Source organism: Podarcis gaigeae (assembly GCF_964106915.1).
Source record: "Podarcis gaigeae genome assembly, chromosome: 6".
NCBI lineage: Eukaryota > Metazoa > Chordata > Lepidosauria > Squamata > Lacertidae > Podarcis > Podarcis gaigeae.
Genome location: NC_139682.1, coordinates 44844123 through 44946716, shown reverse-complemented (window position 1 = coordinate 44946716; position 102594 = coordinate 44844123). Strand labels below are relative to the sequence as shown.

Here is a 102594-nt window from a genome sequence, read left to right as displayed (position 1 = left end):
TGCACTGCAGAAAGCTCGCTTCTGCCCCCTCCCATAAATCTTGCGCCCCCTAACATATGCCCATGTTTGGGGCAGTAAGTTAACATTTTTATGCCATAGCATTGCTTAGAAGGAAAGTTGTTTCTTCAGTCCATTTGTCCTGGATTCAGGAAATCATCTTTCCTTCATTTGGAAGTTACACGTTTTTGTTGTTTCAGTTACATAACAAATTCCTTTGGCTGCAGTGCAATTATTCCACATCTACAGCAGCAGTATGCATGAGAAGAAAATATTGGCCAGTCAAAGCCCGAGACATATTCCCTGGAGTTCAGGACTATTCTGGGCTGACTGTGTCAAGCAAGAAAGAAAAACTGCAGACGGAAATGTTGATGGGGTGGGGGATATGTACAGGAGCAGTGTCACACTACCTTTCTTACGTTCCACTGCAGACCATAAAGCATCACTGTTTTGTGATTTTTAGTTTGTCCTAATAAAAGCACTATGATACTTTTCCAGTTTGGATTGTATCAAGTGTAACACATCGCCACAAGAGGGCAAACTAGTGGCCTGATTCTCTCACAGCAGGTTTTCGTCAATGGAGTTCAGTTTCTTTTGTTTAATAATTACAACGTTCTTTTCTAAAAGCGTATTCTACAGAATCCATCTTTGCATCTACTGCTACCCAGATTGTACATACTTCAAGTCAGGTAATCCAAGGATTATTTTCTGCATTACTTATATGTGGCCCATCTTTTTGTCCGTAGAGTTTTCCAAACATGTTTAGAATGTCTAGCAGCAGTGACATTTATTTTACTTTAATGTTATTTTTATACAAGCTGTTTCAGTATAATGCACATGGGCAAAACATAGTTCATTTTTTTTAAAGGAAACAAACAGAGCCACAGTGCCTGCTTCCAGACTTAGCCCCAGTCATTGCTCTTCAGCTGTAAACTACAAGCACAATTGCAACTGGCTATCCACATTATCTAGAGCAGTTCTGGGGAAGCTGTGTTCCTCAAGGTGTTGTTGGACTCCCAACTCCTATCAGCCCCACAAGCATAGCCAATGGCCAGGGATGATGGGAATTGGAGTTCAGCAACAGCTGGAGGGCCACACCTTCCCTATAGTATCTATAGCATCATGCCTCTTTTGTGTGTACATCCTACTATCTTCTGTCCATACCAGTGGGTTTGACATAGATGCTTTGATTGGTAACTCTTTGAAGCTCAGCACACATTCACTATAACTGTTCTGCTGGGTACCATTTTATGACCCCTTTTCATTTTTTAAAATAAATTGTTTAATAATTGGTTAAACAGTTTCCCAGCTACTTCCCCCCCTTAATTGTGATAATATTACTTTCAGCCCACACAGGGGCTAAATATGTGATTGGCATCAGGTCTGCTTTAGCTCTGAGAATCTGGTGGTGGTGGTGGTGGGAACTGTTGAAGTAACAAGGAAGAAAGAATGAGAAAGGGGAGAAGAAAGGAGAAAAAGTGGAGGGAAGTAGAAGGGAAAATGGGAGGTGGAAGAAAGGGACAAATTTGCAAAAGGCTAGATAAAAAGACACAATGGCAAATATGGGGGGGGATGGGAAATAGGGGGATCCCAGGAAAGGGAGAGCACTTATACCCCCTGATCTTATTTTTTGCTTTCTCTGCAGTAATGTTTTCACCTTGTGCTGTCAGCGAGTCATTACTCACAGCCTGGCCACCGATTGGCTGGCTAAAAATGCCTCTCTAATCTCTGGGCTGATCTTTACCCCCCTCCTCCCCATCTGCTGTGACCTTCCTTCCAATGTATACAGGCAGAGAAAGAAAGAAAGGGAAGAATCCAGTATAGTTCCTTTGCCAGGCAATCTGGCATCCTAAACTGAAAGTGAGCCAGGCAGGCCAGACTGCTATCAACCTGACGGGCATTGGGACCTCGCTTATCTGGCAGCATCTGATGGTCTCTACAACCACTCCAGAAAGGTAGGCCATGAGGGATTCTCCCGTCCCTTAAGAGCATCTTTATTGTGTCATCTGGGGGGTTGTACTCACATTACAGCAGGCTGTTCCATCAGCCAGGTGGTCCACGGCATCAGACTACATTTTTTTGGGATGGAGCCAGCCTTGGCAGGGTTGTACGTCGCTTTTAGTATGCCGGCAGCCAATCTGCTAGGCTGATCTAAAGGTGCGGGTGTTAGGCCTATAATGTTCCCATGAGACAAGCTGGCATCAGGTGACTGTTGAGAACCGTAGAACAGCATAAGGTCCTGTTTCTAATTGCTGTGCTGCCGTCATTCCATTCATGCTCACAAAAGACACAGACACTCATGAGGCATTCTCACAAGGGGTGGCACCACGTCGTGTAAGGATCCACCTTTGGTTATGGCAGGGTTTTTGTTTTGGGTGATTTCCACCTCCCAACAGTTCAAATTACCCTCAATGGCTCTTATTTCACCACTTCAATTCAATAGCTCCCTCCCAGCATAAGCAAAGCCCAGAGGATTCATTAGATCAGTGTTTCCCAACCTTGTGCCTCCAGCTGTTCTTGGACTACAATTCCCGTCATCCCTTGCCACTGGTCTTGCTAGTCAGGGATGATGGGAGTTGTAGTTCAAAAACAGCTGGAGGCACAAGGTTGGGAAACACTGCATTAGATGCTATCCAGGTAGAAAGAGAAGCATCACTTATTATACAAAAGCTGGTGGCTAGGAATGAGGTTGATGGATGTGTTGTGTCTGAGAGGTGCTGGGTAGTCTCTAGCTGAGTTCTTATACACAGTTGTTATAGATGTGTCATGTCATATTTCTTGTGTACGCTGCAACATGGGCATTGATGGCACTATACAAATAAAACTGAAACCCAGAATATATTCAACACATGATATAGAAATATGGTGTGACTGTGATCTGGAAGCTCTATCAGTGTAATACGCAGATACCAAACAACATTTAGCGTACCATCTTGGTTGTAATTGTGATTTGCTGTCCCTGACGGGAACATAAACACAAAGCTGGCACCATCTTAAGATCAGCTGTTCTGTCTCTGATAAGCGCTGATCCATAAGCTCTACAGAATCTATCTGGGTCTCCTTGGTTTTAGCTTTATACCTTTTTACACTGCCAGCTGTTTCTAAGGCAGCCATGCAGGAGAGGAAACAGATTAGTGGGAAATGATTAGCCTAGTAGGGTGTTTTCCAGGTCTCCACTAGCATAGTCTTCCAAGGAAGACTGCGCAGTTATCCATTGGCACAGTCTTTTCTGTCTCTGCTCCAATGTAATGAAAAGCCCCTCCCACCTGAACATCAACAATGGGAAAAGGCATAAAGAAACACCACTACTTCAGTCCTGCATGACAAGAACAACAGCAACAGAGCAAATTTATGCAGGTCTACTCAGGAAAGTGTGTATAGGATTGCATGATAAGCTGATAAACTCAAATTTGAGAATGGAAAATTATATCTGCACTTGGCTGGAGTAGTTCAGAGATGGGGGCGGAATCACATTTTAATATTAATAAAGTTATAAACAAAAGGCTCATGTGTTGTCTGGAAATATGCCAGGGAGCCACATTTGGTCTTGGCTTTCTGATGCAAAGTACAGAAGGTCACTATGCTGTAACAGCTGTAGCATTTGAGGTGGCCTTGAATGAAAACTAACTTTGTCAATGTAGATTCATCTTACCATTACTTAGGGAGTAGTTTAGTGACTCTCTTAAAAGAGTTCAGTTTTCTGAGTATCAAGAGATGCCCACACTTGCTGCTAGAAGACACTACTTTTCCAGACAGAGCAAAGTTTTTGATAGTGATGCCTTCCATTCCTTTCATTCCATCTTGTTCCTGCTAAGAAACTTTTCAAAATGTTAATATCTTTAGTAGTATATGTACACCCAGTGCAGCTCCCTGAATTATTAATTGTCAGTGCAATCCCTTGCATGTCTACTCAGAAGTAAACCTCAGTGACGCTTACTCCTGGGTAAATGTATAAAGGATTGGCGCCTTAGATACCCAGGACCTCAACCACTCCTGGATGCAGTGCCAGGCTATTTTGTGCCCTTGCATGCACATACCTCCCAAAATTGCTAACTTCAATTTTCAAAAAGAGATGTCTTGTAGAAAAAGCAACAAGCACAAAACTTGAAACTGCTAAATTTATTTTAAATTGCAAGAATAAGTAATACAAAAATATTTTATTATTTTTCTCAAATACAAAAGAAAATGTTTTAGCACATAAATCATTTTGAGTAATTTTGTGAACTGTGATGTTAAAATTAAAAGTTTCAATTTCAGGCATATCAAAACCTCACTTTGCATGCCTTTTCGTTTACCAGTTCCTTCAGGCTGATGCTTAGGCATGTTCAACTGATATAGTTGGTAAGCCAACTAGTCTATTTTGCACCATTGTTCAGTGTATGTCAATTTTTATAAGTTTGAGCTTTGAGAAACTGTGTTCACCACTTGCCACTGACACTGGAAATGTGAGAAGGATCCCTAGAGCAACAGAAACATTAGGCACATTACCCAACAGTTTTTGTTGTGGTGGTATGGACTTTGGATTCTTTGAGTTATAAGTTCAAACTCACAGACTTTCAGCATCAATATCGTTGTTTCCATTGTGCATCAATGATTTTTTGAAATTCTTGCAGGCCTTAAATGTTATGTACTGAAGTTCTCACCTTGGGCCAGCAGGGGGATAGTGTAGATAGTTATGCAAATAAGGGATTGAAAGTGATGTTCAGTGATTGGATAGTTTTAGAAAATTGTTACAGTTACGTTGTACTGGAGCTCTATATAAGCAGGCTGACTGAACCCTTCAGTTCAGTTCTGTTCTGGCCTGTGAATAAACAAGAGCTGTTTGAAGAATCGCTGTGTCGTCTGATATGTTCACCCACAACTTAACATTAAGTATGTCTTCAATATATTTTTTTGTTGATACTGTATATATCATAGCCAAATTGGGAATTCCATTGTTGTAGCTGTCGGAATCTCTCTTCAACGGCTTGTGTGGCCATGTCTAAGACAACTTAGTAGAAACCTACTTTGAATTTCTGCTTTGCATCTTGTGGTGCCTCTTCTTGGGCCTCATACTCAAACTGCTGTTTCTTTCTCCTTTTTCTAACTTGTTCTGTCTCAAAGTTCGGTAGTATTTCCAGCTGCTTTGCAATATCTTATAAGACAGAACAAAAACTAATCTATATGAAATTGTGCCCCTCAAAGGTCAATACTGTGCCCCTCTTGATATCTGCACCCTAGGTGACTGTGTAATTGGCCCAATGACAGCACTAGCCCTGCCTGGGCCCAGTGTCATCTAGGGCCCCTGCTGGCATTCCAGAGAAACTCAGGCTGCTTCTTGTCCTTTTTGCATCCAACCCATGTGTATTTGTTATGATAATGTTGTTCAGGGGCTTGTGTCTCTAACCCAATCTGCTTCCTCCTGGTTTGAACAATGAAATTAAAAAATTCTGGGAATTGGTAATTTTCGTACCTGTTTAGCTGAGCCCACTAACAGTTTTATAAAGTTTTATAAGTGATATTATAATGCAACATTTTATTTTCAAGCAGTATGTCTTTTTCTGCTGCCTTGATTCCATACAAATAAATATAAGTTCTGAATTGGGGAAAATATGTGTTTTGCTATTATGATTCTGCTTCTGCCTAAAACTTCACAATGCTACCGTCTAAGCTCCATCAGACTGTGAGAAATGGACATTTATGGACTTAAGGGGGCAAATAAGCTTTCTGTCAGCTCACAAGGCAGCTTACCTGAGTGCAACTGCTCAAGGTGTCCTCAGCCCAAGAATCTGTGGGAGTGAGGGTTACCTTTTGTAATTGAGATGCTAACATAAAAGCTGATGAACCTAGCTCATTCTTTGTGTCATTTTGGTCAAACACAGGAGAAGCATTACTGTGTACAAATAACTCCATTATGACATTTATTTACATTCATTATTTAAGAATATTTCTAAACCACTTTTCAGCTCTAAACAAGGCAGTTTAAACACACAGAGGAAAAAATAAAATTATTAAACATGTTTTAGCAAAGATCAGATACATAAAGAGCAGAGAAATTAAATAATGTATTCAAACTGAACACAATTAAAAGCCTCATGAAAGACAGTAGAAACATTTTACTGCCAACTTAAAAACCACCAGGGATTTCCTTTGGGACTGGGGTGCTGATAGAGAGGAGACCCTATCTCAAGTTCCTGTCAACTGCACCACTTGCTTTAGATCAAGGATGGGATACCAGTTGCTCTCTAGATTTTGTTGGATTCCAACTTTCATCCACCCCAGCCATCAGGGCCAATGGTCAGAGGTGATGGAAACTATAGGGCAACATATGGACAGCCATAGGTTCCCCATCCCTGATTTAGATGGAGAAGGATCTATAAATATATAAGGATATATCTGCAGAAGCGACACATACTGGGGGTTCCAATTAGGTATTTGTGTATCTGGATCACTTCAGATTTTGAGGAGTTAGTACAAGTTCAGTTCATAATAAACTCCAAGAGTAGTTTATAAAACAGGACCTGGCTAGATGGGCTTAATTGGAAACTGGAGAAAACATGCTATTTGGGTTTTAATTTGAACCCAGCTTGCCATTAAGCAGTTTTAGGCAAAGGATGGAGAGGTTCCCAATCTGTTTCTAGTTCAAAGGGTTCAGGAAATATCAGCAGGCATTACTCTCTGTCACCTCCGTTGGCAGGGAGATTAACAGTCTTGGCCAGGGTTCACGTGAACAACTGGTGTAAACTGATATCCCCAATTGGAGTTCAGCACTGCGTCAGCCTCATTCGTGAGCATCTCTTGTCTAGATTCCCCTGCCTCTCTTGATCACAGATTCTTATTTGGCCAAGGCTCTAACAGGGCACTCCGTTGTTCGCCATTGTTAAGCTCCAGGCAGCAGCCTTTATCACAGCCCCACCCTGGGGGAATTCCTTCCAGATATAATATCCCCAGGCTGTGGCTCTAAGCCTGTCACCTGCTATTGTCCCACAAATTGATAACACACACTCACAGGTTCTAGTTACAGCTTTCAGAAGCATCCACCTACTGTATGTGCTGGGAGTAGAGCTGTCACGAAACCATTAGCACCTATGCCTGGAGGGCAACTACCCTTTTTCACATCAGCGATGCTACAGCCTTTTACCTTGTCTGGCTACGTGCAGCAGAAACACAAGGGGAGCTGTCGAGCTCTCATAGTGCACCAGCAAAAAGGTATAGCTGTGCAAGCTGGTCTTGTTCTCTGTGCAATTGGAAGAAGTGCTAGCAAAATTTTCACATGGCATTTATTGTATGGTTTTATGTATAACTGTTGGAAACCGTTCTAATATTTTTAATGAATAGCATGGTATAAATATTTTAATAAATAAACTGCTTTCTCTTCATCCAGACAGGTTAGCTAGGGCATTACTTAGCTGATCTTACAGGGCAATTACCAGTTGTTAGCCTGTTTCAGCATGTAGAAATATAAATGCAATAACAAACATCTGAAATGTATTTATCTCAAGTGGCTCTGGATGTGGCTGTCAGGAAGGAGACCTCCCTACTCCTAGGACTAACCAAATCTGGTGAGAGATATGATTTTAGTAGTAAAGGTAAAGGACCCCTGGATGGTGAAGTCCAGTCAAAGAAGACTATGGGGTGCAGCGCTCCGCTCTGCTTTCAGGCCAAGGGAGCTGGCATTTGTCCACAGACAGCTTTCTGGGTCATGTGGCCAGCATGTCTAAATCACTTCTGACACAACAGAACACCATGATGGAAGCCAGAGTGCACAGAAACGTTGTTTACCTTCCGGCTGCAGCAGTACCTCTTTATCTACTTGGACTGGTGTGCTTTTGAACTGCTAGGTTAGCAGAAGCTGGGACAGAGCAACGGGAGTTCACCTGTTTTTAGTAGTAACACTTGTTATTGCCTTGATGCACTCTGCAAATATCTCTAAATTGGCCAAGGCTCTGCCTCACACAAGGCTCCATTCCATATTAATGTTTAATTTTAGTTCATGCAACAGCCTTCAGCAGACATCCTGGTGGATGGGAGATGGGGGCATTGTTTCCTACTTGTTAACAGCAATTAAAACACTAGCTATTCAAACTAGGACTCTTTGGGGCATAAAGGGATTATTTCTATCAAACAAACTGGTGAGCACTACTGTGGCTCCCATTCTTGACTTACTCATATGCTTACTCTTTTCTGCATGGGGCTTTGATTGAACAAATGTGGAGCTGATGTGGAAGATCCTGCCATGGATTTCAGAACCATCTTCTCTCTCTCAGATTGATGCCCTGGTCTGCTAGGTATGGCAGTTATGCCGTAGGTAGTTTACATATTTCATTTCTGACCCTCTCCAAGAATGGCTATACAACAAATTCCCTTTAGTTTCCTCAATCTCAGATAAGCTGCATTTATGCCACATCCAGCAAAATACTTGGTTTACTGTTCGTTATTAGTGCTTCATATACCTGCAGTTATTTCAGTAATTGATTTTAGGTATCTCCTGTTAAGAAGCACCCAAGTTTCTTATATAACCTGTATTATAAAAATGGCTGGCCTTCTCCAAACGATTGCCTAAATATATATCCCTTCTGCGCCAACAGCCACAGATGAATTCTTTTTCCTCAGTATCTGCTGCCGTCACACCTCCCCTTGCAAATTGTAGCTGCAAGTACTTTGATAACTGGATTAAGGAGAGCCTTGCTTGCTCACACTGCGGCTCCTTGGCTTTTGTGTCCTCTGTGGAAATGCTAATTCAAACATTTCTACAGCAGCTCTCCCAAAGTCTCTGACAGCAGACTGATGTTAGGGGATGCTTAGCCTTCTTCCTCCTTCTATTTCTCGTCCCATTTAATAAAAGAAGAACAATGAGCAGTATACAATACTGTGGTGCATCAGCAGTCCTCTCTGGTGCCCACAGAAATAGGTTCCGCAGGGAAAATATGTGACGGCTAAAAGCTAAGGAAACATAGGGGTTAGCGCAGGTTTCTTCACAAGCAAGCACAGGAGGTTTCTGACACTGCTGATTAACAATGTGAATTTCAGTGTTAGCAGTGCACAAGCAGGGAATGAGTCGGACCAATTATCTACATCCGGCCTGAACTGGGGTCTGAGTGGGACAGGGGAGCTTGGGAAAGTGGTGTGGCCTGTGAAGGGGGCATGGCCTAGGGAGAGTCCCAAGGGCCACACAGCTTGATGTTCCTAACCCTTGTTTGATATGGTACAAAGTTTGATATGGTGCAAAGGAAAATAAGCATCTTAAACCTCAATGCCCCTACAGCTTGGAGCATGGCTCAGGAAGTTTTGCACAAGGGATTAAAAGCAGAAGTGATGTGCAGATAGCTAGGGTGTGAATAATCTTATTATTTTGGGAATAATATGGTCTACTGAGGTCAGGTGGTAACTGTAAGGGTGAACTGTGCTCAGGCATGATTGTGCCTTCCCTTTTCTAAACTGGGCTCATTTTTTTCTGCAAGCACCTGCCACGGCTGGCCAAGCCATGATCAGATCCTCTCCAGCAACTTTCCCTTGGCCTTGCTTCCTCAAAATGAAGCAGTGATTAATAGGTTGCTAGTACTGATGAAACTGCTCAGAGAGCCAGGATGGATTTAATCGTAAAAGGATTCTGAATCGCTGGCACTTGGATTCTGTTGTACGTTAAGGGTAGCTATTGATTTACTACACACGGGGGCAGATGGCAAGGGAATAATTTCTTTTTCTGAAAGAGACAGATGTGAATAGACCAAGAGGCAGTGAAACTATTTGCAATTTGAACTGAATTCCAGCCTATTGCACATAGTCCCCCTACCCTCTGTGGAACAGTGATTGTTGGCCCTTGATGCTCTTTAGCTCATTCTTAACAGCAATCTAGTTCCATGTGTCATAACACCCTGCTTGCCCACAATGTTGGCGCCTTTTCTCATATTAGGAATGAGGAACCTGTGGTCCTCCAGATGTTGTAGAGCTCAGCTCCCTGCTCTTGCAATTCACTGCCCCCTGCAGGAGGCAGGGGAAAGCTGAGCTGGCAGAGTTAAAGGGCTGCAGGAATTGAGAGAAACACTGGTTGGCTTCACGGATTTTCCCACATTGTGATTTCTGCATAACGCACACATGATTTACGATATATTACCAGGTCAAAAAATATCACGATATGCACTTCAAACCAGTTTTGGATGGTATGTTGATATATCACCCAGCCCTAGCTAGATGCACAGCAGTAACACATGGGACCAGTAACACATACGTTGAAGCATAGCCAGCCATCATGATCCTGATCTGTCTACATGAACTTAGTCTGCACATCCAGTTCAAATACTAGATTGTGCTTCGGGTAAGAAAAGGAGGACAAGATTCTGTACTTTTAGTAGGTTATACAGTACAGGAGAATTTCAACAAGTGCAGCTTTTCACATCTGCATGACAAAAGAAGACTTGACAAAATGCTCTCTGCAATTCCTTCTTTTACATCCGATTTAGCTTTTTTTTTTTTTTTTGCCCAAGGACCACACTGAGAATTGGCCTATCCTCCAGGGTTGTATACCAGAGGTGGGCATGGGGGAAATGGCCAACACACTAATCAGCACATCAGAGAAAATGCAATCTCCAATGAAATAAGAGATTTTAAAATGAGAGGGACTTGCAGAAACACAGCCTCAACTCATCATTACCTGCACTTTGCCCAGCCTCTCTCACCAATGCCAAGTGGATGCAAAATGCAAGCATGATAGCCTGGAAGGTTTTTTGCACTCTGTGACACAAATAGCTCTACGTGCCACAAATCTCCAGAACTGGACCCTGTCTATATTAATAGCTGGGCTGGGATCTTGGGAAAGTAGCAAGTCCCTTTTCCCGGCCTTACAAACAGCATCTTCCACAAAGATCCTTGCAGCTTGCCAGAAAAATTGAGCCCTTCATGTCAGAGACCATGCCCTTTCCCTGGAAAGAGTTCCGGAGGATGCCTGAAGGGCTGGAAATTAGCAAACAAAAGGTGGATTGTTTTGGTGGAATGAAGCTGGGTTTCTGATGCCACCTGCACAATGACACAGTCTTTCACAGCGATTTGCTTTCTGAGCAAGCAACTGCAGAGGGCCCAATTATTCTGTGATTCTAATTAAGGACACAAATAGCGTAGCGTCTGCATTTTCCCAGGAAGTAGGGAAGGGTAACTGAAACAGGCAACTAGCTGAGTGCATCACTTGTTTGAAGGTGGAAGGGACTATGGGAAGCACAGAGGCAACAGCCAAAAGCTTCCAGCTGCTTCTACAATATGGCACAACAACAGGCCACAGAGGACTCAAGAAAGCAGACTTGAGATGGGATGGGAAGGTCCCATTATGGCATATCCAGCACCAGTCCTGCCTCGAAGCACAGTGAAACCACCTACTTCAGGCAGCACATTGAGATGAAGGCAGGAATTGGTTTCTGAATGGTGCAGCAAACCTTTAACAGAGATGGCCTTAGGGGTGTGTGCATGTACACCATTTGGGATTTTCATCAGGCAGCAAAAAGTCTTGAGCAAATGTGTGATGTTGCTTTGGTCCCTGTGTAGATGGCAGTAGCATAGTTGTACCAGTGACTGAACCAGTCTGCCATTTAAATTCCCTACTTTGGCTCTGGGTTAGAGCTGTGAGGCTGTACGGCATCCTATCACAATATAATTGATTGCACATGAACATGAAGTGGGTGCAAAATTTGCTCACATGTGAAGAAGAGAACTTGTGTAAAGAAGGAATAGGCCCAAACTAAACATGGCATGGGATATTATGCATATTTATCCTGATTGTTACAAGAAGGAGAATTTGCCCCTCCAGTATATTTTCTTCCATTAGTGGAAAAAGCAGCTTGCACAACAATTCTGAGCACATAAAAATGTTGTGCCAGGAGTGGGGATTCTGCCATTCCTCCCCTTGAACTCATAGCATCTCGTATTCATTTCCGATTTTAAAAAAACGTTGGGAGAAATATATACAAGGACTGCAATCCTATGCCCATTTACCTGGGAGGAGCTTCCACTGAACTTAAGGAAGCTTACTTTTAAGTCAGAATATATAGATTGTACTGTATGAGTCTATTTATTTCCTCTGTTCCCTTCTGCTAGCTAATGAAAGTCAACTGAACTGCAGGAGAAAAAGCTTTGCATACTGAGAAATTGATGGAAATGTTACAATTGCAGTGTTGTTTATGGTGATTGGAGAGGAACAGCAATGAAGCATAACACAGCTATTTTTAAAACCTGTTTCACACACAACATTTGGGCTTGGACCTGAAAAAGCCAAGTGTGAATGAGCATGTAGCCACATGCTGTTAGATTTGCAGAGTCATCTCTCAAAAATGGCTCTTAACAGAGTAAGACTGCTTTCATTACCACATCTGTATGGCACCTGAATAATGGGGCTCTTATCTAAGCCAGTAGTTTACAGATGTTACGTTTGCCTGCATGATAATGTCAGATCCTCCTGTCAGATTTGTCCCAAAGGTGCTGGTTTTACACATGTAGAAATTATCCAGATCTGAAAAGCAAACCAGCATGCTCAAATAAAAAGCTTGTCTATGAAAAGCCAGGTAGCAATAGCAGCAGCAGCAGCAGCAGCAGCAGCAGCAATAATTCTCATTATTTTTTAAACCGTTTAACCATGGGGAAGCATAACTCTCTCGTTCTCTCATACTGGTTAATTCATCTGTAACTTAAACTGGCACAAGGGATTCAGTCTAGCGTATGCACATACAGCAGTTATACCAATACCTGTTTTGTGCAATTCTCTACTGTACCAGAGGAAGCTTCCCCCCACCCCCGTTCTCTGAAAAGTAGAGCTTTGTATTATTCCTTCCATGGGGTATATTCTTATCTCCTGCCTGGCCCCAGTGGATAAAAACTTTACCTGTAGGCAACGTTGGCCTATCTCAAAATGGGAAATCCGGTGAGAGAGCTTCTCTTTGAGATCTTCAGGAGGCTTTTGATGAAAAAAGGGAAGGAACCATATGCCAGAGGAATGAAGGAAAGAAAAAAGAAACATCAGAAGTAACAAAAGGACTTTTAGTTTAGCAAGGTGCAGAAGGAATGGAAGGCAGAGATGAGCCATCAAAGGTAAAGCCATTTCTCACGTCTATTCCTAGCCTGTGAGTGAATTATTGTCTGTCTGTGCCTACACTCCCTCTCCTGCTGAAATGGGGAATCAAGAAGCCAGATGAAGGGTGCTGAAGACAGAGAGCCCTACTGTGCTTCATTAGGAAGTCAAATGTGCTCTTTAGAAGAAAGATGAGAGGCTGCCTGAGACAGGGAGAAAGCCACAAGGGACCTGGTTTACGTTCTCAGAGCAACTTGATCCTAGCTCTCCTGAACAACAGAACAACCCTCCTTAGGCAAACGGAATCATTACTGCAGCTGCTTCTAAGGACTGGCCTGTTGGCAGCTCTAACAGCTTCTAAGGATGTGCCTGTTAGTAGCTTTAGATTTCCTCTAATCTCTTATTATCTATTTGTACAGAAGCACCACTAAGGACATTGGCTTCCTCAAGGAAAGCACCATTCTCCCATAGACCCCAGCCGTGACATTCCAGATTAGTCTTCCCATTTGTGCAACACAGCTAAATCAATGGGGACACAAGATCTGGGCTTTTTAAATTCAAGGGTGCAAGTTGTTTTTCTGCTTCAGATGTTGTTTAACGTCAAGAAAAATCACTTGGGTCAAAGGTATGTTACCCATCGGGAGATTACATTTCTTGACACTGTCTGGCATTGTGAATGGTCTTGCATGTCTCCATTATGTGTTGAGATTGTGGCTCACCACTAACTTCTAGCCTATGACACACTGTGGAGGGTTTTCAAATAAGCAATGGCCATACATCTGGAGCATTCACAAGAACTGAACACCATGTCCAACCAAAAAAAATTCCTTCCAGTAGCACCTTAAAGACCAACTATGTCAGTTCTTGGTATGAGCTTTCGTGTGCATGCACACTTCTTCAGATACACTGAAACAGAAGTTTCCAGACCCTTCTATATAGTGAGAAGGTGGGGAGGGGTATTACTCAGAAGGCTGGTGGGAATGGGTGATTGGCAGATAGCTGTGATGAGCCTGTTGATCTGCAGATAGCTGTGATGAGCCTGCTATCTGCCAATCACCCATTCCCACCAGCCTTCTGAGTAATACCCCTCCCCACCTTCTCACTATATAGAAGGGTCTGGAAACTTCTGTTTCAGTGTATCTGAAGAAGTGTGCATGCACACGAAAGCTCATACCAAGAACTGACTTAGTTGGTCTTTAAGGTGCTACTGGAAGGATTTTTGTTTTGTTTTGACTATGGCAGACCAACACGGCTATCTATCTGTAACTGGAACCATGTCCAACATTCAAGCTGTGACCTACATGTTAAAAAGGTTGTATGAACTAGCCCTTGTGGCTTCTCTCTGTCCCAGTGGCACATTTTGGAAACTGGGCCAATACAACTTTCTTATCTTACATAATGTTGCAAAGAGATGCTGAGCTTTATGGAAAGTTATGCACTGCATGCAGATTCCCTCCCCACTTTCCTTAAATAATTCCTGTTTGCTGCACTGGGCCTTTTATGGGAGGGGATACATTTTCTGTGGTGGAGAAGGCTTGGTTGTGGGAAAACCAGGTATTCACTTGGCTATGATGCTGATTTGGTGGACTTTGGCAAGACACTTGAAAGAAAGCAGTGAGAACAAGGAACAAGGACAGAAGGGGTGGGGGTGGGGATACAGTAGGCAGAAACAGCTAAGTACAAAATAAGACAAAAACATTGCAGATTTCCAGAGAAATGTTTGATTTCCAGAGAAATGTTTGATAGGCCTTTATTTTATTTTTTTGGTACAATAGCTTGGGTTGCACTGTGGAGTGGAGAGTATAATCCACTTGTCACTTAACAGATTTTAACAAGTACAGGCATTCCCCGCATAGACAGCAAGTCACATTTTAGCTTTAGTACAAGTCTCACAAGTTCTCTAGCATTTTATCCCATCTACATATAATGGAAACTTATGGGGAGAAAGTGGGGAGAGACAGACAATCCAGGGCAGAATCCATTCAGAGGATAGCTGTACTGCTCTTTGCCTCTATTTTTTTTTTTTAAACCAAACCACTTTCTCTTCACCTAGACATGGAAATTAAAATTGACTAGTCCCCCTGCTATATTATGAAGTGCCTAGTGCCTACTAAATCAGGTAGGCACTTCATAACACTGGCTATATGCAGGAAGAAGAATGCCTTTGCTCACTTGTTACAAAGCAGTAACTCAAGTACCAACAGTTGACAAAATTGCAGGGCACCACTGAGAGAGCTGGATAGATGGCTTTACTCGAGCTTGTTGCTTTTTTAAATGACTGGATTGAGCACTCATGCACATGATTTGTACAGCTGAGGGGCACACAGCCTCTAATGCTTCTTTTTTAAAAGACCCAAAAATTTGAGGCAGAGGAGTTGTATCACACACTAGTGATGGCACAAGCACTATTCAGGTAGGGGCATGTGGTGCTCACCTAGCCATATTCCACAAAGTACCCATAACAGCAACGGATGGCATACTGGCTAGAGGAAGAAACGTACTTTTTTAAAGGATCAAAATACTGCAAATCACTAAAAATTGGGTATTTAGGGGCCATCTGGTTACCAGCTACCAGAACTTGCAATACAGAGCGGAAATTTTCTTCAGCCTATTACCGCACCACTTTAAAATCACTCTAGTCCTCCAGGGACAGCAGTTACTGTCACATCTTCTCACACATGCAAAATCTTCCCTCCCTCTAGGAGTTGTTGTTTGTTTAATTGGTTAGCATAGACGTATGTCAGTGAACTGACATTGCTGCTGTGATGAGGCTGCAGTAGGTGCACCTGGTAGATTGCTTCATCTTTGTCTTGCTTCGGGGAGCGCTTTTTAAGAGGCACTTTACCTAGGGCAGGTAGGGGGATCCAACTGTGGCTCTACTTCCAAGTCTACTGCAAGTCAGTCCTCCAGTCCAAATAACAAGCGCACATCCCACTTGAGCCTGGATTCCTGCAGGAAGATCTTATAAGAGCTGCTGATACTCTTAGAGCAGAAAAAGTAACATATAAAACATCCCAGAAATAGGCTCCGTAAATAGAGGCTGCTTCTGCAGTGGTCTACAAGAATGGTATACTGTATCTTGTAAAGTTACCTAATTGCACAAGCAAACCCAAAGACTTTGTAGGCTAGGGAGACCATGTTGTTAGGGTAGTCCATGAAAATGCATGGGTGGTCATCTCTCCAAAGTTAGGGTTCCACTTTAGATGACTTCATCTATCATCCTTTTTGGTATTACCAAGGAGTCTGTGATGCATTAGTGCAGTTAGGTAATTTTAGCTTGGCCTTCATGGGGGAAGGGTGTTCTTTCAATGGTCATTTGTATTACTTCACTTCAGAAGTGAAGTTAAACTATGCAACTCGCTCCTCCCACAAGGTGCAGCAATGGCCACCAATTGGGATGGCTCTGAGGGGCTTTGAGAGCGAGAAACACCAGTTCCCAGGATCCTTAGGTATAGGTAAAGGTAAAGGTAAAGGTACCCCTGCCCGTACAGGCCAGTCTTGCCAGACTCTGGGGTTGTGCGCCCATCTCACTCAAGAGGCCAGGGGCCAGCGCTGTCCGAAGACACTTCCGAGTCACGTGGCCAGCGTGACATCGCTGCTCTGGCGAGCCAGAGCTGCACACGGAAACGCCGTTTACCTTCCCGCTAGAAAGCGGTCCCTATTTACCTACTTGCACCCAAGGGTGCTTTCGAACTGCTAGGTTGGCAGGCGCTGGGATCGAGCAACGGGAGCGCACCCCGCCGCGGGGATTTGAACCGCCGACCTTTCGATCGGCAAGCCCTAGGTATCCTTAGGTATACTTGGCCATAAATGTCTATGCCTTCAGGCAGTTTGCCTATTGATACCATTTGCTGGGAACCCCAAAGGGGGAGAATCCTGTTGAGGAGAGGACAGGTCATTGGAAGAGATGGGCCGTTTCGCTGGATCCAGCAGGGCTTTTCTTACGTTTTTCTTAACGTGAGGCAGCCCTGTGGCACCTGAGGGCCCTCTGTTCATTCTGCTGCGTGGTGGGACAGTCTTCCTAAGTAGGTCTTCCATCCCAAAGTCCTGCCCTGAGGGACAGCAGAATGGCTGGAGCATGCACAGACCTCAGCTTCTCCAGGAGACGTCTCCTCGGGAAGGCCTCGCGATATGTACCGTCTTCCGGCCTGCTGCGCACAGATAGTCCCTGGCTAGCAAGCTCGTGTGTCCTTACATGTATCACTTGAGGGAGCACCACACGTGTCGCACGCTTGCCTATAGTCACGCGCGCTTGCGTGTGTCAGCAGAACCCGGCGTTGCGAGCGCGCGGGGAGCGGGGGGGGGGGGGGCGGTGAGAAGAAGCAGGTGCGGGAGGCGGGTTTAAGGCGTTCTACTGCCACCTGCGCGCGGGAGGAACATTCCGCCGAGGCGAGAGCCCGCGCGCAGTGCGCCTGGACATATATGTTTGTGTGTGCGTGCAGTTTTGTCTGCGCGCGCGCAACCCGGGTGGTGGGAGGGAGAGCGGCTGGAGAGTGTGTGTGTGTGTTGGTGGGGAAGAGTCGGCGCTGGCAGGCAGGATGCGCTGAGCATTACCCAGTTGCCATAGAAACCAGCAGAAGGAGGTGGGCGGCCGGTCGAGGAGGGGGAGCGATTTGCCCGCAGTCGTCGCGAAGCTGCTGCTGGAGTCGGAGCTTCGCCAGAGGAAGCAAACCTCGCGCGCTCGCCGCGGTTCAGGTGGGAGAGGAATTTGAACTCCCATTCCTCCCCAGCCCTCGTGCACGTGCACGCGCGCGCGCACACGCACAGTAACACACACACACACCGCTGTGGCTCCTCAGCCTTTCTCGAGGGGTCTTGCAAGGGAGCCTTCCCGGACAGTCTGCTAAGCCTCCCGCGCTAAGCAGCGGCCGGAACTGCGCAGGTAAGCCCTCGTCTCTTATGTCGGGGTGTGTGTTCGTGGTGGGGGGGGGGAATAATTATTGGGGTTCATATTTTGCACCCCCATTTCTTTTCCTCCTCCGCCTCCCACCCGCCAGCCCTGCAGCATCGAAGCGGGGACGGTGGGATTTGAAGCAAAGGTCCATCAGTTTCTGCAAAAGAGGCATGGGGTGGGCACACAGCCCCACCGAAGAACCTTTCCGGAGGGGCAGGGGGCTGGAAGGGGCAGTCCCTGGGCTTCATCTCTTTAGTTGCACTTCGGTAGAAGCTTGTCCCGTGCATCTCTGGATCTCTCCTCTACTTCCCTTTTTTCTTAGGTTTTTTTTTTCTATTGGGGTTGCACCTGACAAGATGTGGGTTGCACTACAAGCAGTGGGAAGGAGAAGTGCGCTACTGTGACAAGAGCCTGCGTTGGGGCTGAATTGTGGGGCAAAGCAGCTGGCAGTTCCACAAGCACCTGGTGGGCGGGTGGCTGGAAATGATACCAGGATGAGCAAAGGACTCTTAGCTGAACTGACATGTGGCTGGGTTCCCACCTTGATTGATGTACCTTGCTGCAGGGCAGCCTGCCTTTGGACACAGGGGTGAACTAGATGATCCCACTGGGTACTTTCCAGCCATGGCGATGATGAGCACATTCTGCAGTTGTACTGACCTTTCAGACTTAGACTGTCTGCACCATTTTCACTTAAGGAAGAACTGCATTGCTCCTTGAACGACAACAACAGTTCTGTGTGATGCAGCAGCAAAAAAAGCTAATGTCGTTCTAGGTTGCATCAACAGACGTATAATATCCAGGTCAAGGGAAATAATAGTCCCACACTATTCTGCCTTGGTCAGACCACACCTGGAGTACTGGGTCCATTTCTGGGCGCCACAGTTTAAGAAGGATATTGACAAGCTGGAATGTGTGCAGAGGAGAGCGACCAAGACGATCAGGGGTCTGGAAACAAAGCCTTATGGGGAATGGTTGGGGGAGTTGGGTATGTTTAGCCTGGGATATATCTATATATTATATCTGTCTTGGATGCTTTAGTTGAGATTCCTGCATTGCAGGGGGTTGGACTAGATGACCCTCAGGACCCCATCCAACACTGTGATTCTGTGATTATTATTAATATTATGAGATTGCAAGACAGGTTGATTTGCCACCTCTTCCAGGGGTGCCAAAGGTTCTGAAAGAGGGGGAGGGTATTTCTTGGCCTCTTCAAGGAAGGAATGCTGGAAACATTTTGGGCAAAGGGAAGGACCATGATCCCTAACTCCATCTGGAATGCCTTCAGATCTCTGATCAAATATAGCCAGCCTTTTTTTTTTTTTTTTAATTTGTCATCTCCAGGCCAAGCTAACGGGCAATGGCAGCAGGGTAGGCCAAGGTTTCCATCTTTTAGGGTCCATAACATTATTCTTTCCATTTCCAATACTGCAAGGGCATTCCTCATTATTCCAGGAAGAGAGAAGCTAGATCTGGAAAAAGGAACCAATGTGATGCACACATGCCTACAATCTGCTTTATGCTGAATTATTTCTTTTAGCTATCTTCATCCTGCTCTATTTAAGCCATGCACCATCACCCCCTCCTCATAGCAGAACGAATTGTTGTTGATGGGGGGCAGGGAGGAAGACTAATCTTTGTAAACAGGTGAGCTATGCCTCATTCCTGTAGGTGTGCTGTGGGAACTCTCTTCTGTGACTGAGGAGAAACAAGGTCTAAGGCGATATAGTTGGTGTGGGGCTTATAGTCCTAAATATGTAACCTGAGAGCAAATATATCCTGTCTATCCTTATGTCTTCTTGCTGGGCAAAGTAACTCAGTCATCAGGTGCAGCGGTTTCTAGAAATGACTTAAAATCATTGTGGTTATGGTCTGTCTGCCAGTCTAATAACACGTAAGATCAGAGGTTCTTTATTGCATGCAGGCATGTTAAGAGTGAGAGCCTGTACTTCGTTGGATTGGTGCATGACCTGTTCACCATGGACAGGGAGGCAATATGGCAGCATAATCCCATTGCCATCATTTGCCCAAATGGTCATGTGAATTGGCCCTTGGATGGTTTGTAGCGTTCTCCTAGATTTAGTTACCTTTAGTCACTCACTGCAATCACAGAAGCCTGTCACTCAATTTCCCCCTTTACGAAAACTTGCATCAATTTCCTGAAGCCATGATTGAAGCCAAGTACTTCACTATCCTTAATACATCCCACATATCCAGTTTTCAGCATAATACCATCTGATTTTTGCCTCTAGCTTTGCTTGCATTCTACAGAGTATCCAGTTCTTCTGTGACTCTCTTATGCATCAAATCCAAATTATATGCTCCTTCATACCCTATCAAGCAAACCCCTTTTATATTACCAATGTATTTTCTCAACAACCTATTGTGGCAAACTGCTATCCCATTTTGATCCAGTCTGTAAGACTTTATAAAACAGACAAGACTAGAAGTGGCACAGGTGCAAATTGGAACTGAAGCCAATAGGATTTTAGTGGCACAAGTGTCAGCCTCAGGACCTCTTTACAAAACAAAGCCTATAAATTCATTCTTCTCTAAGTCCCATATTTGAATAAAGTTGACAGTCTCAGTGCTCTGTCTAATAATTTGTCATGTCACTGTCTCCTTTCATTTGCCGAGAGATACCTAAATATCTCCATTGCCTTGTTTCTGGAATAACTGTAAGCTCCTCTAGGCAGGGACCTGATATATCATCTAGTTTATCCTGTAGAGTATCATGTACATTTGGAGACTAGGACAGAAAACAGAGGCTGTGAAAATATGAAGATGATTCTTGATTGCTGGTTCTTAGATAATATTCTTCCCATCTCCAAAGGAGAGAGAGAAATTGCAAGCATGGAGGCAACCATTATCACGAGGCATGTGCAAAGCTGCTTCCAGGCACTGGCATGCTTCCAAGTGCTGCAGCAAGTATAATATGCAAGTACAGATTCCAGCAAGATCACAGTGCATCCTTGGCATTCTGATTTTAAAGGATGCTTGACAATAAGTTAAAGGCTGAAGTGTTTTTAGAGCAGGCTTCAGCCTGAGGTTTTGTATGCACTAAACAAGACCTGCCATCACGGAAGCAGTCACCTGGAACACGGATGCAATGACTACACTTGCTTGTGAAGCCCTCATAGTCCCTGCCCGAATGCCATGGTTCACTAGCTGCTGTGAGGGCCTGGATGGCACTTGTTTAGACAGCAAAACTAGCCTCCCTTAACTGTTAGGTGTATTTTGTTAAATAAGAAAGCAACATAAAAAGGAATCAAATTCTGTATTCAGAAGAAGTCTGCAAAACACAACTGTTTGCAATAAGGCTTTTCGAGCATTTCAGCAGAATTTGATTCTCCATTCCCTACCCTAGAAGGAAGGAGAAACGTGGGGGTGGGGGGAGTTTTAGTGGAAGGCAGAAAGTGTTGCACCATGCTTCCATTAAATCCATTCATAACAGATGCTAAGAATAAAAGGTTCCCTTTTTAAAAGGCAAACCATCATTTTCTTTCAAAATTGTAAGGTTGTTGGGTGTGGGTCGTTGATTATCCTCTTCCCATTTTGAAATTTTTGATGTTTTCTCTCCTACTAACATCTATCATTGCCAAGCACCAAAAGGAAAACACAAAATTATGATAGCTGGACACCTTCCCATTGCTGGCTGATGGCATCCAAGGGCATTGTTTTCTAGATGTCAGATTTGCAAGAAAGTATAACACATCTCTATATACTCCTTTTTAATTTGAAGGCTGCTCAATCCTTGCTCTGGATTGACTTTCTTAATAAGGGTGTTCTAATGTATTAGGTCCTTATTTGATGAGAAAGATGATAAAATTTAATATTCCAAGAGTTCAGAGTGTTTCAAAATCTAGCTGTAATCCTTACAACAAGCCTGTAAAATAAGTCACTATTATTGCCTCCAATATTGTAGAGAGAGAGAGATTGGCTGGCCTAAGGCAATCTAGTGAGTTCACAGCAGAGGTGAACTCAAAAGTGGCAACTTGCTGCTACAATAGTTCATAACGATAATAAGGAAAAGGGAAAAAGGAAAACCATGTACATATAACAAGAGCTGTGAAAACTCTGCAATTCTGTGCAAGTGTAGAATTCAACATCCTGTTACTAATATGAAACAAAAATCTGGAAAGGTTGTGAGCAATGCCTGATGACATCCCAAGAGACTGAAGAGGCTTAGTAGCCATTTGCAGCCACAGGCAGACCTGACTTCAGTGCCCTGCATAGCATTCTGTCCTTCCTCATGACCTGCCGAAGCTGATTGACTTCTGCAAAGCAAGCATGTATACGGTATGCAAATATGGTTGGCAGGCATTACTGTTAGAGATTGCAGAATATGGCTTTTCTTGGCATAGGGCTTGAGCTACCTTGGTGCAGGACTTTTATTTTATATATAAATATAATTTGGAAATATAAAGAAGGCCTACCCCTGCTTGTTTTATAGCTTTGCATAGCATAGCAATTCTAATGGGGTTTAAAAACAAACTAACAGGTCACAATCAGTTATATTAATCTTTAGCAGACGACAAGGTATTTCCTTTCCATTGCATAATGTTTTAAACAAGACTTGAGGAACAAAGCTATGCACTGACTTCAGTGAGACTTACTCCCAGGTAAATGTATTGTTACATCCCACCCCTATCTCAAAGTGGTGTGAGACTCCAGGGGTTCCAGCTGCTTACCCAGGGTTTGTGTTTCCATTGGAAATTAGGCACAGCGGAGACTGCAGTGTCTTTATGAAATATGGTTTATTTACACATGATTACAACCTGTGTTTAGATGGAGAGAGTTCCCAGCATTCACATCACAAGACAGTCCTTTGTTGTTTTTCTACGAGCAGCAAACACAGATCTGCAAAGAGAGGAAGCCATGCTATCTGTGCCCCTGCATCATGACTTCTTCTCTTTAGCCTCATATGACTTTCTGTCCACTTCCTCCTCCTCCTTCCCAGAACCACTTGCAGAAACAATTCCTCTCTCTTCTGCATATAGCAACACCCACTGTAACCTGGCAGCCTCCCCCTCCATGCTGGGCAAAGAGTCTTATGGTTTGCAGCTGGCTAACATTTATCAAACAGATGAAGCCATTATCAGTCTTTTGGGTCTTCAGTGACCCACCCCCAGTGAGCCATCACAAGGCTGGCCTCATGAGGCAGCTAGCTGGTCTTATTTCCAGCGCTTGCGAAATTCATGAATTTGTGAGTTTGCTCAAATTCTAAACCTTTACTGAATCTAGAGGTTTGGCAGGGCCTTGCCCCTCCCCAGTTTATAATATATGTTGAGTTGCAGCCTTAAGCTGCAACCATTTTTTTCCCTTTTAAAGATGGTTGTAAAAAACGGGACTACTTTGGCATGGCAGCAGGTTTTATAAATTCTCAGAGAGCCAGTGTGGTGTCAAAGATAGAGGCTTGAACCAGGAAGAGAAAGGTTCAGATCCCTGTTCAGACAAGATGCAAACCTGGTTGATCTTGGGCCAGTTGCAATCTCTCAGCCTAAGCTACCGGTACATTTTAGGATTGTGGTGAGGACGAAAGAATAGGAACACAATGCATACCATCCTGAGGTCCTTGGAGTGTTAGTGGGATAAAAAAATGCCATAATAAATAAACATGTAGGAAGGATCCTGAAGCCAGCTCCATATTTAAAACACATTTTAAATGGGAACCAGGCAGAGGGCCTACTCAGTAGTAGCACCCGCCCTGTGGAACGCTCTCCCATCAGATGTCAAGGAAATAAACAACTATCCAACTTTTAGAAGAATTCTGAAGGTAGTTTTTAATGTTTGAAGTTTTATTCTGTATTCAGTGTTCTGTTGAAAACTGCCCAGAGTGGCTGGGGAAACCCAGCCAGATGGGCGGGGTATGTATGTATGTATGTATGTATAAATAAATAAATAAATAAATAACATTATTATTATTTTATTTTGAGGGTTCTCCAGGTGGTAGCAAACCACAGCCTGTTCCTCTCTTCTAGGTAGAAACTGGGGCAAACCACACTTTATTTTAATCCCACTTCTCTTTCTTTCCTTTTTTTAAAGGTGTGCCTAATCATGCCACTTTTAATTTGAAGAAAAAGCAGCTTCGTTTTTCTGCTGATGACCCCCTACTATTTGCTGCACTTAGAGTACATAGCACCGATTGTGGTGGTGATTTGGGGCAGAGAACTAGCGCATGTCCTGATTCCAGATCAGGAGTGCAGTGCTGGACCAGGGCCACACATGGTTGCTTTCGCTTGAAAATAAAAGTGGCAATGTTAGGCATTGGGGTTGGGGGATTGGTTTGGATTATATTGTTGGGTCCCAAACAAGTGTGTGATTTTGTATCTGTAAGATGTGGGTGCTGAACTTACTAAACCAGCCTCTTGGTTAAGGCAATGAGCCTGCTCAAGTCTGTTAGGCATCCATTCTGAAGAGCTGGTCAAGTGCAGACGTGAAACCATTTCAGGAGGGGATAAGTCCCTCCCCCCACATCCTGGCTGGGAGCAGTGGCGTAGCGTGGGTTGTCAGCACCCGGGGCAAGGCAAGTAATTTGCGCCCCCTAACCCGTGGATTTGCGCCCCCTAACCCGTGGATTTGCCCTAACCCCAGATGTTGCGCCCGGTGCGGCCGGCCCCCCCTGCACCCCCCACGCTACGCCACTGGCTGGGAGCCACATCATCTTGTAGGTAGGAGAACAGTAGCCCAAGAGCTAGTCTTCATTTACTCTTGTCTGAAAGACACAAGAGGCTGAATTTGCTCTGTGCTGAATCCAAGGCTTTGGGAACGCCCCCCTAGAAAGCAAGTGAGGGAGCAATGTCTGTTAATGCTATGAGCCATTCCATCCCATGTTCAGGTTGTATATATGTGTAAATAAAATTGTGGAAGGAATTTAGGACTGATGGTCTGAGGAAGGGGGTGTCAGACCTCCTTAGTTCCCCAGGCAGACAGAACTGCGAGGCAAGCAGAAGTCAGACCTTGGAGGGAGATCAAGGTATGAGTGCCAGCACTCACCATGAAGGTGTTATAGTAAGTGCCACAGTTGAACTAGTGCTTTTCTTCTAGGGGGAAAAGGTGCTGGTACTGCGTACCCTTGAGTACCCCCAGAAGGGGAAAAAAGGACTGAGAGGAAGTATTGTTGCATGCCACTCCAAACTCCTAGTGGTGAAAAATTCCAGGGTTTCAAGTCACTTCGTCAAGGTTTACACTTCCCTTTGGAAATGAGGCACCGCGGACACAGTGGTGTCTTTATGATATATGGTTTATTTACACATATATACAACCTGAGCCTACGATGGAGAGGTTCACAGCATTAACACCACAAAGGGGTCTTGTTTCTTCCATAGCCACAGCCTTGGATTCAAACAGAAATCAAACACTGCTCTCAAACTTTGCTCTGACTCTCCAGCTTACTGCTTTACCTCTTCATAACACCACTTTCAGCCCTCAACGTAGGCCTTGTTAGTATGCCATCTCGCACAGAGCCCCCTTTCCTTTGTTCTCTTAATGGCCCATCACCCAGGCAATCACCTCAGCATAGGAAGCTAGCCTGGGTTATTTTTTAAAGACTTGCTGGATCCAGGGGTAAAAGGATATTGCATGTAATCTACTTCCTCCCCACAAACTCATAACAGTATAAAGCCTCTATAGAGGCTTGAATTGTTCTCCATTAAATTGTACAAGTATAGTGGTTTATAGGATCATTTTTCTATATTATACTATATTTTTTCTAAGGACTTCTGTTAAAATCAGACAGGAATTAATCATCTTTTTTGCAATTAAAAGCTAGCAACACAGAGAGAGAACAAAGGAGCTTATCCACCTTATCTGAACATTGCCTCTGTGATAGTTTTTTTTCTATAAATCATCTAGATGTCCCTAGCAATTAGAGAAACATAATTTGGCTCAGATCTTCCCAAAAGCCGCCATCACCAACTGTAACTGCTTCAACGCTACTTATGAGAGACAAACTGATACAAAATAGGAACAAGATGGCAGTTTGTAATCTGTAGAAATTCTGTGCAAATCCGTATGTTTAGCAGTAGTTTAAGAAGAAACGAAAGTAATATTGCACCCTTCAAATAGAAGGTTTCAATCGGAATAGCTTTTAATTTCTGTGTTTACTAGAGAGAGAACAATATGGGCCTGTGGGGGGTGTATACTCTGTGTGTATGTGCTGAAAGCTAAGCTTTCTTTGGAAAGCAGCTTTTTTGTAATAAATATACCTGTGGATTTCTGACAGGCTGTCTTTAAACAGGTTGAAATTCATGTTTAGAGACATAAAAGGTTATCTTTTAAGTGTAAGAAGCTGTGTTTCACAAGGAAGAAACAAAAAAACCCTAGCAGCATTCTAAAAGCATTTGGCTGCTTGAAATATTATTGTGTTTTAGCCTGAGCAGTTAACAAAATACAGCTAATCAACAAGAGTTATTTGTGTCAAAATGAGCCCCTAGAGGTCCTGGTGTGCCATACAATATTCATGTTACTAATAAGAATCTGTCTTAAAGTGCTTCCAATCAAGACAGTCAGGGAAGAAAAATACCCTAATTTTATATAGAATTAAAATAGAGATTGAAGGTTGGGTACGCAAAGAGTCAGTATAAAACAAATGTAGGCCATCATTTATTCTTCAGCCTCATATCATTTGCCCAGTACCAGTGATAACTCTTGCACCACCTCCAGGATAAGAACCTGACTACACAATTTCTAGCAGGCCTAAAACGAAATCCCATCTCTGTGTTGGATTTACTTCATTGGGTTTAATTCATTGGCATGTGGTCTTAGGAGCTGCATTCTCAGGCCCAGTTTTGACAAGTGTTTTTTTACCAGGGCCTGAAGAAATAAGAAAATGACTGCTTGGCAATTGTTGTTGCTGCAGGATAGCAGCAACACGCTACATGCTACCCTGCTGTTGGGGTGGGACATAGCCTGTCCAGGCAAGTTGTATGGAACACACATGCACAATAGTAACTTAGCACTAAGGGTTGTGCTTAATTTTCTATGGCAAGGTTGAGGAACCTGTGGACCTCCAGATGTTGGACTATAAACCCCATCATTCCTGGTCCAGAGTTGGAGTCCAACAAAATCTGGAGAGTCACTCATCCATCTTTGATTATACTACCAACATTTCTATTTAATGCAGCTAGTGTACTTCAGTGGGTACAAGACCAGAAATCTTGGGCAAGGTCTCTCAGCATCATTTTCTACATAAAATGGAAATCATTTCAAAGGATTGTTGAGATTTGGAAATGTTCGATCATTTATTTATTTTTTGCAGCTGAAATTCGGGACAAATCAATAGGGGCCTCTTCATATATCCATGGGAGGCAAATTAGTTAATTTATATTGCTGCTTTATTTTTTAATGGCAAATATTTAGAGAGCCACCAATATTTGCTTGTTCCTGTGAATAACTTGGGGATTTTTGCATATGTGCTTTCTGTTACATAATCCTGCTTCTTCAACAACACACTGAAAATGTTCACATGTATATTTACCCTGCCAGAATCCTCCTCTCCTGCCATGGAGCCAGTCATCTGCAGATTTCCTACAACACACCGATCAGTACTTTGCTACTTAGAGGTGTGATATTGGTAAGCCTGTTACAGAAAATGACAAGAAATGGTAGGCTTCCTCCCACATATGCCTATATGCATAGTGATAGGAATCACACATATATAAAGCTGTGGATTTTAGATGATGTGTGAACACTGACCTTATGCAGGTATTCTAAATCCCTCACCCAATAAGGGATAGCAGGGACCAGTTTTGCCTCCCACTTTGTTGCCATCTCCATTGGAGAGATAACTTCTAAGCCAGGGAGCCTGCTCTGCTCATATAGGCTTCCCACAGGATTTAGAACCCTGGAAGATCAGAGCTCTAAATTGTTCAGGGAGCCTACAGAACCAGAAAAGGCTGCCTGCAGCAGAAGCTATCCCTCCAGCTCATCCTCATTGCTTGAGGGATTTAGAATCTCTGAGCAGGGCTCTCCTCTCCCATCAATCTAATTTTCTTAGGTGGAAGATGGACCCAGCTATTTCTGCTTTTAGTATTCTGACCAAATATCTAATCACTTAAATCAAGGGGATATACTTTCTGATGAAGTAATCAAGGCGATTTACCTTTCAAAATAATGCCTAACAATCTAAAAGGAGAGAGAAGAGGGAAAATAAGCAAATGTATAATAACAGAACCAGAGATAAGACAACAGAGATAAGTCATTCTCAGAGGTCATTAGAAATTTCCAAAAAGTTTAAAGCAGGGAGTAAATGAAAATCCATGCAATGATTGGCCATAGGAGATAGCACAGAGGCAATTAATTCATCAGCAAACAAGGCATATCTTGCTATGCTAATGAGAATTTAGCAGTAGGAAACAGCATTAAGATTTAGGGTTGCAATCCCATGCTCACTAAGTGCCCACCGAATTCAGTGGGACATATTTCTGGATCAAACGTAGAATTGTGCTGGAAAAGTTTAATGTGAAGGAACTATGTTATAGTCTAGTTTTCTGTAACTTGTTTTGCAACTGCCATGCCCACCTCTCCCACACATTGAACCATTCTCAAGACATATATTTGCTTTAGCTTCTTTAAAATTGGTATTTAATTGCTACATATCTGTTGAACATGAGTGGTCTCATTCCCTTTAGGATGGAATTGGACCTGTGTTTCTCTTGTACTACTAATGCAGGAGCTAGGAGCATGCTCAGAGGGGAATAAGCACCTTCCTTAGAATAGGTCCCTTCCCTCTAGCCAGCCATGTGGTTCCAGACTGTTCCTTTTGCTGCTCTTGCTGTGCCCCTTATATCGAGGAGCTCCAGTCCCTTGACTTCCTTCTGCTGCTGCTGTAGCACAACCTGCCCTTTGCCCTTAGTAAAGCCCCAAGACTGCTAAAAGGTTAATGGTAGCTGTTGAGTCCCACTGATTTCAGAGAACAGACCTCTCAGCTGAATTCAGTAGCTGCTTCTGTAGCTGTCACAGGATGCTGCAGTCATATCACTTACCAGGCACTAGAAACTGAAATAAGACACTAGTGACATGAGGCTATTCCAATTCCACACTGTGACCACAGACAAAACATATCTGAAAGAATTCTATGGGATCTCACAGGTTACTTCTACATCTGACAACGTATGTTTTATGTTTCGCCAGGGGGCGGGGGGGGGGGGCGCGGCAGCATAAAACCTGAGACTCAGGTGTGAAATACAAAACAAAAAAAATTCCTTCCAGTAGCACCTTAAAGACCAACTAAGTCAGTTCTTGGTATGAGCTTTCGTGTGCATGCACACTTCTTCAGATACACAAGTGTGCATGCACACGAAAGCTCATACCAAGAACTGACTTAGTTGGTCTTTAAGGTGCTACTGGAAGGAATTTTTTTTGTTTTGACTATGGCAGACCAACACGGCTACCTATCTGTAACTGTGAAATACAGTTTGACTTTCAGGCATATTAAATCCTTGTTATTTGGTGGCCTTTGCTATTGATGACAATAAACTTGAGGCAGACCAAATGCTCTCCTCCAAGAGGGGAAGGATAGACCCATTGAAATTAATGGACCTATCTTAGTAATATTCATTAATTTCAACGGGTCTACTTGGAATAATACTACCCTTAGTCTCTCTTTCATCAAAACATGGAAAGCAACTCAGTGGCTATTCTTATTTTTCTTGTTCATTGCCATGATCCATTCAAGGAGCACTAGTCTGCTTGCAGAAAAGAAGTTTCCCTGCCATACTCTATCTACTCAATTGACTTTTGGTCCCAGCCATGCATATATTCCACCCCTCTCAAAAGAGTAAGTGAAACTGAGTGCTGGACCAGACTATCTTAATGGAATAGAAATAGGCCTATTTGCAGCTAGGAATTGATCATCAGATATCTAGTCTATACCAGTTTCACATGTGTTCATTCATAACTCCATTCTATCCTGTCTGCACGTTATACTGCCCATTTTCTTAAAATCTACATGAAAATCCATTTTTACATAGATATTTTTGCTCAAGGTATGTATTTCTAGATGCATTTTATCCTACATCTGGAGAAATGCAAAATCCAAAGAGTAACTACGTTCCAAGGCAATGTCAACATAGTAAATGAGTGAAGCCAGGCATATACATTCCTCTTTACCCAGGCCTGTGCTGATTAAACAATCTACAGACTTTTAAATGTGCCTGGGGGATATGTTTTGTTTGTTAGTTTGTTGTTATGTTACATATTTTGTGTTTTAGACTGTAAACCATCCTATGATCTTTGGATGAAGGATGGTATATAAATTTAATAATCAAATAATAATAAATAATCCCAATCTGCTCATCAGTCTGGGGGGTACAGATCTGGTCTGTTTGTATTGGAATGGGGGGGATCCTTAAGAATCCCTATTGCAACTGCACCACAAAGCACATAATCTTGTTTTGTGGCACAATCTAAAATTGCATTTTTATAAAATGCCTGGCTCTCATAAATGAAGAGAAAATGCCAATTTTCATAATCCAAAAAGTATATGGGTACTTTATATCCCCAAATTATGCAGCATTTCCATGCAACGAGGCCCAAAGTAGCTAACAATAAGTAAGATTCCACTATACATGAAAAAAATCCTATTAAATATAAAATACAATATAAAACAAGCCAAGTAGGTATATTTTATAGTTAGGGGCATTTGTGCTGCAGTGGTGAGAGATGATTCACCTGCCAAAATTCTGCCCTACATAACTATTAACATTACAGAACATGGTAATGTGGTCCCATAAGTGTGGACCTGCTCACATTCTTGCTGTAACCAGGTCTGAATTTCTCAGGAATTGGTGCAGCTGATACACTAGCCTAAGCTGGGCAAAGGTACTCTTCACCACTGCTGTCACCTGGTCATCTAGATGTAAGGGTGAAACTATGGACCTGACTTTTCAAAGCAAGTACAACCCATCCCAAACACGTTGAATCCCCATTCCGGAATATGTCTCTGAGTTTATCTGTCTTCTCTGGATTGAGCCTCAGTTTGTTTGCCCTCATCTAGCCCATTACCATTTAACCCAGAGGTGGTGAACCTGGAGGCCTCAGCCCCGGTCAGCATGGCTACTGTCCAGGGGTGACAGAATTATAGTCCAACAACCACCCTTTACTTTAGTCATACAACAACATACATATCCTTTTCCTGGGAATATATACTTGCCTTCCAGGCAGCTAAGTGGGTTCAGACTGTTCATTTTCTTGCTATGGCTGTGCCCCCCTTAAACCAATCAAGAAGCGAGTCCTTTAGCATTTTTTAAAGCTCTGCCTTAACTTAACAACCTGCTCTTTGCCCTTAGCAAAGCCCCAAGTCTGCTAGAAGGTTAACAGCAGTTGAATTCTGCTGATTTGAGAACAGAGCCTTGGTGAGCAAAAACAATGTCACATTATGCCAGAAAGGACATCTCCCACTGAACCCTTTGGGATTTGGCCTTAGGGATCTTGAGCAGGGATCTGATTCTTCCCTCTTGCAGAGCACCTCTCCTCTGCATCTCTCACAGACTCTGACACCCCTGGAATGGGTGAGTCACAGTATGTGCAGCATAGACAACACAAAGGTTCTCCAGTCAGAACATATTTCAGTGGGGGGGCATTATATGAGGCATAGCCGTACCTATTGGCAGGAAGGTAATACTGGCTTGATTTTAAATTATCAGAACTAAAGGAGAAGCAGCAGTGGAGCAGGCACTTTCCCCCTCAGTTCTAAGAATCCCCACCCCCACCCCACATAAATTTACTCTCCTCTAAAAGGCACTTTGAGGCCATCCTACGCAGTATGTTAACTAGACTCCTCTAAATTGTGCCTTCTCTTAGGTACATGTGCAAGCTCCTCGCATAGCCTGCAGTGCCTTTGTGACTCAGGAATGCCAACCTGGCAAAGTAGATGCATTCTAAAGACAGCCGCATGTATTAGGAAGCTGCCTGTCAAAGACTATTTAACCCAGTGTTATCTGCCCAGGATGACAGTGGCTGTCCAGGGTCTTTCACATCACTTGCTTTCTGGTTCCTTTTTATCTGAAGGTGTCTGGGACTGAACCTGGGACCTGCATTCAAAGTGTGTGCTGTATAATTAGCTGTGGTTCCTCCCCAGCACATCTATCTGTGTGTGCCCCATTCAAAGCACACACATTCAAAGCAAGGTGCCCCCCGCCTCATTCCACATAGAAAATGTAGACCCTTACTGTCACTTACCTCTCTAGAGTCTGTTGCTTCAAACACTGTTCCCCCAAGCTTGGCTCATCTCCTGGGTGATAAGTGGATAATCATTTTCCCACCAGTTCTTGCTAGTTACCTGCATATTATTTGAGGGGTGTTGATGCCTTGGGGCAAGTCATTCTGATTTCAAGGATTAAAAGTATTATTCCAGAGCTTCTCAATCCATATGATCCACGTGCAAGAGCAGGAGCTTCACCCCGTGCTGGTCTGTGCCCACTGGCGGAGGAAGAGGGGTGCAGGGGATGCGGTTTGCCCTGGGTGCCATCCCTGGGGGGGGTGACGTCACCGTGATGCCCCCTAGGACGCTTGCCACGCCGCCGCCGTGGGATGCTCACTGTGGGCAGTGGCACCACCATGTTTGCTGCCCCACCCCCATGGGACGCTCGCCCCACCCCCGTGGGATGCTCACCCCGCCCACTTGGGGCGCTCGCCCCACCCCGCGTGCCAGAGCAGCTAGCTCTGCCTCTGTCTGTGTCTCACCTCAAGTAACAGGGGCAAACTAGTATGAGCTGTGCAGTCCACAAGGCTCACTTTCCGTGGTATGTGTGAAGGTGTCCCAGAAGTAAAAGCATCTGACTTCCCACACTCAGTTGGAAGCATAGAAAATGGATATTTCATAGGGGCTTGGGAGGTTATCAAACCCCTTACTCAGTGTAGGATTTGCCTGTTCTGCCGTTTTTACCAAAAGGACGTTTCTCTGCTTCCACCCAAGCCCTGCCCTCTGAAGCAATGGAGAACAAGTCCAGTCCATCTTCTGCATGACAGTCCTTCTGATATTTGAAGACAGCTATCAGGCCTCTCTTTAATTTTCTGTTCTCCAGCTTGAGTGAGACAATTTCATATTTCCTTGTACAGTTAAGCAGCACTGGAAAGTTCCCCTAACAGTACAGTGGTACCTCAGGTTACGTACTTAATTCGTTCCGGAGGTCCGTTCTTAACCTGAAACTGTTCTTAACCCGAAGCACCACTTTAGCTAATGGGACCTCCTCCTGCTGCTGTGCCACCGGAGCACAATTTCTCTTCTCATCCTGAAGCAAAGTTCTTAACCCGAGGTACTATTTCTGGGTTAGCAGAGTCTGTAACCTGAAGTGTATGTAACCTGAAGCGCATGTAACCCGACGTACCACTGTACATCTAAGTTACATATGTACATGTTCTCGTACCAGTTTAACTTTCACAGCTTCCCATTAAAGAAATAAAAATAAAATTATGGGAACTGTAATTTGGTGAGGAGACCAAGTAACAGAGGACTCTATGCACAGATCTCTATGCTCCCAATTCATAGAGTTACAATTCCTATGATTACCAAGCAAGAAGAGCATTACTGATTACTGCAAGAAGAGCATCTGCTGCATAGGAATTGGCATAACAAAAGAGGATAAAACTCTGCCGTCTTTGCATAAATGCAGCTCCTTGCAAGAGGACAGACTTGTGTAGACAGACTTGTATACATATGATGGAGATGCTCTTTCTGCTACTGGCCAAATCCTTTTTGTATTTCAGTGGGGAAATCCTCTGCCTTTAGGGCAGCTCAGCATCCTAACCCTTCACCTCTGATTTCATCAACCCTCTCAGATTCTGTGAGGGGCAGGGATCCTACCCTATATTTGACAGGAGCCCCAGGGGTCATTTCCTTAATGGCAGATGGGATTTGTGCTTGATTAAATGCTTCAGATCTATAATGGGTGAGAGGGCGGGTGGGGAGGGGCAAGGAAGAAGACCGCATCATTCCAACATGCAGCTGCATTGTTGTCCCTCCCTCTAGTGCTGGTTACTGAAGAAGGAATCAATGAAGAGAGAGAATGGGGGTTTGTGGCTCCCATCTGGGCTTCCTTCAAGCAGACACTGGTCTCCATAAGAGGGAGAAACGCAGGAGGGGTGATCTGGCATCATCATACATGTGCCCCATTCTAGAATATCTGGTGACAGGAAAGATCAGAATAAGGTTGTGTATGGTTTCCAGTTGCTGTTTCCAGTGTATGACTAGCTAAAGGAACTCTTTCCATTCCATCACATGTGCAGTATATGCATATTTGTTTTCTCTTAAACATGGAAGGGAGCATCCTTCATATTATGGCACTGGAACAACCACAATTGGCACAGAATCCATATACCAGTGCCTCAAATAATGAGACAGATGAGGGTATATTAAGGCATTGCAATGCGCAGGGCAAAGCAAGAGCAACACTACAAATATATTTGCCTCAGTATCACCCCTTGCTGTGTGATAGTGGATGCATCGTTGAGAGCTTGAAAGGCATATTCTCTCTTGTATTTACATAAAAAAATGCAGTGCTGTGTTGGCAAAGGCAGTATGTTCAGCAAAGGCAGTTCTTCATCTCCCATCTACCCCACGCCCCACTGATCTATTCATACAAATAAGGGAGCATTCATAGTAGCTTTGGGATATATCAAAGGAATAATTGATGCAGTTTTCTCCACATCTGACATAGATGTTTACTCTTTAGTGACCTCAGCTTTTGTTGCAGGAAAGTGTGCCCCATTGAAGACAATGTCCTTTCCCTGCCATGTTTTGTGTAATGTCTAAATAGATACCATGTGGAACAAAGCTGGTTCCCCTTAGGAGTAGATTCACTATCTGGAAAGAGCATAAGAATCCTCCTGGAAGGTTGCATCAGCAGTAGCCACAGACACAGCTATCCCCCATGAATTTGCCTGTTTCCCTCTTGAAACCTTTTAGCTAGTGGTCTTCATCATACTTTGCAAATGTGAATTTTATAAATTACGTATTGTGCGGAGGAGCTGCTGACTGCCACACCAAGAGGTAAATTTTGAAGCCCTACCCTCCTCCTTACCAGAAAATCTTCTCATGAGTAAACAGATAGGGATTTCTATCATCTCTTATGAAATGTGCAGAGGTTTTTGTTAGCTGGTTGATTTAAAAGCCTTCATGAAAAATTGCCAGCATTTTAGTGTGCATTTCCCCCCAATACACCCATTTTTGTATGCATTTGACTAATATACACAAACTTTGCAAGCAATTTCCCATGTGGAATGCACTTTTGGGTGTTATTTTCACAAATACATGCATTTCTATGGACACATTTTCCTAATGAATGCATTTTTGTACGCATTGTTTGGCTGGAGAGCTGGATCACAAAATTCAGAGACGTGCAAATTTTAAAGGATAACTCTGCACATTATCATTTCAAGAAGTGTGAATTAGGTAGTCCCTCATTAAAATGCCAAGAAAATTAAATTTCTCCCCATCCCAATGAGTAAACAGCCTATTCTCCCACTTCACACAGCAGGTAATTCTGTCGCTGTGTTTTGATTACATAAACTTTGCACCTGCGAATAAGAATGCTGTAGGAGGAGAAGGGACAAGAAGGTTTCTACTCCCAGCAAGGAATCCTATTGTGCAAACATGCCGTAAATGGTCAGATGTATCCCTCCATGCTACCCAGGAGCTGTAGGAGGCTACTCTGGGATGTGGGGGAGCATAATTTATTCTGTGCTTGCAAGATTGTCTGAGATAGGGAGGAGGGGTGTATACCCCTTCAGGCTTCTTCAGGATGGTGATTGGCTGATACAGTTTTTACTGCATCACAAGGGCCTGTTGTGCTTTCAGTTTCTGCCTGTGCCTGCCAGAGTGTGTTCTATCAGTTTTATCTCCGATTAGAGCACTTCTGGAGCACTCAGTCAGCATTGGATTATTTTATCTGTGATTAATAACCTTTCGCTAGAGCAGTCTATTTTGATGGGCTTTATTATCTTGTCTGCTAGATTGTGCCCGGCAGGCTACAGGAGTAGCCAGGAGGCAGTGGAATCTAACCCACTTTGGAAAGAGATGAAAGAGGAGGCATGGAAGCATATATCTTTCAAGAGAGAACTAACCTCTTAACGTTAGTTCTCTGTCGGCTGGCGTTTCTCATTAGTACCACTATTTCCCATTTAGATGTTTGAGTTACTTTGGAGCCTGCTATCCCACCCAGAGAATTTCAATCCTAGCTTATCATCTCCAGATTGCAACCTTCCAAATACAGTCTTAAAGAGGCAAGCATAAATGCTCATCTGAGAGTACCTACCTGCATTTTCCTTCTTTAGAGGGAGACGTGGGGTACTCTGGCCCTGTTCTATCACTAGATTGCAAGGTTTCAGACAGCCAGGTGAGGAAACTGGTGCATTTGTAAACCCATTATTGACACGTCCAATGGATTGCCTGGGCTGGAGTGGTTCTAAAAGGTTGCTAGCTGGCTGAGGACTCTTCCAGGGAAAGTTAGGGATGATTCATACACGCCAGTACATGACTTGGTAATGTAAGAGCAATTGGGCATATTCCTCCTAAATAAATTAGTCCCAATTTAGCAGTAGCAGCTTGGTAATGGTAGAAATGTAATGGGAGAAGAGGGAAATTGCAGTTATGTGCGTGCATGTGGCAAGTTCCTATTCTAATTGCCCTAATTTTTGCTATGTAGGATACAAGCCAATGGAGTGGTTAAATTATTGACTAGATCAGCTGGCAAAACAGTTTCTGGTATAGTCAATGTCATTTCTAAAGGAAATTTTTAAGAGTAAGATAATGTTCTTAAATGAAGGAACATTACTAAAGAAGATGGAGCCTTGCATTGCTGCTGCTGCTTTCCTTTACAAAGGCTGTTTCTATGGATAGATGCTGATTCTGTCATATACATAATATTAATGATTGTATCCACATAATATAAAGTATATATAATGTATGTAAAGGTAAAGGGACCCCTGACCGTTAGGTCCAGTCGTGACCGACTCTGGGGTTGCGGTCCTCATCTCGCTTTATTGGCCGAGGGAGCTGGCGTACAGCTTCCGGGTCATGTGGCCAGCATGACTAAGCCGCTTCTGGCAAACCAGAGCAGCGCACAGAAACACGGTTTACCTTCCCGCCGGAGCGGTACCTATTTATCTACTTGCACTTTGCTAGGTTGCGGGAGCAGGGACTGAGCAACGGGAGCTCACCCCATCGCGGGGATTTGAACCGCCAACCTGCTAATCGGCAAGTCCTAGGCTCTGTGGTTTAACCCACAGCGCCACCCGCGTCCCACTGGTAAAATAATTGCCCTTGAAGTGCTACAGAAATATGCAAAATGAGTGGGTCAGGGAATGGCAATGTTTGTTTCTCATGAACAGCACCAACTCTACAATACTGCTTCTGATTCTTCAAAAAGCTGTAATCTGTACATGACCTTTCGCTTATTACCTGATGGCTCATCTGAACATGTGAAAACCCTCAAGTGAAAATTATTGTGCTTAAGGTGATATCAATGAATATGAAAGATATTTCTGCTATTTTTGGTCTCATATTTTATCTATGGTGGCAGTTTTCAAACAAGCAAATCATACTCAGATGTTGTGCTTCACTAAGTGATGATCAAACGCTTGTGAACTCACATTGGACAGGCAATAAAGTTAAAGAACCTGTGATGCTGTGTGTTTGAAATTAAGAAATGAGCAAGTGTATCAATTCTCTCCATGAAGATTATGCGCCAGAGCAAAGAAAGGTGCTAAAAATGTCATGTGGAAAACCAGCTGGTGTTATAGAAAGAGCAGATGGCCATAGAGCTACACACCTGAGATAAGCTGGTTCTGTCCCAGCAATGCAGTAGAAGGAGCAGACCAATATTTCCCTCTGGATTAGGTCAAGATTGCACTTCTTTGTACAGCATGCCACACTTACCCATTTGCACAGTTCAGATAATAACTCAGTAGAGCTTTTCTTATCCACACAAAGGTCATATCTGTATTACTTCTTTTTCTTTTAAAAATATTTTATTGTTTTTCAAAAAAAATTAACAACAACAACATGATGTTACCAGGTTCCAAAGGGACAAGAGTGTAGGTTCTAGGGAGTACAATCGAGTAATGGGATACCACCATACACCTAGTTACTTAGAGAAGTGCCTCACTAATCATTCTAATGCAAGGACAATTTCATAGGGGCAGAGGCAGTACTTTAAATACCTTGGTTCTAAACCAGGTTGAACCAGCACCTTGAATTATTGATTGGAAGTCAATGGGGCTTTTTCAACACTGGCAAAATATGTACTATATAACCGATGACAGACAAACAAATGAAATTTATTAAATAACTTCAATGCATTGCAGAAGTCAGTCCTGGATGTTAGTAGAACATGGAAAACTGTGGGAAGGCTGTCTCTGTCCAGAAGGAGCCAGATTTGATGCATGAACCTCTGCTCCTGACAGGTGCTTTGTGCCACTGGTGAAACCTGCACTTCTAACATAAGGACTGTATCTACCAACACCCAAAAATAATAAACATGACATTTGAGGGGGTATACAACATGCTTCAGAACAGAATGAACCCCCCTTCCCAGGTCAGATGGACCACCCACCTACGGAATCTCCATCTTGTCTGAACATAAGAAAATCCTGCTGGATCAGGCTAGTGGCCCACCTAATCCGGCATCTTGTCCTCACAGTGACCAACACAGGCAGGAGCTGAGTGCAACAGCACTTTCCCCTCCTGCAGTTTCCAGCAACTGGTATTCAGAAGCACACTGCTTCCAACCACAAATTGAGCTTCAGTTTATTAGCCCTCACCCAGTCCATTACCAGCTCCAAGCACTTGGTTCAGTTCTTCCACTTTTGACAAAAAGGAAAAAATATAGCTAGATAAGTGGCAACTCATTCCAAATCTCCGGATGACATCACTCATCACTGCATATATTATGTGCATCTCCCGCCTACCATGGCCTGCTTGCTTCGTATTGGCTCTTCCAAAAAATCTTCCTTGGAAACAATTGCTGCTGCCACCTCCCCACAGAGGAACCCAGCAGTTCTCCTCCAGCAGTATCTGCTGTCGCACTGCAACTTGACAGAGCCTGGGTCATGTTTCCCTCAAGGATAAGCTGGCGAAGAATGCTGCCTACAATGTCTCATCAGCCTCAGAAACACAGGCCGTCAGTTCGAATAAAAATCCGCTCTGTTTGCACCTCCTGCCATGTGGATAAGTAGTTCATAGAAATGGGGGGCAGAGAGTCTATAAAGCAACTTTTCCCAACCTGATGTTTTAGATTGCGGCTCCCACCAGCCCCAGCCAGCATGGCCAACTGTCAGGGATGATGTGAGTTGTAGTACAAAACATCTGGAGGACACCCAGTTGTAGAAGGCTGGTGTGAAAACCCAGTTATTCCCCTAAGGGCCGTCCAACATAAACACTTCGTTGATAGAGGAATCCCTCCTACATGACTGTACTCTTAGATGTAGGCATTTTGTGATGTCCATCTTAAGAGGCATCTCTGCACACACACACGCTTATCAAGGACAAATTTATGTGTGCTGCCAATGAAGCACCGTGTTTTTGCTTTCATTTTAAAGAAGTCTTTCCCACCTCCAAATCCTTCATCTCACAGTGTTGCCTCTTGATTATGCAACATAATAAAGGAGAGGGTTGTCATCAAACACACTGGTGTAAAGTGGAGTTTCGCAGAAGTTGTGCTTATCCACAGAAGCATCGCAGGGGTCAGCAATCTTTTTCAACCGTGGGTCGGTCCACCATCCCTCAGACCATGTGGTGGGCTGAACTATATTGGAGGGGGGGAATGAACGAATTCCTATGCCCCACAAATAATCCAGAGATGCATTTAAAATAAAAGCACACATTCTACTCATGTAAAAACACCAGACAGGCCCCACAAATAACCCAGAGATGCATTTTAAATAAAAGGACACATTCTACTCATGTAAAAACACGCTGATTCCCGGACCATCCACAGGCCAGATTGAGAAGGCGATTGAGCCGCATCCGGCCCTCAGGCCTTAGGTTGCCTACCCCTGATCCACAGCCCCAATGTGTTTCAGAATGTGCTCCCCTTCAGGATAATATATTTCCTAAAAATAAAAATCATTAAAACTATTGCAGGAGTCTACCCTTGCACACATTTTTGTAAACACTAAATGCAACAATAGCAACAATTCTAATCTTATTTATTATTTACTTACTGGATTTCCTACTTGCCCTTTCTCGTAAGACCCCAGGCAGATTCACATCTCTTCGCATCTTGTTCATGAAAAGATATTAAAAAAATCCTCTTTCCAATCTACCAAAGGCTTCTGAAAATGTTTTTGACAAGACTATTTAACAAATAGTAATAGTAAAAACAAACGAATGAATGAAAATTAGAAAGTACCAGTGTGACCAAATTGTGCTATAGAGAATTAACGATCTGTAATATATTGACCTTGTCTTGGAAAGGCATACACTTTATTAGGAAGTATGCAGGATGGCAGGAGTTTCAGGACAGACAGAAGGTAGTATACACGTAGGTGCATAGCTAACCTGCAGAAATGGCTGCCACAACTTAACAATGACTTGCAAAGCCTTTAAAGGGCTTTGACAGGTTAATGGAGGATAGGGCAATCATATCAGTGGCTACTAATCATGGTGGCTATATGCTACACCCAGGTTCAGAGGTAGCTGGAGAACAATAGTGTTAGAGGACCATTGTTGCTTACATGTTCTGCTTGTGGGCATTTGCTTGGCCTCTGTGGGAAGCAGGATGCTGGACTCAGTGGGCCTTTCAAGTTTCCATATAAGATGTCCTCAGAACAAGGGAGCCCTCCATTTCATACACTGTGGATTGGTTCTTCTCTATAGCTTAACTACTGTTGCCATTATTATTGCTATGTGTTATTTTCCAAGGGAAATCATTCAAAAACCTGTTGTTGTTGTTTTTTAAAAAAATCAGTATTATACTGATCAGATGTAGCAACAAGGAAATTATTCTACTTGGCATTACTGCCAAAATAAAGAAAAGCAAAAAACAGCCGGTCCTAACTCCACATAGAAGACTCTCGTGACCTATATATACTTCTAGGAAACCCTGTCGCCTGTTATCAGTCCATTCTACTTGTTTATTGCTTTTTTACCCCCACCCTTCTGTCACAGAGCAGCTCAGAGCAGCCCACATTGTCCCCCCTTTTATTTTACCCTTACAACAACCCTGTGAAGTACCGTATTTTTCGCTCTATAAGACGCACCAGACCACAAGACGCACCTAGTTTTTGGAGGAGGAAAACAAGAAAAAAAATATTCTGAATCTCGGAAGCCAGGGATCAATCCACTGCACAGTGAAAGCAGCAATTCCTCTTGCTGTTCTGGCTTCTGGGATAGCTGTGCAGCCTGCATTCACTCCATAAGACGCACACACAGCTCCTCCCATTACTCCCATGCTTAATTTCCCCACTCATATTCACAAAACAGCTTGGGGGAGGGGGGAGGCACCGCCCTGGAATTTCATGCATTCTGTAGTTAGTCCTAGTGGCTCACCTCCACTTAATGGAGATAATACTTCTACCTCACAGGGAAGTTATTAATCACTGTATAGTTGCTACAACCAAATACAGACTGGAGTTACACAATCAAATGAAAATGGGATGTATCCAATATTCTCTGTCTAATAATGCAAGGGCTCTTGTGCTAGCGGATGGACAAGTTTTAATGTCATGCAACAGAAGAATCCAATTTAACAGCTGCACTAGTGAAAATTTGTTGTGCAACAAAGTTACCAGCAACCCACTTGCAACAATGTTCCACTGGGCCAAAAACTTTCCAGCTGAACAAGTTGCTACCACTCAGTGGATTTGTAACTGGCTGGCTGACCGAACCCAAAGGGTGCTCATCAATGGTTCCTCTTCATCCTGGAGAAGAGTGACTAGTGGGGTGCCACAAGGTTCTGTCTTGGGCCCGGTCTTATTCAACATCTTTATCAACAACTTGGATGATGGACTCAAGGGCATCCTGATCAAATTTGCAGATGACACCAAACTGGGAGGGGTGGCTAACACCCCAGAGGACAGGATCACACTTCAAAACGACCTTGACAGATTAGAGAACTGGGCCAAAACAAACAAGGAGTCTTGGTTGACCACAAACTTGACATGAGCCAACAGTGTGACGCGGCAGCTAAAAAAGCCAGTGCAATTCTGGGCTGCATCAATAGGAGTATAGCATCTAGATCAAGGGAAGTAATAGTGCCACTGTATTCTGCTCTGGTCAGACCTCACCTGGAGTACTGTGTCCAGTTCTGGGCACCACAGTTCAAGAAGGACACTGACAAACTGGAACGTGTCCGGAGGAGGGCAACCAAAATGGTCAAAGGCCTGGAAACGATGCCTTATGAGGAACGGCTAAGGGAGCTGGGCATGTTTAGCCTGGAGAAGAGGAGGTTAAGGGGTGATATGATAGCCATGTTCAAATATATAAAAGGATGTCACATAGAGGAGGGAGAAAGGTTGTTTTCTGCTGCTCCAGAGAAGCGGACATGGAGCAATGGTTCCAAACTACAAGAAAGAAGATTCCACCTAAACATTAGGAAGAACTTCCTGACAGTAAGAGCTGTTCGACAGTGGAATTTGCTGCCAAGGAGTGTGGTGGAGTCTCCTTCTTTGGAGGTCTTTAAGCAGAGGCTTGACAACCATATGTCAGGAGTGCTCTGATGGTGTTTCCTGATTGGCAGGGGGTTGGATTCGATGGCCCTTGTGGTCTCTTCCAACTCTATGATTCTATGATTCTATGATTGAAATACTGCCCCTCAATGAGGCCAAACTTAGATTCACAAAATGTTTAGCGGTATGCCTACCTCTGCGACCCACCCCCCGAAAAAAAGCACTGGTTCCACCTTTTTAGTTGTTCCGTGATGCTTCCCTAATGTTACCACATTAGTGCCCTCTGGAGGGTCACCCTTGTGCTGCAACACAACAGAAATGAGACAAAATAAACTGGGAATATATAGTTACAGAATTTCAGCAGGAAGTTACAGGATGTGCACTGATGTGAAACAAATCAGTATGTGCACCCTGAAACTTTTGCAGGCATAAACCGTATTGAAAGTAGGATCATGCATAGCCTCTCTGATCCCATCATGATAACAAATCACCCTGAATGGACTTTTAAAAGCATACCTGTGTATAAACTACACATCTGAAGCATACAGTGGTACCTCGGGTTAAGTACTTAATTTGTTTTGGAGGTCCGTACTTAACCTGAAACTGTTCTTAACCTGAAGCACCACTTTAGCTAATGGGGCCTCCTGCTGCCGCCGCGCCGCCGGAGCACGATTTCTGTTCTCATCCTGAAGCAAAGTTCTTAACCTGAAGTACTATTTCTTGGTTAGCAGAGTCTGTAACCTGACGCGTATGTAACCCGAGGTACCACTGTATTTTCCCACCTCAAATAATTATGAACATGGTAGTTAGAATTCTCCAAAGCCCTTAACTAACTACAGTGCCCAGAATTTTTTGGCAGAAAAATGTGCTCTAAAGGTATAGTTTGTAGATAGCCCAAAGGGACCTTTTGAGACACACACAGTGTTGTTCTTCATCTGCAGTACTCTCTCCCAGTGTGTTCCCTGGCGGCATTCATAAGCAGGATTCCAAAGTATAACTGGTTTCCATCAGTTACAAACTATTGAGCACATAGCATCTCTTGCTGTTGACACAAGTGCTTTATTTTGGAAAGTCAAGATGGTGCATTTAGAAGCTTAGAGTCAAAATGGCTCTGCTGTGAACAGATGAATTTTATACTTTGTTTTGCCTGTGTTTTCAGATCATCTGGAAAGTCTGCCTTGAGGGCAACCCAGGAGAAATAACAGGGCTAACAAAGTTAGATGATGATCACTCCGACCATGACTCTATTCCACTGTTTCGCAGTGGATTGCCAATAGACCTTCAGCAGCCATGAACTACAGTTTGACGGTGGAATGGTCTCCCATGGATGGTGGTGGACCTTGGAAATTTTAAAGCAGAGGTTGGATGGCCATCAGTCATGGATGCTTTAGCTGAGATTCCTGCATTGCAAGGGGTTGAATCAGATGACCTTTGGGGTCCCTTCCAACTCTCTAAAAGTCATGCAAATTCAAGATCCATTTTAATTCAGCTGGATCCAGCTTCTAGCCAGACCCTATGAAACAGCCCTGTGTTTGTGTATTCATGTTCTATCCTTCCTTCCTTCCTTCCTTCCTTCCTTCCTTCCTTCCTTCCTTCCTTCCTTCCTTCCTCCCTCCCTTCCTTTCTCTCTCTCTCTCTCTCTCTCTCTCTCTCTCTCTCTCTCTCTCTCAAAATTCCAAATTCCAGGACTCTCTCAAAATTCCAAATGTGCTTGCAGGCCTCAAAAGGTTGGTGACCCCAGCCTATAGACTTTGAGTGTGCATTGAGCAAGCTATGGCAGCGAAAGAGCATGTACGAGCTTTAGTGCAGTTTTGCCTGTTAGCTCAGGTTCTCCTTTTTCAGCCATATACAACCCAATCTTACGGGTTGTATATTATCTTGTTATGCACATGGAAATGACATTTTTAGCAAGGGCACAAAACCCATCTTTTCACATATTAATAACTGCACAAATCCTTGAATACTGTTGACCACGTGTGCATTGTTCTCATTGATTTGTGCTGCAGAGCCCTGAACTTCATGACTACACTAACAGTACAATCATCCTTGCTTTACGCGATGTGGGTGTTTGGAAGCGCAGGCACATGTGCAGTATGGGGTATGGCAAGTCATTAGCGTGCCCTTTCACTGCCTTTGTATCCAGATTACAAGAAGAAATAGAAAATATCCAGTCTTCCCCCTGGCTGAATAGAAGAGGTGACTGTTTACTGAAAAGCCCCCAGAGTGAGCAGGCTTTAATCCCACCTCTTTGGATACCCCTTCAAGGAGCAATGCCAGAGTAGACAAAGAGTAAAGAGGGAGCCTGGAATAGGTGATTCAGTAACCAGTTGCAGAGCAGGGCTGGCAGCAAAAATCTTCTTCAATGTTCACCTTTGTTATCTTTGCCTGGCCAAATATATCAAAAAATTTCAAAAAATGTTTGGTATATTTCTTCTGCCGAGCCACACTGGAACTTTGTTTGTTTTTACCTAGAGCCACCATGGTGCATGGTGCTTTACTGAATAAAAGAGGAAATATCCCTTCCCCGAGGAGGGAAATATAATATAACTTCAATATAACTTCAAGCCAACAGAGCAAGGGAGTGGAAGTGGAAACAGTGGTAAATGGCAATAACAGAGCCGGCCCACCCATGAGACAGGGTGCCCACCTCACCACTTCTGACACCACTAGAATGCCCCCCCCACACTGAGTTTTAGCAAGAGGGAAGCATTTTGGTGTGCAGTGTTGACACTCATCTTCTCTGCAAGATGCTGTCTTCAGATGAAATGAAAAATTGCCTGGGGTGGGGAACTGCTATGTAAAAAGCCAGCTTGTTTACATCACAGAGAGAGTCTTGACATAGAAGGGAAACTTACAGCATAGCTTTCCTTTGAAGTATTTTTCAGGTCAATGTTAGGGTTACTGCAGGGCATGATAAATGAGTGCGACTGAGGTCAAAACGTGTGCGCACCCGCACACAAGCACACACAATCGCCACTGTAAGGAATACAAGGCAGTACTAGGCCTCTGTCCTTCAGCTGTTTCATTTTGTGGCTGTACCAGTTCCCCTTGCCTTCTCCTCTGCTGACAATAATGAAGCCATATTTTCGGTGGCTTTCTGAAATGCTACCTGCCCTCTGCAAGCTGTTTGCTGTCTCAGCAGCTGTTTATTGATTAGTGGACTTATTTAGGCACTTGGCCAGAAGCAGCCTCACTTGTCTGGCTGCTGGCTAAGGTTGGCTCCTTGTTCCAAGACCCAGAAAAATCACACTTTTGTATTTTTGCATGCAAGTATCGTTTGGCATCATGAGCTTAAGAAGCTGCACCTCTGATCGCGGCCTGACCCCACTGCAGTATTTCTTGGCTTTAAGAGGGAAGCAGATAGCTGTCTCATGAGGAACCAATGAAGGCTTTCAAGTGTAGATTAATTTATGCAAATAATTAAAGTATTGAGTCATAGTTTATGTATACACGCATTTCTTTTCCACACATTTTGTAAGTCAAATGTGTTAACCAACCGAATACTAAAACCCAGCAAGAATGACAATGCTGTTTCCATAGCTGCTGCTGCTGCAACAGCAGCAACAGCAAAAAACCTACCCACTCTCTCTTATTGCAATGCCATTTTAGTTTTATCTTAACCCTTCCCATAGGTTATTGGGGTGGGGGAATGAAGGGAATTTAAATCCAAATACATAGACTCATTTATAAGTGATAGCTACCAGACACCAGGCAAGAGGAAAGCATGATGACACTATGGTACAAATTGCAGCCTTATGCTGAAACTGCAGGTGCTGGAATGACTCACCATGTTCAGATTCGGGGCACACCTAGGCTGAGACTCATTTCATTCATTGCAAGCGCAGATGACACCAAGGAAAAGCTGTTTGTGTGAAGCAGCACCCACATGTTCCAGGCATGCCTCAAGAATGTTCACATAGAAGGAGGACCTGCCAGCTTGGCTAATGCCAACCTATGTGGCTGTTGCTTCACACAAATGGCTTACCTTTCAGAGCAGTGTGGTACGATGCTCATCCCTACAGCAGCAACTACAGCAGAAACATACAGATCAGGCCTGAGAGAGCTTTTAGATTTTTGCCATGCTAGTTCAGAGCCCCCAGCACCCAGTGTAGAATAGTCTACTAGGACAAATGGGGCAGTGTCCCCACCAACTTCAGTCCACTCCTGTGAGGCTTCTGCAGGGCTATCCTCCTCTGCCACTGCCTTCCCTTGCTCGGAGAAAGTACCTTAAAGCGATTCTACATTTTTACCTCAGTTTAAAGAGAATATCTAGTCAGCGCAGACAGCGCAGCCCTTCAGGCAATCTCCAAGCCACCTCATCACAGTGTATTGCTCTGAGGAAGGACCCCTTCTTCCAATAAGAAGGAGGAAGAGAGGTAGCTCCTGTGCTCCAGGAGGAAAAGAGTGAGGAAGGAGAAAGATGTGGCAGCACTCCTGCTGCTGCTGCCACCAGCAGCAGCATGGGGGAGAAGTGGTGGGGCAGAGGACAGAGAAAAGGAGGACTAGGAGCAGGGGTGGCTCTCTGTATCTCAGGTGGCGCAGGCTCTTGTGCCCTGCCCTGAAGTGCAGCTAGTCCAAGAAGTTCACTTGTGTCAGAACCAACAAAAGTGCTGACAGTCGTCAGATAAGCCCACACGAGCCCATCATTGATGGAGGGGCCCACCAGGCCTTATTTTGCCCAGGGCTTAGTCACACCTGGAGCTGGACCTTTAATGATCCTCCATTTTTCTTCTTCAAAACAGCCAAGTCCTTTCAGTAGTCTGGCTCAAGCAATGCACTAATTGGCAAATGAGATAAAAAAAGCTGCAAGCTGTTAAGTGATTCAGCCTATTTATATCCTTCCAGAAATAAAACAAAACCTTCTACCTCAAGATCCTTTCACATATGTACAGTCTCACGAGTCATGAAATGAATTTGTATCATGACTCAAGAGATGTGAAACCATTCTATTTCATGTGTTGTGAGAGTTTACATATGTGGTAGGATTGCTGAGTAGGAGGTCAGTGGGTCTGTATTATAAACCTGCGCCTTGTCTTCTGGATCTGCAGCACTCCTCCCCACATAGTCCAGCAGATGTTCAGGATAGCAGTTCAACTCCTGGCACAGGGAAGGGGCAGAGCCAACCACTATCATACAAGCTTAAATGGCTGGTTTTATGGGCCCTGAAATACATCACATGTTGAATGGTACCTATTACTTATCAAAGATTAATTGGCAATGGACATTAAGATTCAATGACAGTTTCCACAAGGTCCTAATGACAACTAATGACAGGAAAGGACACAAACTGCCTACAAATAAAATCATCAGTTAATATATAAATCATCTTCAAGATTGACAAAGAGAATAGATCTTAATATATTGATATTGAGGTTGCTCCTCTTCATTCTCTTCCCACTAAATACTTTCTTACAGACATTTTTACACTGCAGGTTCACCCATCCTACATTGACTATCACCCAGTGCTGGTAGACTTGGTTTGAAGGTCCTGATTTTGCAGATCACTCCCTTCAGCTGCTGTGATGGGACTCCACTGGAATCAAAGTTGATTGCCAAGGTTGTGGTGTACAGTCCACCGCTCTAGTACCATTGAAAAGATATTTGGTACCCCTAGTTCAGGGTATCAACCAGGTCCCTGCCAGGTGTTTTGGATTAAAACTCATCTCAGCCCAGCTAGCATAACCAATATTCAGGGATAATGGGAATTGTAGAATCTCCATTTCTCTCTCTATCCTTTGCTTCAATCAATCAATCTATTATGGTCAATGACCTGTATTTTCATTCTCATCATCTCTGTATCCCCTATTGTTGTCCGACTCTTCCTTCACCTCTGATTCCTCCTGTTTCCTTACTTGCCATGAAATTTTCTTGCTCAAAACCTGCAGCTCATAAGCAGCTTTCAAGGGCTGCTAAAATGTAATGGCCTTCATGTTTTTCTTATGCCTGTTCAGAATCCTAATATGCTGATGCTTTGGTACCATCTTTGAGGCTTTATTCTTTTTTACTGCATAATCTCACCAAGCAAGAATCATGTAATGAACATCACAGTTCCATATAATGAATCAGATGACATCCTTTGTTCTAATTGCAGTTGTGGGTTGGACATTGTACTGGGGTTTCCTAGGTACTGGTAATTTTGTTCCCTACTAATGTTTCCTAGCAAGAGTTTGGCCCTGATTCAGCTCTAGTCATATGTAGCTAAACATGAATGGTTGGGGATGGGCATTTGCATGCAAACTGAAATGCTCATCCCATTGAAGAGAGTGCCATATGCATTTATTTCCTCTATGGTTTGACGTATATTTAGATGTCCATCTTCATTGCGTTAACTTTTGGCTGGATCCACATTCAGTTGAGCATCCAAATACACATTCCTCCCATAGGAGTAGCTAGGATTTTTGTTAGGAGGGGACAGGCCTTTTGTTAGAGGGGCATAACCTCACTTTGCTAGGTATTTTAATTTATTTTTATTGATTATGGGGGGTAGCTGCCCTCCTTGCCCCCCCCCCGGCTGTGCCTGTGATTCCTCCCACATTCTGCCCCAACTATTGAACGTAGGTGCAATTAGGTTGGGAGAGGAAGAATTTGCCCAGGTGCCTTGGCGACAGGAATGTCTCCCTCCCCGCTCCGCACAACCCCTACAACCTTGCAAAGCTGAGGGAGCACATTTCACAGCAGACCAAAACATGTTCCCACTCTTGTGTTTTGGCCTCAGCATTATCTTATACAGAGCATGCCTGTAGAATACGAGTAGCCATTTTCAGTTAAAGGTGGGAGTAGGGACGGCATCTGGCTGTGATGATACATGCTGCAATTGTCATCCTCCACCAGGTGACAGCTGAGGCAGGTGGATAAACAGAATCCCAAAATGGGGAATGAACATGTTCACAGAGTACAGATGGCGTACTGTGTAGGGTAGTGGGCATTAGCAGCATGTGGCTGGTATAAATTTAGCCTATGGCAGCCAGCAATTACAGAGGGGCTGAGAAATTAAACTGTTTTTTCTTTAGGAGACTTAGATTTCCTGAATAGAAGAGGGGAAGGGGAAGGGTGGAAAATCAGAAGCTCTGCCGTGTGTGTTTGTGTACTGTGTATGTTTACCTGTGTGTGCATAGCGCATAGTGTTTTTGTGCGCTCTGGTTTCCGTCATGGTGTACCATTGCTCCAGAAGCAGTTTAGTCATGCTGGCCACATGACCCAGAAAGCTTTCTGTGGACAAATGCTGGCTCCCTTGGCCTGAAAGCGAGATGAGCACTGCAACCCCATAGTTGTCTTTGACTAGACTTAATCACTCAGGGGTCCTTTACCTTTTTACCTTTACCTTATGTGTGCATAGCAGAGCATGGTGTAATGGTACAGATATGCTGCTATTTCCATGTTTGTATTTCAAAACCACAGGGAGGTAATTCTGTAATTTTTGCAGTGATGCTATTAATACCTTTCATTTCTTAGCAAACCTTTTGAATTCTGATTCTGCTAATAAGAAAGTGTGTAAAGCTGTGTGGATCCTCAGGAGTCATGTAACACTTCTCACATGAGCAAATCTATCATGTGCTGTCCTGGTTTTATTTATAGTTGATGAGGCTTCACTGGTCTATGTGATAGCATGTATATTTTTCTATGTGGTTGTTAATGCGCCTTTGTATGCACACATGTTGTGGAATATATATCTCTGTGAGATGCCACACCTTGCAATACTTGCTGAGTTTACATCCCAGCTGTGCATATTGCTTTGTTTGTTTATTACTTTGAACCCAGCTGGGCTCGGGGAGCTACAGCTGCCTCAATATGTTCTACATTGCTATGTGTGCATGTGTTGCAGTGTCAGTTGCTGGTGTTTACATGTGCAGGCATGCATTGCCAAGTAAGTCTCAGTTTCTGTGCACTTACACACAAAGCTATGCCCCTGTGTCAACATGCAAGGGACACCGGGAGACGTTTATTTATAAGACAAGCTTGGATTGGTAGGTTCCTGAGTTATATCACTAAATCCCTTCCAGGCACTGTTAGTTCCACTGCAGTGAGCTCTTAAAGCCAGCCTTTGCAACAAGCTCAGAAGCTCCTGTAACCATTTCAGCACAGAATCCAGAAGGCTGGAGCCTTATGCCAGTCAGATCTGCCAAACGATCTCCCCACCCCACCCCACCCCCAAGAAAATAAATAGTGCTCCTGCTGCAAATATAAAGTAATAGTGCTTTGCATTAATGAATGATATTCCATGCCAGCTCAGAGCATTTGTCATTACCTATTTGGTCAAGAGGTGCTGCATCTCCTTTTGGCTACCAAATAAATGGCTCAATAAATGGACCCTTCTTCACCTGCATAGTACCTTAGGATTGTTCCCAAGAATGCAGCCAGCAGTCAGTGTTACAGGCTGACTGCCACTGCTCTAGAATCTGCATGGGTTGGCATTTCCTTTCTAAGCAATGCTTCTGTCCAATACAGCCCTCAGTTTCTTAGCCAGGATCTCTGCCTGTTCTGTTTTGCCACTTCTAAAGAGGCTCATGAAAAAGAGTTGATTTCTGGGTTGAACAGAACGATTTAAGCAACCATCACATTCCTTCAGAAAGAGGCTTCACTTGTCTTTAAAAAGGTATCTCAGTATCTTGTTCCACATTTTCAGGTGAAATAATGGAGACATGGAGTTGTTTCACCACACAGAGAGAACTATCACTGTCTCTGATAGACCATATGGTCTCTTTAGCCTGATACAGCTTTCTGAAAGTGGTTTTAATGGACATAGTAAGCACTGTTCTGGAACATGTTATGGCATTTGTTCAGACCAGTTCCTTGAGCAAAATTAACTGAGAATGTCTTAATCACAACAAAAATAATTGTGCTAATCTAGACTCAAATGTAGTCTGATTCTACATGTCTGCAAAGTATTTCACATAAACATTAACACAAATAGTAATTAGACCCTGCAGAGGTCAGGGATTCTGTAAGTTTCAGAACAAGAGCTATGCAGAGGACATTTTTAGCAGTTGTAGCTGCCCTGCTACAGTTTTGCAAGAATTAGGAACCTCCAGACTTGTCACCGTTTTCCAGTAAGGATTCAGGTGCACACCGGAACAATAGGTTTGTGCAGTTAAAGTAGATTAAAGCACCCTCTTGCCCTAGGGCCACAAATCCAGAAAAGGGACATTTTACTGTTAGGAAAATAATGGGGGAAACATTGAAAAGTGTGGGAATGAATGAATTGTTAACAGGAATATGTGTAAACAGGAATATCTGTAAATAAATCAAGGTGAATGCACATTGTCATATAAGCACTCCATAAACAATCCAGACTGGACATAGGCTATCCACGGCATAAGATTTGTACAGGGGCACAAAGAAGGCATCTGCTGAAATGTCTTCTTCTGCCCAAAAATTCAAACTGTAGAAGACTTGCCCATCTATTTAAACCTGGCCATCCTACACATAGGTGATCTGGGGTCACTGACTGAGAAACCTCCCTTCCCATGCCAGCCCTGTCTCCCCCTCTCCCTCCCCCTCTCCCTCTCCCTCTCTCTGTGTGTGTGTGTGTGTGTACGTATGTATGTTTCACACCAACAAAAGAACAAAGTTATTTACAAAAGGCACCATTATTATATGTCCAAATTTCACGCATTGGCAAAGGTAGAGAGTTAGATGTAACCTTTTCAATAAAAGAGACAACAGCACTTTACTCCTTTGGATGATGCCGAAGGGTTAAGTAGCTTGCCCTTTTCACATTTCTCTGAAGATCAGTACAGATTATGTTGAAATGTCTCTAGAGAAGCCTTCCCCAATCTGGGGCCTTCCATGCAGGCTGGGGCTGGTGGGAGTTGCGGTCCACATAATCAGGAACAAGCTTTCGAGCTCGTTTCCCATTAACCCCACCAGCTGACATGGAACAGAACAGACCATCCTACTTTAGAGAAGGCAAGAAGCCATGCATCCATAAACCTCTGTCATGGTATGATCACCATCCTAAGCATAGCATTCCCTTTTTGAAGGTGTTTTGCCTTACCGTGTGAGCTAATAGTGGTTCATTCCTGACTGACAGCAGACACATTATTCCTGATGTTGTATAATGTACCCTTAGACTTGAGCAGGGCTTTGAAGAGTGATGTTTTTATGAAGTCTATAGAATAGACAGGAATAGATGTGTCCTAATAAGACGGGAATGTGATGGGGGGAGGGTCCAATCTATCTAAGTTGTGGTGTACATTATCTCCCCCAACCATTTCTCTCTCTCCCTCTGTGTGTGGTTTTTTTTTTAAAAAAAAACGAAGACTGGAGAAGATGCTTTCCAATTCCAAACACTTTCTGCCTGAATTTAATTCCTCACTGGATTTATTGCAGACAGAGGGGCAGAGAAGGCAGACTGGGATTGCAAAGGGAAAGGCAGACAGAACTGAGACACAGCAGAAGGATAGGGCATGCTTTGGTTTCCTAAGGGAGCAATGGAAGTACTGTACTGTATCCTTGTATTCCCAGCTTCTTCATTTCCACTAAGCCCCTTCTTGTCCCTCATGCATCTCTGAGCGGCCCCCATTGTTTGCTTGAGAGATGGGCAAGGGACACTTAATATCTGTGACCATCTGTTCATGTGAGCATTTATGTTGACAGTAAGCACCAGCCACATGGGAGGCCTTCCATAGCAGCCATCTCACAGAGCTTGTTTGCAGAGTCACTGACCTAGCCTGGGATGGCAACATTTTAATAGGCTGTAGTAAATTCAAAGAGCTGTAGTAAATTCAAAGAGCCACAAAATGACCAATGGCTCTTGCCTTGCCATCCCCAGCAAGCTTTATAATTTGTATCCTGGGAGGACGGGAAGGGTAATAATTATCCTGAGCATAGGAAAAGAGAATCTAGCCTTGTTTACTTCCATAGGCTGCTGCATGGGACAGAAACACCACTGGGATCAGCTTGTCAAACTTCAGCATATTCTGTGTTGCATTGCCATTAGTGCAGATAAAGAGAGGGAGCTCCTATCTGCTTCAAATGCCGTGTGTTGTGGGCCCGGTATTTGTTTATTTGCGATTTGGCAATACTACTAATAATTGAAGGAAATGGGTACATTGTTTCTTGAAGGATGCGTCTTGAAGGATGGAGGGCTGCAGGAATGTTAATTTTGCTCTAACAAGAGGCCATTTTTTTCTGCAAAGAAACCCTGAAATGTAGTGCTTATCAAGGACAAGTCCTGGAATGGCTTCTACACCTGGAATGGAAGGGGTGGGTGCCATCTTGCTCTTTGCTTCAGATGGCAAAATGTCTTGGGCCAGCCATGGTTCCTTTCAAAGTTTGCATGATCTTTCTCCTCATCTCTTCTTATCCCTTGCAGTGCATGAGGTCTGCAGAGTGGCTGAACATTTTACCATAAACCCCAAGGGCCACAAACCATGTCAGGCTCCTATGATGAGTCTGCGGCATCTGCTGAGGAAATAACTGACAGTTTCTGGGAGGTAAGAGTCCCCTCAGCACAAACCACATATGTATCTTCTGAAGAAACGCTGGTGGAGGAGGGAGGCAGCATAATACAGCCCCTCCAATGTCCAACCCAAGCTTCCCTGTTGGCCTCATGCAAATGAGATTTCTGATTGGTGGTCCTGGTTGGCTCTTGAACCCAAGGTTCTAGAGAAGGGAAGTCATGCATTGCCATAGGTTTTCAACAGCAATGCAATGGATTTTGCAGAAAGAAAGGGTAGAAGATAGAGAGAACCTTCTGGAAAAAAGCAGTGTTGATCATATACAGTTTGCTCTTCTGATGCTTTTCCTTCTAGAAGATGTTGTCCCCACAACTCGGGCACCTTCTTAATACTTAATTTCTAAAGCAAAAGTTTCCAGAGCTCATGAGCTTCTGGGGGTCATCCTTCTACCCTGGAACCTCTGCCTTCTAAACCTTATAATCTAGCTAGTTGTGGTTACTCACTGGTTAAAAAGGGGCACATTTTGCTGACATGGCTGGCACCTGCAGAATGGGCCCCTTATTCCGCATTGGGGGGGGGGTTGCAGTCAAAGGGGACAAAAGTGACCTTGCTAGTTGTATTAGTGTGAGAGCAATTAGTGATCTGATGGAATAGGATCATCCATCTGACCAGTCCAGGAAGTTTTGCCCTCACCTTCAGTAGAGTAAATCTAATTGGCTAGGTAGCACGGTGCCATCATCACATTCACTAAATGACCCCCAATTCACTGATATCATGTAGGGCAGCAGTGAGGAACATCTGGCCCACAGACCTAATTGGGCTTCTCCGTTTGGCCAAACCAGGCCATTTTGGCCAAGCCATACCCTCCTGACATCAGGTGTAGGGTAGGTAAAGATGCAGCTGGGGCAAAGGGGTTTTTCAGATGGTGCTGATCAGCAGGTTGGCAACACTTGTGAAGCCCCATGCACATCGCTTTTCAAGCACAGACAACCAGCTGATTGTTGGTGCTTGCAAAAGCTCAGTGCGCTGCACTTTGCAAGCAGTGATCTGCTGACTTGCATGGAATTGTATGTGGCTCCTTGCAATCCCCCCCAAAGCAGCTGATCATGGGGACTGCAAAGAGCTGTACAGAGTGCTGTGCTAGCATAAACAATCATCGGATTAGCCCCACCCACATGTCAAACTTGTGGCTCATGTTGGGTTGGAGAGATAAGAATCTGTTGTTGTTTTTTGCACTCCTGGTTGCCCAGAGCCAGGCTGGCCTCCAGGACTATCTCTTGGACTCCAGCTAGTCACTCTTACCATGCAGCTGTTCATGTGTCTGGCAGGTAGGGAACTACAAACGGACGGTGAAACGGATTGATGATGGTTATCGGCTGTGCAATGACCTGATGAACTGTGTCCATGAGCGGGCCAAGATTGAGAAGGCATATTCCCAGCAGCTGGTTGATTGGTCCAAACGGTGGAGGCAGCTAATAGAGAAAGGTATTTCTCCTCCATACTGGGGTGGGGCAGAATGGGGAGAGCAGATGGGAAATGGAAGAGACAGGAACAGCAATTTGCAAGTGGCATCAGTCCTTCCTCCCCACCCTCTGTGTAATGTAGAGGAAGAATGTTTCCCCAGGAATTATTTGAGATTAATTATTTTCATCTAATAGTAAAAGTTATGCTGGGGCTCTGTGAACAAGTTGCTGCTGCATGGGCCTTCCCAGACTATTAGTTGTTTATTCAGAAATTTATTGTTTCCAAGTACACATTTGGCCCAAGAAGCTTTCAGTAAACAGATAAATTAGAATAATAATGCACAACAAAGCCCAACATATTAAGTTATTCATAAAATGAGTCAGATCAGCTAAAACCTCATGAGCTTTGTAAACACAACAAGAGTTTTTAAAATCTCGCTTCTTTCTTGCAGCCTGATGAAATGCATGTTTACAAAGATGCAAGCCCTACTGTGTCCAGCGGGACGTACTCCCAAATAAGTGTGCATACAATCACAGTCCATTGTTGATGCATATTAGTGCAGACCCAGTGCCAGCAGCAGCATGATACCCTGTTCTGTATAACTACAGGCAGCATGGAGAATAGCCTCTAAGTTGTGTCAGGATATAGTGGGCAAAATTAGACCTGATGTGAGAGGTCAGTGATCAGGATCTCTCCTGGGTGCTTTTGGGCTGCTGTTTGTTTGTTTCAAGGTCAATAGTCCAATGCAACCTCTTTCAAGCCTGGAGGTGGTCTTGAACCTTTACTCAAGAGTAGAACTATTGAAATTGGTGAAAGTTGGTGAGAACCAATAATTTCAGAACGTCTACTCTCATTAAAACTGAGTGGAATACTACTCTCCATAACTGACACTGGGGAAGTGGGTGGTTAACCCTCTTCTGGTAACAGTTTCCCAGTCTTCCAAACAGCCACATGGAGCTGTTGATTACACACAACGGAGAACACAAACTCCTGAGAAATTCTGGTTTTTGGGATTTGGGTGGTATTCAATTAGTAGCCCTCCTTTGACAAAGGCATTGATCATTGAAACAGGAAGGGGGAGAATTTGCTGCCTCCCTCTAGTGTAATCCACCCCCCCAAAAAAAAGAATTGCTCCAGACTGACCCTCCTACTCCTGTCTCTTGGTCAAAGAAAAATAAGGGGGAATGTGTACTCCACTGCACAGCTTCCACGGAATTAAATAGAGAATAAAGAAAAATGCACACAAAATGGTTTGGCGCATGAGATGGAGGGGTTGCCTTGCTGATAATGTGGGTGGGTCCCCTGCCTCAATAACTATCAACTGCAAAACTATTGCACAAGGAACAATAGTCTGGAAATGCTCTAAAACAGGGATGGGAACCTGTGACCTCCCACACATTGTTGCACTGAGACTTCCACCCTCCCTGACCATCGGCTATGCTATTTGGAGCAGATGGGGCTGTTGCTGAGTCCAGCGGCACCTGGAGGTCCACAGGTTTCTCATCCCCTGCTCTAAGAACTAGAGGGCCTAGATATTGTTCAAGTCTCTTGTCACTTTGTACTTCTCAGTTCTCTGCCACAGTGTTCCAACCAGCAAAATGGCAAAGGTTACAGTCCCTTAATGTATTGTGAGTGAATTATGAGAGTGTGTAGCCTGCAAGGGAGGAACAGGGTGTTATTTCAGGATGCCAAATGGTCACCCCAGCCTTGCTGGTGCTCTCGGTACATAGGCCCACAGTACGGCAGTTTGGAGAAAGCGTGGATGGCCATAATGACAGAGGCGGACAAGGTGAGCGAGCTGCATCAAGAAGTGAAGAATAGCTTGTTGAACGACGACTTCGAGAAGGTGAAGAACTGGCAGAAGGATGCCTTCCACAAACAGATCATGGGAGGCTTCAAGGAGGCCAAGGAAGCAGAGGATGGTTTTCGGAAAGCACAGAAACCCTGGGCCAAGAAGATGAAGGAGGTAGGAAGGGCTGGAGGAGGAGAGAAGGGCAGAGTGACTCATGAGGTCAATCATTTTATGGAGGAAAGGAACCCAACAGCTTCCTTGGGCTGTGACTGAGAGAGCATCCCCATCCCATTTTAGCCACAGAACCCTAACATGGGATGTGGGAAGGAGCCTGTTTTATCTTAAGGGAATCAAGTCATACCTGCAAGATAATACAAAGATCACAATGTGTGGCACAAAAAAGGATCATGTTGCATATGTATCCAGTGTCTGTAGAGCCCTACCTTCATGGTTTAGTTTATACTTTCATAGACCTAGATGGGTCTCAGTGTAGCTAAGGGACATCCACACACACACACACACCTGGGAAGTAAGAAGTACTTGCCAGTTCTCTAGTAATCTACATATAGCTGTAAACCACATAATTTGACTTTGCAGAACCTGATGAATTCTGAAAACCAGAGTAACAAGAAAACTCAAGTCTCTAGTCTTCATGCCTACAGAGAAAGCATTGCTATGTCCTTGTGCAGTTTACTACAGTAGTCAGATTGGATTTCAAAGCACAGAGTTTGGATTTTTTGAAAGCATGGGCAATGGGCTTTATGAAGGGGGTGGTGGACTTGTAATGGAGAGGAATTGTTTTCGGCAAAAGTGAGCATTTCTGGCCTCAATCTTACTGCAGCAGTTTCATAAGAAACAGGAGATAGGAATGTTGTACTGGGCCTCAGCAGTCACCCTTTCCTTCTTTTCTCAACTCAAACCAGCTGGAAACAGCCAAGAAAGCATATCACCTGGCATGCAAAGAGGAGAAACTCGCCATGACCCGAGAAGCCAACAGCAAAGCTGAGCAGTCCATCACTCCAGATCAGCAAAAGAAGCTGCAAGACAAAGTGGAAAAATGCAAGCAGGATGTGCAAAAGGTAGGAGTGACCACCAAGGATATAGACAAATTGACACACATGGAAATTTCTCCCTTTGAACATCTGAGAAACACAACCATCTTCACATGTAGATAAAGGCGCAGACAAAAAAAGTAACAAAGGCACACATAATGTTTTACAGTATGTGCATGCACACTCTTACACAAACATGAACAACCTTCTAATACATTCACTTCCTCATCCTTACACAAAAGGCCCTTTATCATCCTTGTCCCTCTGCATGCCTGCCCCCTCGTCTGTGGTGCTCACATCCATATTCTCTTATTGTTTTGTTTCTCTCATATAGCAGTTCACACCATTCTCACATGCATCCAATCATGTACATCCTACACATGCACTCCTTTTCTTGGTCACATGACCCAGGTATAATTGACAGAGCGGTGTGGAGTCATGCAAGTCTGCTTTGCTCCTGCTTGCCCTTTTTCCTCCCTGGTCATCGACACTGCAACGTTCTCAGTAGCACCCAGGGATGGGGGAACCAGTAGAGTTGGGAAGAAGTCCATACTCCCAATGTGCCTTGGCTTTGAGGAAAGCTTTACATTTGCTTTGGTCCTCTGTAGCTGGCTTACAAAATTTTCCCTTGCTAAGACAGGAGAAGCCTGCAGCAACGGGCAAGATCATTGGGTTCTCTTCACCAACAATTCACTTCCTACCTCGCTGTTGCTTTTATGGCTCTAAGGCAGTGAAAAATAGTGTGGGCATGATATCTCCTTCCCTGTGCAGCATCTGCCAGTCTCTCTCCTGCCTCTCCCCACTGCTGTGAGGTGAATCTGGTGACCTACTTGCTGCTACACAGGAGCTGGAAAAATAATTCCTCCATAATGCTTTACTGCCCCAGAGCTGGTAATGCAGTTCTGGGCACTGGGCAGGATTCACCTAACGAACCCCATCAGCAGCCTTCCTTGCCTCTCCTTCTTGCTGTATCCCCTAAAATTGGCTCGGTGTGTGTGTCAGGAGAACCACGAGAACAGCATGGATGAGGGATTGTTCCATTGCTTCCTTGATATCCACTGTCTTTGGTTTCTTTCATGTTTCTGAAACATATACGCTAACTGAACCTCTTTATCAGGTCTTGATACAAGTTCATGCGTGGCTCTTGAGCAGTCCATAGTGAACTTGGGACTTCTGTTCCCATCCATTTCTGTAATGAGCTTCATCAACAACATTTATTCTTTTCTGAAGCAATGCCACAGAGCCTTCCAGAAGTCCTCTCTATAGATGACTGCAGCTGACTTAATTTAATTTTAATTCAGCGCTGCTCTGAAATAAGCCTAGGCAGTCAAAACCTTACATGGTGTAGGTCAGTGTTACTATATTGAAAACAGTGGAACTAGACATGTTTAAGCACACTGAATATCCAGCCCAGAAAGCCTGCCTAGACAGGTCTTGCTGTGGGAACAGGGTGCCGTTCTCAGTAACTGGATCTTAATCTGAGTCCCCCTTTTGTGTCCACAGACCCAGGAGAAGTATGAAAAGGTGGTGGATGAGCTTAGTAAGTGTACCCCACAGTACATGGAAAGTATGGAGCAGGTCTTTGAGCAATGCCAGCAATTCGAAGAGAAGAGACTCATCTTCCTAAAGGAGGTGCTGTTGGACATCAAGCGGCACCTGAACCTGGCAGAGAACAACAGGTATCATATTTCCCCAAGGTTGCTTCCAGGCAACCTGTTTATTGAGCATTCATCCTCATTTGCTTGCACAAGGTTTGCTGGGAGGTTAGACAGTGTTGTCTATTTATTGTGCATTCATTCTGATGTACTTGTGGAGAGATTATATGACATTGCAGCAAGCAATGGTCACTCCACACTTTCCAGTGTGTTTTTCTGTCACTTTCCTTATCACAAAAAGTCTGAAATTGAGGGGGAAACAGATTTCTTGTGCAAGAGCATCAAAACAACTTTTAACTGGGTAACATGAATTTGCCAGAATGTGGTTGAATCCCACCTGAAAATAGCAGCAATCTGGAAGTGCCCTGAAACTCTGAAACAGCCCTGTAGAAAATGCCCCCATGATTTATGTGAAAGGGATAGTCCTTGAGTGAGCACTTGGAGTTTCTTCCCAGCCTTGTCAACTTCCCTTTCATTCAACTGTGCATCTATATGGGTGCATCTCCTGCACCCAAATCAGCATTTTAGCATCATATGGGAACAATGGGGAAAATTTATCTTAAGAAAACACAGCACACGAGTGTCACACACTGGCATTGCACCTTGGACAGTCTACACTGGCTCCACTTTCATCTCTGGTTACCATACAGACTGTTCCATGACGAGATCAGTAGTTGCTGGGGTGGGGGAAGTTCTCATTTGCTAGCAGTTTCAAGCAGAGGCTAGTCAGCCATCTCTTGTAGATGCTGTAGCTCCTGCATCAAAGGAGCTGCTCAAGATCAGGGATTAGAGCCCTTTGTGAAAGTAATGTTTGAAGCAGCTTACACTTCTTTAAATAAATGGGTCTCTCTCTCACACACCCGCTTCTGTCTACCTACTTACAGGAGAAGCTCAAACTGATTCAAACAGCACTTTTGCAAAGCACTTTTAGAGAGTTCCAGTGGTCTTATTTCAGACTCTGGAGGCTGAAACAGGAACATGGGACTGTCCTTTGAAAAAGGAGGCATGTAAAGGAGAAGGAGGCAGCTGTTTCAAACAGTGTTTTTGCAGGCTGAAATAGGAGCATGGAGCATGGAGGCTGCCTTAAAGCCTTTTGCAAAATAATTTTGCACACCGGTCTTTCTTTCTGGTTTTTGTTTTGTTTTGTTTTTTTAATTCTCTAGATGTTTACAGGTGTCCCACAGGCCTTACAATGTGAGACCCTCTAGAACACTGCCTGCAGTCAGCTGAAGTTGTAGAGTTGTTAAAGCAGAGAATGTTGGATTTAAAAAATGCCTGAAATGAAGCATTTAACTCTTAAAAACATTTTCTGCTGCTGTGCTTTAGCACACACAAAAATCTAGAGCTCTTAAATGTTCTGCATGCAGCATTTTGGAGAGCCTCACTTCTTGAGGGCCTAGTGAAACAGAGATTTATAGGAAAGCAGAACAGAAAAATGCAGAAATAAAGTGACAGAGAAATGCAATTCCAAGCCTTTGGAAGGACTTGGGGAGGTTATTAATACTTCAACTTGGGTGGGGGGAGTCCCCTAAAAGAATAATCCCAATTCCCCTTGTTATTCAGCCTCCTCACAGAGCTGATGCACACCCCTGTCTAACACCAATCTCAACCTGCTGCACATGTAGATCCAGCCATAGAAGGAAGCTGAAGAGAGAAGTGTTGCCATTCTCATTAACAAGCTTCTAGTATATCTGTCAGGGCAGCAAGAGGACATTCAGTGGCAGAAGCAAATTAATTCACAATCCCCAAACAGCCAGTGCAATGTCTGAGCAGATGTGTGCTACGTTAGCAGCAGCAGTGTTTATTTTTCAAGTACCAGAAGCATGCCTGGTTATTTTATACATATACACAAAATTAGAACTGAATAATTGTGGGGGAGTTGGGTAATGTGTAATTTAGTAAATTCTCCATCCACAGTTGGGGAATATGACGTGTGTGTGTGTGTGTGTGTGTGTGTGTGTGTGAGAGAGAGAGAGAGAGAGAGAGAGAGAGAGAGAGAGAGAGAGTGAAAGAGATCTCAGACTGCCTTTTTTAAAAAAACAAAAACATTTTATATATTATAGATATTGTTTGGAGCTGAGGCCTTCAAGGCTAGGAGAGATGGCTCTCAGTATCCCAAAATCTGTAACCACGGATGAGATGACAGTGAGTGTGTGTGTTACTGTGCAAGCTTGGAGCCTACCAAATGGTGGCTGTGGGTTTCAAATCTTGAGAGCCACCCTAAACTAGGAGGAGGCCTACTGGAGCTCATAAAAACATTGGGATATTTTTCCGTTCAGAAATTCTATACAGTGGTACCTCGGTTTACGAACTTAATCCGTTCCAGAGGTCCGTTCTTATACTGAAACCATTCTTAAACCAAGGCACGGTTTCCTTAATGAGGCCTCCCACCGCTGGTGCCCTTCCAACATTCAGATTCCATTCTTAGACCGAGGTAAAGTTCACAAACCGGGACACTACTTCCGGTTTTGCAGAGTTTGTAAACCGAATAGTTCTTAAACAGGGCTGTTCTTAAAGCAAGGTACCACCCGCACCCAGCAACAAGCTCCAAAAGTTCTCCCTGCTGTAGGAGCTGTAGCTGGAAATCTAAGAGGGATGAAAGCTTGAGCCAGTTTCTATGGACTGTCTAAATAATTTTCATAAGTGCAAAGTATGTTTCTATCTGCATCTTGTGTAGATTGGATAGACTGGTATATGTGAGGTGGTGGACAAAATGCCTATCATATGACCACTGCAAGGAAAAAGTTGGTTTGGATTGCACAATCCTGAAACTAATCAGAGTGCAAATGGTCATAAATGTGTCAAGCTAAATTGATTGATTGATTGAAAAAACTTCTACACTGCTTAATAATTCAGAATTTCGAAGCAGTACACAAAAATATAAAATCATATATGGAGTAATACAGTATTCTCCATCTCCACAATGGCCAACATAATATACCAACCACTATCAATGATAATGATAATGATTATTATTGATTTATTATTTATACCCCACCCATCTGGGTCCCCAGCTACTCTGGGTGGCTCCAATAATAATAATAATAATAGTAATGTGATAAAACATCAAACATTAAAAACTTCCCTAAATAGGGACTACTTGGATGAACAGGAAAGACTTCGGAATCTGCCAAAAACATATAGCAGTGATATGATACACCCAGAGGATAGCTCCTCAACGACAGTAGGAATAAGCCCCAAAAAAGAAGGTATCCCAAATAAAAATGAGCCATCATTGCTTGAAGGTGAAGAACCTGAAAGCTGGATCACATGATCTCTCTGAAATTCCACAGAGGTATTCTGTGAAAAGGAAGGATTGCCCATTCCCTGATGTCCTTCTAGCTACAAGGTAAAATGAAGGGACTGTGAGCGAATTATAGCTTAAGGCCTCCCACTTTGATACCTTCCAGTAACTTCTCCATTCATTACTGCTAAGGAAAATGGACTGTCCTTAGTGATAGATATTTTACAATCTTACTTAAACAGCCAGATTTTTTTGTAAGGATGCTCAGACACCTCTATAATGGAATCACAGATGGCATAGCTGCAAAGTCACACTGCCATCCTCCTTGCACTTCAAAGCCAGTGCTGGTCCAATTTCTGTGTGCTGTTTGCGCCCCCTTGTGCTTAATTAGAACAATCTGAGTGCTCAGATTTCCTTGGTTATAGATGATGAGCGCAAGAGGCTGCCTTAGCTCAACATGGACTGCACGAGCTAGCAGCAACTCTCCAGGGTTTCACAGATAGAGAGGAGCCTTTCCTAGCTGTATCTTAAGATGCTAAGGATTGGACTTGGGAGCTTTTGTATGAAAAGCATGTGCAACAGCCCTTCCCCAGCCACTGCTTTTGCCACACCACTCATGCCCAGTATTGAGAGGTGTGTTTGCTTGTATGTCTGTTTGAAACAAGCAGTTATGCTAAGGTGTACCGTGAGCTGGAGCAGACCATCCGCGCAGCCGATGCACAAGAAGACCTACGGTGGTTCCGCAACACTAGTGGCCCAGGAATGCCCATGAACTGGCCTCAGGTAGAGGTAAGAAACTGTCCTCTTAAGCCAAAACCAGGGGTGGCTGCAATTCTGTAGTTCAGTATAATCTACACCAGGGTTTCCCAAACTCTAGCTGTTTTTAGACTGCAATTCCCATCATCCCTGACCAGTGGTCCTGCTAGCTAGGGATGATGGGAGTTGTAGTCCAACAACAGCTGGAGACCCAAGTTTGGGAAACCTTGGTCTACACTGACTAGAAGAGTCTTTCTGGGATTTCAAACAGAGTTGTCTCCCATGCCTACCTGGAGATGCAGCATATTGAACTTGGGACCTTCTGCATGCAAACAGGTTCTCTACCACTGAGCTGTGAACCTTCGCTTTATGTCAGGTAGGCTGTAGCCTGCAGATTCAACAGCTGCTAGCCTCAGTGGGTCTCTTGAACTTTGATATTCAGAGAAGCAATTTGCCACCGAATGCTAGCTGCTGAGGAGCAAGAGCAGGAGAAGACTACTGCCTACGTGGCCTGTTTTTGGGGTTCCCAGAGGCACCCAGTGGGCCACTGTGGCAGAAAGGAAGGCAAGATGAAATAGGCCTTTGGTCTGATCCAGCAGGGCCCTTCTTATGATTAGAACTGGGGGTTAGGAGAGCAGTGCAATGCTGCTCCTGTTAAGAACTCAATGGTACATTTCCTTGGCTGCAGGAGTGGAACCCAGATGCAGCAGCACAACCAGTAGCAAGGAAAGAGAAACCTCCAAAAAAGAATGAAACAAGCAACGCATCCAATGCCAGTGGGGGTGGGGAGGCAGCAGCACAAGCTGGAGACCGTGGCAGGTGAGTATGCCAAGAATCCTGGAAACGGGAGGCCATAGAGTGCCGTTGTGCTTAGCCACCTCCAGGGTTTTGTGCTATAGTATCGGTGCTCATGGTGCCCTGTTGCATTGCCAGCGTGAGCAGCTATGAACGTAGCCAAGCCTACGCTGCCGAGTGGTCAGACGATGAGGGCGGCAACACCTTCAACTCCAGCGAAGCCAATGGTGGGGCCAACTCCTTTGAGGAAGAGCCAGCTGCGAAAGGCGTGCGTGTACGAGCTCTGTATGACTATGACGGGCAGGAGCAGGACGAGCTGAGTTTCAAAGCAGGTATGTCTTAAGATTTGCTAAGTGGTGATGGCTGAGATGAACAGATGACAGATTGCTGCCTGGGCTAGTGCTGTCTCACGGATACTGGCCACAACCTCCTTGTTGTCTATGCTCTGTTAACCTCAAGGTTAGATTACTGCAATGCGTTATACGTAGGGCTGCCTCAGAAGACTGTTCAGAAACTTCAGCTATTGCAGAATTTAGTGACCAGGTTGCTCACTGAACAAGACAGGTTGAGCATATTACACCGATCCTGGTCCAACTGTACTGGCTACCTATTAGTTTCCAGGCCCAATTCCAAGTGCTGGTTTTGACCTATAAAGCCTTAAACGGCTCAGGGCCTCCTCTTTCCATATGAACCGACCTGGACCCTGAGATCATCTTCTGAAGCCCTCTTTCATGTGCCTCCTCCTTGAGAGGTTCAGAGGTTGGCAACACAAGAACGGCTCTTCTCTGCAGTGGATCCCCATCTGTGGAATGCTCTCCCCAGGGAAGTTCACCTGGCTCCTCCATTATACACCTTTAGGCACCATGCAAAACCCTTCCTCTTTATTCTGTTTTTTTTTTTAATATAGTTATTTTATCCTGTGAACCGCCCTGAGATGTGCAGGTATAGGGTGGTATGCAAATTTAATTGATGATGGTGGTGAAAACATCATAGATGTTCCTGCAGCTTGTACATATGTTCTCTCAGAGGTGCTGCCAGGTTTGGGAGGACTCCAGACAAGACACTTTCTGTAGGGTCCCCATTTCCCCGACCTTTCATACCACCACCTGTTACCTTGGCCTCCCCTCCCTCTCTGCCACTGCTGTTCCCCTTTTTGTGCTTGGTGAGTGGTGCCATTTGCACCTAATATTTTAATGTAAAACAGCCTTGGGAGACTGAGGGCTTATCCACACTACCTTTTGTGCTGCGCTTCCTAGGCACGGGTCCAGGATTTCTAGGTCTGTGTCTCAGTGGGGGGGGGGTGCGTGCGCATGTGCACACATGTCTGCCCCACTGCTTTCCCCAGGAAAACTTGCTGTCAACCCTGAATTGGAACAAATGGCAATTGGGTTTTCCATGGATTGCAATTTGTTCCAATTCAGCATTAAAACACAAGTTTTCCCAGTGAAAGTGGTGAGACAAAAAAACAAAAAGAACCCACTCTAACACAGACCTAGAAATCCTGGACCTGTGCATAGAAAGTGCAACACAAAACAAAATGTGGATGTGCTCTGAGAATTTGAGGATAGCAGAAGGAAGGGGACCTTTAGGCTCCGCCCACCCACAAACCTTTTTCCTGCTCGAAATCATGCAGCCCATTGTTTCTCCCTGCACAGAATTGCACAAGGTTAAATATATGCTGAAAGCAGCTGAGGTGAAAGATTTGGAGCAGAAAAGTGGACGGTTGGGAAAGCACCCCCGTCCTTTGGTGTCATTTGCCCTTTACTGCGATAAATTGACAAGGAGCCGCCAATTTCAAATTTGTTCTTCTCCTTCTTCTAGGTGATGAATTAACCAAATTAGGTGAAGAAGACGAACAAGGCTGGTGCAAAGGGCGTCTGGACAACGGGCAACTGGGTCTTTATCCAGCTAACTACGTGGAGTCTATCTAGTTTTATCGTGTTCTCCTCACTGCTGTCAGAAAAACAAACCAACCCGCTGTCATCGCCTATCTCTCTATTCCAGCCAAGTAGCCATCTTGCCGTCCCGTCACCCACGCAGCACAGTTAGAAATATCCAAACATATTTTCCGACCGATCTTATTTTTTTAATAGACATTTCTGAAGAGTATTTTGTGATCGCTTTAATCTTTTTATTTTCTTCCTTTCTGTTTGAGATAATGAGATACGAAAAGGTTGACACTGTCTCTGGAGGGCTTCCTTAATAAGTGAAAGTTAGGACCTCAAGTCCTTAAAACCTGACCAACAAGGCTTCTGATTGGTTGGTTTTTAAGGTTAATGTATTTGTGATCTACCCTGCAATTGGCCTGAAAAATTCTGAAATGCTGGGGCCATTAAATCCACTTCACCCTCTCTGATTAGATTGAAGAAGTAAAAAATAAGGAGGATTTGTTATTTGATTTGTTATTCCTGTCCATTTCCCTTCTGCATTTTCTTTCTTGCCTATTCCCATTTTGAAAAGCAACAAGACAGCTACTCTTTGTCTTCTGCAAAGAGCCTCAGTCAGTGTTCTTGCACAGTAATATTCTACTAGTCAACTGATCATCCTGAGCCATTGCATTAGCTGAAGTTATTGTATGCATATGCTATTTAAATCAAAGGGTTCGCCACGCAGAGCCCCAAGATCCCATTTCCCCCATATATTTGGAGCATGATCAGGCTTCTCCTTCTGCTGACTGGAGACATACTGAAACTTTGAGCTCAAGATGGACACCCTATGCAAATAATTCAGGTGTACCTCACTTGCTTCTTTCTCCCAGTTTCTTTTGCAGAACTTGGGCTCCATTATTGGGAACCTGATCAGTTAGTGGTGGAGCAAATGCATCCCTTTAATTCAAAAACAACACAGATTTCTGTGCTGCTTCCATTCTGAGAGTTATCTATTGAAGCAGGAAAAACAATGAGATGCAAACCTGTGAAAGCTAATTTAGGCTGCCTGCATAATCAGACAGACCACCAGGCACTCTTTGAAAGATAAATTCATTGATGTGATATGGTCCGAAAACCTTGTTTGAAAGTGGTGATTTGCCACAGTTTTCATTCTTAAACAAGATTGCCCATTCAGTTGCTACAGGATGCCTTTGGAAACATATACTTGATTGGAATCCAAGCCTTTAGCTATGGAGAATATATCAACAACTGCCTGGATGTTGACTGGAAATTTAATAGTGTGAACATGGTTAAGTTCGCCAAAGTGAGGTGGGAGGCTGCATCTCTGTATCAACTGGGGCAGGAAAACCTACGTAATTTATGATTAAGGAAACAGGAAGTTGTCAGTGTGATGTCATGCAACATATGACGTAGAAGGCATTCAGCAGATGAGATGTGTGGCTAGTAATAGTTGCCAGCGCTGATGCCAGGAAGAAGTATCCTTAAAGTATTGGAAATTCCAGTTGGATTTCTGTGCACATTGTGATATTAGCAGCAATTGTGTCTAATTTTGTGTATTGATTTTGAACAGTTTGGAGCCATGGAAGCAGTCAGCTGACCCAAGGATAGCAGAAAATATAACTGAGACTGCTGAGAAAAGTTTGTTCTAAAGTGAGGTGCTTTGTCCCTTTTTCAGGCAGTATAAGAAGACTGCTAAAAGGAATATTTGTGATTGAATCCCTCATAAAGCGCCAAATCCATGTTGAAGCTCCGTCCTGTTTGGAAAAAGTATTCATTCCACAGAAGTGGAAGGAAGGAGTTTGAGGGCTGGCCAGGATGTGTCAGCTGAAGTTCTGTGTTTCCTTCCTGGGCCTGAAGTTAGCACTTCAGCTCTTTGAGCTGAGGACAGTATGAATGGATGCCTAGAGTTTAGATTAAATGTAATCCCAAACACTTAAAGGTCCACGTCAGCAGTGAAAGTGTGTTTGGTTTGCTTCAGCCTCCAGAAGTATTCTGTGTTCATACTGGAAACGAGAAATTAGTTGGTTGGGATAGCTATGTCCTCATAGATTAAGGAAACTGGTAAGAAGTTAGCATGCTCCTAGATCAGGGGTGGAGAACGTGAGACCCAGTTACCAAACCTTCCAGGCCTCTCCTCTCTGTCTGTCCCTCAGAACTCTCCTCAGGCCACACACCCTCCCTGGCCCTGCTTTTCACTTGAGTAGTTTTCCCTGGCTGGAGTGTGCTCTTGAACTCCGATAGTGTCTCCTGCTTATCAATATGGAGAATAAAATTGGTGTGCATAGAAACTAGCCTACTGTACAAAGGTAAACTCTACATTTGTCACGCCGCCCACTTTTACCTGTGGCATGCGGCCCTTGGAAAGTTGTCCAGAAAGAATGCAGACTTCAGGCACGAACAGGTTCCCCACCTGCGTTCTAGATCAAAGGGAAGTGACATTTCCCTACCTTTCCCCATCCAAATCCTTCACAGTTGGCACAAGAGAACCACCTATCTAGAGCTGAAGAAGCTATCATAGGAAAAATTAGCATAGGATGACAGCTTCTTTCAGTCATCGCTCTGTTTGGCCAAAGATATCATTGAACTGGGATCTAAACTTGTTTATGATTCAGGAACCCTTCTGTGCCAGTAAATGAGGATCCTTCATTATTTTTAAGTTCTCTAGCGTACTTAATAAGTTGAATCTTCTAACAAGCCTTTGTCCTGTCTGAGAACATGAGTTTGAGCCCTACAAGGATCACTAAAGAAACAATATATTTTGTACCACCTAGATATTGGTTAACTGACTTTGGATGTATCCCTGCATGCATAGGTGAGGCCACCATTTTTCTATAGGTGATTTGGTGTAAAATTCATCACTAGAAAGTTACATAGTAGATCCAAGCATTTCAGTGGAAATGTCTCCAATCAGAGTAACTAATTTCTGGTATTCAATGGGAAAAAATTATTGGATGGAAGATACTTTTTGTTAATTACAACATTATTGTGAACCACCCTGACATCTTTTGATGAAGGGTGGTACATAAATCAAATAATAATACTTATGTTTCTTTATGCACTAAATGCTGACCTGAATCCACCATTCCCATATGAAGGATGAAGAAGCAAATACCAGTTGGCTCCCTCCAGTGTAATCATTCCATGAATGGAATGATTTTTTGTACATGGAAAGAAAGTTACACACAGAGGAGTCCTTCTGCAAACAGCTATTCACAAAGTGATTGTGTGTGGTGCAATATAAATAGGGAGTCGATATGTTAAACATAATTACAACATCTGATGTAAAGGGAAGCAAAATTGTTGCTGGTGACATTTGTGGAAAAGTAGAATTAGATGAAATTAAGGGGGGGAGCAAATTTAATTTGATTATCTTTAAGAATATTTTTGTCCAAAAAAACTCAAATGTAAAGACATTCCTTCAAATCTGTTTACTCACAAATTGTTCAGTTGTTGATTTTTTTAAATAGCTCCGGTCAGATAGGCTTTTAAGAAGTTGTATTTTCTTCTCCAAAAGTTAGGAAGCTGAAATAATCACAAATTATTTCTGTATTCTTATCTTCTCAGGCTTCCTTACCTTGGGAAAATTCTTGCCCTTTACTCAAATACATGGGTTCCTTGCAGTCTTTTTTTTCCATCGGAGAAACTAGAACAGCTAATGATAAGGTAGATTAGAGTGAAGTCTCAGCAGTTCTTTTCTCAATTTCTCTTCTCCATGGTAGTACATGGTGCATATCATCAATGCTGCACATCACCTGGGCTTGACCCATCTTTGGTTGACATATTTCAAACCAATGGAATCTGATGATTCCATCATCCAGCTACCTCCCATTGCCTAATTTGTTCATTTCGCATATCTCACCTCAGAGTGCTCTGCTTCTGTTTACCAGAAGGCTCCTTGTTTCATGTCTGCTTATATTACACTTTTATTAACATTCCTCTTCCAAAGTGTGCTCGTCTACATTGGATTCATCCAGCTGGGGACCCACAGATGCTTATGGCTATTGTAGCTTAGCTAGTCTATATATGAGTCTTCAAATCTTTCCTTGAATGCCCCCAGTCATCCCCTTCCCCAAGTTTCTTTATATAGAGCCGCCATCCTTCCTCCTCCACTGCAACCTGTATATCTTACAAATTATTGGAGCCAGTGAACCAAGTGTTGTTTCTGAACAAAACATGCTGCATACTGGATAACATAGACAATATTTTTCCGACCTTCAACTTTTGTTTTGTTTTGTTAGGTTAAGAAAAACTTTGAGGAATGCTGTTGTCTCAGCAATGCACCTGTGTTTTTTTTTGTACATTGATTGTGTAATTTAAAACAAAAAGGTATATATATATATATAATAAATATATATATATATTGTGACTGTATTACTGTGTATACAAAAATGATAACTGATCTATGTAAATGTTATATGGATTTTAGTTCTTGTTTGATTCTCGTACTCTTTAACATCTCCTGATGTAGATGTAGCCGTCATGTTTACAAGATGAGCTTCATGCTGAGGTTGATCAGGTCACTGGGGTGGAAGGTGAACAAGGAGTAGTTCTGACTCCTAGATTAGTGACTAGCTGATGCTGCACTTCCAACTTAAATTAGATTTCTCTCCAAGTTCAAACTACTCAAGACTTAATTTGAACTCCAGCCCAAGCCTGTTACTAAGAGCAAGCCACTGACTTGCACCCCATCTGACAGCTGGATAATATGGCTCAAGGTTTGACAAAGTCCTGCTTTCTTTTTGTTATGCTCAGAAAGTTCTGAATATGCCCCATTCTTGTTCCAACAGGTAAAGCTGATCTTTGGTGAGGGTAGCAGCAGTTTTCACATGACTGTTGAGCGGGAGTCAGAAGATGCAAATAGGAAAAACCAATGGATGTGCTTTGCTAATGGTAGAGGATGAGGAAGAGTTAATGAAAGCCTTGTTTCTGGTGCGAGTTAAGCCTCTGCTGCCACATCCCTGCACCATCACCCCCAAGGTATCAAAAATTAATGCTAGCATGACCTAGGAGCCCTCACCCCAGTTCTTAGAGAGAAGAAAGCAGAGATTTGCTTGTTAAGAGAGCCATTTACTGACATTGGAAGGGCTAATTCTCATGCCCATCTCTGGAACGGTAGCTGTACTAGTTCCAAGGCCGTCAGTGGCACACATAGAGGCAGATGGATAAAGGCAGGCACATGCAGAATTCTCTGTGCATTAACTTTTAGCATGCCAACCTCTTGGGAGTAGCTTTTTCAGCACTTTCAACAGCACCCTAAAAGTCAATGCAATTCTTTCCAAACCCTTAGCCTTCACATGCCTACCTCCATGTAATGAAACGAGGTGCCCGAATCACAGTCTGCCTAGTGGCTACCCTCCTGGAAGTGCTCTTGAGAATCAGCTGTAAGGTTCCTGTAATTGTTGTGTGGGCCAAGGGCCACATAGTGAATGCTGGATCCAAAGAAAAGCTATGGTCCCTTTGTCTACTCCAGGGGTTGTCAACCTGGTCCCTACTGCCCACCAGTGGGCATTTCAGGATTCTAGGTGGGTAGTAGGGGCTTCTATGGCACAAGCTGACTTCCATCGAGCACTGGTGGGTGGTAAGGAAATTTTACCATCAAGAAAGATGCATTAGTGGGTGGTAGGTATAAAAAGGTTGACTATCCCTGGTCTACTCCTTCTGATTAAAGCCCTGGGGGAGATTGTTACTGTCAGCAAAGCTACATACTAACAGATGGAGAGTAATGTATCTGTGTCATGCCAGTCTGCCTCCTCTTCCATAAAGAGCAAAAACTATACTTAAGAAAAACAATAATAAAAGGATTATTTTATTCATGCACAGTGTGTTTAGCTTTGTTGCTGTTGGCAGAGATTCTAGGGAGGGATCAGGTTTTATGACACAGGAAACGGAAACTCAACATGGGTTGACAACATACAACAGAAAATAGTGCTCCTGTGCCTTTAACAGATACCTCTAGCAGGAATTCAGCAGGTGCAGTTGGGTTCCTCAGGTGCTGTAGTGATGGGCAAAATTGTATCTGCTGTTAAAGGTACAGGAGCCCTTTATCACATGTGGATTTCACAGCTGCATTAACTGACAGAGCACATTAGGCAATCTGAGTTGTTTTTAACATTTTATTTTTTGAGCACTTATCTTCCAGGAAGCAACTATTCCCTAGTGATGTCTTTCCTCAGTCCTGTGCTACAGCCAGGTATTTACACTCCCAAGAGGTACTGTACGTCCTTAGGATCCATAGTGCGCATATGAATAGATGCATATCCTCAAGAAGCAACAACCCCCTTGCACTCTAATATAAATCTCTCATCACCACCAACTTCTTGTGCTCGAAGCATCATAATTTATTGCAATGTGGGGAGGAAAGAAGGTGCTTTTTGTTATGCCACACAATAGCCACACAGTTCCATTTTCTTTAAGCATTTATCATAATTGCCTGCAGCTATTTTATTTTCCAGGTGCTTGCTTGCTGTCTTCCCATTATGCACTGCAAGGATGTGGTTGACTCCCCCAATCTGTACATTTCCATTTTACAAACGGCAGCAGCATCTATATTCTATGCTTCCACTATAAAGAAATTAAGCATGGCATTCAACTTACATGCAATTGGCCCATTGAAATGAATAAATATGGCAGTGTTCAATCCATTAATTTCAATGGGACTTCTCTGAATCAAACATAGTTGAATAATACCCAAAACGGGCACATTTGATTGTGTTTTTTTCTATAAAAGGATCCCACCTGCTAATCAAATATTAATGTTTCCACAAACCAAGGAAAAAGCAGTTGCCATAACAGCTATTGGAAATTGGTTTTAAGTATGTATTTTTTATATGGGTTAGTAATTTCATAAGGACTTTTGTCTCTAAATTCTCCATTTAAGCTATGAGCTGTCAAGACACAGAAATGTAAAAGAAAATCACTTTGAACACAAATTAGTCAAAGGTTGAACAAACTGCACATTAAAGATCATAGGAGTAGCGGAAAGCTGCATCCTGGATTTTGCAAAGTAGGGTTAAACAATTTGCAGAGACAAGAGAGTAGGGATGGGACTCTTACACTCATCCCCCAAAATGATTCTTTGACAAGTCCCATTACTCACCTACTATTGTGTCTCAGCGACTGACAGTTGTGAGAGAGTCACTCAGCATCCTTGAGGGCCAACTCATACTGACCTCTGCTCCATAGTGAATTGAATTAACTCGTCCTGTTCTGAAAACCTGAATATCAAACTGCGACAACTATATGAGGCCACTGCTAAAATGAAGACTTGTCCCCTCCACCCAAGCCCATGGAAAATTAAGGTGGGTTTGCTGTGTCTCAAACCCATGTGAAGAGAATTCTGTTAATGAAATGACTGGGCTAACTCTGAGATGAATTAGCAAGGGAGCAACTTGACCTTTTTAATTGCTGTCTGTTGTGCAGCTCTTAAAAGGCACAGGAGCCCCTCCAGAAAGGAGGATGACAACTGCAACAATTTGGTTAGGCAGTTTCAGATAACATTTGGCGAAGAATTGGTCTTGCACCTTGAGAAGGCACTTACCTTCAGATTCAAAGACTGTCTACACAAAGTAATAATTTGCACTAATATTCTGAACACACACACACACACAAAGGTAATTTAAGCTACTATGCATTATTCAATACAGTAAACAGATTCCCTTGTACCCATTCTGGCTATTTATTACACAAGTCTCAATGTTGTGCTTGTTCCATGGTATTAAGAGGAACTTCAGTCTTCTATTCTTTGGTTGCCCTGACAGATTTTTTTCAACAAGGTCTGGTGATTTTGCCAGGATGTCTGCAAGTAAAACAGAAGAACAGAAGGACCACACACATGCAACTATTCCCCCACATCCTCTCAATTTGCAGTGTGAGGTAAATAGTGTGCATGGCACATCCTTCTTTGCCTTGCTGTTGTCCATCCATCCGAGTTACAAAGTGCACACAGTTGGCTTAATTTGGCACAGGCAATTTTGCAGGCAGGGAACTGAGAGCATCTGAGTGACAAGAGAGTGATTCATGGAAAGCCACCCTGTGAGACTGGGAGGTGCTCTCTAATTCCCAGCATTAGCTACTGAACCGCAACAACAACAAAAACCCAGCATCATATTTTCAGAAAGTCAACAGCAAAGGCACTACGGCTTTGTCCGTTCTTGGGATGGTTGCCATCCCCCAGGGATCAGCATCACACCACCTTATATGATTGCCAGCAGCACCATGAGAGCCTAGTGGTGGCACTGCTTTTCTCAGATTTACCCAACTGCTAAGCCAGTTGGCCCCTGTAAGCATGCAAGTGCCAGAGTGTTCTAGTCTTGGGTCAGCATGAGCTCTGCCAGAAAAGGACTGTACACGATCCTATTGTCTTTCCTCTCAAGCCAGGCTCATTCACACACTGAGAATGGGTGACTCTGTCCTTCTCCTAACAATACCCCAAACAGTCACCATTCTTATTCACTGACTGTATGAGAAAGTGGCTGGTCCATTAATACCAAACTCGGGTAGGCTTTCTGAGCTGTTCCCTTGAGATAGGCTCATACTCTCTTCTTAATCATAGATCCAATATAGTATTGCCAGCCAGATTCTAAACTTACGTCATACCTCTTATACTGAAGATTACCCCTCGTTTGTATCAATATAAAACTCCATATCTCCAACATCAAATCCCAAGCCGTTGTGCCATTAGTAAAAATGGGGGGGGGGGTCATGAGCAAATCACTCAGATTGTTGTCTCTCCTCTGCCATAGCAATTTCCTCGTCTCATAATAATTTTTGCTTTCTGCTTCATAAGCAGACAGCAAAGGAAGATCAGAGGGTATTGGGGCATTCAGACAACTCAGAAGTTTGCACTGCAGCATGACAGAATATGGAACAATGCAGCACTGATGATTAGGCTATGAGGTCCTTCCCAAATGCATTTATTGCAAGATCTGACTCGTTTATGAGCGACTTTGAGAGATTTGCTCCCTAGTTTGCATTTAGCAAAGTTGCAAAACAACAACAACAACCCCCCCTTTGCTTTTATTCCTACCATATTCTACCAATGACTTCACTGAAAAGGAAGCAACATCTGCTGGTTAGAGTCGAGTCTCTCTCTACTGTTACCCTTCCTCCTCCTCTTGACTTCCCATAAGCATGCAGCTGGATATGTATAGATAATATGTTTAGATAAATGTACAGAAAGGAAAAAATTGTATATTCAGACCTGTGAATCCCAAAATGAAGCATGCATACTTCATACATTTCACAGCAGTTACTTCTCTTTGCTGTTTTACTTTGACAATAATAGTTTATTTGTTTCCTTGTTCTCAAGTAACAAACAGGGGTCTCATGATTATTTGGAAGTTCAGCAGACGAATCCAATGGGCTCCTGCCTCTTGTCCAACCCCTGACTTCATCTGCATTTTAAAATTGTTATATTGCAGAGGTTAAGGGGTACCATGCTTCCAGAAGTCCTCCAGCTCATAATGTAGTCAGTGTTTCTGAATTTGTTCTTCAGACAGGGTGTACAAACTGGTAGACCAGGCGTTGGGAGATGTCTGGTTTCCTGATGATCCCTTTCTTATAATATTGCCGGATGGAGCGACTCAGCTTGTCATAGTTCATAGCAGGCCGGTTCTTCCGGATTCCCCATAAACGAGCCACCTGGGCGGAATCTTCAATCTTGAATATACCTAGAAAGTAAATATGAGAAGCAGCAAGGCCAATTAAAGCATTTGTTTTCACCCAAATCTATTTACAATCTAACCGTAATCAACTCCCAGGCACTGTAACAATATTTTGAATTGGAAGAGTGTCTAATTGAAAATGTAGTTTGTTTAACAGACAGCCATTAACATCAGGCTGTAGTAAAGGAAGCAAAACTCTGTTGGTGTGGTTGAGAGACCCACGTCTTTTGGCACCTACCCCCCTTGAGGTTTTCTGCCCCAGCTGGTCATTATAAGAACTTGAATCTAAGAGCTTGACAGGATTCCATTTTGAGCTCCTTATGACATGTAAGCAGGATATAAAACAATCACTAATTAATAAATATTATTATTGTCAGCCCCATACCTCTCTAACTCTAGCTCCAGCTGCCACATCAGATGTTGGTCAGAGACTGATCTTGTAGCTGAGTTTGCATATTTCCTCCTCCCTCCCAATCTATTTATCTTTAGTGTCATATCTGTTTAGACTCTAAGCCCAAGTACAGGGCTGTCTTTTTCAGTGATGTGTGAGTGATATTGGAGGACTTTTTAGCTGAAGCATGGGCTTCAAAAAAATACTTTTAAATAAATAAATAAGCAGCAGCAGAAAAGAAGTTTTCAATGACCTCATAAGCACCAAATACTGCAAGAGAGCTTCATGGGAATAGGTCACATATCACTTAGATATGGAGAGGCACAATAGTAACCTTACATATATGAATCATGAGCAATGGAGGTCAGAGTTTTCACACCAATGGTTTAATATGCCTGGACATTAGAACTACCACCATAAAAATATCTCTGAGTTCATGACTGCATGAATGAAACCTGGCAATGAAGGCCTATGCCCCTAAGTCAGGAGGTGGCACTGAAATTTCAAGAAGGAATCAACAAGACTCACCTTTTTCCTTATTAAGCCAGCGAATGAAGCGTCCATAGTTATGGGGTTTCAGAAGAAGCTCTTTCAGAAACTGCCACAGGTGAATGGGTTGGCCAGAGCAGGATGAGTCCACCTCACTGTCTGTCCAGTTCTCTTCACTTCCTATAAATTACCATGGCCAGGAGAAGGCAGATTAGATTGCTACAATGCACTTTGCACAGGGCTGCCTTTGAAAAATGTTCCGCAATTTCACCCAGTAGAGAATGTGGCAGTTAGGCCTGTGACTGGGGCAAATGGTTGGGAGCAAGTGACTCCTTTTGCAAGAGCTACACTGGCTTCCTGTTTATTTCCATAATGAATTCAAAATGCTGATTGATACATTTAAAGCACTAAATGGCTTAGAACGAAGCTGTCCAAATGATCACCTCCTCCCATATCAGCCTCTCTGTCCATAAATACCCACAGCAAAGGCTCTGCTTTCCATCCCACTAACATCTCAGCTACATTTAGCCGAGATACAAGAGAGAGCCTTCTCTGTTGTTGCACTGTTGGAAGATTCAGGACAGATTTTTAAAAGTACTTATTCACACAGCGCATAGTTAAACTATTTTAGAAGACATCTAAAGGCAGCCCTGTATAGGGAAGTTTTAATGTTTGATGTCTTACTGTGTTTTAATTGGTTGGAAGCCACCCAGAATGACTGGGGTAACCCAGTTAGATGGCTGGCACATCAATCAATCAATCAATCAATCAATCAATCAAGCTTACTCCCACAGGAGGCAGTGATGGCCACTAACATGGATGGCTTTGAAATAGGATTAGACAAATTTATAGAGGGGGCGGTTATTGATGGCTACAAGCCATGATGGCTAGGCTCTGCCTCTATAGTTGGAGGCAACAATGCTTCTGAATATAGTCAAACCTCGGTTTTCGAACGTCTCGGCTGCCAAACATTTTGGAAGCCGAACGCCGAAAACCTGGAAGTGAATGCTTTCGTTTCCAAATGTGCACTTCCAAGGTGCATTTTTCAATTTTCCCTGTTGAACTTTCTGACAGCCCTTTGATCCTCAGTCTTTGAACATTTTGAAAACCAGGGTTCCACTATACCAGTTGCTTCTGAAACTACAGAAAGGGAGAGGGCTCTTGTGCTTGCATCTATCTTGCTGGTTTCCCATAGACATCTGATCAGTCACTGTGAGAACAGGATGCTGAACTAATGGGCCACTGGCTTGATCCAGCAGGCTCTTCTTACATCTACCTGGTGCCCTCTGGATACTTTGACCTACAACTCCCATCAGCTCCAGTCACCTGTTTCTAAGCTGCCTTGACATTTTCGTGGAAAGGTGGGGTACAACTATTTTAATTCTAATTTTAAAAATCACCCCAAAAGAATGGAAGTATACATTTCCTCTTTTTGCCCAACAGCAAGAAGACAACACAATAAGCAGAACACAAACTGGCATCTGTTACAAGTCATACTGCAATTCATTTGCATAGTGGCTAAAAACACCACTTGGTTTCCTGAACCTCTTCATCTGCACCCCAGTTGCTTCCCAGCTGTTTCTACTCTCCTCCCCACATCATTCATTCATTCATTCACTCATTTACTGCTTGCTTTCGTTACATGCGGAAAGGGTGAGCTCACCACAGTAATGCATCTCTCCAGGGGCAGCTTTCTCCTTCATCCAGGCAGCTGGGAAACAAACACAAATGTCACAGGATGGTCCAGTGGTCTGGCCATTGCACTCTGGTGGGCCCTGTTTCCCCACACCTGGGGATCTCAAGGAAAGCACTTGCTCATAGATTTGGAAGGAAGGAAAACCCCAGTTCCCTGCTGCGTGACAGGCCCATCCACCCTGCATCATTTCCACTATTGATTGCCTAACAGAGAAATAATTGAACCGAAAGACTTGCTGTTCCATTAGGCTGAATGCTGGCACAATTTCAGTGAACGTGGCCATAAGCCAATGGTATGAAAAGTTCCATCGACATAAATTATTTCCCTTTCCCTGTAAAGGCAGCATTGGTTTGCAGGAATGAATTCCCAGACAGCAATAGGAGATTGCTAAGAGTAAAAAGAAAAAAAGTTCTGCTTTTTAGCTGTAATATATATTTTTTCCAGCTCAGTCTCTAGATACCTGACTTCCAGATGTCCAGATGAGCATGCAGGACATCCCCACATGCTGGGGATCGCTGACGGAACTGCTCCTCAGACATGGCACATAGGTCCTTCCCACCCAGATCCTGGAATGATTTCCCAATCTGGGGGAGCCTGTATTGGTGTTCTGTCCACAAGATCCACTTCTGGACATTCCCTGGACTCCAATCTGCTGGGTCTATAAGGGAAACAAAGAGATACCGGGTATATTCCCCCCAAAAAACCCCAACAGTTTGTATTGTCTTAAGTATAATTCATCCAGAAAGAAAATGCACAAAGCATTCTAGATGACCAGCATTAGCAGAGGAGAACTTCCCCCACGTTCTGGTTTGTCCACAACTCTCAAAGGTATATGTGTGGGGAAACTCCCCATGCTTGAAATGAAATTTATTCCAGACCTAACACAATGACATAGTAAAGAATTGAACGATGAGAATAAAATGTGAACACATTCTCCGTGTCTCACACTGAAAGAATATGAAACAAAATTATCATTCTGCTTAAAAAAAAAAATCCACAAAAAGTCAAATTGCTTCATTTGCCAATGCATAGTGACAGAGAGTTCTTTCCCCCATGCCTTCTGCTACAACTTTTGCTGTGTGGTTTTTTAAAATCTCCAGCCAATACCTCTGATGCCAGTGTGTGATCTCCAAGCTGCCATTTTTCATGGTGTAGCATTTGTTTATATCAGACAGAGACCCAGGCTACGTACACAGATGACTGTGCTTCTACTACTGGTTTGGGAAATTGCATACATGTGTTAGCCACAATCAATATCTATCCTGTTGCTTCTTACGAAACATTGCATCATTTTGATGCATTTTCTCCTAAACCGCCTTTGATTCAAATTGAGAAAAAGAACAGCAGTTCAAGATACAGGTAGGTAGCAGTGTTGGTCTGCTGTAGTCAAAACAAAATAAAAAAATCCTTCCAGTAGCACCTTAGAGACCAACTAAGTTTGTATGAGCTTTTGTGTGCATGCACACTTCTTCAGATACACTGAAACAAAAGTCCTAGACAGTTCAAGAGCCACTGGGATGGTAGAAGTAAAAAAATAATCAGTACTGATAGTTGTAATGGTGCATTCATGTCATAATGTGTGCTACCAGCTGTGAAGTCTTTCCTTATAGCTCCAAGACAGCAGAAAACAAAATCAAATAAGTCTTCTGCAAGTCACCCAGGAGTTCTATGTGGGTGAACAACAATGCTAATTCCAGGGCAAGTGGGGAAGGTAGCAAGACATTGGTGCCTAGAATAGCACACTCAGCAGATATGGGGCACAATATTCTGATAAACATTCTCACATCCATTCCCAGGAACTTCTCTGATCCTCCTCATATGGAGGGAGGGGACATTGACGAATCAAGGGAAATGAAGGAATGCTGCTGCATAATAAGCCTGTGGCTTGATAAGGTCTTGAAGGGCTTATCCCAAATGGTTAATGAATACAAACCCCATCCTGCTTCATATTTTTCCAGTTGACAGCACCCATTTGGGGAGACACAAAACTGTTGGGCCAGCCCAGTATCTTTCCCCTTGGACCCTGCCTTTTGAGTATGTAGAGTTTCACAGTGTGAAACACCATTCCGCTCTGCAGCTAACTGTAATCAGAAGCATGGGTTATTCCCTGTTCCTTCCCTTTAAAAACAAACAAACCACAGAATCAAATGGGAAATGTGATACTGAATATTTTGCAGAATTTGGGGGGTTTGGGTGACAGAATATTTTAGATCACAAATTCTTAGTCTTTAGAATTTGACTTCCGATGTCAAGGAGATAAAGAAGTGCACAACTTTTAGAAGACATGTGAAGGCAGTCCATTATTGGGAAGTTTTTAATGTTTGACGCTTTTTATGTGCTGGAAGCTGCCCAGAGTGGCTGAGGGAGACCAGGCAGATGGGTGGAGTATTATTATTATTATTATTATTATTAATGGGATTCGCAACCACTCTGTTTCATGGGCTAAAGGTCAACATTTGGCACCACAGAAGTCAACAGAGTTTTCACAGATTTCAATTTGCTTTAGATGCTTGAGATAAACCAATGATTAAACAGAGCGGGCCCCGCATAGGCCATTCTACACAATATCATATGAAGAATGCTTTCAGGCCCCCTTGTTACAGAGGTTGAAAGCAAGGAGGTAGGAAAGCAGAGGCAGATTTAGGGAAGTGCGGCTGGTGCAACCGCAGGGGGCGCTGCAACTATGAAGTAAACCAGAAGACAAGAGGCAGGGGGAGGGCACCAGTGAAATTTGAGACCCCCAAGGTCTGCCACTGAGGCAAGGGCCTATTCAATACATTCTCATGCCAACCCCAATGCAGTTTTGACTCATGCCCATTGTGGCAACTCTATTCAATAGCCACATTGCACCAACAGCATACACGGTATCTTTCACAGGCAACATAAGCGGTGGCCTGAGACTAGCATGGGACCCGCCAATGTTAGGCAAGCAATATTAACTTCAGCTTACGAATTTGCATCATTGCCTAGAAATTAACTCAGCAGCAGCCACACCATAAATAAATATTTCCCCTCAGTGGGCTAATAGGCCATCCTAGCTAGACCTCCCAAGCAGTAAAAGAAGAGGATGCTCTAGGTACTCACCTGCAGCGATATTGAGAAGCTTGCAAGCCGTTTCAATGTCCTTGAGCACTTCACCCACCACCATACTCTGCACTTGCTCCAGGGAGTGTTCTTCCAGGTGAAGACTGGCTTGGTAGTCCATATCAGGTGTAAGGCTCAAACCTTGACTGTCAATGATAGGGCACTGCTCGGGTTCTTTAGGTACTTCTGCCCTGCCGCCTTGGCTGCTGGGCTGCTGGCTTTCGGCCAGACCCTTCGGAACCCAGTTGCTGTCGTCTGGGTAGAGCATATCAAAGTACTGCAAGCAGAAGGTGGGTAGGGTTTGCTCGGGTGTGGCAGGAGGGCTAGGACTGTCAAGAGACCTCCAACTCTGGCTGTCAGGGTCTTGCGCAACAGGCAGTTTGTCGAGACCAGAATACAGCAAAGGATCTTGAAGGGTGACCCGGCTGCGTGGCAGAGCAGTCAAACCTTGGTCAGCACTGCCCATCACTCTGCACAGGTTTGTCTCCAGATCTGTCATCAAAAAAAGGGAGAAGGAAGGAAAGGGGGGCAGAGAAACCCACACACCAGTTAGAAGGGATGGTTTGATAGTAATTTCTGCATTTCTGCCCAGTGATCAGGGACAATGGAGGAGAGCTAAGCCTGTTAACAGGAAAGAAACCACCAAAGAGTCACTCTGTGGCCAAAGAGACCTCTAGATGAAAATAGGTTAAATAGCTCTTCATGAGCCCAGGCAACTTCTCTTCTGGGTCATTTGGCAATAAGAGGGCAGGGGAAGGAATCCTGTCAGTAAGGGCAAAGGGATAATCAAATGCAGAAGAGAGAGTTGCCCATGATCAGGATCAGATAATATCTTTATGGTGAGCAACAGCAAATCTCTTTCTACTTTCCTGAGGGTGAGAAAGGAGGAGGGACCAAAACCTTTAACATGCCGAACCCATCAAAGGGAACTTGTCAACACACGACCAAAAAAATCACAGATGGGCTCAAACCACATTTAGTGCTGGAGTTTGAAAGTTCAGTCTGGTATTTTATTTTGTTTTTTGGTATGATAAACTTGTGTCTGTATTCCTGTTTGTCATCCTTAGTCTGCACGTTGCCTCTCAAAGGAGCACCTTGGTTGCAGAGCCAGCTTAATTCTATATATTCAATTCTACTCCAATGGTGAGACTTCCTTACAATTTGCATGTTTGTTTGTTTGTTTGTTTGTTTGTTTGTTTCATAAATTTTATAGACTGCTTGATTATTAAGAAGAAAAATCCCTCAAAGCAGTTTACAAAGGATAAAACAGTAAAATCAAGAAACAATTGCAATCCTACTTTAAAACATACAAAAAAGTAAAGAACTAAAACAGATCAAAATTATCTCAACTTTCTAAGAATCTCAATAGTTTATTCACTGGTGTGTGTGTTTAAAAGAGAAATCAGATGTGATCATGTAAAATGCTATTGACACAGGGGCTGGGGCATGCCCGTGTTACTCTGTGAACCTTTACATGTTTAGGGGTCAAAACAAAACTGTGGTGTCTATTTCACCCAGATGAAGGGAAACTCCTACTTATGCGAATATTTACACATCTTAAATTGCCCAGCAACTAGAGCTGTGGCTAAACTAACATTTTAAAATGCCATTGGGATGTAATGCACAGCTGACAGCCCTGCAAGCAAAGGCTGGATGCTCACATGGTACAGAGACCAGCATCTCATACTGTCTTCTTCTGGCCAGGTATTCTTTCTGCAGTTTTAATGTCAGAATGAAATGGAAGGTCAGTGTGTCAGGGGAGGTCCTCAAACAGCTACTTTTGAACTATTGTTTTCAGAAAATTCTCCTATCTACCCCAGGTGAGATATCAGAATAAAGCCCATTTGGATTATTTGAGAATCATTATTTGTTTGCATTGCTATGCAGACAACAACTTGCTTGCTCCCTGTGATACAGTGGTACCTAGGGTTACATATGCTTCAGGTTTCAGACTCCGCTAACCCAGCAATAGTGCTTCAGGTTAAGAACTTTGCTTCAGGACAAGAACAGAAATCGTACTCCGGCGGCGCGGCGGCAGCAGGAGGCCCCATTAGCTAAAGTGGTGCTTCAGGTTAAGAACAGTTTCAGGTTAAGAACGGACCTCCGGAACGAATTAAGTACTTAACCCGAGGTACCACTGTATGCTGCTTTTCCTTCTAAGATTAAAGGGCTCAGGTATGGACCACACACAGTCCAGTTCTCCGTAGCTTCTCTCCTATTCCCTTCATAAAGCATAGTGAGATATTGAAACATTCTGTTTTCCTTTTAAAAATCACTCCAGTCAGCCACACTCAAGCATAAGTGTATATAAAAGAAGAGCACTTCTTTGTGGTGTTAAGTTCCTGGACACATGTGTGCATGCAGAGATAACATCAAGTCTGAGGGATATTTATGTGCAGGAGTTAATTGGACATCAGTGGGATATCCAAAATGTACACAAATGTAATAGAAAAGACACTGTAAAGGCAACACACCTTCATAAAAGATTGTGGCTGTTGAATGTGAACTCACACATTTGCTCTAGTTTGTTGCAATGTCTTCTTGTACAGAGCAAAAACTAGGGTCAAATCCATACAATGCATTTAAAGCACTCTTATACCACTTTAACAGTCAAGACTTTCCCCCAAGGAATCCTGGGAACTGCAATTTGCAAACGGTGCTGGTCTACCACAGGTCCACTAACAACTCTCAGTGACTTCTTGGGAGGTTTGGCTTTTTGAAGACATTTTCCATCAAACTGGGAATAGGTGAAGTGATATGAATCGAATGCATCACGCCATCAGAGCTTTCCCACCAGATTTGATTGATTCTCCACTTGCTGTGAAAAGTAGATTTGATTTAAAAACCAAAACAAAACACCTGCTTGCTACAGAAAATAATGTTTTGGTATCTTATCAAGTATCAGGCGGGTAAGTTGAACACATTCAGAAGGCCAGAGTGGATGCACATAGGAGAACCTAGAGTTTGACTTTGAACCTAAACACACCTACCTGAAACAGGTTATTTATTTCCAAATAAACATGCACTAAGTTCCAAGAATCAAGGTTTTGGGGAGACGGCAGAATGGGCACCCCCACAGCCTTAGACATAGCTTAACAATGCTTATGAAGATGGGCACAGGCAAGTGTCATTGAAATATTAGAAGTGAAGATCTGAGACTAGCTAAATGAACCAGAATCTTATATAAAGTGCATGGCAGCAGAGATAATGGAACCCAGATCTCCTAAATCTCAGTCACTGCAGTATCCACATTTGGCCTGGTACAATCTCCCTCAAAGAACTGTCCTATACACAAGTACGGACAGGTGACATCTGATGGATTATTTATCCACAAACATTTCAGCCCTGAAATCATGATCTGAATGAACTTTCTTTTATTTTAATCTGAGCTTTAAAATATCACACCCATCTGTCTTTGGTACAGAGAGGCCTGGCCTCAACAGAGAAAGGGATGAGCCTTCTGAATTTCCATGGCAACCTTGGTAACTGTCACAAACCAAACAGAAAGCCTGGCTGTTCCCTGAGGCTTTAAAGGTGGGAGGGGAAAGAATCACTCTGAAATGAGAGTGTGGTTAAAAGGCTGCTTACAAGGCCTCTTCTTTTTATTGGTATCGCCACACAACCCTCCCCATCCTCAAATTGTATTATACTCTCTGTCAAAGAACTCTAGAATTTTCATGTGGCATTTCAGAAATCGTGACTCACTGCTAGTAAGAAGCACAGCAATGACCAAACCCAATCATACAGCAATGACCCTAACAAAAGTAGCATACATTTATTTTATTTGTTTGTATTCAAGCCAACAATGTGTATACCGTGGTACCTCGGGTTACATACGCTTCAGGTTACATACGCTTCAGGTTACAGACTCCACTAACCCAGAAATATTACCTCGGGTTAAGAACTTTGCTTCAGGATGACAACAGAAATCATGCAGCGGCAGCTGGAGGCCCCATTAGCTAAAGTGGTGCTTCAGGTTAAGAACAGTTTCAGGTTAAGAACAGACCTCCAGAACGAATTAAGTACTTAACCTGAGGTACCACTGTACTGCTTTTAATCCCTGTCATTTCTAGCAGCACACAGGACTGCTAAAAACGAGTAAAACATGAGTTCCAACTATTAAGCCACAAATTTTCAACCACCACATGCCAACCAGAAACTATTATCAATTTCATGTCAGCAAAATAAGGATGAATGGCTTTATCGTTATAGAGGTGGGAATATTGGTATGAGGAAGGGCACTGGTTCATTGCCTTCATGCCATGACTTATTTCGGTGTAGCATTTTGGGCCACCTTTCAGGTTCCTGGGAATCACAGCTCACATTTAAAAACAGCAGCAAAGGAATCTCTCGAGCTTGCTGTAGCCTTCTTTGAGCCAAATAAAGGTGCCCTTTGTGTAAGGGTTTTATTTGCAGAAGTGTTCTGTACAGTACGTTACTATCTTTGCTCACTTCAGTGTGCCAAAAAAATTCATTTCCGTACTGCTGTTTCTAGCAAGTTTCTGCCCAAGGGCTGGACCCATATTTGCTCCCCAACATGAATGCTATATCGTAAATAAGTTATAATTAAATGTCACCACTTGCTGCAAGCCAGAGACCCATTACTGGCCAATGAAAGACAAGTGGAAGAGGGCATCTTACAGTTTGATTTGTTCTTAAAGCAAACCAGGCATGCAGGTTCCTGCCACTTATCACACAGAGTGGTCCAACATCTCTAATTTACAGCTACAGATATTTCCTAATTATCTCTGGGAGGGATAATTAAATGAAATTAAAAACTCATGTGGATCTGCACAGCTACAGCTAAAGACAAGATATGTTACAGATTTAGAAAGTGGGGCACTGGGGAGGTAAAAGGGTTTTCCAGTGGTGACACAAACACATGAACTGTGGAGCTCTTTAAAATAAAAATAATAAATAACTGCATGAGTTGCTGACCTCCTTTGATCACTATTAAATCCTATCTCTTACATGGCATGTTATAATTGGAAAATTATAATCATAGCTGAAATTAATACCCATAGTTAAAGAAAAGGAAAAAAAAAAGATTTCAAGAAAACTTTAGCATTCGATCATTTTTTTAAAAAACTGCAGCGTTGTAAAAGACTGACATTTCAAAAGCCGTATCTCTGTCGTAGATCTGTGAAAGTTTGGCTCTTTTTGCAGAAAAAGCAAATAAAAGAACAACTTAACCTAAGCAAAGCAAGCACTCCGTTCCTTCCTTGCACAGGCAGTACAAGTTGGTTTCAACTCAGACTTGCTGGCACAGTGTAATTTCTAATGGGCAGGTAATTCAAACACAGCGCTGACAAATCAGGCACAGATGCTCAAGGGATTGTTCAACTCAAAGGCTTCCATTAAGACAGAAGACTGTGACCTTTGGAGAGCTCCCGGTGAAAATACAAACTGCTGACAATATATTTAGCCACATAGGAAGCTGCCTTCTACCATTTATACTACATTTAGCCCAGTATTACTACTCTGGTTGGTAGGAGCTCTCCAGGGTCTCAGGTAGTTCTTTCTTTTCCCATTACTTGCTACCTGAATGTTTTAACTAGACATACCAGGAATTGAACCTGGACCCATCTGCATGCAAACTGCACGCTCAGTTACCACCAACCTATATTCCACCACCGCCACCCCCAGCCCTCAATATTTGAGAAGACATATTTGTGACTTCTAAAATTATGGAAAGTAGTATTTCTACTGGCACCACTTCCAGCAACTATGATCCTGCAAACTTCATTAATGCACCCAAAATGTTTACTCTTATTTAATTTCCCCCTTACATTTCTATCCCACCTTTCTTCCATCATGGACCCCAAGGAACAATCACCCATCCAGGCACTGGCCAGACTCAAATCTGCTGTGCTTCTGCAGCCTCACATGCCTTCAGACCATACAGCATCACTGGGTTCATTTCTCACATACCCATCCCCCCAAATTATATCACCCACTGACACAAGTTTTGACAAAATGGATGTCTCTGCTGCATTCACATGAGAACATGTACAATTGCTCACAAATGTGGCTGAACCCACCAGGTCTCTCTCTCTCTCTCTCTCTCTCTCTCTCTCTCTCTCTCTCTCTCTCTCTCTCTCTCTTTCTCTCTCTCTCTCTCTGATTCTGTATTTTTAGTGCTTTATCCTGCAAATAGGCAAGAAAGTGGAGGACAGTCTTAAAATAAGACTATGCTTTCAACCAAATGTTCATGAAAGATACTGGCATAAATTTTAATGTTCCTAATTAAGCTGATGTGAGCCTAGGCAGGGGAAATTGGAACTTCACCCAGATATGAAGGTTCAAGGAAGCCTAGCCTTATTCTATTCTATTCTATTCTATTCTATTCTATTCTATTCTATTCTATTCTATTCTATTCTATTCTGGTCTATTCTATTCATTATAGTATTGATAAAGATCATGCTTGAAGATGCTTCTTCTAATTTCCCTGGATCTATATGGGATCACATGAGATCTTGTGAGATTTGCTGGAGTTGATCTGAATCAGTGTTGGAAAACAACAATTGGGGTGAGGGGGAGAGAATTTGTGCCTGTACAGGAAATTCTAGAAGAGAGAGGCGTGTGCCTCTTTATGCAACATGCTCTCTTAAGTCCCAGAATGTCCTGGTTCTTGTTGGCAGTTCCACAGGCAGGAGAAGCCAACAGAGGACAGAAACAGGAAAAAGGGGAAAGCAGCAGCATAAATTTGGGACATTGAGATCCCAGGGACAGCAAGAGCCTCTGCTGCAGAACATGATATGTGAGCAAATGAGTTGGGCCTCTGGTTCCCAGAGTGCATGGAAAATCTGACACCAGATCTCAGTGGGGAGGGAACAGGATCTAAAGGGATCTGTCACTTGTGCACAGCTAATATTCATAGATGTTGTCGTGCCCCTGCCATGCAATAGGGACCTGCTTCAGATAACACTATGAGGGGAGATAGGTGGAGACTGGAATTGGTGTTTGAATGGCACAGCAGGACTTTTTGAAGTGCTGGGGTTGTAGGATGCATCTTGGCTTGGCTTTGAACAGCAAAATGTATTGGGCTAATAGAACTACCATGCCTCGTTACAAATGCAAATCAAAAATTAATTAGTCCTCCAGTTTAATTCTATGTTTGATTATAACTACCATTATCATAAGCTACGCAGGCTGGAACTGATGGGAGTCCAGCAACATCTGAATGGCACCAGGTTGGGGAAAGTGACTGTAGATATAGATGATAGATAGATAGATAGATGATAGATAGATAGATAGATAGATAGATAGATAGATAGATAGATAGATGATAGATAGATGATAGATACTGTAGATAGATAGATGATGATAGCTATAGATAGATGATAGATGATAGATAGATAGATAGATAGATAGATAGATAGATAGAGATAGATAGATAGATAGATAGATAGATAGATAGATAGATAGATAGATATAGATAGATGATAGATAGATAGATAGATAGATAGATATAGATAGATAGATAGATAGATAGATAGATAGATAGATAGATAGATAGATAGAGATAGATAGATAGATAGATAGATAGATAGATAGATAGATATAGATAGATGGATAGATGCTGTAGATAGATGCTGAAACGCAACATAATCCAAGAATCCCTGGAATCTTGCACCGCTGAGAGATTGGGATGGCATTTTGCATATGTTTTCAAACTGTGTTCTGGAGTCCTTGGGGTTCATCAGAACTTTTTTGAGGTTCCTCAGGGAGAGGATTAGTAACAATCAAGTCCCACAAAAGAAAGGTTTGCTGACTACTGCTGACCTGCTCTTGCCATGTGCAGCCCAGGAGAGTGTTGGGTATTTTTTATGGCGCATCATCATTCACTGAAAACCATTTAGGCAAGGGACCATAGTTCAGTGATAGAGGACTTGCTTTTCCATGCAGATTCTTCAGTTAAAAGACAACTTCAGTTAAAAGACAAGGAGCAGGTTGTGTGGAAAACCTTTGCTGGGATCCTGGACATCTGCTGCCAGTCAGAACAGAAAATACTAGGCAAGAGGACAAATAGTCGGACCTGATAAAAGGTAGCTTCCTATGTACTCAAACAAAGGGAACATTCATTTACAAAACAGAGCAAGGCAGCTTGTGCTAAAAATGGTCTATAATATCACCAGTGTAAAACAGTGGCTGGATTCAGTCTTAGGTTTTGCCTCTACCTTCTATCCCATGTTAACAACAACAGTAACATGTGGCATAGATAGGAAAAGAAAGTGAATATTTGCTGTCCCATGAACAGTAGTGAAAGGGACAGCAGCCAGTAAGCTCTTAAGAAGAGCCCTGCTAGATCAGGTCAAAGGCCAATCCAGTGCAGGATCCTGTTGGCCAACCAGATGCCTCTGGGAAGCCCAAACGCAGGACTTGAGCACAGCAGCACTTTCTGCATGTGCCTATAGGAAGGCCACATACCTGAGTGCAACAGCAACTTTTCCACCTGTGATTCTCCCCACCTGGCACTCAGAAGCACACTGCCTCTGACAGCAGAGGGAGACCATAGCTATTGTGGTTAGTAGCCATTGATAGCTTCATCTACCATGAGTTTGTCAAATCCTCTTTTACAGCCTTCTAAGTTTGTGGCCATCACTTTAGGTCTTGCTTTATAGTTGTTGTTGTTATTGTTGGTTCTTTGTGGTTTCCATTTTTTATTAGGTAAAGGTAAAGGGACCCCTGACCATTAGGTCCAGTTGTGACCGACTCTGGGGTTGCGGCGCTCATCTCGCTTTATTGGCCGAGGGAGCCGGCATACAGCTTTCGGGTCATGTGGCCAGCATGACTAAGCCACTTCTGGCGAACCAGAGCAGCACACGGAAAGGCCATTTACCTTCCCACCAGAGCGGTACCTATTTATCTACCTGCACTTTAACATGCTTTCAAACTGCTAGGTTGGCAGGAGCAGGGACCAAGCAACGGGAGCTCACCCCGTCGCAGGGATTCGAATCGCCAACCTTCTGATCGGCAAGTTCTAGGCTCTGTGGTTTAACCCACAGTGCCACCTGCGTCCCTTTTTTATTATTAGGTAAGTTGCAACAAATAAACATCCTCATCATTACCAGAAGACTAATAAGGGACTCAAGGGACTAAGTTCTCTCAAGTACATCACACTCCAATCATCTCGTCTTCTGCAAGCACTCCAGCTTGCCAGGCAGAATAACACCTCCTCTCCTCCCTGTGTGCTGTTTTGGGGATCTTCCTGATCCCCTTCCCCCACAGCCATTTTCTGAGGTGTGGGGGCACACAGAGGGAGAAGAGCAGGGGAAGCCCCACTGCACAAGTGGAAGTCGTTGTGCAGGGCTTCCATTGATGGGACCAGTTAGGTGGATCCTGCCTATAGTCTCTATCAGAGGCTGAACACAAGACTGAATAAATGGCTGAAAGATATTCCTATAGAATTTACTCAGATGAGATAGGTTTTCAAACAGACTGCATTCTGTGGGTTGACCTGTGGATAGATTATGCAGGTTGCATAAGGCAAAATATGATATAGGTAGGGTCATACTTTACCACACAGATTTGGAGCTGATGGACTGTTTGCCCCTTCAACCATGTAATTATTTTATCCCGCAAAGGCCATGGATCTTTTCCTTTTAAATACCATGAAGTCTGGCTCTCCACAGGTCAAGGACAATGCCAGCTGTTCAGAAAACTACTTTTGCGGAGCAGGTGGGAATAATGCTTCTAATACTAGGAATCCCCAAAGAGTGCTTATGCCTCTAGGTTACCCAGAGAGATGTTGCCCAGCTCCAAACCTCTAGTTTATTTGCTCTGGATTAAATTAAGGCCCCGAGAAATCAGCCCTAAATCCAGCCCCCATGTGGCTTCCGACACAAAAGAGAATCTGGTAACAGCTTGCAAGGCCCTTTATTGGAAGCCCTCTGCCGAATTATGACGGTGGGGGGTTGCTTGGAAGTGGGATTAGATCATACTCCTGCCTAGACCACAAGCAAAGGAGATAATGAAGTAGATAGCATGCCAGGCATTTTGATGGCTTGACGTCAGCAGAGCTGCAGCTGCCTGTTGGCCTCTCCCCGTCACCTGCATGCTCAGGCTCTCCATGTCCTGGTCGGGAAAACATGGGACCAAACGCCACCACCTTCCCATCAGCATTTCAAGCAGTGCACACTGACACAGACAAGATGTTTATATCCTACATGTAAAAGTTACTAGGTTTTATGCTGGGTGTTGCAGAATTACTTTCCCAACTGCACACCCCACTCTTGGTAGCACATCCCAATTGCCATCTAATCTGCAGGGCTTGTGCCTGGCTTCTTATGCCAGATGTAGTTTGTTTCTGCTGTGTTCCACCTGCCTTAGCTATAATTATCCTTCCCCAGACAGCCTATTAAGTAACTAAGGTGGGGATGAATGGGGCTAGTGGAACAGCAACATTTATATTTCAGACCACTGAAACCTCATTTCTTGTCAGGTAGAAGGGATGAACTTCATTCTCTACAGCAGGGGTGGGGTGCCCTGTGCCCAGGGTCCAAATGCACCCCCCTCCAGACTTCTCAAGCTGACCCATGGGTCTCTCCTCAGGCCACAATCTTCACTGGGCCTGCTTCACACCTTCCTTATGTGCTTTCGTCTGGTTGGAATGGGCCCTTGAACTCTGATAATTATTCTCCACTGATAATGTGGCCCTTGGCCTGTAAAAGTCCCCCCTCCCAACCCTGCTCTAAAGAAGTCTTCACCAACCTGCTGCTTTCCATATGTTGCTGGACTACAACTCCCATCAGCCCCAGCCAGCACACTGATGGGAGTTGTGGTCCAACAATGTCTGGAGGGCACCAGGTTGGTGAAGGCTGCTTTAAATTAATGGTAGCCAACTTACGACGCCTGTGAATATCACAAGTAGCTGGTGGCTTATGGCATCCCTGGATAGTAGGGCCTGCTGGCTTGGTTGCAGCACAGAGCTGGAACTGCACTCCTGTCTGTTCTACCCACACTTCCCTGCTTCATGGTTGTGCTCCACAGCTTGCCAGACCAGAGGCAAAACACACCAAGGTCCCAAAGAGGCACCATCAAACATTTCAGACTTGACTTCTAGGAACCAGCAGGCCATGACTGATGTTGTGGATTACAACTCCCATGGGCCATATCTAGCACTGCTGGTGGGCACAGGTTGACGAAGGCTGCCTAGACTGTGAAAGCATAAGGCCTGAGTGATCTTCTGACAAAACGTGCTGTACTTTAAGGGTGGGGACCTTTGTTTGGCTTTCTCTGGCTTTGGCACAGAGGCTGCCTGCTGCCTTTATGTTTATGGGATAGGTGGGGAACTGTTTACATGGAGAAGCTGCTCTAAAAAAGAAATGGATTCACTGCAACAGCAAGCCAGGGAAATAGCAACTGTCCAAAGAAAGGAAAGGAAAGCTAGTTTTTTCTCTCTCACAACCCTCTTTCCGTCCCTTAATTAAAACATCAAATCCACAGCTTTTGATCAGTTACAAAGTTCTTCCTTTCCATGACTCTGACTAGGACTCTGAGCTCCTTGCTTCTGTAGGCACATTATATACATCCATACTGCAATTTCACCCTCTTTTTTCCACCACTGAACCTTCTCTAGTGATTAAAAAACATCACTCTCCTTAATTTTGTCCCAAAACTCATTAAATGTTCAGTGATTGGTGTCTGTTTCATATTTCTATTATTTCTCTTCTCAAACATTTTCCCTCTATCACCTCACTTTTCTACACACTTGAGCCCACGATTCCTACATCATTATAATTCATTTCAAATATTTCAGAAGGACCCAATGGGCTTTGAATCTGCAGCTTCATGCTACAGGTAGCCACTGGAGTTTTATTTCTTCTCGGTGCTCTTATTAATTTTTCAAAGGCAGAGACAGTCTAATTGCTTGGGGCTTAAGCAAACAGCAGTTAATCATAACAGGTCATTAACAGGGGTGGGTGTGTTTCCCCCTTAGTTCCTCTTGTCAGCCCCAGCACCTTGGAGAGAGCCTGAGACTAAAGCTAAACCCTTTAACATGTTGATTAACAATTTTGGGGTTTTGGCCCAAATTTTGTATATCAAATTATCTCAAAGGAAAGGAAACTATGGCTTAACCTGTGCCAAAATTACCTGGCTTAATGCAGTCTTGGAGTGGCCGGGCTCTGCTTGACAGACTGCCAATGTCCATTTTACAATGGAGTTTGGTACTGACCTGGGGTTTGCAGAATTCAACACCCCTGAGAATCACAACTTTGATTTCAAAACGAGACACATTTGTAGTCCATATGACTTGTAAAGCTAGAGTCAGTGTCTGGATGGGAGACTGCCCAGGAACCACATGCACACTGCCTTCCGTGATGGAAGAAAGGCAGGATATAAATGCACCAAATACATATTGTGTCAATAAAAACAGCAGCTTTGAGGTGGATGGTTGTAGCACAGGAATAATGGGCTACCCCTCTTCCCTGAGAAGTTTGGTCCCAATCCTGGTGGCCTCTTTTGCAACACCTATTTCACAAGTCAAAAACAACCACACAACAGTCACATTATTTGCATAACATGCAGTTTGGCCCTCAGGCATCTGGCAAGGCAGAGCCACACCTTAAGACATGGGACAGATTTGAAATGGCACAAGGAGTGAGTCAGGTCAGAATCAACAAAACTTGAAGGCTCAAGGGTGGGCTGTCTTAATCTATTGCTAAATGTGGACTATTGCACCCATATACCTCCCCACCCCATAGGGCATGTCATTTTAGGAGATGAAACTTAATTTTTGCAAATTTCTTCAGTCAGGGGTTTTAAAAATATGTTTTTCAGTGTGAGGAATTCAAACACGCTATTATTTTTGTTATTGGGCAACATTTAGTTTGGTAAGTCTACGTTTGATGAAGAAGCACATGAACTGGTTTTGGAAAACCAAATAATTTTAATTTTACCTTCTGAAAAGGTTGGTTAATGTCACCACTCAGACTTCCATATTCTCTTCAAGGGCAGCACCAGATCAAGCACTAGACCATTAAAAAGGTTGGAAGGCATAGATAAGTGCACCAAATCCTCTCCTCACCCAAAAGGGCTCAGCAGAGGTTGTTGGTAATATGGAGCCCTGGCTACCAGCACCACCTGCTTATATGGAAGAAAGGAAGGTCTAAAAATACTATGGTTCTGGACTTGTTCAGAAAGGTAAATAACCACCCCACCTACCACTGGTCACAAAGACCCTCCTGGAGCCCTGGGTTTCCCCTTCAGCAGTCTATGCATCTCCTTCTGAATTCTGTTTGTCTGGCGTCTAAATCTATCTTACTTTCAGTAACCATTCACATTTAGGTCTGGACAACATTTTCTAATGTCATCATGGAACCCAGCTTTGGCTAACTGTTCTTTTTTGCTGCTGACCTCAACAGAGCTTGGTTCACCTATGCTGAGAGCAGAGAATAAAGCCTGCTCTCGACAATGATCCTATTAATTAAACTTAATTCTGCAGGCAAATAGGTTGGTTTAGGATGAATTCCACAGCAGAGCTCTTAGTAAACATATGCAAATTGATAGCACTCTTTATAGCAGAGGAGAGAGAAACTCAGATAGCATATATGAGTGCGACATCTGTATTTTCAGTCTTTTGGTGACACAAAACCAGGTAACGTTGCCTGAATTTTCTTACCTTAATTTAAACTAAAGCTGGGCACTGTTCCACCCACTTGTTATCTGTCACACTTTAGGTTCTGCTTTCAGTGATGTCGAACTTGCTGCTGCTCATTTTTTTTAATACTGCTTTTTGTTGTTTCACTGATTTGCTTTTATTGTATTTTATTTTTTTCTTCTATTTCTGTAAGCAGCCTAGAGAAGACTGCTTTAGGTGACATACTGACTCTGTAAATAAAATTAATCCAGACTGCAAGCCTGTGTGTGGTCTTTACAATGTGAGAGAAACAGAGAAGTGGAACTAGCCTGGAAAAGGATCATATGGCTATTTTTATTTTATTTTTAAAATTAAGACTCTGCCGTGCAGCTGTGCTTCCAGGGCAGCTCATTCAAAAATAAAGACAGAATAAGAAAGCAAATGCAAATTCAAAAATATAAATGAAAGTCGCAGCAAGAGCTAAAAACTATTCAAACTTTAAAATATTCAAACACTGGGATTTGACACCTAAGCATGGGTAGTTTTAGGAGTATAAGTTGTTTTAAATTGTTTTAACGTTGTATTTAATTGTTGTAGCCCACCCTGAGATCTTAAAAATTTGACTCTGGAATCAAGAATTTGATTCTGACTTTATGCACAGCTAGGAAAGAGAAAGTCAATGTGTTGGCACCCTCCAGATATTGTTGGACTACAACTCCCATCAGCCCAGCCACCATGGTCAGTGGTTAGAGATGATGGGAGTTGTAGTGCATGACATCTGAAAGGCGCCACATTGCCTGACACTGATGTTCACCAATCCAAATATGGAGTTGAGATTACAGTCTAGACCTTTACTATGGTTTCCAATGGTGGTTGTTCTTCACACAGACTGCAGAACTCTGAGGGGTTCTTCATATGTGATATTTTTCCCCTACAAAGAGATAATTTCATTTTAAGGGGGGAATATACAATCGTGTATATGTGTACCTCTGTATGCAGCACACACCAGTTCTCAAATTCAATTGCATTCAGGTATACAACATATCTAGATCAATAGGCAGATCAAGATAGCAGCCCTGTCAATCATCAACTTGGCAAAACTCTCAACTCAATATTTAATTACATTTCCTTCCCCAGAGCGTTTTGTCAGCTGCTTCCAGCAGTATACAGATTTTACCTCCCACCAGGCCTAATATCTTAAGACCTACCCATTGATCAGAACATCAGAATGAGTGTGGCTGTTCCCACTGCCCGTGCTTGGAATTAGTATTGTCAAGAATGCCTACTAACTCACACTAATATGATGAAAGGAGCTGACAGATTTGGTCCCTGGGCACCTTCCAACACTTATGGCATTAGGTACTACACAACAGGAAAAACAAACCAAGTAGAAGAACCACCTGGGTTCCAAGCACTTGGAGACAAAAGTTATCAAAGTTCAGCAGGTTGGGTGCAGAATAACTAAAGCCCTGTTTGCTTTGTTTTGCCTGCCAGCCAGCTGGTGGGGAGGAGAAGTCAATTAGATGCCTTTTATTGGCTTATCAAATTGGTCATGAAAAATACTTTGCTACTTCAGAGCCAAGTGAAGTTAAGAAACTGGAAATGGAGATAGCCAGCCGAGCTGTCAAAATGCCTGGTTATCATCTCTGGAAAGTCCATATTTCTGCAAGGACATTTTCATGGGACTAGATTTCCAGAGCGAGTGTTTGGGATTGTCAGGATGGTGTGAGTTGCCCTTAACTCGGCAGTCAATTTAAAAGACTCATGCTTACCCTCTTAGGAGTGGGTTCAGCTCAGGCTCAGAATCAAAAAGGAGAACATTGTTTTGGTTGTCAGGTGGTTTCAAATGCAAAGCTTCCCAAAATAAAATTCTATTATTTATTTACTTCATGTCCATGGCGTGTAAAGATTTAGGAACACACAGATATTTTTGTATCTCATTATATACCCACTGTTTTATCAAGTTCAATATTTTCTAGGCCAATATTATTCAGTGCTGAGTTGTGAGTAGAACGGTTCATAATTTCCCCTTCAATTCTGATAATTTTCCACCGTGTGCACTTTTAAGAGTCTGAAAACTTCAACTCACAACCCAAATGTTGCACTGCAAGGAAGCTTCATTTCATTGTCACTGTGAATGGCACCCACCAACCCACCACAGATCAGAATTTCTCACAATTTTGTCTGACACCATGTAGAGAGGATGCTTAATTCAATCGGCCCCACCCACCCCAATATTTCAAGAGCAGAGCCACAGATGGCCTTGAGAACTGTCCCTGGTTCTGATCCACACCTTTGCAGAGAAAGCCCAGTGAGTTCTATTTGTAACCTGGGGGTCTAGGTCTGCTGCCTGACGGAATAGCACTCCTCCATGGGTCACACAGAAAGCCCTCCACATCTGACTTGCTTCTCCAGAAGGCAAGTCAACCTATACTTCACAGCAGTCATTTATCTACCATGTAAGTGGACTTGTTAATTAGGTAGATGCAATACTTTTGTTGGCCTAGCACAAGGGTGGTTAACCCATGGCCCTCCAGATGTTGCTGAACTACAACTCCCATCAGCCATAGCCAACATGACCAATTGAGAGGGTCAATGGGAGGTTAACCACCCTTGGCCTAGTGTCCTGAAAGAACTTTCAAGAATGAATTCTATAAGCTTGTGGAAGTTCAGCAATGGAGAGAATCCCTCCCAGTAATAACATATACTACACTACTTTCCCTCAACATTCACCTTTTAAAGATAGGTGGCAGTATTGCCCCCATTTTGCAGGTGGGAAACAGAGAAGTTAGAGGCTGGAGCACCTTGGATTCTGAATTCTTATTCATACTTCACCAAAGAATCAAATGGTTGTGTTTGTTTTTTAAAAAAATCCAGATTTAATATCTCTTCAGCTCCATAAACTAATGGATGGATCACCACAGCGCTGCCACAGAAGATGTTGATCATTGTGCACAGCATCCTACCTGTGCAAACTGCAGTTGCTACATATTTGCCACATTCATTTTGACAGCGACAGACCGCTGCTTACCCTGATATTGATTCTAGTATCAATGCAGCGTGAACTACACTTAACCATATTGCAATGTCTCACTGTACTATACCTTATTGCAGTTTATCAGTGTTTTATATTGCACATTATACTTCATGCTCAAAATTACATAAGGACACCTTGATAGCAAATGGTGCTGTACTATGCTAATATAAGGAAGAACCACATTGTATTGATACAAATTCCAACTTTGTCTCCCAATAACTCTGAATGGGGTAACACACACAATTATTCACTGACCCAGTTGTGTCCTCTCTTACTCACAGTTATGTTCCCTCTAAAAGGAGCTTTTAACATGCAGAATGCTTCTGTCAGACTTCTCTTTGCTAATATGCTTTATTGAGGAGTCCTTATTAAAATGCCCACTTTAGAGATGAACAACGTGGTTGAGAAAAACTACTCAATGTAACCATGGCTGATCATGGATTTAAGCTCTGATCTCCGAAATTCCCCACCAATGAGAAAAAAGAGAGAAATGCTCTGGTGCCACAAAAGTTTTTACTGGCAGTGAGTCAAATTTATTCTCAACATAAAGTCTACAAAGTAAATGGAGTTCTTACCTGGAAAGAAGTAAACATCTTTTTCTATTGTTAATAAATCAAAGAGTGATGTTGCAGTCAAAAGTTTCTGGGAGCACCCTTTCATATATTCTCACCTTTATCTCTCCCCAGCACTTCATCCTTAATCCACAGTTCATCAACCACTCTCCCTCCAAAGAAATTCCCTAAATTAGCCATTTTCAACAAATTGTCACTAGGTGTTAAGAGGAAAGATCAGGTTGTCAGTTCTTCCATCCACATTTCGATCGGAAAGAAGCATAAGTGGAAAACCAATATCCATGCAACTGTTTACCTGGAGACACTGCAGAGATGCATGGGTAATGGCGCCCCCTATTCTGAGCTGGCTTTGATGTTCCTATTCCTTTGCGAACAGGTCTTCATGTCCCAGGGTCAGACTGCCCTCTCTTCACCTGCAACTCTATTGATTCCCACTGCTCAAATGGGAACAGCGCAGGGCGTGGTCTGGCTACCAGCAGAACTCAAACCTGAGCATGTCCCAGCTGAGCAGCAGAGCTTGATGTTCCCCTCAAAATGGTGAGAAGCCCTTGCTTATAAATCCCTCTTCCCTCTCCTGGGAAGTTGCTTGCCCGGCAAGGAATCCTGCATCTTTGAGAAATAGTTGTGAAGGGATTTGGCAGGTGAGGTGTCATTTGTGTTTCACTAACCAAGCATAACCACAAAGGGGGGGGAACAAACCAACATAATGTCAATTTGCCTTTGGCCCTGGGGCAGGGGAACTGAGGGGAGCAGCTTGAAGAGGCTACTGGTTTGCGGTGAGGGGGATAAGAATGAAAGATGCAGAATGGCCTTCTGTAGCTATGTCTCAGTCACCAATCATCACCAAATTAGCTTTAAGTCACGGCTGCTGAATTCTGTTTCACATGTACCTAAAACTACTTCAGTGAATTATTAGAACTGTTAATAGGTTGAGAAGTGTGTGGGGTGTTAGGGGAGGAGTAGTACATTGTCCACCTTTGGTCCCCATTCTACACTTAGCCTTCACCTGTGGCTCCTAGGTGCTGTCAGCAGCCACATTCCAGGAACGGCTTTGACTGGTCAGTTAAACCTGGTGAGGGTAACAGATGGGTCTTAGACCCTCAGTGAGTTAGGGACTTCCCCTGCATGCGAAGACAAGCTCCAGCAGATTGAATGGACTAGACCAGTTGTGGGGGCAAGAAGGTAGTTTCTTGCATATGCTGTAGAGGAAAGTGAGGGGCAGATGGGGCTCATCAACTTGGGAAAGTAGCCCATCTAGGAGAAGGAAAACTCTGATCCTAAACATTTGCTGCCTTGCAAGACATCTTTGAGAGATAACCCTACACAAATCCAGAATGGTGTCCCTAAGAAGGTTGGATGGCCCCTTCCAGCAACTCCTGCAAGCAAGCTGGTGGCAAACGTATTGCTCTGCTTTCCTTTGGACCACATTAGTGGGGCCAAGAGGGGGTTCTTTTTGTCTGGGCAGCCCAATATCTCCATACACACTGCCCTGTTTTGTGCCCCAGGAAGGTCACTTCAGTGCTACTAACGCAGTGGTTTGACTTCAAACCCTTCCCCCCAGTACACTCCACTATCTCTCGAGACAGACGGATGCCAACAACCAGTCATCATAGTTACATGCCAGTTATTTATAAGATCTATGCTACACTACATGGCTTTGCTTTAGATGCAGCACATTTGACCCTCCCAAGCCACAGAGCTCCTACCGTGAACCCCAATAATCTACACAGTGCACTGTAGAAATGTTGAAGTCAGTGCACCTAGCACAGCAGAAAATGGCAGAAAAATCTCTTGTGAAACAATTTATTCCTTTCCCCCGCAGCCACCGCCCCCAGCACTGGTATGGCTTCTGACACTTCTAGTTTTGAGTTCATACACCAAGCCAGAAATGCAGTAAGTTGCCAGGTGGACAAGCACAGCAAGAGAGTCCACACACAAACATGTGGCGCTTGATGGCTTTAATGTCAAGCAATGGTTTTACGTGTAGAATGGCTGTTGCAGATCAAATACAGGGATGACTAACCTTGGGGAACATTGTCAAAGGCATAGTTATGTTGCATCAGCAAAACAGTAGTTGCAGGACAACTTATGTATTTTCTCAGGTTGCTGAAGATACCTTAGATTGCAAGGAAGGGGGAAATTGTACACATTCAGCCAACTGGCATCTGGTGACAAAGAATGGACTGTTCATGTAAGGGGATGCCAAAAGGAAAATCTTAAAAGTCATAGCTCACTTAGAACAAGACATACATACACATTACTTCAGACAGAGATATAGCATTGGGTTTTTGAAAGAGTGGAGAGGCTTGCTTCTGACATCTATCAGTTAAAAATGTTCACACTTACCCTTTAGGTTAGCAGAGAAGTGGCAGCTATCAGTGGCAGCATCGATCCAGTAAAGTTGTAAGGAAAATGCTCTTGTCAATCTGAAATGCCCCCACTGGGCATGGAGGACTCAAAGAAAAGAGGATTGGGACTTGGTTAAGGCAACCAAACAGCTGAGGTCGATGTTTCTTCTTGCACCAGAATCAAATGACTATTTGCAACAGGGCCATGTACTTAAAGACACATCAAACTTCCTGGGGTGGAAGAGACCACCTAAAGCATCTGCCACAGGTTGTGGAATGCATACAGGCCACCAGACTGTTCAGAGCAGCTCAGTGGCAGGGGCTGAATATGTAAAGAAATGCATTCAGATAACAGGCACCTAACTCTAGTTATGTACCAGGGATAGCCCTGCAGCTGAACTGAACACTAGGAATGCAATGTGTTCAGGAAAAAGCTTCCTTTGCCCATTATATCTAATTCCTTCCTTATTTACCTGAACAAACAAGTTGTGTGCTTACCTCAGTTGGAGGTGTTTAAATATCCCAGCCTACAGTTAACCCTTGAATATGAGAAAATCCCACGTACAAGTCAAACAAACAAATCCTCTTACCCCAGCAATTTGCCCTCTCTGCCTCTATCTTTAAATCATTCAGAACTCCAGCTGGTCTAACAACCTTTTGTGCCCAACACATCCAGAAAGAGAGAGCTTATACACTGCCTGTAGGCTAGCTTTGAAATCTCCTCATGTATATATGCACTACAAGGCAAACTCAATGGCATGTCATAAGAACGTAAGAAGGGCCTGCCTGATCAGGCCAATAGCCCATCTAGTCCAGCATACACATGCCTGTGGGAAACCTGCAGGCAGGAGCTGAGCACAAGAGCATTCTCCCCTCCTGTAGTTTTCAGCAACTGGAATTCAGAAGCGTCAATGCCTCAACCATAGAGGCAGAGCATAGCCACCATGTCAGCAGGAGCCTATACTACAGAAACTAGGAGGCAGGTTATGATGATGCACAGCAACCTAAGACAAGCCTGGTGGTTCAAGCCAATGGCCCATCTAGTCCAGCACCCTGTTCTCACAGAAGACTGCCTGTGGGAAATAGGAGTTGGCATCCAAAATGGTGGAGGGCACCAGGTTGGCAAAGGCTATTGGGCAAGTTCAACTATAGTACACAATCCC

General features: G+C 43.5%; 2 protein-coding genes across 9 annotated transcripts; one reads left to right on the top strand and one right to left on the bottom strand.

The window, feature by feature from the left end:
• Positions 1-1787: 1787 nt before the first annotated feature.
• PACSIN1 (protein kinase C and casein kinase substrate in neurons 1) lies at positions 1788-69316 on the top strand. 6 transcript variants are annotated; one of them, XM_083745021.1, is made up of 11 exons: positions 17420-17906; positions 52854-52923; positions 53839-53959; positions 55252-55408; positions 57118-57353; positions 58103-58258; positions 59735-59910; positions 63796-63919; positions 64575-64705; positions 64820-65013; positions 66503-69316. In XM_083745021.1, exons 3-11 carry the CDS (start codon positions 53897-53899, stop codon positions 66610-66612), a joined length of 1347 nt encoding a protein of 448 aa, XP_083601147.1. In that variant the 5' UTR covers positions 17420-17906; positions 52854-52923; positions 53839-53896; the 3' UTR covers positions 66613-69316. The 6 variants fall into 6 exon arrangements, with proteins under 6 accessions (XP_083601151.1, XP_083601147.1, XP_083601148.1 ...); XM_083745022.1 differs by lacking the exon at positions 52854-52923 and adding an exon at positions 43684-43854; XM_083745025.1 differs by lacking the exons at positions 17420-17906; positions 52854-52923 and adding an exon at positions 1788-1952 and having other exon boundaries at positions 63799-63919.
• A 3349-nt stretch (positions 69317-72665) lies between these two features.
• Positions 72666-101886, bottom strand: SPDEF (SAM pointed domain containing ETS transcription factor). 3 transcript variants are annotated; one of them, XM_083745050.1, is made up of 6 exons: positions 101430-101886; positions 81893-82384; positions 79269-79466; positions 78776-78823; positions 77152-77292; positions 72666-76238 (listed from the first exon to the last, which is right to left on the bottom strand). In XM_083745050.1, exons 2-6 carry the CDS (start codon positions 82356-82358, stop codon positions 76060-76062), a joined length of 1032 nt encoding a protein of 343 aa, XP_083601176.1. In that variant the 5' UTR covers positions 82359-82384; positions 101430-101886; the 3' UTR covers positions 72666-76059. The 3 variants fall into 3 exon arrangements, with proteins under 3 accessions (XP_083601176.1, XP_083601177.1, XP_083601175.1); XM_083745051.1 differs by lacking the exon at positions 101430-101886 and adding an exon at positions 99379-99416; XM_083745049.1 differs by lacking the exon at positions 101430-101886 and adding an exon at positions 99182-99298.
• Between the last annotated feature and the right edge of the window lie 708 nt (positions 101887-102594).

What these genes read in the sequence shown, in the direction of transcription:
- PACSIN1 (XM_083745021.1), top strand. Translation starts at nt 53,897, where the DNA reads ATGTCAGGCTCCTATGATGAGTCTGCGGCATCTGCTGAGGAAATAACT. An exon ending in GGGCCAAGAAGATGAAGGAG is followed by an intron (nt 57,354 to 58,102) that starts GTAGGAAGGGCT and finishes AACTCAAACCAG; the next exon opens with CTGGAAACAGCCAAGAAAGC. An exon ending in TGAACTGGCCTCAGGTAGAG is followed by an intron (nt 63,920 to 64,574) that starts GTAAGAAACTGT and finishes CCTTGGCTGCAG; the next exon opens with GAGTGGAACCCAGATGCAGC.
- SPDEF (XM_083745049.1), bottom strand. Translation starts at nt 99,263, where the DNA reads ATGGCTAATTTAGGGAATTTCTTTGGAGGGAGAGTGGTTGATGAACTG. An exon ending in GCTTCTCAATATCGCTGCAG is followed by an intron (nt 79,467 to 81,892) that starts GTGAGTACCTAG and finishes TTTCCCTTATAG; the next exon opens with ACCCAGCAGATTGGAGTCCA. An exon ending in CTGGCTTAATAAGGAAAAAG is followed by an intron (nt 76,239 to 77,151) that starts GTGAGTCTTGTT and finishes TTTACTTTCTAG; the next exon opens with GTATATTCAAGATTGAAGAT.